Source organism: Acanthaster planci, linkage group LG07, assembly GCF_054643075.1.
Source record: "Acanthaster planci isolate LZ-2023a linkage group LG07, COTS_SCS, whole genome shotgun sequence".
Classification (NCBI taxonomy): Eukaryota; Metazoa; Echinodermata; class Asteroidea; order Valvatida; family Acanthasteridae; genus Acanthaster; species Acanthaster planci.
Genome location: NC_141783.1, coordinates 20,003,315 through 20,147,493, shown reverse-complemented (window position 1 = coordinate 20,147,493; position 144,179 = coordinate 20,003,315). Strand labels below are relative to the sequence as shown.

At 40.7% G+C, this 144,179-nt stretch overlaps 8 protein-coding genes across 17 annotated transcripts; 4 read left to right on the top strand and 4 right to left on the bottom strand.

Moving 5' to 3' along the window:
- Positions 1–1,460: 1,460 nt before the first annotated feature.
- Positions 1,461–43,468, bottom strand: LOC110976100 (rab11 family-interacting protein 4B-like). Of its 7 annotated transcripts, none has more exons than XM_022229094.2 (17): positions 43,193–43,468; positions 39,065–39,173; positions 36,394–36,482; positions 24,996–25,177; positions 23,783–23,962; positions 21,651–21,734; positions 19,055–19,084; positions 16,105–16,140; positions 13,891–14,002; positions 12,178–12,281; positions 10,784–10,874; positions 10,215–10,264; positions 9,806–9,887; positions 8,668–8,805; positions 7,056–7,208; positions 6,590–6,736; positions 1,461–6,243 (listed from the first exon to the last, which is right to left on the bottom strand). In XM_022229094.2, exons 1-17 carry the CDS (start codon positions 43,310–43,312, stop codon positions 6,079–6,081), a joined length of 1,872 nt encoding a protein of 623 aa, XP_022084786.2. In that variant the 5' UTR covers positions 43,313–43,468; the 3' UTR covers positions 1,461–6,078. The 7 variants fall into 7 exon arrangements, with proteins under 7 accessions (XP_022084786.2, XP_022084787.2, XP_022084788.2 ...); XM_022229095.2 differs by having other exon boundaries at positions 21,651–21,731; XM_022229096.2 differs by lacking the exon at positions 19,055–19,084.
- Positions 43,469–44,240: 772 nt separating this feature from the next.
- LOC110976181 (CD209 antigen-like protein C) lies at positions 44,241–45,516 on the bottom strand. Its single transcript, XM_022229260.2, has one exon. The coding sequence runs from the start codon at positions 45,430–45,432 to the stop codon at positions 44,707–44,709; it is 726 nt and encodes a 241-aa protein (XP_022084952.2). The 5' UTR covers positions 45,433–45,516; the 3' UTR covers positions 44,241–44,706.
- A 2,822-nt stretch (positions 45,517–48,338) lies between these two features.
- Positions 48,339–60,089, top strand: pgs1 (phosphatidylglycerophosphate synthase 1). The gene is made up of 10 exons (XM_022229304.2): positions 48,339–48,426; positions 50,334–50,598; positions 51,610–51,687; positions 52,480–52,769; positions 53,195–53,376; positions 53,882–54,528; positions 55,100–55,259; positions 55,762–55,827; positions 56,790–56,872; positions 58,281–60,089. The coding sequence occupies exons 1-10, from the start codon at positions 48,356–48,358 to the stop codon at positions 58,398–58,400; spliced, it is 1,962 nt and encodes a 653-aa protein (XP_022084996.2). The 5' UTR covers positions 48,339–48,355; the 3' UTR covers positions 58,401–60,089.
- Positions 60,090–69,257: 9,168 nt separating this feature from the next.
- Positions 69,258–88,632, top strand: LOC110976216 (cilia- and flagella-associated protein 337-like). 2 transcript variants are annotated; one of them, XM_087138880.1, is made up of 22 exons: positions 69,258–69,655; positions 71,213–71,596; positions 76,011–76,254; positions 76,535–76,675; positions 77,088–77,150; positions 77,651–77,882; positions 78,171–78,217; positions 78,379–78,516; positions 78,921–79,109; positions 79,583–79,774; positions 80,368–80,622; positions 81,197–81,361; positions 81,880–82,032; positions 82,238–82,422; positions 82,644–82,817; positions 83,432–83,577; positions 83,694–83,845; positions 84,190–84,407; positions 84,945–85,012; positions 85,605–86,173; positions 87,103–87,249; positions 87,496–88,632. In XM_087138880.1, the coding sequence occupies exons 2-22, from the start codon at positions 71,559–71,561 to the stop codon at positions 87,706–87,708; spliced, it is 3,729 nt and encodes a 1,242-aa protein (XP_086995006.1). In that variant the 5' UTR covers positions 69,258–69,655; positions 71,213–71,558; the 3' UTR covers positions 87,709–88,632. The 2 variants fall into 2 exon arrangements, with proteins under 2 accessions (XP_086995006.1, XP_086995005.1); XM_087138879.1 differs by lacking the exons at positions 69,258–69,655; positions 71,213–71,596 and adding an exon at positions 72,176–73,579.
- cluap1 (clusterin associated protein 1) lies at positions 88,490–113,367 on the bottom strand. Its single transcript, XM_022229083.2, has 11 exons — positions 113,209–113,367; positions 112,564–112,675; positions 111,981–112,065; positions 110,599–110,781; positions 102,349–102,444; positions 98,651–98,734; positions 96,174–96,307; positions 94,074–94,215; positions 92,457–92,679; positions 92,000–92,061; positions 88,490–90,375 (listed from the first exon to the last, which is right to left on the bottom strand). The coding sequence occupies exons 1-11, from the start codon at positions 113,228–113,230 to the stop codon at positions 90,214–90,216; spliced, it is 1,305 nt and encodes a 434-aa protein (XP_022084775.2). The 5' UTR covers positions 113,231–113,367; the 3' UTR covers positions 88,490–90,213.
- A 6,970-nt stretch (positions 113,368–120,337) lies between these two features.
- Positions 120,338–122,933, top strand: LOC110976095 (D(1) dopamine receptor-like). The gene has a single exon (XM_022229085.2). It carries the CDS (start codon positions 120,700–120,702, stop codon positions 121,858–121,860), a length of 1,161 nt encoding a protein of 386 aa, XP_022084777.1. The 5' UTR covers positions 120,338–120,699; the 3' UTR covers positions 121,861–122,933.
- Positions 122,934–125,564: 2,631 nt separating this feature from the next.
- On the bottom strand, positions 125,565–135,807 carry LOC110976096 (uncharacterized). Of its 3 annotated transcripts, XM_087138832.1 has the most exons (3): positions 135,668–135,807; positions 134,972–135,099; positions 125,565–129,197 (listed from the first exon to the last, which is right to left on the bottom strand). In XM_087138832.1, the coding sequence occupies exon 3, from the start codon at positions 129,056–129,058 to the stop codon at positions 128,198–128,200; it is 861 nt and encodes a 286-aa protein (XP_086994958.1). In that variant the 5' UTR covers positions 129,059–129,197; positions 134,972–135,099; positions 135,668–135,807; the 3' UTR covers positions 125,565–128,197. The 3 variants fall into 3 exon arrangements, with proteins under 3 accessions (XP_086994958.1, XP_022084778.2, XP_086994957.1); XM_022229086.2 differs by lacking the exons at positions 134,972–135,099; positions 135,668–135,807 and adding an exon at positions 134,123–134,943; XM_087138831.1 differs by lacking the exons at positions 134,972–135,099; positions 135,668–135,807 and adding an exon at positions 131,968–133,202.
- On the top strand, positions 135,676–143,208 carry LOC110976093 (NLR family CARD domain-containing protein 4-like). The gene is made up of 3 exons (XM_022229082.2): positions 135,676–135,979; positions 136,383–139,260; positions 139,634–143,208. Exons 1-3 carry the CDS (start codon positions 135,676–135,678, stop codon positions 139,719–139,721), a joined length of 3,270 nt encoding a protein of 1,089 aa, XP_022084774.2. The 3' UTR covers positions 139,722–143,208.
- The last annotated feature ends 971 nt before the right edge of the window (positions 143,209–144,179 follow it).

The following is a 144,179-nucleotide window of genomic DNA, read 5'->3' as shown; positions in this document are numbered from 1 at the left end:
ATTATTACAGTTTTACTTCTCTCCACACGAAACGCATTGTGCAATATCGTAAAATTCCCATAATATTTAAAACAATATTGAAAGATGAAATGTGGAAAAGGCAAGACCGAGGAGAGAAAAAAAAATCCTATCACTGTAAGGGTCAGTGTACCCATATTAATATAAAGAACAATAAAAAATTAAACAAAACAAAAATGCACATTATAACGCACAATTATTTACACATTAATATTAGTATCAAAACAAAATGGGGAACTATACTCCGACGGGTATCTCCACTAGATCATCAATCAAGAAGGCAGCTGTAGACAGGTTTTGGGAAGGTGAGAAGAGGGATGCAGAACAACGAATTTCAATAGAGGCTCTGCGTGGTAGCCGTCCTGCAGGCATTTCTTTTGTTCCATAGGGAAACCTCTTTTGTGCAGATCCCGTGGAACAACAGCATTGGCCTGCAACGTGGCAGCAATGCAAACCCTCTAAAGGTAATGGTTCCACAGAGGAGTCAAGCAACCGGGGAAAAAACACTCTCATTCATACTCTATCATTCATCAATACGCAACTACTTTAAATGCTAAAATACAATCTGATCGAACACTCAGTTAGATCTCGGTACAACTGCCACACTGGACAGAGAGTTACACAGCTTTGATGTGGATCACAAAGACCGTGACGACCGTTACACCACACAGTCCGTCACTGCAAAGCTGCGTGCAGTGGTCGTTACAAGGATTATCTTCATTTAAATCTAACGGTTTTATGAAGAGTTTGACAAAGGCCAACAGAGGACATCCGAAGTGGGCAACAAACTTTGGGCAAACAACAAAGGTTATACGCTTCAGCGCTATTCTATTGGATCAAACCTTACGCTGAAAGCAACCCTACGATCTGCATATGGTCATCGTTTGAGTCTTGTCCTGAATATCTGTGCAATTCGAGTGTGTGAAGTATTAATGATCAAGAGCTCCACAGCGCAAGGTGCCACAAAAATGTTCAAGTTGGTACTATACTTCTCAAGGGTATGGTGTGTGCATGCAAAGGGTAGGCTTATGTGGGCCATACGATCGTCCAAGCGGTTGAAAAAACAAAAAGAGGCCAGAAAAGAGTGTAGAAATACATGTACATAATTGTCGGAAAGCGGGCTGAATTTCAACTGTGGATAACAGTTGTGAATGTTTAAAACCTCCAAGGCACCCATATCTTTTGGAATTTCCCACTGTCGGCGTATGGAGTATGTTAGTTCTTTCATAGTGTTGGGAACTTTAAAAAAAAACAAAAACGAAGACACTGCGTGGACCTGCACAGTTCCACACATCTCCCTATTTGAAAAAAAGAAGAGTTTACGAGGTACTTTGGAGTAAGGGTTGTGAGCTGCAAAATTAATAGGAACAATCAAGGAAACCATCCACACAAAAACCAGCTGAAATGAAACAGTTCATCTACTAGCAAACAGACAACACATCTTTCAACTTTTCCGCCATACTTTAATCTGTAACTGCACTTTGCGTGCGTTTTTTTTTACAAGAATTCAAAGTCCGGCTGGAATTTGATCTCAAAAGGTGTAGGAACTGCAGAATGTATTTACATGAATGGCGTTGCATATACATTTTGTGATGGCATTAACTACAATTGTACACTTTGTATACACGTATAAATACCGCATGGAATAAAGGCACATACATTGTTACATCCAATGGAATCATGCTGCTCTAAATACAAATCGCCCTCTGCTGAGTTTTACCGCTGATGTATATGTATATAGCAACTGATACCAATGCAGTACTGTTATACTATAGGGTTCCATTAATCACTGATTCGAAAAAGGGGTTTGTCCGAGTCCGTTGGCGCACTGTAGCATCTTTATGACTATATAATGCCTCAAACGGTACAATCGAATTGGGTAAATATTTCAAGTTCGTATTTTGAAAGGTGGAACAAAGGCCTGTTTCCAAATCAAACAGAAACGTGAATTTTTTTTAAATAACAATGTTCTATTTTGGAGAAAAAGAATAATATTTTGCCATTCCCCACCCAAAAAGCAAGTTACAATTGGCACATGCGCATGGCCTTTGCCCACTATGGATAATTGGGTTAAAGTAAGTCACGTTCACAAACTGTGGTAATTTAAATTAAAAACGTAAAGACGAATGACGTGCAGTGTATGGCAAAAATTTCTGTTACCAGCAGACAAGACACAATTTTAAATCAGGCGGACAAAACCATCTTTTAAAACTACTTCTGCCTATAAAATCATATTAAATTCCATTCTGATGTTATACTGAAAGAATGACTTTAAAACCACTTATTTTCATTGACAAATTTCATTCCAAAATTGCTTATGCTGTCACATAAAGTCACCTTGTCTGGTTTATTGGAAGGCAATTTTATTGATGCTAAAATTTCAGTTTTCAGTTAAAATATCTGAAACACTGAAAGGTGTAGATTATAAAAAGAGATGTTCTCAGAATGAAACCGCTTTGAATCAAGCATAATGACTTTAAAATTTGCACACAGCTAAATTTTTCTACACAGCAATGTGTTCATTCACAACTTACAATAAAAATAATAAATTTAACAAACAAAACCAGGCAAGCTGTAAGCACGTGAAAAACAAGCAAATAGCACACAGAACGTCAGTCAATTCCATCTGCAGTGATCTTGCGCGAAATTGGCAGAAATATTCCATCTTATTTGTTAGGAACTGCTCCCCCTCCCAAAAGAAAGTTTGGTCAGAGTCAGAGTGAAAAACACATCAGTAACATACGCCTGTTCCAAATATCTGTTGCTTAACACACAAGTAATAACAAACTATACTGCACTTCATTACATCTGATTTGGCAAAAAATGAACTGAAACTATGCCCTTTATGACGAGTTTCGCGGAACCGAGAAAAAAACCACACACGTGTAAATACCACTGAAAACAGCAATAACTTACTTTCACTTTCTTACACTTGTGCAATGAAACAATCCTGATATAACTTTTTTTTGGTCTGAACAGACCTACCTCATTTGCATTTCACTGGTCATGGCATCTTTAATGCTTTCTTTCAACGATACATTTGAAGTTTTAAATATTTTGTTTCAATCTCTTTACCTTAATGCTCATGGTTAAGAGTGTAACTGCTTTATAGTTTTGCCCACCAACACTGCCATGAAATAATATGAAAAAATGAAATAAGTAAACCTCTCTTCTATTGAATTGTTGGCCAGGTTGCTTACCTTTTCATAAATCATCAATATACAAAAAGTGTTTTTGACAGAACAAAAATTGCATTTGCCTAAATCTGCGTCAAACCTTTCAGCGAGATTTAATTTAAGACTGGTGACGATGCAGTGGACCCGAATGCAAGACCAAATAATCTGTTCAATTTAAATTGCGCTATTTACACAATGATCTTTCTGAATTGGAAAATGAGGTATGAAAATTACGCTGAACTGAAAATTATCATTAACTTCTTCAGTAAGTGTGCAATGATATGGCTTCCCTTGCTAACTGTCTGAAGACAAAAACAATATATTTCTTCACAAATGCTCATTCTTGTCAAATTCCAATAGTTCTCCCCTAAAAAAAATAAACCACAGAACAAAATATCAGTGACTCGGCTGAAAAAACTTGGCATTGTCTAGAAGAGGGTACATTTCTTGTTTTCAGAAGTGGGAATCTGTGTCAGTTTCAATCTTGACAAATGACAAGCAAAGTGGAAGAATGAAAATGCTAAGACTTTGCTGTTATCAGATAAACAAAATAACATAATACTCATCTTCATCTAAACGAATTCAGAACTTGTAAAATGGAACGTGTCAGCTGGAGAGGTTTTACCACTGAACTGGCAGTAGTAAAAAGAAGTAGAAGCCTAAGTGGCAGCTATGTCTTCTTACTGAGGTATGAAGACTGGCCCTGACAGAGTGACCTCCAACATGGCCCCTGGAAAATCTAGAAAAGCCATGCCATCACATGTAAACCCTACATGATGTTCCATGAGGCATGTACCACAAATATGACAAATCGAACAAATCGAAGGAGTTCGAATCCTACTGTGCTAAAACTAAAGCCTGCAAAGTAGTCCCGCACATGGCATTTTGATCAAAAAAAGTAAAATTTCAAATCGTTATATTTTCATCAATTTCCTGTATCTACAATTTCAACAGTTCATATAGCTCTCTTTCATACAAAAATACTTTAATACACATTTGCCTGTTATCAAATCATATTATTCAAAACAAACTCACTCCATATTCGTAACACCTCCTGATCACAAGAACTTTTACGGGAAGTATTAAAATGTTACTAAAAATCTATACTTGCATACTTCAAACAGAACCAATGCTAACACTGGGAATCATAACTTGTAAAATAGTACCATAGCTGTTTAGACTGGAGTTAGTGATTTGCCAGAGTGAGCAATGTAAACTAAGTGTTTGATAAGAGCCTTCTTAAAATGTCAGAAATGAACCCCAAATTTTCCATGATATTTTAATCATCTGAATGACTAATCAGGACATCTTAAGTTTGATATGCATGACAAAGGACACTACATTTGTATTGTAGAGACTAGTCTGGCAACCTGAAATAGAAACAAAATACTACGGTGGTTTCACACAGACCCAGGGCGGATCAAAAACTGCGTTTTTAAGGGGGGGGGGCTTAACTTTTTCAGCGTGTCCCAAAAATTTAGAAATTGCCTTTCGGAGGGATGAGACTACATTTTGGGGCTTCTTATACACCTTTTGAAGGAAGAGAAATAAAATGGACCCAAAAGTGTGCCTTTGTCTCATTTAAATTTTCAAAACAAATGTTATGGTTCCTTGGGTAGGGGACTGGACATGGCCGCTGTTCCTTCATCCTATGGACCCCCCCCCTTGTCACATGCATGTCGTATGTGCACACTAAATTCCTTTTCATGTGGCACCTGCGTGAGTGTGGCGCCAAGGCAGTTGCAGCATCACCTTGGATTGATAGATCCCTCCACAGGTTGCTGCAGAGCACTGAGCATAAGGGGCCACTTCTACAGGAAGAGTACCAAGTTTTCCTTCTTATTTTTCACACTGAAGGAAAACAATGCCTTCATTCCAGGATAGCATTCAAGACCGTGCTAGCCAATTTTCCAGCAATCAGCACTCTTCATGATCAGTGACAGGGATATAAACTCGTAACCAAGGTTTTGTTGAGCAACTTTCTGAGAACAAATCCACTTTTTCTATACCAGGGGCCAAATTCGTTTGCAGAAAAAGTGCCATTATGTAATACATAGCCAAAAATGGTGCTAATGTTTTCTTATATGCCTAGATATGCTGGTGCAGATATGCATATCAAGATTTCTGTAAAGATATCTGAAAGAAATGTATATTCTGCCTCTGGATTTAGCAGGATCATTTTACTATGTAAACTCATTACAGTCTGTGTGAAATGCGCAATGGTTCATGTGCTCACAAGTGCAGTGAAATTGGTCCCAAGCCCTTAAAGCCAAGTAAAAAAAAAAACCAGTTTCTCGTCCCCACTTGCTTCTTTTCTCCCACCTTCCTCCTTTCTTTTCTTCACTTTTTAGGGTTTCCTTTTAAACTCTTCTTGTATTTTTGACTTCTTATCTGTTCCTAACAAAACGTGCCATTATGTTTGCATGTTCAAAACTGAGGGTGACAGCTCCTTGACAAATAGAAATGTCCGCAGAAGAGTGAAGAAAAATGCAACTCCCCCTCTCGGAAAACTCCACTACCTTGTGAAAAAAAAGGGGCTGCCTCCTCCCTTCAAATATTTTGGACGAGAAACTGTTTTTATTTTGACATGGACAAATACACGCAGATATGCTTCCCTCCGGAGAAACACAAAGTTTGGTCCATCCAACTAGATCATTAGCCTAGAAAAGTGCTTGGATTTCAAGCTAAGCCACTCCGATTACCCTGAACAGTCCTGCACTCTCCGATTTCAATCAAATTTTCTACAAAGTCAGAGTTTAACATCAACTCACAGGGCTTCTGACTAACACAAATCACCGAGTACAACAGCAAAACACAGGCTCTTGATCAAGCTAGATAGAGGATTTGATATGAAAAATAGGACTTTTTAGGAAGGAACCTGTTGTCACGTGTTTGGATCCAGGCTCATAAGGGATGCGACGCTGCCATGCCGCTTAGGTCGGATCTCAAGAAGCTCGGGGTTCCGGTCCAGGATTCGGGCAAGGATGCGGCCAATGTACTCCCTTAGGTCTCGGTTCAGCTGTTCCTCCTCCCGAAGAGCTTGCATAATCTGATGGAGATAGGTAAAAACAAAAGGGCCTTTTCAAAAAGTTCCTTCAGTGCAAAGCTTCTCAAATACTGAAGCGGATCCAACAAAATTTGTCTTGAGGCCATGTTTTCAGCGATTCTGTGTGGGCATTAAAAACAGCCAATCAAGCTCTGTTTTTAATATATCACTCAATTTGGAATTCTGACGAATATGGACACTATGTGGAAGAAAATGCTCACTGATGTCTACTGTACAAGGTTCTTTTAAGGGCATTAAGCTCTAAGTGGCTAAGTAACTTTTCTTTTCATAAGGCTGGTCACTGCTCTTACTTAAACATCATGCCTGTATCTGACAATTTCAGACTTACATCATCTTTTGATGACTTCTCCAGCTCGGAAGCAAAGGACTCTGACCTGGACGTGCCCCGGTGCAAGAGGCTCCGGCCAATTTGGAAGCCATCGTTTAGCATCTGGGCACTCATTTCATCATTGCTGTCTCTCAGGTTGGCATTTTCCTGGAAAGGAAGCCAAGAGCCCCCAATCAGAGGCCTCCTGTAAGCACTACCTTAACAACAGCGGGATACCGACCAATACGGCATGTATTATTACCTGCTTATGAGTGGTTCTGGGCAGCTTTTAAGCAAACAATTTGCTAGGAAACATTTTCTGTTAACTAACTGTGACACCGTGCCAAGGAGGTGGAAAAGACAGCCAATGCTTTCAGAAAATGAGATTGTGTTCAAATATGAGCCATAAGAACAGCTTTCTGGACACAGACTATAATGGCACACAAAGGCACAGGTTGCAATTCAAATGAATCTGTAAGTCTTTTACCTTCTTAAGTCTTTGTAACTCATCCTTAATTTCTGAGAACCGGCTCGGCAGGTCTGAGATGCTGGGGCTTCTCATCAACCGAGCTCCGTACTCGCGCTGCTCAAGGTTCTCTCGCCGCAGTTCCTCGATCTCCCGGGACAAATCTTCCACAAGCTGCCAAGGTATGAAGTAAAGGCTAGTCAGTCATGAGCTTTCTACAGAAGGAGGACATTTTAGATCCCTGAATCCATTCTGTTTGTTGAACACTATGAATGGGAAGGAACCTGACTTCTTTGCTATACTTGCAAGTAAGGCCTCACTTTTAAAACAAACTCTGATGACGCTTCATCTATAACTTTGAACAACCCACTGAGCCACAAAGATGGCAATCTATAATCTGCCACAACTACGTCACCTTTGTTCCAACACCTAATAAGTTTCAGAAACTTTGTATAGGAATCGCCTTACTTTCGATTCATGATGGTCAACTCGGAAATATTGCCAGTGGGGGAAAAGGGTTAAAATAAACAGCATGTCACCATTTTGTGTTTAGAAAAGGCCTGATTAAACTATCCTCCATTGTTCCATATATGCACACTGCACTGACACATTGCTATATAGAATTCAAAAGCAACAAGAATGGAAACCATCCCTGTTGACACAAGAACTGAAAACTTCAGTTTATGCTTTAGATGAAATATAAACTGCTATAATTGACACCATAGTTGACACCATAGTTGACAGCATAGTTGACACTGTAGTTCACACCATAGTTCACACCATAGTCCTCACTATAATTCACACCATAGTCCTCACCATAGTTGACACCATAGTTCCTGTTGCTTATCAAGCAACAGTCAACATGAATAACTATTTAGCAATACCAACTTCATCTAATGATACATTATAGATAATTTAACCCGCAGTTTTCCTGTAGTGAGGAATATCCAAATTTAATGAAGATTTCAGTCCCCCATATAAAGACTATATGCTTTTACTGAACTCCTGACTGAATGAACGTAATATGAAACATTCAACAACTCAGCTCCTGACTGAATGAATGTAATATGAAACATTCAACAACTCAGGCTGGAATATATTGATTTAAAACCCACAATTTACCACAGTGGTGGTGTACTGTGGTGTTAGTGAGTGTCGTATTGAGTAGACCTAAGGGAGAAAGGATAAATGCATGGGTTGTTGTACAAATTTGGGATCAAATTTTGTCACATCCCAGTCACATCTCACATATAATTTGTAAATTTGGGAAACATTCTTAAATTTCCAAGAGGCAAATGCAAATTGAGGTAATTTCAATATTTCCAGGTGGAATAATTACATATGTAAGGCATAACAGCGATGCCAAATGTCGTGCTTATGCAGTTTGGATCCCTAATTCGTAGAATGCCCACGTTTAAAATCATCAGTTATGCCAGTATCAGAGATGAATCTGTCCTTTTTGTAAGCCTTTCCCAAGACTAGTCATAAGTAACAGGGTGAACAATGAATAAGGACTGCTTTGCTCCCAGTACATTTGAATAGCGTGTGACTTGGCTTAAGACTACATGACTTGTGATGGACTTGCAGGGATGCATGATGGACTCAACACCAGGCTCAGCAAATGTGACTTTACCACGTTATTGGCCTTCAGTGTCTCCTTCATCTCCGTTCTTTCCCGGTGGTGATTGTCTTGCTTCTGTTGGTAATCCATAGACAGGGCCAGCCACCTGTTATCCAGGTCTAGCACCTGGGCTTCTAGCCTGCTGTTCTCCTACGAGAAAAGATGGGAAAGGGCCAAATACAGATTTTGACTATCATGTTACATTTTTGTCTTGGTTGAGTACAAATTTATGGTAAAAACGTTTTTAGTACTGAGCTCAATGTAAAAAAGCTAGACAGATCATTGGTTGTCAGAAATGAAGAAACTGTGCTCCGGACAACGGCTATGTCCAAAATGGGCTTCCAGAGCTATGGCTACACACATAGGTCTAATGTCTTGGTGTTTCAACGTATTTCCTATGGAGCCAAGTCCCAGACCTAGCTCTAGACAACAGATTTGGACGCAGCCTATGACTCAATAAAGAATACGTTTGTACTTTTTTAAATGATTGGAGTGGTTTAGACTGCATTGGGGACCAGTGGAAACTTCACTTGCTTGTACAACTCAGAATAGCCAAGGGATTATCTAGAAATTGTTGGAAACCAGTGGTATTTCAGGCAAAAACAGGCACACGCGTAAATATGAGCACCAGGGTCATAGCGGTCTCTTGATAACAAACTGGTCAAAACCTACAAGGGGCAGTTGGTTCTACGAGGGGCCAGTACATCTTCCTCTGCAATGTTAAAAGGTCTTGAAGCACACACTGACATTGATCATTCAGAGCATTAGCCTCATGCAACTTATCTACAGGCAGCCTACAGAGTGAGCTTCCTGCATCATTGACCAGATATTACTGATTTATTCAAAAGGGGGGGGGGTTACACGAACAGGGGCTATGTCCCTTGTTTGTAAGTACTGCAAGACATTTTTTTTCCTTTCCTTTCAAAAGTGTATCAAAAGCCCCCCAAATTATCCTCTCTCTTAGAAAAGCCTTAAAGGCTACCCAGACAAATTTCTTAATCTTTTGCCCCCACATACAATAATGATGCCCCTCCCCCTAAAAAAATGTTGTTCTTGATCCACTCTTAAACACACCACTTCTGATGGGAGAATTCTTGACCTAACGCCCAACAGCATTCCATCTGACTTTATCCACCGCTGGGTGTCTTACCTGTTTTAGGTGGTCCATTTGTGTCTTTAACCTGGAGGTTTCTGTCACGTGCTGGGTCTTTTCTTCTTCAAGGCTTGCTATTCTGTTGGCCAAAATGTATTTCTTGATATTTAAACTGACTGTATCTGCCAGCCTTCTCTGTGAAAACTAGATGACCTACACAGACCAGCTTCAGCAATTTTTCCAACACTTATCCAAAATCTCCCAAAATCCTTTTTGTCCATCAAAAAAGAACACAAAGAAGAAAAATCCACCTCAACAAAATGGTCCCTTCTTGGGTTTTGATAACCTGGACTTATAACACACTACTCTCATCTACTAACATCCTGCATACAGGCCTAAAAACTGAGCCAAGGCTGATATGTTATCATAACTATCTCACTAAAAATCCCTTTGGTTTACAGGTTACCTGTTTGTTAACAACTCTATCTGTTCCTCCATCTCCTTTTCTTTTTTAGCCTGAGGAATAAAAGGAAGACCCCAAAAGAGTGGTGATGAGCATGATGTACGGGGGTAATGACAGCTGGCTCACTAGGCCAGGTGATGTGGAGAGCTGTCACATAATCATGTCAACTGCTCAAAGTGACAAGGGTACCATTTCTGTTTCTCAAGCCAGTATGATTGAGCAAGTCCTCAAATGTCAACAGCGAACAAATCATTGTACATCAGGGTTGACAACGTACATTAAACATCAGCCTCTCTGTATAGAAATAATGACTACATAAGAAAACCAACAGCATCGTTCCGTATGCTTTGAATTTCATTTGCTGAGTGAGGAAACTTTAAAATCGAAATAATTTTTGCAAGCGCTCACTAGAGTCTAAACTGATGGAAGTTTGTTGAAAAAAAAGGTCATATCTGATGGAATACACTTTTCAAGGGGGGACTAAAGGGTTAAGATTCAGTCAACTTCTAGGCTTGACTTTAAAGACACATATTTGATAAAGAGACCTTGGATCAAACTGACAGAATATTTACCATCAGGTCTTTGTGTCTCTTTATATGTTCATCCTCTCTCTCTTGGTGTTTCATCTCGACTTCCCGGATTTGCTCCTCTAAACTCTGAACTCTGTAAGATGAGAATTAAACCAACCTCGCTGAGTTTGGTGAATAACTGTCTGAAGCTAGGATTACACTGTTTCTCTTAATTAATTCCTTGGATACACTCTCACGACCAAGGATTAAACACAAATACATGTAGTGTGTGAAAACCATATGTTGGGAATGTAAAATACCAATCCTGGTGCTAGCCTTCAAGCGAAGTGATCTGAAAATGTACGTGTATATTGTCATTGTACATGGACGTGTAACTCATGTCAAATTATGTTTTAAAAACCCTCCAAGCTCAGACTCAAGGTGACAGTACTTCACATATTCCTCACATTTGTGGGGGCCATTCACTGGAGTAGAGATGTGGTAAACCTTTTGCAAATTTGTGGTGTAAAAAAAAGAAATCAGTCCTCCAAGTAGACACTTATCAAATGTTTAGCACGTATGATAGAAAATTGACATTCTGGCACTTAAGCCTTTCAACCTAAAATACCTGGAGAACTGACCACAGTTCAACTGGTATACAATGTGACCCATCATTCTGAGTATAGCTGTGTTAATGATCTCTTGTAATTAACATCATGCCAACCAAATACATGTACATGTACTGTGCCTAATTACTTCAAGACCTCTGTTGCGATTGAAACACAGATGTCTTATCTGCTCACCAGTTTCTTGCAATCTCTGTTCTCTTCCTGACAATACTGTAACCACTTGCTATCTTTTATGGCAAGTGGAAACAATTTAATTGATGTTGAAATTCACTCAAGCACCTGTCTATCTGTACACGTAGCTAGATTTGCTTATCACTGTATGCACAACTTTGTGTCCAAGTCAGCGCTTGCACTGAAATTGCTGTATTTTGACAACAAAGTAAGAACTGACAGGTCAAGTATTGTTAACAATTAAGCCACACTTGACTTATGATCCATCAGCCATGTTCAAAGAATATCCTTCCATACAACCCGATGGACAATAACTGAGATATGGTGATAATTTGTGATAACATGCATTGTCAGTGGCTGTTCCTATTTGTACAGTTGGATGCCAGCCTGTGTGTGGGCATGAAATTCATTCCAACTATTATTATTATTTTCTTTTTGCTGAGAATCTGATGAATAAGAAAAGTTCTAAACATTAAAAAGGAAGTTACTCTTTGGTGGCAAGATTTTTGCTTCGCTAGGATAACTTCAAGTGAACGTTTTGTGCATTCGTTGTCAATTAATACTAACGTAATAAGAACAAAACAGCCTCAGAGACACCTTAGAGACGCCAGCAATGAATAACCGCTCTTGCTCATGAGCGAGTTGGTTGGTACTCACTGATGCATGAGCTTGAGTTTCTCGCTTTGCAGTTTCCCCTGATGCCCCACTCTTGTCGCCTTGTCCTGTTCTAACACTGTGACTTGCGTCTCAAGCTCCAACACCTAAACAACAAAAACAAATGAATACATCGCTGTAAGTATCTCAAGGAGCTAACTCCAGTTTGCCTTCCATCCAGATTTGAAGCGCTGCCTCAACGGAAATGAAGAGTCAAGCTCTGGTGGTGGGGATCTTTTCATCTGGGTACGTGATGCATAGGCAAATAGAGTCCATTCCATAATGGACAGTGCATGCTTAGAATGTTCAAGGCCTAGCGTGCATAATCCTGCATGTGAACATGGTGTGTTTCCACCAAAGGATCACTCTTTTATGTATTGCTATAATATGTACAAGTTCGTACACCATCTCTTGTTCCTACACAGACCAGACTACAAGGTACAAAAGTTGTCAGAGATGCATGTATGACTGAATGTGAAGTTCCCCTGGAGACAATGTCAACTGAATTTATAAGCAAAGTCAAGGTAAGCTGGGAACCAGTTTTTACATGTATATTAGCAATAACAAGTGAAGCCTGGCAGCCCGTTGCCGTGTGTTGGAACATTTCCTGATGGTTTTACATGTACATTCTTCATTAGGCACATTTCTCTGCTTTGCTGCCCCTCTAAATTTTACCCTGGGAGGACAAAAGTCACATGACACTGTGGCATTCATGATTTACCTCATAACCTAGTGTAGATCCCAAGTTGAACCCTGAATGGTAATAACTCCATCCCATGTCTGGACACGAGCACGAGTCAATTAACATCAACATAGGAATATCTCTCAGCCTTTGCTAGAGTGCATTTGAACAGCTTGTGGAAAAGTTACAAGAGACTCTTGAAGTACCTCATGATATGATCTATATAGACCCCCAGGCTGTGCCTTGAATGATCAGTAATGAGCCAATCCCAAGCCTCGTTGTAATCAGAGGCTGAAGAAGAATAACGAGAGAATGCCTCCCAGCCATTTGCTGCAGTTGAACAGCTTGTGACTGGGCTGGCAACTGGATGACTTGTGACAACTTCATTACAACTCTGGATAAGTCCCTGCCCGCGGACATGATCTGCGCATTACAGATCAGACAACAGAATGAAGAAGGCAATTTCCGCATAGCGAGTGTCTGAATCAACCGGCTGCAGCAGGGAGTAGCACATGTCTACGAGAAGTGGTTTTTCATGATGATTCTAAGCTGTACTAAGCAAGATGAGGCCAAACTGGTGGGACCCCACTGGCATTGTGTGTTTCAGAAAGACAAACTTTACATGAACGCGCAAATTCTAAACAAATACAGGTATTTACATCGGTGTCTTCTTGTTTAAAATAATTTCAATAAGCAGATATTTGCCACGGTGTGACAAACAAAATACTGTTGCATCCCTCTAATTTTTGTGGGCCTATCTGATGAAACAGCCGGAGCTGTGGTGGTGCTGATAGAGTATTTTTTTATTGCACTCAAGTGGTTTTATTTCCTCCTAGATACTGTACTTGCAGATCCAGTCCCTGGCCTGAAGACCACTGGTTTGAGCTCACAGCCACTGGGTTAAATTATTGATGAGTTTTCACCGCTTTACACAGCAAAAAACACAGTATCGTTCTGGTAAGAGCCACCATTTTCAGATAATGTGCTCAGAGTGCAGCATAATTTAGAGACCAATAGATTACAAAGCCACCCACCTTATCGTTGAGTTCCATTACATCTGTGTCCGACGCTGCATACTCGCCATAAAGCTCATCGATAGCACCTTTATGGGGCAGGTTACTGGACGATGAAGACCTGTACAAGTGGCTATGGGGAGAGATGAACGCCATATCATAATTCATTTATTGCTGCTTGAAAAACCAGGTTAGGAAGATGCAATTTACAATACGAGACAGGTGCCGTGTTAATAAGTAACCATGCACAGCCAAAAGATGAAAGTGTAATAAATTTCGATATTTCCATGGGATTCAATAATCAGAAAGTTAAGAAACACAGATTTAGGCAAAACTGTTGAGAACAGCTTGCTGACTGCAATGACCTGAAAAGTACAAATCTAAGAATTTAGTTAATCTAACGACAAAAAGAAATTAATGCCTTTGAGAAAGATTTTGTTAAATTCTCTGACATTTTTAGATACATATGGACAAACAGTGAAAGTGCCTTATTTGATGCAATTTCTGATGCAATGTTCACTGATGTATTTTATCGTTAATCCTAGTTCTCCTAAATTCATAAAAATTCCTTTGAGTTGTTTCACAGTCTGTCGCTGGATTGAGGATTTACATGTACAGCCATCAAATAATGAGGATAAAATAAGTGGGCTAATATGCCTCATTAGCCTGTACTACAAGAATGTGTTATTGATAATGGATGTTTGTTTACTTGGCAAGGAGATGACAGCTACATCTGAAATGTAAGTCCCACCGTCCAACAACTCCAGCTTTGAGTCAGTGAGTACATTTTGAATGGAATATTTTTTAAGGAAATCACATAACTAAAAATTTGTAGGTTCCACACAATGATTGTGTTGAATAAAGAGAAAAAAGGGTTGTAGGGTATCTACACTTTAACAGACAAGTTCAATCAAACAGCCATTTCAAAAAGCAATAAATGACATGTACAGTACATGTGCTTCCTTTCCAAAAACATGTACTTCTTACAAAGGTAAAAAGAGGTTAAAAAAAATCTGAAACCTGGCACAATCTGAAACCTATGACGGCATTTTTTCTTGACCTGACAACGTGAACAGTACACAAGATGCTACAAAGTTTTAACTTAATTGATTGATTAAGAAGTTACACATTCTAAGCCAGTTTCTCATGCAACTGAAGTTTCAACTGAGTAGTGCTGTACAAAGTGGATGCAATATCTCTAGCACGTTATGGCAAATTTGTTTATGAATGTTTGCAGAATGAAGGACGTCTCTCCATGCGGCCATGCCATATGTTTCAAGGTGCAAAGGTTGGTTGCCAGTTTCGCAGAGACATAACCACCAAAGATAGCAAAATATTAACTGATATCAAGCCTGATGTGCGCAATTTATATGACAACCTGCCAAGGGAATCCACAAACTAATAGTCTCTTGGAAATGTAACACTGTTCTACAGGATTGTTATGACTTGTGATTAGGATACAAAGGAGTTGATTCGCCCTACATGTACATGTACCTTCCTGGGCAGTATTAAAAGGGTCTACATTTATGAGACAAATCTTTCTTAGATGTACTTTTTGTACAACTTCATTTTATTCATTTGGCATTAGTTTCCGATTAAGTGCATGGTCTTCGAGCTGGACCAAGAGAGGGCCCTGTTTTCTTAGCAATAGAGGCTCCTTTGGTCATAACTGAAATTCGAACATTACTTAAAATTAAAGACAGCGTGAAAACACATTTTAAAAAGCAAAGCAAAAATTGGAAATACCGTTAATGAAACACAGTATTGCATTTTTAACAGCTGTAATTTGAAAAATTACACTGCATAGATGCTAGATAGAAACTCCCTGGACTCTCAGAATTAAACACTGCGGATTTGATGACACATACACCAAAACTGAACAAAATTACAAAATGACATCCAGTGCAATTTATCATGTAGACATAATGAACCAAAACACTGAAAACCTATCCCAGTAACTACTGGTATATGCAGTGATAAACTGTATATTACCAAATAACACATCAAGCGCAAATTCAAGGGTTGCATGAAATTGAACTCTCAGAAAACACAATATCTACAGAATTCTGAGTCAACCACACCATACATATGTACCACAAGACCATGGCACTCTAGAAATGCATGCCAGTCGGTTTAAGTTAAAGATTTACAACTCAACACTACACATAGGTTTAATAACTTTAGAGTTGACTATCAAGGAAGAACAAATTTCCCTTCAGGGATTTTTGTACTCACTTGGCGAACTCCTTTGAAGAGATCCGTCTGACCGGGCTGCCGAAAATGAAAGAGAAACAGCGGAATGTTATGTACATATGAGGTTTATAATTGAAAGACCACGTGACAAGCGGATAATGTACTGTTGAAGAAATCCCCCGCAAACCATTGCAGAAGATAGGGTACCTGTTGGGAACAATTGATCAACAATTAAAGGCTGGTGCCCAATTTATATTAATGAAAAAAGTATGTTGAAGCAATCAGTGCAGGTAAGAATTGCTGTTTAATGTCTCATCTTCCTAGCCAATTAAAGAGCAAAAACATCACACAATTTCTCTATTAAAATCTCAAAAACAATTGTAAGGTATTTTTGTCCATCATATTAACAAACTACATACATGTAGGTAAGTTTTGGGCCGAAGCGTTAGTTACATACGCAGCCAATGTGACAAAGAAGTGCATTTTACATAAAGGCAGCAAAGGAACACGGCAAACCATGCAAGTCTGAACACTGTATAGTGTACACGTCACAGAGTGTTTTGAAACATATCAGAATCCAAAAAGAGAATGGACCAAAGCGTGTACAGTACCTCATGCACCAGCATACTGTCTTGAACAGAGCTCTTGCAAAACTTTTTCAGCTAAATTTGTGGCAACACATAAAGGAGTCACCGAGCTGAGTACGAGTAACGTGTAGACTCAACGACAGCACCTGAAAAACCCAGCTGGAGTTCTTGCGTGCAAAATATGATCGCTTGCTGTGAAACCAAGAGGCACTAATGCTGCTGCTAAGGTGGTACGTGCATGTCAGTGCACACAATCATTCTAACCCCAACAACAGCATAATTACTGCAAACTGGTAACTTCATAAGGCAATGGAATTCAATCTGGCAGCAAAGATGACGTGACATGGAATGTCCCCCTTCATTAACATGCCACTGATTTGCAAAGCAGGCTCACGTACATGTGCATGTACATGACTGAACTTTTTTCGGCACATACAATTTTGACGACTGATGAAGTTATTGGCTTAGCGCATGGCTTGGCACAACCAGCACCCTTAGAAAGTGGCTGATTGGCTATTCAGTTTAGCAATCAACGCTGTGTTCAAGCAAATGAAAGTGTTAAATTTTTCTACCACAGTACCAATCAAGGACTTCTGGCCAATTTGCAAAGCTGAGCATGGCACACTGTGCATGTAAATAGAACATTTTATTCCTGTTACAGTGTTATTATTGCTATTAAATAAAAATGGATTTTCACAAAACTAAGACCCAATTCTACTTTATCCATTCTCATAAACCAAACATTTTGTTTGATAATCTTGATTAACTGAAATGTTGAGTTACATGTATTACTTAGCAAAGTACATGTACATGTATGTGCACATCAGAAAAGCTACTCCTATGAATACCACAACGGTGTAAATCTGAAGGAAAGAGATAAACGTACCCATTGTTAGAAATGACGGCAAGAAGCAACAGAATGGTATTTTTAGATTAAGAGAGAACAAGGCTACTGAGAATTGGCTGTTCCCATACGTGTAGCAAGAGATGGAATTATGGGCAGAAGTATCAGGTAACATTGCACATACCATACATGCACATGTAAGCACTTGCTCCGTTTTAAAACTTAATATTAGTTTATCCAACTGAAAAGTCAACTGAAATCAAAATCACAATTTCGAAATGAATATAAACTTTCAAACTCTGCAACTGTTGGCACATGTACAACTGACAGTGTATGTACATGTATAACGACCAACTTTCCAAAACCATGCTAAATCTGATATATCGACATGCCCATCAGCACAACCTACTCCCACCCATCATCTCCAACTCCACCCCAATCAAACCCCTCTGCCCAAGCATGCGGTATGCACAAAGACATTCATATGTGCACACAGCAATGCACACCAACGACAAGTGAAACACCAGTGCCAAACATCCAAGGGATCAACAAAGTTAAACAATACTTCCCACCAGCAAGCCTAATGCTAACTTCAGGAAATTCTTAATGGCAATAAAGCTGCATGTACAAGTACACTCTAGTCTACTGGATCGAGCTACCGGTACCATCTATGAGGCCTGTTTAGGACAAAATGGCTCCCACAGCCGAAACTAAAACAGAAACCATGCTGGACTATGGCATGCAAATGAACCTTTGCAAAAACAACATCCGAACGTTGCAAGTGTGCATGTAGGCCTACAAAGTTTAGTCTACGAGTGCGTATATTGTGCCATCTTGAAAACAATTCTAATGTTTTCAAGGAGGCGATTCTAGTGTGAGCACCAACGTACATGTACTGTAACCCAAGTTGTCCATATTATTTGTGATACCGGTATCTGACAGATTATTCAGTACATGTGCTGTCTCCTTTCACAAGTTGTATCAAATACATGTATCTGATTCACCTGTCTATGGCTCCATTAACTGTTCAGTGCATTTCACACTTTTAAACAGCTTCCTTCAGATTTCAGGATCTGGAATTTAGATACATACATGTACATGTATAAGTAGTACATGTACCATACTCTGTACATTGCAAACTTTGTGTTATCATGGCTACTGGGAATTTATCTCAACATGGTACCAATCAATACATGTGGTGTTATCTCATGCCTTAGGAATGAGATTGTACAGTGTCAATAGAACTGTGTGAAATTCAGCTCCACCTAACCAATTCGAATATCTCCTTTCCTATAATGTAGTTGATTTCACTTACATGTACATGTAATGTCTCAAATAATAGGCTTGCAGTGAGAAAAAAAGCCTACTGGTTGAAAAAGCCTAAGCCAGTACATTAGCTGTAAATTGCATTTTTGGACAAACATACGTTCACAGTCGGGGCAACTTGAGCATGGCACACAAAAAACAGGCTTCGTTTGACAGGCAAAAAAGACGAGACAAAGACATTTGGCTTTTGACAGCATGCATGGACAGCTAATACACAACAGAATAAAGAAGTTACCTAAGATACATTCTGTTGTTGCACAGGGAGCTTTGGAAAAGGGAGAAACATTACAAGAAAAGGTTACTCTTCACGATGAGTTATTGTTAGTCTAACTTGATGTGTTCTATGTGAAGAAAAAAATGAAGATTTTGAGGTAACTGGGATTCACAGTTCATAGTCAACATTAAAACATGAAACAAGGAGATGTGCACTTATACACACAAACTTCAGTGAGAAATAACACTAACAGATTTCCATTACGCTCAGCTACGTGCACACTACCGTACCGGTACACTTGACTGTCAGACTACAAACTTTCCCAAGGTTGATCCCAACTACCCTGGAAATGCTTTTCAAAACCAGCAATCCAAGGAATTTGGAAATGACACAGAACACGGAAATGCAACAGCCAAACATCATGTACGTACCGAGGGAACAAAAGCATTCATAGGTAAGGGTTTGGTAATTTTCAACACAATGTGAAGATATGAACATGAACAATCATAGCTTCCAGGAGACGCCGTATGCAGGAGTTTGCATGTGTCTATCAGAGATTGACCCATGGAAATTCACCTACATGTACAACCAGAGGCTAGAGTTGCCCTCAATTAACTACCCAGGAAGTTGGACATCCCATAATCCCAGTAAAACAACAGCACCACTCCAACGTCTTTTCTCTGATTTGACAGAGTACCTGGCTAAATACACCTCTCATAAGACATCTGGCAAAACATTTTAAACATTTCGAGTGGTGGTCTATTTCAGGTGACATTACTCAGGTAGATTTAACTCTTCAAAACTCGAAGTGATTTACCATAAACCTGCACAATGCAAATACTCCTTGGAAAAACACTTTTTGAAAGCCCTTTTGCTGTAGGGAGAGGGGAGGGAGTGGGTGTCACAAGAGGGATAACGAATGAGGGAGCCAGAATATTTTATAACCACTACTTCAAATATTTATGAAACTGGAAAGCAGTGCAAAGTAAGAAAACTGATATCAAGTTACCAACTAATGCTACATGCACTGCGCACAATCTAAACCAAACAAGACGGATGACCATTCAAAAAAATAGACAAATAAATAAGACAAATCTACAAACCAAACAAAATGTCTCCTTGTCTAAGGATAACTTTGTATCACCTGATATCAACTGGCACTATCCTGTGTTCACACACTGGCATAATTGCAGTGAATTTCGGCATCAAGTTACCGTGGCGACATCCAACCGTCTCATCCTTTGCCTTGCTATTGACAATAAACTTTCCCCTCCTTCCCCTATCTTGCCTCATCCAGTTATCCCTCCAGCGAGGCACGTCCCAGGCCTTGTTTCCTTGTCATACGCTTATCTCATATCTCTCAAACTCATCAAGCGATCCCTCCGAGTGGGTGCCCCTTCTTCAATTTCATCCTACCCTTTTATTGATGCTCTCCACACACAGCCTATTTTTGACCATGCATCTGCAAGTATTGATCAAGTCCAACTCAGTCCTTGCAGTTTACCTGCTTCTGACATGTCCGAACTGTCCAGCCTTTTTTCAGGCGCTCCTATTCCAAAAAGCTGCTAAGAAGAAAGCAAAACTTTCTTGCTAAGCGCATGTCAATGAGAACCAGTCACAACCAATGCATTTCAAATGGCATTTGGGCTGGCAACCTGCTACAGCTAAGCAGATTTTTGTGGACGCAGCTCTAGGGATGTCTGTTGGTATTTCGACATGCATGAGTGTCGGCAGTCAGTCTAGGCATGTTTATAGTTTTCCTCCCTGATGATTTGTGATCTTTCCGTGCCATCACGTCCAATCGTCCAATCAGCGCAGCCCTGTTTATTTAAGTTCAGGTCTGTTTATGTGAACACCTGCCGCATGTAGACACATTTCCTTGTCTTAAAAGTATCCCTATCAATCTAAGCCCTCGAAACAGTCTTGCTTAAATATATTTGTTCTGGAAATTGCTGTCCTCAGAATATTCACTGATGGTATTGGAGTTTACTCTACTATTTATCCAACAAATATTTACAAAAAATTTGAAAACAAAGAGGAAAATACCTACCAAATAAGACAAAAAAAGAGAAACAAACAGTTTCAGGTGGTTTAAATTGAATTTACAGAAAAAATAGATTTTTAGCTGAAGTAAGGATAATCTTACATTTCAACCTAAACTGGGGTTCACTTTATCGTCCTGCTTGTCCGTTAACTTATTGATTTCCACCCCTTACTTCAATTTGTGTAATGGTACATGTACAGTGTAATTTACACGTACAGTTCACATCTGTCAGCCTGTAATTTCAGTACTCTCTCCTTTCTTGTCTTCCAAACATGCTCAATCAATTACACTCCATTCCACCCATTTTTTCCAAGTCCGTGCAAAGAAATCTGACAGACATCCCTGTTTACAAGGACATGCTACATACATGTACATGTTATAAGTTCACAGACACAGAGACGAATTCAAGGTGGCAGAATTTGTCACATCGACTGAATGGGTGGGTTTGACGAAAGGTGTTAAGGGTGAGTGTAAAAAGCACTGTGTACATGTACAATGAACAAATGCAGCACAGCATGCAGTGTTACATGTAGGCATTAAACATTCACACATATGGGTTAATGCGGCGGGTACCATTTCATCCGGCGAACGTGAGACCACACATCCCTCTTCATCATAATTGGCCGAGACCGGCTATCGTAGGGCAGCAATGAACTACTGGAAGGAACGGGTACAAAAAAGGGAGGAAGAGACAAGGTCACGGGAGGCTGGTGAATTATCGGTCCTCGTCGTTAAGGATCAAGGCTTCAACAAAAGGGTTTTACTCGGCATTTGGGGAAAATGATGGTTAGTTTGTTACAAACAATTAATCTTTATTCATATGCTACATGTGAGAGCATGCAAAACATCTGAATGCATTTTAGAGATTTCTAATCTCCTTTGACTGGATACTGCATGTATGGAACTTATTTTGTAAGAGGACTAAGTGGGCTTATGACATATTTGCCTGACATTTCCGGCATCCAGGAAAAAACTACACCCAAATATGGTGCAAATGTGTAAGGTCTGCCGACTGATCCCTGCCCTTCCCCAAAAGTAATCTTGACATCACGCCACTGCCAGAGGTCCTATATGTACGTACATGTACATATCCCAGTTACATGACCATGCAACCTACAGCTGGCTGAATTGTGCATGCTGCATCATGAACCCACCTGATCCCCTTTGCGAGGGCACTCTGAGCTTTATTAGCTTGGCTTCTGCTATAAAAATCACAAAAATATTTGAAAAACAAAGTGCCAACTGAAGCCTTCACTGGTAAACAAAACAAAGTAACTTAGGGACTCAAACGCAGCAGCAATTTTTGTGGGTGCTTTGCAACAGTTGTTGCTCACCCTGGATAAAAAAGAGAACTTTAACGCTGAACTTCACCTGCTCATTAATTACATGTATATCTGAACAAGGAGGAATTACTTGAAGATTTTCTTTTATAATAGCAGGGTGATATCCCTTGAGAATATCTAACATGTAGCGCTGAGTAGTCAGAAGATTCACTCCCCCCCCCCCCGAGAAATCACAGCTTGTTCCAGATGTGATTATCAGACAAACTACTGAACCCAGAGACAGCAATCACCAGAAATTATGTTCCAACATTTAAATACAGCCCCAAGGGATGAGCAGCAACAAAACCCTGATACACTCTTCGGAAAATAATTTAGAAAGTGAAGCTTCCTTGGGCAACAGTAATATTGGAAAGCCAAGGGGATGGAAAATCATTTTCAGTGAGTTGTTCCTTCCCAGTGAAATTAAATTTCCACAAAAGCTTGTTAATTCCTGCAAGGCACAGGTTAAAATTGGATTGGACAAATTTGTGTACTACTACCGGTAACTTGAATTTTCAGGACAATTTTTGAGTTAACTGTACATTTAAAATTTTGGACTGTGGGAATAAGTATCAGGAAAGAATCTGGCCCAGAAATATATCTCCATGTAAATTCCTAGTCAAAATCTGTTTTCTCCATACATGCAAGCAGTCTATGGAGTTGCATCACACAAGTTATAAGTAATGGAGAAACCTGATTTTAATCACATGATTTGAAGTTCAAGGACAAATTCAAGGAGACTAAATGCATCTACATATAAATACACTTTTGCAAACTTGTGCAACTTCTCCAACATACAGGTACACTTACATGTATACCACCCCTTGACTTTGAGTTGTGTGCTTGTAGGGTTCAACATTATCATATGGGCTTAACATTATCATACCTATTATGTGTACACTGTACAGTCCATTATACAAATAATGTTCTAGCACACTATGGTGTCATACATGTACATGTGTTTGTACACGTGAGTACTGATACATGTACTGTGATGAAGCTGACTTTCTTGGAGACAAAATCAGGTTCATGCAAAGTATTTGACTCAAAAGTATGTTACCTTTTTTTTTTTTAGCAGCAGGAAATTTTGCCAGAGTTCATCTCATTTTGAGGTGTCAAATTGATCTCTTTGCCTTTTTCTGATAATTAAAACCCAGCACAGATGGTCCCTTGACTTTTCAAAGAGACCAGACCCGGTTATTTTCTTTCTATTAGTGCTTCATTTCCTTGAAAAAATATCACTTTGAACTTGGAATCACTTCATACAGCACTCTTCAAGGTGAATTTAGACTTGCAAGGAATGTGCACACTAAAATGGATTAGCGGCATTAGTATAGTGTATGACTTGTGACACACTCGCTTGTCATGACCTTTGACACTTACCCATTCAGTATGCTTGCTGGGGCTTCCCTCTCGATGGTATCCACCGAGTCGGAGAGACTGGATGCATCCTGGATCTCAATCTCGATTCCGTCAGCATTCTGGCCGAAGTCTTCGAAGCGCTGCTCGTCGTCACTAGGCAAGGAGGAGGCGTGACTGCTGTCCTCCACTATTTGTGGAACTCTGGTAGAAATTAGCACATAATCAATGAAATTTAATTGATATCCAATCTATTTATGTAGCAATGTTGAGCTCAATTTCGCAGAGCCTGTTAACAGTTAGCAGAAAAGTTATGCTTACTATTGCAGAAAAATTTGCTAACTGTAAGCACTATTTCATTGCGGTGCTTGGCACAGAGAGATTTCCCTGGTTTTGTCAAGTGCTACATTACACAAATTTATCCTCCTCCAAGATGAGCAAGCCTTTTGCCTCGCTTACTGCTTACGATCTCCATAAGATACGTGGAGTCTCTGTTAGCGCAAAATCTTGTGCTTAGCAGTGCCGTGAAATTGGGCCCTGTTTGGGAAACGCTGAGCATGTGGATCATTTTGATGTTGGAATGTACAGTCTCCACGTGTGCCCCTGGTGCCCAGATGAGGTGAATCCCACCAACCTGTCTCTTCTTTGTCTGTGAGAGTGTGCTTCAAGCCAGGATGGACAGGGTTATTATTTACCGAGCAGGAAATGAACCTGAAAACATTTGATTTTGTTTCATTTCTTTACGATTCGCAAATTTAAAAAGTGGCCACATATTAAATAACAAACAGCACTTTACACTTAAACTATAAAGGAGCGAGTCTGATGGATGGAAAGCAAAAACTCGATTTTGGGTTTGGGATAGAAAGGCCTGTCAGAGAAAGTGTGTTTTCTTATTGCCAGTGGAAGTGTGTCATGTTCTATTTTGTCTGAGATAATCGGGAATAGAGTGCCTTAGGTGAGGGGCAATGCTTGAGAAAGCTCTGTCTCTATAACAGACTGGTCTATTGCTTGTTGACCTTAGACCAGACCTGGCAGAGGAGGTTGCAGCAAGTTCTTGAGTTAAAGAGGAGTGGATTAATGTGTATTACAGGATTAAGGCTGTAATGTTCTATAATGTACTAAATGAGCATTAAACTATCGGCACACTCACATTGAACCAGGAAATGCAGTAGCCGCTTGAAATTAAACCAAGTTTTAAGAGATGGATATTTTCGTAACACCACTGACAATAACCCACCTTAATGAATCGGAGGACAACAAAAAACCATTCATGTTGAGTGTCGGTCCGGCAATTGCACTGTCAGTATCGTCACCGTCCAAGCTAGGGTTGAAGCCGTCATACAGCAATGGAGAGGTGTTATCTTCACTCATGTCTGTTAAGGCACTGTCATCATACTCGTTATACGTGCTCTCTGAGGTCTGAAGAGAATCACAGAGGAAAATGGGAAAATCACGCATGTATTCATGCGATTTCAGATCTTCCAAACATAAAATGCCTCAATACAAGGGGATTTCTCCTCAGATCTGACATTCCGTGTCTTGTCAAAAGGCATGGCTACTTGTAACTGCGGATGACAGTACATGTTTTTCAATATCACATTTCCTTTTTGTATACTGCATACGACTGTCTGCAAACCCAACAATGGCTAGTCTAGTAAAAGTCTAGCAGACTCCTTTGTTTGCCATTATCCAACAGCAAACACGCGTGACCAACTGATCTGAAGTTAAAGGGAATTTCTGCATTGTCACGCCATCAAGCTGCAATATTTTCCAAAAGTTACCGAAAGCCTTTCATAAAGGCAATTTACATACGTATGTGTGGCAAGGAGATGGGGAGAAACGTTCCTGTCAAAACAACCCAAAGAAAACCGAAAGAATAAGGCGTGTCACCAACTGACGATCCGCATGTCATCCTGGGTAGGATTCAAATCCACATCACAAAGGTAGAGAGTAAGGAAAACGCATGTACCCACGGCACCAACTTGACTCCTGGTGCATTACTGCACGGACAGACTCTTCATTCAATCAGGTCTAAGTACAGTGAACATGTATCACTGAGGACTCTATAGATGAACACTGAGCGTGTACTAGTACAATACTATGTGAACTGTTGTGAAAGTCATAATTTTCCTGATCTGTACAGCCCTGGCCAACTACGGTAAGGTACAATCAACATATACACAATACATACAACAGTTAAAAAGACAGAGTGGTTTACATGTAAAGTACAAACATGTCCAAGGACTACATTTTGATTAACCTGTCTGAAAATGTTTTGAGATCTGGGGCCATAATGGAAGGCTTAATTCCAGCTGAAAGCAATTCCCAACCTGGAACTCACATCAAGCCTTGGGAGTTACCGGTAATACCTGTCGAGACTGTTTACATGACAGATAAATTGCTTCGGGTTCTTAATGGTAAGAGGAGCGAGTGTCGTTAATTCTGCCTGAAGGGAAAAAAGACGACAAAATGAACAAATGACTTAGATTCTCACACAATAGCGTCAGAATGTAGAAGGGAAAAATCAATCGTTTGGGGTGATGCTGCTCGTGTAGATCTCTCTCAAATGATGTCACTTCCTACAGATTGCCACGTGCTTCGGAATTTTTCACTTCACATTTTTGCGGCATGCATAAGCTGGACTGTACGTATTTCAAAGATATTTGGATCAGCACGTGCACCAGTATAGAACATTTGCACACTGCGCCCATACACCCATTCATGTTGTATACGCAGCTGTAATTTTCCTACAAAGATGGCATCCAATGGGAGAGATTTGTTGAAGTTTTCAGCAACTTCTATAGTGAATTTTTCCAGATATCTTGCCTTTAATAAGTTCCCTAAATCTGAAGCAATCTAATGCCTCGCTTTGTAGAGTTCAGATCTACATCCATGTACATGTAGGTCGGTTTAACACTTCATGTACGGTGCCCCATCAATGAAACTTGACGTGTGTGTACATGTACAGAGGGTTTTCAGTTGTCAGTCACCACGGGTTCGAAATCGCAAATATTCCAAAATTTTGGCTACTAACTTGTGACAAAAAAATGTGTTAAGCACTGAACAATAAAAAAATGTAGATGATGGCAAAAATATGGATTTGGCTAAAACTTTGGCTAGAATTTAAAATTTGCCAGGTGAAACCTTGAATTTCCAAAGTAACCCCCCCAAATGTACTGGTTTACCCTGCAATCCTGGCTTCTGGCATGTCTGGTGGGAGTGTAAGGGTCCCACATGACAATTGTGCCTTGATTATTGAAGAAATTCATTATTAAAGAAATTCATGACTTAACTGTCTTCCATATTATCATGCATGCCACGTACATGTACATGTACATTGTATATATATACATGTACAAGCACTGTGCCGGATCTGTCATTAGTGACAAGTACATGTACATGCACTGTGCCGGATCTGTCATTTGTGACAAGTACATGTACATGCACTGTGCCGGATCTGTCATTTGTGACAAGTACATGTACATGCACTGTGCCGGATCTGTCATTTGTGACAAGTACATGTACATGCACTGTGCCGGATCTGTCATTTGTGACAAGTACATGTACATGCATGTGCTGGATTTGTCATTTGCGACCAACTTCCAACTTTATATACTGTATCTCCCGATGTAATCAACACATACATGTATGTACATGTACTGGTAGGCCAAAACACCACACAGTTCTCAGTACTAATTCTGCTACAAAGAACAAAATCATCAGGTGACGTAAAGCACATGTACAATGTACACATGTAATTCTAAGCATTCGTCTTCCATGTATCCAACTTTTGGTGAAATAAATATGTGTATACTCTTCTGAATATGTTCCTGTGTACGGAACATTTTATATAGAAAGTAGTTGTGGAATTCTACTTGTACATGTACATTCCATGGGTTTTACCCAGAACATTCCTCTGGGGTTTTCCTCCCACCTCTAAAACTGTTAATGTTTCTCATTGTCTCCTTCCTACGGGTCTCTCCAGGTCTTGCAAGCTACAATGCTGAGGGCGCTTTAGAGGAATCCTTGGTGTCGTTACCAAAAATGACTATAAATAATAATAATAACAATAAAAAGATCATAACATTGTATATTATTCTCAATGTCCAGAAGGGGAAACTCAATAGGTTAATGGTAGTTATAGCTTGAAGTTTTAACAATAAAAACTTCTGTTTTTGTTTTCTCCGAATCCTGCTCACAGGACATGAAGCCTGAAGGAAGAGGTGGCCCACAGGTCTCAACTAAAGGAAGGTACCGGTAGCGAGTTCCCCATTGTAATGTTGACAAAAAGTGCAGTGAACTCCACAAAATCTATGTACAGCACATGTATTTCTGAGAGTAAAAGATATGCCCTGATGATTTTTATGTGTAGCCTACAGGAAAGCGACTTTTCAAATACACTTTTGTGTAAAAAGACAGCCACTTTACAATATTGTACATGTACACGTACCGTAGGTATACTGTAATTTGTAAGCAAACAGAAAGATAGGACAGCCTGTATTGGCCTTGACAATACACAGTTACTGCATCATCAACATGACGGAATAATTGCTGCCTGTAATGTACATGTACATGGTCAAGTGCTGGTATGCATTCAACAGGTGCTGTTCCTTGTTCATGTAAATTAATTTCTGTGGTAGCATAAATTGTGAGATATCTTGTTAGATCAATGCAACAGGTGTCAGTAAGCACCATGACAGACACTCTGCAACTTGTACTGAGAAGAAACAACCGGACAAATGGGCGCATTTTAGCTACCTGCGCTCATTAATATCGAGCCCTGAGTTACCCACAGCTCAGATTTTTCCAAAGCAATGCTAATGCACATGTAGGGGAGGGAGCTAGCTATGCATGGCTACATGTACATGTAGCTGTATTAATCTAACTCCTACCTCAGCAGAAATTCAAACAGCTCTCAACAGAAATAGACCAATGCCTGGGTTATTTAAACTGGGAAGGCAATTTTACACTTTCTTCAATGTTGTCACATGTACAGTAGTTCCTACAGATGGGTTTAATTGAAATAATGTCCCAAATGGCCTGAGAGTTTCTGACATGTGGTAACCATACAACTAGAGATACATACATGTAACGCTTCTCTGTCTCCATACTCTATCAGAAGTATCAGTATACTGTTAAATCTACTCTGTTCATGTGGTCTACCAAACCAAACAGTGATTCTAGGCTTCTCTAACTGGGTGTTAATGTACAGGACACTGGTCCTAATCTCCTTGGCAAACAAAGTTTATCAAATGGAGGATATAAATCCCCCACAACCCATTACACAATGACAAAGACAATTCAGAGCACATTTCATCACAAGAGATCTTTAGCCTACATGTACATGTACTAGGCCCATTATCATGTCCATGCAGTATATGAAAATACATGTACACCTGACAGTTCACTGATTCAAGATTGTGGGCATAACATGCAAGACGGCGCTACCTACACTGTACATGTAGCTGACCTGTCAAGTTAAAACATAAAAATCGATCACCACAAACACAGATTTCCACAGAAGAAAAATCCTATTGCTTAGATCACAACCATGGTCAACGTCAAATGGCACTAAACATAACACGACCACTGAAAGTGCAGTGATGGTCATGATGGTTTCCTGCACCAAGCTTCATGTCCACACCATTATCCATTTAAAAGTTGGAGACAGCATAATACATAACACACTCTCATCTGGACTTACCATCCATACACACTGTCACCTGTGACCACCTGACACTTAGATGAAGGCCACAAAATCACAAGTTTGATATCCAAAATGATGATGATGATCCAAACAGACCAGAACACCATGGAGTGCTGACATTATAAGCAGTGAAAGACAACCAAATACACAATCCGTATAGCCTTGAATATTAAAATTGCTGATTGTCAATACACACAACGGCAGACTGCATTAGTTTCCTGAATGAGTTTCCTATGTGTTTAACGTGTTGTCACTTCCTTCATTTCACAGTAATGTCAGGACTCACTGCAGGGAAAACAACACTCACGTCAGATTTCTCTATTTCTCAGCCTGACCTTTGACCACGCTACGACAACCCAATGTTGCTCCACCCCTCAACTGTGGACAAGGTCAAAAGACACAGCTGCTATGACACAACACCTGTCTTTTGTGTGCATGCTGAAAGGGGTCATTTGCATATCAAAACAATCACTTGACTGGTGCATTATCAGGAGGGGAGCTTTTAGTCTTCCTAATTTGACAGTGACTGGGTTTTTTGTGACTCAACTGGAAGTGACTTTGAAAGAAGGTCACCAAACAATAATTACACGAATATTTACTACCACTGTTGTCTGCAACACAGGCTCCCAGCATAAAGGCTACTCATACACAATGAACAAAAGTTGGTCAAACATCTGTATGTACGAAGTACAATGGTTTATTGTACCAACCTTGTTTTGTGTATTTCAGGATTTAACCTTACTTAAACATCACAATCAGTTTTGACAATTTTACCTTGTCAGTCACAAAGTGTTTTGGAGAGCAATTCCTCTCTAACAAAAATCAACGTACATGTACATGTAATTTTCAAAAAAATTATAATTATACATAAACTTGCCTCTCAAAGCATAAACAAGACCACAAGTTGCCACATCCTTTCACACATGTATATGACTTTCTGTCTGACTACGTTTTCCTGTTTGTATGTACATGTAGAGCTAAAGAAATCCTTTATCACAACAAGGCTTAGCAAATTCAAAGCCCAGACACAATAGCAGTGAATGAAATGACTATGCAGACTTTCCCAAGCAAAACTATATTGTTACATTGGGAAGGTTCCATTTTCAAATGGGGGTTGAAAAAGAACCAAGTTAATTAAATATATATATGTACTTGGTATTAAAGTTGGATCCACCTATTGCTACAAATTTACAATAGCCATACATGTACATGTATACTGTAATACCTGCAAGGAGTAGGCTGATTTACTCTTTTCATCTAACCAAAAATAAGGGAAGTCATTGAATATACCATGTACATACATGTTTACCAATTGTACTTATTGCTGAATTACAGGAAACATGTAAATCTTTTATCTTACATGGCTGGAGTTAAAAAAACAGTAGCACACCTGTGGAAACTGGACTTCCAGAGGTAAACGGGTTTACCTCTATGGGGAAGTAGGCATTCCAGAAAGATAACCAACTGAGCCATTAACCACTCAAAATAGAACAATAAGGGAGCGTTTCATAATTGTTGAAGGCGGTATTTACTGCGGTACCGCTGTTTTTTTAGCGGCACCGCACTAGTTACCCGAAAGGGCTTAATGCTAGTACCGCAAAAATACAGTGGTACCGCAGTAAATACCGCCTTCTGTAATTATGAAGCGTTCCCAAATTCAAATGTATCAACCTTCCTCTGGAAATAATAAGACACAAAAAACTTTAGCCCGGTCAAGGAAAACATGTCCATCTTGCCTTGCCTTTTGGAAAAGAATGCAAAATCCCACCATACAGCTCAATGTAATAAAACCTTTACTTCATTCAACGACCGCAGACACTTGGAAATATGCACAGGCTGGGTACTCCCCTAGCTCAAAATCAATACCGAAGAACAAACCATGGAAATTCTATGAGGACGTTAACATTCATCTGCTGAAGAGGTGGCGATGGAATTGTGTCCAACATCCTCAGGCTTCATGTGCATTCATGTATATCTAAGGTTTCAGACAACGAACTCTCTTCTAAACATAGCTACTGGTGCAGCGTGTCTTTGAATATTGATTGCAGTTTGTGGAAATAGATTTTTGCTTGTACAAGCAAATCCCTGAAATCAAGAAATGGACATAGAATATTCATGTGCATCCCATTGAGAGAGGTTGGAGATACAGGTGCATGTAACTCTCCCTCAAATTCAACTAACCCCCCCACTGTTTCATCTTTTCTAGCAAATGCTTCCCCTAGATTTGATTTAAATTTGAAAAATTACATGCCACAAATCTTTGTGTGAAATTCTCTAACAATTTCCAAATTTATAATAATGATGAATACATTTATAATAATGATGAATGAAAGTGCTTATTGTCTAATCACTGTGCTTTACAGAACATGATATACAACGATAGCTCATAAATTTACAGGAAAAAAGTTAAGGGAACCATACAAAAGAAATCAATCAAAAAAGGTGTGTTTTGAGAATATGATTAAATAAAGAAAAAACATAAGAACTTGTCTAATATTCTCCCCCCTCCCAAAAAATCTCCAAACAAAAATCTTTCATTTTCAGATAAAGTGTCATCTTTTTGACCCGTTTTTCTGGGAAATTAAACAGTCAAAAAAGGAGTTCAGACTTGCAAAACTTTGATCTTTAATATTTCATACGAATGGGATATATATTTTTGGTAAGGATCCAATGGACTGCTCCAAAAGCTTTTATACCAGAGAATATTGAAATGTCTACTTCTTCCATTTCGGGAACTACATGTATAAACATTTATTTTAATATTTCTGTTTTAGTGAAATTGTATCCTTCCTGTTCAAAAAGGTTTGAATGATTATACCCGATACGTATGCGATATTGTGGAAATTCTACCACTGCATGTACGAGAAGTATGCTTTACTCTTTTCGAGTGACTAACTTGAATTTTTGCAATTTGCAAAATGTACATTTGTGATTGCTTTCTGTTACTCTCCAAGATGGTGCTCTGTATCTCATTTGTATGTTTTCTGCAAGCCATCAAACAAGGTTTTCATGTCACGTCCACAAAATAAAGAAGCTGCCAAAACCTCTCCAGAAAATCTTCTGCTGAAGCCAACTTCAAAAGCTGTCTACATGTCAACAGAGGGCAGCATTCACAATTTTCCTGTACTCATTTTTTTATGCATAGCCACAGCTGTGCACTTAAGAAATGGACTTTGACATGGATCTATTAGTTACAATGTACATGGGTGTGGTTCCCCCCGGTCTGTGAAATATGATCATTACATCAGCAGTTCACATTATAGATTTATCGTTTTTTACGGAAGGGAACAAATTTTATTTACATGTAAATATCTTAACCTTGTTTTAAAAATTGTTTAAACAATGGCGTACATGTAATCACAGGCATTCCATATCACAACCTTTTTTTTTAAACAGAACCCTGCATAAACGTAGTGGACATCAACCACAAAAATCTTTTCTGATGCATAATGGCCACAGACTTTACCAGTTACATGTACTGCACCAATACAACCTGGCTGTTAAAATGACAATTGTGCACAGAATTCTGCATGTCCCTGGATCATGATGATACATGTTAGCATTTTTCATTGCTGGTGGTTTAATTTTTTTCCAGAATCCTCAAAAGGGCCAGGGTAGTGAAAGTTTTTAATAGCAATTAAATTATTATTATTTATTAAACTTACATTTTTAAGGCCTATTGACATGTACGCTGTACATATACTGGTACATGTAACAGAATTCAAAATTTCAGCATTCTGGTGATTTGGTACTTTCTTGATCAGAAAACAAATCTGGAAGTAAACCTTTCTTTATCCAAAAATACATCCCATAATTTAAACTAAACGTCCTGGTACCGTTAACTTAAAAACAATTTCATAAAAATGAATGTTTCTGATAATGTACATGTATCAAAAAAATGAAATAATACACTTAGTACACGTATCTTGTAAAAAAGAACTTTTGAAAAAAAATAATTCTCATAAAAATGAACGAGGACAATTTTCCAAAATGTAATTTACTTTGTGGAAATGTCTCTTCACAGCAAAAATGGGCTTTTATGTTGTAGTTTTTTTGTATGTGTCTTGTCATACATACTTCATTGCACTCCTATTTACAAATTTACACATGTACAAATGTATGTACAGTTCCTTTAAAAAACTTTTCCCCCAAAAAACAAGTATTGTCCTGTTCATATTAACTGGAGTTCCAAACTTGTCATTGCCTGTCATTATCAAAGCTTTCTGCAGACAGAATGTAGACTTTGGATCGCTTAGAAGTGTGAAAAAAAGTGGGATAGAAGAATTGTCAGATGTCAGAATTACCTACTTCAGCCTGGTTTGGAATAGTCGGTCACACATGCCTTACCAATTCCACTATTAAACTCCTGCAATCAAGCTAAATGAGCACTCTCAATATCCGGAACTTTCCGGACTGTCACCATAGCAACAGCATCCATTATTTAATTGCTGCATCCTTGAGTACACACAGTTGCTATGGTTACAGCAACACCTGACAAGCCACAAATACATTACTAGCAAGGCAGTGGCTGGGCAGCTTGTGTTGATGTCACGGCCATGGACAATGTGTACATGCAGATATGTGTAGCCTGTTTCTACAAAGCGAACTTGTAATTGTGTGAATGAAAGAAATAAAGATCAAGGTTTAGGATATTTTCCCGACATACATGTATGAATCTGGTTGATAAAAGAAATAGAGATGTCACCTCTAGTGCTAGATAAATTTGGGTTTTACAATTTTTACTTGATAAAAAGCATCAGTTGTACGTTTGTATACATGTACAACACTGAACCCTCTTGAGAGGTGCTTTAAATCTCACAAATTTCTCCCCTGCATCAAATTACATGTGTCTCTACTGGTAAGCAAAAGGGAAATCGGAAACACGAACAGAATCTTTGATTTCAGAAAAATGAATCCTGTAGTTTTAAGCAAATAAAGTATGGCATCAAACACATGTACATGTAGAATGTTTTCATTCAGTTTGACTAATTTTGTTCCAACCAATTTGTTGTTTTTCAACAAACAAGGTTAACTACACATGTATAAAGTCAATGAACTCCATTCATTGTCAATTCAATTTTCACTTATTCGATTCTAACCCAAAGTTCTTCACAGAATGGTACAGATTTTGCTTCAGAATACATTTATTTTAATATGTGGAGAGTACACATTATATGCTAAAGCAAAAGCACCATGAGACATACCGGGTATGTGCAAGTGCACAGGTGCAATAATGCAATTAATTAAGCCCCGGAGGAGATGAGACAATGGAGATAAGATCCCAACACAAGATGGTAGGATAACGGTCTCACTGGCCTTGCACAACGATGAAATGCGCACTTGTTCCAGCAACCTTACATATGCCTCACCTTATATGGAAATGAAAGCATCCATGGATTTATGGAAATGCACAATAGCTGACAGTTTCTTTCTGAAGTGATCAAGGCTGTCTATTCCAGGATTGCATAAAATGTATGAGAAACCTTCTGCGTCAAATTTTATGCAACTTTACATGCCGCCATACCAGCAAAATGCTGGCAAAAATGCGGTTGCATTGCGGGCACACTTTGCCTAGTATATATGCACTTACATCACACATATATTGAGGGGGAGTTTGATCTGGAATTTTATTTAAACAAATGACAGGAAGAGAAGGTAACAATGTTACTGCATTTTTTCATGACAGATGATTTACCGTACTTAATTGAGAATTAACTTCTTTTTTTATGGATAAACATCACACTTGGTGATTTCCACATTTGCACCGATGAAGCCACATTATTAAAAATAGAATCGGTAAGGGCGAGAGCAAAAGAAAAAAAAATCCAATAAGGGCTCCCAAAAATGCATACTTTTATGAATAAAAGAAAAGTTTCCAACACTTTTCTTGTTACAACTACCTGTATGATGTACATGTACATGTATATGTACAAGTATGTGTGCCGAACAACAAGCACTCCATTACAACGTACTGTGCATGCATAAATGTATCATTTTTTTCACCACAAATCAATCCGACATCCTCTATAAAAGTTGAAACCCAGGAGTACAATGCACGTCTAAATTTCATAATGGTAGAGCACTCAGCTAGAGTTGAGATCAACCTGACAGGTCAATAAATTCCTTGAAATTATTTTTATTGGAACAGCCTGCTCTGATGAAGTATTGGGCGGATCAATCGTAATTTTGGAGTGCCCTTCCATCCTCCCAAGAGAAATCAAGCCGGTCTCAGCGCTACTAGATTTATTGACGTTCAGATGACAAGCTAGAAAATGGTACATTTTTAGGAGGAAACAAATTGAAATTCACCTTCCTGGTGAATTTCTGTACAAATGCCCATACTCAAGGAGGATAGACTGTTGTGCTGCTAATTACAAACTCAGCATATTCGCAGAAATATGCGAGAGATTTGTGCTTGAATTCATTCACTCTCTCATCTCAATGTACATGTATGCTTTGTCATTATCCTTTCTAACACACCAAGTCTTAAACTGCAATTCCACAAACCTACATTACATTTTATTTTTTAACTTGTAAATTCATCATCATCACCATAGAGATCTTTGCAACAGACCCATTTTCTTATCTTTTAAAAATAGTTTTCTTTATACAACAGACTCTGAATTTTTTTTTTTACACGGTGTACATTTAAGTATTCATCTCTTTGTACTGTACCTACAGGCATATATGTATATGGAGATATGGTGCCTGTAGTGTGTATGGGCCAACGCAATTCAGATTTCCTGAATGTTTAAAGTTCTTAAGTACATGATGTGCTGATGTACGTATATGTATGTGACACATATCAACTGTCTGATCTCTTAGCTGTCTGATTTCCAAACTAGGGCTTTAACCGTTCTTGATTAAGTTTCAAGGAAAATTCTCTTTGCGTTCCATAGGCCTCCTCTTGTGTGACATGTACACTTACCCCAATGCTGTGAGTATCATCGTCGTCAATGATCGTTTTGCTTCCGATCCAATGATCAGGGAGAATCAAAGGAGGCTCTCTAGGTAGCGCTAGAAAAAAGTACAAACATTACACATGAGCTTTCACAACTTATTTCAACCCCACGTCTTCACCTCCCAAAGCGAATTAAATGTACCTCTATGCAAAGCAAATGGAAATGGAAGACAAAATAAAATCAACTGAAATACAATAGTAAATAGTGACGAATGAAATAAAAAGTGAGATAGCAAATAGAACATAATGATGGACCCGTACGTCAAAAATAAAAGGAAAGATTTAACATCAGTACGTACAACATTGAATGTTACACTACTGAAATGGAGGGAAGCGCAATTTGGCTAACAGTTTCCTTTTAAACTTTGACAGTCTTACTAATTACTATTAAAAGAAAAGTACCAGAACCACTACTTCAAGGGGCTTTACTAAGGGACTGCACAGGAGGGTAGAAAGTTGACCTGCCTTGGGGTTAGAGGTCAAGAATGCCTTGGCCATCTGGTTGTATATCAAAGGCACACTGAAAAGGAGTTTGATGACCATAAGACTGACATTTTCCATATGTGTCCACCAATGTCTATGCTAGGAGATCCCTGCATGTACATGTACATGTACATTTACATACATGTACATGTAGGTGTACCTTATAGTCAAGTGGACTGAAAGTGGACCAGATAAACAGGCTAAACCACACAGGGGAGGTTATGTTAATGGCTTGGAATGTCAGCATTTCACAAGACCTGTAAGAAATCTCAACGACCACTGGTCAGTGGATCAGTAGCTAAACATTTTTTCATCACCAGAACAGGAAAAGTAATCCAGATAACATTTTGGTCAGGATAAAATTAAAAGTAGAGAGTGAGCCAATATGAAAAGCAATAAAGCAAAAACTGAAGTCTAAAAACCAGTTTCAATATGCATTTACACTGTGAATGAAACTATTCCCTCTGTCAGATATCCAGCAACCCACTGCAAGGGACAATAACTATTTTTGAATTGTCTATAACCTCAAACAAGGAAGAGGTACAGCTACTGTACACATGTACATGTATGTGAATGAAACATACATGTAAATGCACGTGTCTCATTGTACCTTTCATCTTACAACAGACATGTACCAAAATACAAAGGAAAAAAAAATATTCCACAGGCAATGCCCATTTCTGACATCGTTTTTAGAATATCAAAAAGGTGGGTCTACATGTGACATGCTTGTGGGAACTGTACGATGACAACCTCCACACCATTCAGGAAAGAAAAACAACATAAACTGAGCTCCACAACATTAATTGGAGACTTGAGGGGCAGTGCCTGCAAAGACTGTTATAGGCCCTACAGGTGCATGTTTCCTGCATTTCCACACTAACAATCCCTCTCTTGACGCCTGATAAGAAAGCCCAGGGAAAACACGTACTTATTGTTCCTGAATGCTTTGTAAAATAATACAGCTTAGCCTTCCCATGGAGCAAACCAACTTGAATTTGAGACACCTTCCTATTCAGACTGTTTATCAAGTCCCGTTCAAATTTGTTTTTTGTTGAAATGAAAACCAGCGATACTCTGAAAATTTAAGCAATGTTTGGTTCACACAGGCATCAAATGTGGATACGCCATTCAATGACACACAGAGTATTTAAGCAAGTGTTAAGAAAGCGGAAGGACAAAAGAAACGACAAGATTTTTTTTTACCAAAGCTTGATTGAAATAATTGAATTGTATGGAATTCAAGTAAGGCTGTGCAGAATATCCAAATATTCGATAGATTATCAAATATTTGAATACTATTCTCCGAATTTTGAATATTCAAATGCAAAATTAACAAAAAGGGACAGAGAATTTTCTTTTATTTTAAATGAGAAAAAGGCATTTATGAGGCTTGTTTTAAGCATATTCAAATGAGAGGAATCTTACGATGATTCAAAAAGTAAATTATTCATTAAAAAAATTTAAAAGTAAACTTTCAACAGGTCAAGAAGTACTGTTCGTCTCTTCAATCTTGCAAAATCGTGGCTGGAGATACTCCTAGACGAGAAAAGCTGTTATAGTGATTATACAATTGTGTGCCTTATTGCAACTGATTTTGTATACATGGTTTATTCATCATCCATTTGCCTGTTGGTACGACTGAATATTCAAATAAAATTGGATCAAATTAAAGGTTGAATATTCAAATAGTGAATTATTTGAATTGACTCAGCCCTAAATTCAACGATATGCTAGATAGAAGCACACCACTCACTTCAAAATCTAATTCAAAAACATAAATGTCATTAAAAGAATGCAGAAAAGACCTTTCTCAATAACTGTCTTCATCTGCACAGCTAAACCTTAAGTATTCCATGAATAATTCAAGTCGGCTGATCAACCTCAAAGAGACACTTCAAGGTTAATCTATAGTCAGTAATAATGAGTTTAAATGTACTTTTAAACCTGCTTTGTCGCAGCTTGCCAATGAGTCAAGTTGATGGTAGGATTAATAAAAAAGCTGCTGCCAAAATTCAAGCTAATGAAACTGTAAACTTCCAGATTTCATAGACAAATAACTTTAAATGTGTACTTTTATGAAATCTAATCATGCCCAACATGTGTAACTTGCAAATGAACCTTGAAATACAATATCTACCTGCACTTCCATTACCTTTTTCAGATGAATTTGAGACGACAGCTTCAATCCCCTGACAGAATGATGCAAAGCTGATTTTGCCAGTGTTATGTGGATCCAAAAGTGTGACCAGACGATGACGCTCCTAAAATTATGGGGGAAAGAATAGAATCAGTGTCCAAATGTAAAAGGATAGCACACAACTACCAGTACCTGTTGGTGTACGGTATACGTACATGTACACAGTAGGCCCCCTACATGTACATCCGTGGCATCTACTGAGCTCTATGAAAATTGTTGAAATGGAACGGGGTCTAATATTTTTATGGTCTGTCTTTCACTCGAGCCATCATGAAGACAGAAAGGTGATGTAATATACAGTAAGTTGCATTTGTTGCTTTGCAATTTGGTCAATTTATCCCTAAATGAGAAAGGTATAAATAAAGAAACTAAGCTTTGGGCAAAATGCACTACCAACAACTAAGTACAGATATTAGAAATAGCTTTCTTCAAGCAATATTTAAATTCATGGTATTCAGATGAAACCGTGATATTTACATGTACACCAAAATATGCTTCAGAGCCAAAACTCAGCAGCTTCTGATAGTTGTGGCCTTGGATGGGAAAATTGCTTTCAACTCCAGAGGAAAGCAAAGTTCAGGCCAGCCACTTCACCCCTTCAATTACATGCATCCAACAGATATAAATTTGCATTTAGATAGAAAAATATCATAGCTGTTTTTTATTGACTAAGTACGATTCTTGATTTGGTATGACAGTATCGAACAACCACGCAGTAAAAAACATATACATGTACACACCAGTAAGAATTTAACAGGAAAAAAAACAACAGATATAGAAAGCCATATTAACATTGCGAGCAGAATCAAGTGAGTTTGGGTAACCAGTAAAAAATCACTTTTTAGTATTTTACAGTTTGATTAGAGTGGATGACTTTCAAAAGGAAAAAAGTGACTAAATCAGGCTTTGAACAATCTGATTCGATATGTGTCCCAGTGTTTAAAATCAGATCACTTCAGAATCCCAGAGTTACATGTATTATAATGTGCTCTGCAGGAAGATTCCATTGGCAGTCTTCATTGTGTTCCTAGCTCTATGATATAAGCTATCTATACAATACATTAAATTACTGGGTGCTCAGCCAAGCTTTTCCGGATTTTGACAGACATGTCACATGTATTTTAAATCATTCTGTGAAATGTTCCAAGTGTCAACAGACGTGTAGATGCGCTGTCATACATATGCACTTTGGATTTTCATCCCATCATCTCACACACAATAGTGTCTGCTCTTGTGAAATGATAGTCCCGCTTTTCCTGCAAGTGGCTGCTAAAACTATGGTTGGCCATTAGTACAAAAGTAAACTATTAATTCACAAAGACTTTAAAATCCCACACAGCTATCAGAATACCACATAATCACAATCCATGTACTTTTACTAAATGAAAATACAACCCTATTTTAAAATTAATGGGACAAATGCTCAATTTTGAACAAATCTGAGGTAAAATCGAAAACCAACCAAAAAGGTGATTTTTCTGCAAACTTTGGCTGCCCATTAATAAGATGTACATGTGTACGTGTACGTTGCCTGTACATAAACCAACCAGCATTTTTAAAAGGTTGATTTCTTTTTGGGGCCTGTGTATTTGTAACGATCTGTTGATGTGATGTTAGTTCATTGACAATGCAGATTTTTACAGGTGCAACAAATTAACATATTAAAACTGAATTCATGTCCAACACAAAATTTATCCATATCTTCAAATGCATCAATCTCAAAGTTTTTAAATTAAAATCCTAGTTTATTCATTTATTTTAAAAGAGTGAACTTAGCCGCTTTGGACACACAGTTTCAGACAATTTGCCAAAGTAACTAGGTAACTTAAAAGGAGGTACATGTGTCAAGGGTTTCATCAAAATGACATTCATTTATATAAACTGTGGTTCAAAATCAACTGATTTCCAAGGAAAACTTCCAAAATATCACAAGCATCACTAAATCAGATTAAACGTATTTGAAATTTGAACATGATACTCTAGGAAAGTTCACTGTAATCTGTTTCAAATTTATTGGCAATTAAAAAATCAGTCTGAAATTTAAGGGGCACAGCTTAAAACTCCACTGTTACAATGCAACACCCTCCTGACACAAGAAGCCCATTTAAGCTGCTGTCGCCATGTGACACATCAACACCGCCTATTCAATCCAGGTGACGGTTACACGCTGTTTTTGTGTGCAGGGCAACCTGGGGCTTGTCTTTCCGTTGAGTGATTTTTGACAAAAGGGGGTGCTTTGGACACAACAAAAGGGTCCCAGAAGCGCCCACATTTAAACCATCTGTTGGTTCGATCTGTTTGGGTTTTGTTATGAATTTGGAGACATTCCTGGATACACACTAAAAAAAAAAAAAAAAAAAAAAAAAAATTATTCATTTATGGGATTAAAACTGTTTGGTTTGCAGTGGGAATTCTGAAGGTTTAACATGCACCTTGCTCAAGTTACTACCATTTCCTGAAAAATAAAAGAACTAAGTCTGGCCTTTCTAATTATCTAGAAAAACCTGATGGGTAGTTTTTTTACCTCTTTTTCTCCTCAGTTATGGCACATTCAAATAATTCATTAACACTTTACACACAGACACCAACCAGGTATTAACTCAAAAGGCAGCTACATTCATAACACAAGGAAAATCAAAACTTCAATTATAACTCCGTACCCAGTTTTGTGACAAATTACATGTCAGGATTCAATTTTTAATGCACTTCAAAATACAGAATAATAACAACAACTTCCACGTTTCAATTTTGAGCTTCCTGTTGGCCATTTCTCCATTTGTACCCCTCTTGTATTATACACACTCTCTAATGTTTACATTTTCCACACAAGGTTAATATTTAATGTGCTGCGTTTTTTTTTTAAATATCCCACGCAACGAAGAAATGCTGAATAATGATAGAATCAACTGTTCTCCATGAAATTATTAACCACAGCGAAACCTCTAGCTGGTCTATTTCTTGATCAATTATTTACAATCCGGGTCAATAAAATGACCTCAATGATAAAAGTCTACTCCGCTGTTATGTGCATGAATGAGAAAATTATGTACAGACCTCTTAACATGATACACAGCACACAGCTGTCAGTTCAATGTATTTGAACTGCGCACACTGTCCATTCAATATCTGGACAATAATCAATAGTTTCCATGATCTGGATTTTCATAGGGGTAGCTAGGAATAGCTTCATTCTGAGTCATCCACTCTACTGAAAGAAAACAAGATCAGAGCTGTATAGACACCACCCTATTTATTGTGCATGCAATCAATAAATTTTGGCAAATATAATGAACACGTACTTCTATGACAATCAACTACATTTTCAGGCTTTCACAATAAATTCATACATGAACCTGTGTAGAGGACTGATCTATACTAGCCATCACGACCACTGATAACCAAGTTTGTTCACAAAGTGCGAACAGAATTTATTCTTTCTTGGCCTTCAAATGGTAAAAATATATATTGTATATTAATGTACCACACAATTTTGCACATAAAGAGACCCTGAATCTATATAAGTATTCATTACAAAAACCTGGCAGCTTTCAACCACTATGATTGCTCTCAACATTTTGAAACAAACCATTTTGACAGCCAACTGCATTTTATTGCTGTAATTTGTAAATGTGGATGAACTGTCCAGGTAAAAGTTGTAATTTGTAACAAAAAGAACCAGGCAGTAGGGCTAACATGTAGCTTTCTCCGATGACAGGCAATTTAGAGATGATTTTACAAAACATGCACCAAAAATAGAACAAATTCCATTTTTCTAATTAGCCTAGGCTTATCATATAGGTCCTAATACATATCAAAATTTTGTGTACATGATGCTCGCCGACAAAAGGAAACTTTCTTAAATCCATGGTTTACTGGAACTCATTTAGATGGACAGAGGCCTACACAATCGTTTTGAACTGGTTAAATAAAAACACAACTGAGCAATAAGCAGTTTTGTGTAGCATTGCTCATAATGATTTGTGCTATGTATACTTTGACGGTAAATGGTGGTGCTATCCAGTACACTAGTGTGACACTGCATCAGTGCAGGTATCTTTCAAATTTTATGGTTTGGATACTCACGTCAGGGTTGTAAACCCCAAACTCCTTAGCCAGATCGGAAAATCTCTCGTCGGTGATGTACCCAAGATTGTCTTCGTCAAGAGCTTCAAAAACTGTCCGAAGACTGGGATCTGAGGCCATGGCCTATAGGTCTGTCACTCTGTCCTCCATCAGAGGGAGTTTCGCTCGTTTATTGGGGCATTTTTTCGAGGAAATCCACGCGGCGAAGAGAATCAACCTTGTAATGCGATCTGTAGCGAGGGCACGTCAGCTGTTGTTTATGTTGGCTCTGCTCGCGTCGCGTGCGCACTTTGCGAATCGATTTTGTGCAATCCCTTCATTGACGGCATTTAGAGTTGCCACCAGTCGCGCAATAGTTTGAAGTACCTAAATAGTGGGCGGGGCAAAACGCGAGTGTCCAAGACGTAAAAGAACGGCTTCCATTGACTGCTCACCATTATTATGATTTCTCTGTAACCAACTTGAGGGTTTGAACCTTTAAAAAGTAGTTAAACGACTCGATAGATTGTGGTGAAATAATAATGAAAACATGAATGTCAGCTTGGCGGGGTGGCCATCTTAAATTTTGATCGCCATTTGAACATTTTGAACGGCACTTTTAGTGTACAACCTGAAGCGTGGGTTGAAATGAAATGTATAAGACATACGAAAAGCACTCAAATTTAGTTAAATACTTTCCGAAACTTCCACAATGAACATAGATACCGCCAGGATAATTTCCGGGGGTGGGCAGGGGCAAACACTCGTAGGCAGCAAACTACTGCGGTCAATTCCCAGAGCTAGATTGAGCGCATTGGTAATTTTTATCTCCCTTTCCTTATATTTTTCGTTTATTTTGTCTTTTCCTTTCTCCCCCTTGAACTTTCCACCTTTTTTTAAGGCAAGCACCTCTATCCCGTCGCAACACCCATAGCTAACTCATATGATTACGGAGGATAATAGCTTCGTATATTTTTACCGGCGTATAAGAAGGTATGGGGCCCGGCTGGACGTTCCTTGATCTCAAGCTCAAGACCTATACTATTAATTCTGGATCCGATACACGGAGAGGATTTCTCTCACCAAGCTTTTCCAGCTTTTGCTATATTTCGATATTATTAAAAGCTAAAAATTCACTGTGCCATCCCGCGAGGGAAGGGGTGCTACCAAGAGTTGAAATATTACAAGTTACATGTTACCACAAAGGAGTGCCCTTATTAAGCGAACTGTGAGCTGCATGGCAGTCATTTAGTTAACACATATTTTCTTGAAACTTTTTACATACTTTTTACATACAGACCTCCGATCAATTCTAATTTTACGAAATGATGAACGTGCAACCTTTATAACCACCGTATTACCGAAAGTTCCAGGTTCTGACAAAACCAGCCAAAATGGGAACAAAGAATAACAAGCTAAAAAATGTGTAAAGTTTTATGGTCATTACGGTGCACCTCTTTACGTCTGAAAATGAGTAATATGAAGTTTCTAGCATAAAGTCATGTCCAATTTTTAATGATTGTTGAAATAGGGTTCTACAGCTCAAAGAAGAAGCAGTTGTCCTCCCTCTTGAATTTAGTGCGCACTCCACGACGAGAGACGTCATTAAGTTGACAAAGGTCTTTTTCACGGCCTTGCCACAGATTGAAGGAACGGCATCGGGGCTCGGCACGGCACGCCCATCCGCAGGCAAGCACACCCTCTGCTGTCACATTCTTGATTTCGTGGTGGAGGAGACACGGGGAGATACGCCCATCGAGATCAATGGCTGCGTGGTAGGTTGGCACCACGGCAGCCGTCATCTCACATGCTGCAAACCTTCGTTCTTGTGTGGTGCTGCAAGGCAAATCGTTCTTCCAAACTCCGCCTTGGAAGACAGTCACCCGGGCACAGTTCAGCGAGTCGTCGAATTTGGGACTTTTCTTGTGCCAGTTAGTGTACATTGCAGGCTCCTTCCCGCACAACCAAACGCCCTCTTGGGCCGCATCCGTACAGCCGATCCACAGACCACCCCATCCTTTCACCATTGACTTCCAAATGAAGAGATTTTCCTCTGGGGAGTTGGGAACAACCAAACTACTTCCCGGCCGATCACAGGCCTCGTATGCCTGAAACCAGTTCATTTTGTCGGCAAGTCGGATGTAACAGGACTGTTGCCATTTCAGCCATCCTGGCGGGCACGAGGCACAGAGGGCCAGGGAGTTGGGTAAACTGAAGATTAAGAACAGTTTCAAACCAATGTTCGGTGCAAGCCATGCCATACTTGAACATGGAGATTCTGTATACAATGGCTGTTAAAATGCTCGTTTTGGCGTCTTGGTCCTCTGTACTTGAAACCATGGACTAATTATAGTAATGCTTTAACCAGCCCTAAAGCCAATCCGTCTTGATTATCATGGTATTGGTTTGTATGTAGCGAAAACCAGTGGCTGATGGCGGAGGGGGGAACATCCACCCGCTCCTATTTTTCGATTCTCTCTTTTTTAGTTTTGAGGAGATAAGCATTCTTATCCCCGACTTTTCTTTTACTGTGCACTGGTTTTACTTTTAAAGAAGAACAATTGTTATTTTGGGTGCTCCGTTTGATAACGTCAGGTGGCGCCCCTCCTTTGTAAAATTCAGCAATGAAACTCCTACCAAAATGGACGGTTCTTCTGAAAACCATCTTTCAGGCTTAATACACGAAGGACGATAACCATTCGTCCGGAAACTTAGGCTGCAACCAAATCTCTTGTCTAAAGCTAGGTCTAGGTCTTCCCTCCATTTGGAAATGCGTGGAGACGCGTAGACAGTAGCTCTGGAAGTGGAAGCCCGTTTTGGACAAGGCCCTAATTTGCCGGAGATGCAGTGTGGGCCTGACAAAACAACAATTCCTGTTTGACTGACTAGACTCTTTGCTCGTTATTTTACTTAGGACCGGGGGGGGGACAACAGGGGACATCCACCAATATATAGGAACAGCGTCTTAAAGTTTATGAAAACTAATGAAAAGAAAGGCAATTTTGCGTGTAAAAAATCCTCAAATTCGCTTTACCCTTCAGAAACACCAAAAAGGCTAAAAAAATTTCCAGATTTTCCCCCCATCCCCCAAAGTAGGCTCCCGAAACACTAGGTCTGAATTCACCCTGAAATACACGTAGTTTATGTGGGTTCACGGACAAAAAGGTTCCGATCCTGGGAGCAAATTTATACCGGGTCCTTTGACCAATTTTGTCGACACAACACCTCGGGAAACTGATTTAAAAAGAAAAGAGCGTCGTTGGGCGCCGCACGCATAGCGGAGTGGAATGTAATGTTATTTTTTTTCCACTGCACGTCTGTGTGACATTTTTGTCACACGAAACCTAATAATAACCGATTGGTGGGTCGCCCTTACTTGTCAAAAATAAGTTGGGACCGCCTTGTGCATGTAAAGTGACGTGGTACGATTTTCGTTGTAGTTTCGGGTGCTAATCGCGATGTGAATTTCGCCGTTTTACGGGAGACGGAACGTGAGTTTTGCGTTTATTAGTGCCGTATCGCCAGATTTTTGTCCGTGGTGTGAAAAACCACGCGTGCGTGGTCCAACGCTAAAATGGGTTATATTCAATGGTCACTGTTGGTCATACCGACGGTAATTCAGGAGCGCATAGGAAATGGCAACACGAGACCATCAGCTCAGTGCGTCACACAGCGGAAAGCAAAAAATTGGGAAAGAACAAACATAATCTAAGCCCAAAACGGGATAAAGTAAATAACCAGCAATTAACAAGAAACCTGATTTCACTTCAGAGAAATGAATGTGAGTTCATTTTTATTACAGTAAAAACCACGGAGAAAATGAGAATCTAAATAGATTAATAAATCGAATACAACTTTCTAAAATAATTTTTAAAATGTGAGAATATAAAGCTCCGGTGCACATGGTGAACACAAGAAGGGAGCTAACTAATAGGAGAGCAGGACCGAGTTTTAACTTTTCTAGGAAAATCTGTCTTGAATAAAGGCTACAATCGTGGCCCTTGATTTTTTAAAGCTGAGCTGAAAGGAAATAAAGTCCGACATTTGAACAGGGGACGCTTCCATTGAGTATGAGGACTAGTCTACTCTCAAGAACCACTTTCCACAAGAAAGTACATGGCATAACTCCAGGACGTCGCGGCCCTCTCTGTAAGCCATATAATCGCATGACTGCGCTATAAGGGTGCACTGAACCAATTCAAGCTCCATTGAAAATAGTGTAAAATCAACCAAGTTTGGAGCCCCATGGCAGGCAACTGAAGTCCCTGAGGCTTCTCAAAAAAAATGTGTTGTTTGGTCCTTCAGATTTCATTTGACTTTCAATTTTTAGTAGGTTAACCAATGAATTTTTTAATTATCCGCCCAAAACAAACTCACCCCCAAAAAGTGAATGTTGCCAAGCCCTCCCAGCGGCCATTTTTCAAATGACATCCCTCACCTTCCGCGGGCTCTTCTGACTAATTTTCAATCCCATTTTCGTCTGCTTTGCCCCCAGAATTGTGCCCCTGAATCTACAGAGATGATCCTGGGCCATACTGATACAATCCCTCCATTTCTGGGCCCAAACAGACCCCCTTTTCGAAACAATCTCGGGGAGGGGGGTACTTTTTGTGCGCCTCGTCCTGGCAAAGAATTCTCCTTGAATTGGGACACTGCACCCATAGGGGTGCACCCTGGTAATTAGGCCAGAAATATGTCCGCCGAGCTCATTAATAAAAGTTATAAATATTAGAGAGTCATGAGAGCCATGAAATTGAGGAATTGGAGAAATATGGCACTGAACCCCTGGCCCGGACTCTGGGCTTCAAATTCTGAGTAATTTGGATACAGTTGGGTCCGAAAATGGCACTACTTGGCCATTTTGCAGAGGGATGGTTTTTCAAAATGGCTACTCTTCAAGGCAGGGACATTTTCTTCATTTTAGGGGTGGTCTGCTTCTGGTGAAAATTTCTCAAAAATTCATTGGTCAACCCCCCGAAAATTGAAAGGAACATGAAAGAGGACATGTGGAACATCATTTTTCTGTGCAGCCTGAACACCTGTGAGAGTTGTGAGCATTTTTAAAATATTTGTGAAGTGTGGGGATTTATCACTGCTGTCTATGGGAATTTATTTGTAGTGGTGCACCCATAAGCGAAGCGTACTAGCGCCCTCTTCTGACACAGTGCATTCAAGACATTCAAGATGGCAGCGCCCGTGCAGGCTGCTCGTGCTTCAGTGTCGTCTCTGAGAACATTATGGTGGCATGGCGCAAGGTTGGCCCAGTATTTGCTTTTTTCTGAAGGTTGTTTGTCTCTTAAGGGTATTTGTCGACAGTCCTTTATCTTAAGACACAGTTAGTTTGTCGGGTAGTCATAAACGCAGTAACAATGATAACGTTATTAAATTTGATGCAGCAATTTAATGTGATGCCCATCATCATGGCAGTGCCAATCATGCAACGTACCATGGAGGTAGGCGTACGTAGGAAAAAAATCCATGGCCTATTCCGAAAGCAATAATGACATGAAAAGTCATAATTAGGGCCTAACAGGGAAAAAATTGGAGGAATTCACAAGCATACGTGTAGAAAAATATCCATTCACCAAACGTACATGCATGACATGTACATGACCTGAAATTGAGAATGCACAACCAACATGACCAACCTGAGAGTACACTACATGTACATAGACATGTTAGAAAGCCCATCCAGGCGATTTCATGTAGTTAAATTTCTGAAGATTCTGAAGAACATGACTGTTGAAGTGGAGTCAGGATGCAACATTTTTTCTCCCGATGGACCATGATGATCATTCCTGGATTTATCTCCACTGTCTGGACCTTATATTTCCCCCAAATGTAGGCTTCCATTGATCCATATAGGTATGTGGCAGTCTTTGTCGAGCAGTGCTCTCGATTTGATACACAGCCTCATTTTAGATTTTGTTTTTGCTGGTCTAGTGCTCCAGTGCAGCTGTGTTGGTATTTCCCCATGTCTCAAAATAACCCAAATTATATGGAACCCCTTTTCTATGATGTTTTCTTGAATCTACACGAAATACACAAGATTTGGTGACATATATGTAGTCACAGGTCGGCCATTTTGCCTTGTCCAGAAAATGTTTCTTAAAAACCTGTTGAAATTCATTCTTCTCATCGGGGTTAAATATCGCATCAGAACAGTTGTCAGAATCATTGATAATTCTATCAGAGATGACATTAGACTTTCTCTTGTCTATATTTGATCAATTGTTTAATTATTTTTTGTTGATTTGTGAAATTTGACGGGGATTTTATCGATCAGCACACTGGTTTTTGGGGTCTGCAGGACATGTATTCAATCTCAGCTGTATGCCTTTGTGGTATGAATTTTGCTGCAATTGTGGCAGTGAAATTTTCTTTTTTATGGCTTCTGATTAAATTTAATGGATTTTCTAAAATGTGTACGTGTTGATGTGTTTAGATAGATATTTTATTGGAAATGACGGTTCAAACTATGATTTTTGAGGATGAAAACAAAGTATTGCTGCCTATGTTATATGTCTAGTCTGGACTACATTTGTGGTCTTGGCCCTAAACCCAAACTAGTAAAAAGTGGCAAAAGGCCCATACTTTGCAGGAAAGCTTCCTCTGAGCCCCACAGTGCTCTACAGCTTCATTCATCCAAGCAGTTCATCAATTTGTCCAGACTGCACTTCCCACACTATTCCTGTATGGGACAAATATTGGTTTCTATTATGTTGCTTCGATACTGCCTTTCGTTTACTACATTAATTTATTGCTGATTGTGGAATGGGCAATAAACACAGTCTGGAACTTTTGGGTAAGGGAACCATACAGGGATAACAGGTCCATAGAGATCACAATGGCTGTTTAATTAATAACTTGACCAGGCTCCTGGTCAAGTTGCCTGCACCTCATAGTCGTTTGTGATCGAGCAAAGTGAATTCCCTACCAAAGGAGCCTCTGTTGCTAAGAAAATTGTGCCCTCTCTTGGTCCAGCTCAGAGCCCATTGTTTAACACTAAGGCTTCTACATATCTATCACTGTCTGTTTCCCAGTGGCTGTATGGTTTGCTCTCCGGTTCTGCGTCCGTTGTGTCTAGTCAACCAAGCCTAGAGTGTGTTTAAAGTTCATTCAGTCACTGAGTCTTACATTTTTTCTTTTCTTTTCAAAATAGGCTCCGTCTTTTCCATGGGAGACTTATTGGGAGTTACCGACAAGCATTTGACTTGCCTCAAAGACGGGCTTATTGTTTGAGTAAGGACACTCCCGGTGCTTCGTCATCACATTCATCATTCTGTTCCAGGGGAACACTGCAGGAGGGTGATGCTGATGTCTTTGAACACTTTGCCTGGGTCTCTGATAGAGCACCAGGGTTCTGGGTTAGTGGCAATCAAATCACAGTTCTGAAAGGACCCCAGGAATATTTTGAGACTCTCAAGGTATGTATTTTCTCATCAAATCAAATGTATATTCATTTTTTTTAGGGATATCATTATTGGGAGGGACGATATTGACAATACAAAGATTTGGCCTGTCAGGTATTTAGTCAATCCCAACAGACCTTGAGATTTTGAAAACCTCCCAAGTCCATCTTATTTAAATTTACCTCTTTAATCTGTAAAGAGCTTAAAATTCATCCTTCGTACAAGTTCAAAGTCCTGAATAACCTCCAAAATAAGCCTCTTGCGAGTTAGATTTGAATAAAATCTGGTACACTGAGTTTTTTAAGGTCATGTGAACATAGCAATTAGAATTCTCCATACTAAAGACACTGTTGCTATTCCTCGTGATTCGGGGCAAGCTTTTGCTTAGTTACATAAGAGACGCCTTGCAACAATACACTGTTCTTAATGGATAAGAAGAGCACAAAGGAACCAGTCCATTCCAGAGATGGCGGTTGCTACGCAACAGCTTGCCCCGAATCACGAGGTACAGCAACAGTGTGTTTAGTCTGGGGAATTTGTTTATGCAATCAGAAAACTCAATGTACCCGATTTTGTTTAAATTTAATTTGCAAAAGGCTTATTGCAGGTCGCACAAGAAGTTTTCTTTTATCTACATGTATTGTAGTAGTGATTGAAAGTGAATGATTTTGATTCAGACTAGACTGACACTCATCCAATTTTTAAAGAAATATTGACCATTGGGTAGCTTTGCATTAAGACAGAAAGAATGAGACCAGGTTCCTCATTTGGCTCTATTTATACAGTGCTGAAATGATCTTGAGTTAGATAACTTTACCCTTCTACGTTTTGGAACTCTCGGTGTTCTATAACTTAATACACTGTATGCTTGCCACATTTTGAAACCTGTGTACTGACAAAGAGGGACTTTAGCTCAACATATGCCCTTGACATTATTTGGCTGAAGAGTCCCCACTTGGTCAACGGTTCATTGAGCACATGACCTATTGAGTATCAGGTAAATCATCTTTCCTCTCTTTGTTGTAGGAACGGGTGGAAACGTGCAGACGTCGAGTGGTGCTTGCTGCCCTCTATCTTGGCACAGGAACTCAGGAGGAGGAGCTTGTGAGTATCGTTATAATCTGTGAGGTGACTAAGGTGAAATGGCTCAGTCAGAGTGGTGATTGATGAGGTAGGAGCAACCATTACACTGATTATTTGGGATGTTTAAGCCTAAGGAGTCTTTCTGAATCGTCCCAAACCAGTTACTGAGCAGGACACCAGTGCATGTTCTTTGTAAAAATAGAAAACTGAACCTATCTCAGTCCCGTAAAAATCCTCCAAAAACCACCTGCTGAATTTTTTAGGATCAGGGAGGGTATTAAAGGCAAAGACTTTTTAATGTAGAACCTCAATATATCAATATACCAGATTCTGCCAAACCAACTCATTAACATGATTGAGGTTTCTATTGCTTTATTTAACATATCACCTTGTCACATGATCTGTGTGAGACCCTCTCTCCCTGTAAAGTTTTTGGAATAAGTGCACTGAGCCATTAAGCATTTAGTTTTGATTTATCAAGCTGTGCAAATGTATTGTAGACTAGCCACAAGGCTTTTCACAGGTCCTGTCAAAAGAAGCAAGATGTTCAGTGACAGGAATGCTATTGTCTGAGTTTTTTTCAATGGCTTGTGACGTGGTTCAAGGCTGTATGACTTGTGATGAACTTGTGATGGACTTGGCTACCGGCTCATTTATTGGACCCAACTCAAAGGATATAATGCTACCTCTCCAAGCTCCAAGCATTGGTTTTTTTGTCAAGGGTTAAACACTTCCTGTTGATTTCCTTCATGAGTCTAATCATCGTCCACCTCTTGAGGGTGAAATTTGGAGTGATTTTTTTTTGTTCCCAAGGTTGTCTCACTGTATGAGGCATGTAGGCGGAGCCGTCTTGCCAACTCTTCAACACCTCTTGAGGTTCAGATCCTCCTGGACTGCACGCGAGGTTCCCGTGGGAAGCACAACTCCAGGACAATGCTGCTGCCTCTCCTTCGGAACTTCCAGCCAGAGGTACGGGTGTCGCTGTATCACACCCCAGACCTTAGAGGGTTCTTGAAGAAGATGATTCCGGAGAGATACAATGAGGTCATTGGCCTGTCCCACCTGAAAGTTTGTATCTTTGACGATACCCTGATTATCAGCGGGTAAGTTCATCTGTTGTCTGGGATCTCTAAGCGTTGATACTGAAATTGGCTTTTGTAGTGTACACCAGCTTGGTTTGAAATGATACTCAATGGGTATGATGGTCAGATGCCATTGTGCCTCAGTTGACCCTGTTTTAGTAGGAGAGTTTTTAATAACAGACAGGAAGCATCCTTCCCATTTTTTCTCATTTTTGTAAGTGAAATTCGGCTGAAGATTGTTTTGTTTTGTGTTTTGGTTGGTAAAATTCCATGGTTGTGAAAGCTTTCAAAAATGGTATTGCTAAATATCTGAAGTATTATCCGAAACTTTCCCAGACTGAAAATTTCTTTTTGAAAATCTATTCTTGAAGCCTCATTCCCTCTCTGATTTATACCTCTTACATGTATTTTGATTCTGGTGATTGCATATGTTGGATTTTTTTCAGGGCTAATTTAAGTGAGTCCTACTTCACAAATCGCCAGGACCGTTACGTGATGCTGGAAGACTGCCCTCGTTTGGCAGACTTCTTCCAGGAGCTTGTGTCCACTGTTAGTTCCTTCTCCTTCCAGCTGAACCCTGATGATAGTTTAACCCTTGACCCAGAAGTCGGCATTCATCCATACGAAGGTATGTCCGAGAACATTCCACATGAGCAGGAATCTGTAAACAGCTGACAAAAGATTGAAGGGATCGTATATAAAGTGTCACGGGGCATTCTTTAGTATTGAGGTGCTTTCTGAAAAGAACAAACGGAAGGTTCAGTGTTGATAGAGTGATAATGTTTTCAAGATGTATTTTTTTTTTTTGCATTGGGGAGATGTTAATTTATATAACAGGTTTTGCCCTTACCCAACGTATATATTGATAAACACTGTATGCTCAGTGCTTGTCCGAGAGCTTGCGAAAAAATTCAAAAGCTTGCTCAGGTGGGACTCGAACCCATGACCTCCTGCTTACTAGTGCAGACGTCTTAACCACTCGACCACCGAGCTTGCTGGAGAGTGATAATTGTTAGAAGTGGAGTATTGTTCATATCTCACTTTGAACCAATCAATGTTAAACATTCGTGGAAACGATCACAGACATCAACTAAATAAAGGTGTTGTAAAATAGAGAACAAAATGTTTTTCAGGTGATGAGCTGAACTTCAAGCAAGTTGCAAGGGACAGGATACAGGAAGTCATAGATCCATCCAGATGGGACCAGTTTGGTGGTCACATGACCAAACCCAGACACACTAGCCACAGCCAGGAAACCAGACACAGTCACCGGCAGTCTATATGCAGAAAACACAGGCATCCTAATGACGAAATCACCACGTGGGAATCGTATAGGGGAATGCACAAGGACGTCACCAGCTCCACAGACATGACTGCTGGTTTAATTGGTACCCATCTGCCTTGCTCAGGAACATCAAAGTTCTTAAGGACCAAGAAAAATGACGGCACAGAATCAACTTCAAGTTGTATTGCCTCAAATTCTGAGTCGTGTATCCAGAGTGTTAAATTGCCCAAGCAAAGCCAGTGTGGTACTCAACCAACCAGCTCAAACAGCAATACGCACAGAAATCAAGTTGGGGATACCCTAGTGTTCCCTCTCATCCAGATGGGGTCATTTGGGGTGACGGTGGACCAGGATGTCACGTGTCAGCTTCTCAAATCAGCTGAGGAGTCATCACATCTGGCCTTGGCATCTGGCTACTTCAATCTGACCAGAGAATACATGGACTTGGTGCTGGGGTCAAAGGCAACATACAGTATTCTGATGGCATCCCCTGAGGTACGATTTGTCGTGAAGGATTTGATGGATGGAGCAGGATCCATTTTTGTGTGAAATTCGAGAAAGGGGGGGGGGGCAGGTATACTAGAAATTTACACTTTTGAAACTTGCAAGTATTTCATAAATTGGAGATGTCAACATCGACCAATTTTTTTGCGTCAATGTCGTATCTACATTGTAAAGCAAAATATGCTTACCCTTTGGCTTGCAGTGTAGGCCCAAGATTTTTCTTTCCCATAGTGGTCCTTTTACTGGAAAATATGAGAGGGAAATTATTCTTGGGAAAACCAAATGGCATCAGGAAAGGAGTGAAATCCAAAACTCAAGGTAACCTGAGTGGGATTCGAACCTGACTCACAGAGATGGGAGAGAAGAAAAGTAGTCCTCAGTAGGAATGATCAACGGTCAGTCACCTTTAAGTATGTAAATTGATTTCAGGCTTCAGTTACTGCTTTTCTGACTTCTGATTGGCCCATTCTAGAAGCCCATAATATGCCTTCCTGAAACAGATTTTTGTTGTGAAGTTCCACAGAAAGGCAATTTTCTTCAATTTGATTTTGGCTACTTTCAGGCCAATGGATTCTTTGGTGCAAGGGGTATCTCGGGTTACGTGCCAGCAGCCTACACCTTTATCGCCAGGAACTTTTTGAGGAAAGTCCGATGGCGGAATAAAGCAGACAAAATCAGCATGCATGAATACTTCAGGCAAGGGTGGACCTTCCATGTCAAAGGTAGAAAGTCATACAAACCACCTTGGACTTTTGTGAAGTTGAGATCTCAGTTGGAGCCAAAATGTTAAAAAGAAAGATTCAAAATCTCCCTGAAGCCACAACTAGAGGTAAAATTGCAAGTCTTGATTTGGCCTACATGTAGATTGATTCTTGAAGCTATAAAAAAGCACTTGAAAGGTCGCTCCACTATGGTTTTGGACATACACAGACTTTCTAACACCCTATTTCTTGTAAATGCTCTCATTTAAAAAGTGAACAGACCCTCTTTACTCTAAACCCTTTCCCGTTTTGTTAAATTGGGCCAAATGTTTGAGATCTTACCGCTACTTGCAAGAAGCACATTAATACTTAACACAGGATGCTGTGTCCCACAAGAAATCGAAGAAAATTGTACTCGACACCTTAATCAATGCTCTTTATATCGTTCAAATAAAGTTTCTATTTAATGGGAATGCCCTTAAGAAGCCCCATCACTTTGGGGATAATTTTGGTGACATTGCAGGTTTGTGGTACTACCTCCATGGCGAGTCTCTGCCCTCACTAACCTTGATTGGCTCTCCAAACTTTGGTAGGTAGAAGAAGTTCCCCAAACTTCCTAGGATTGGATGGAATCGACAGCTTTCGGCTGATATAGACTAGTGATAGTTTACCGTTCAGTATTATGATATCTGGAACCCTATTTATATTAGGTGCTCTTTAAATTCAGAGTTCCCGTCTCCAATGATTATTGAATGAAACCATGTTGGCTTGGTGCCAACAGTGTGGTCATTTTTCAAGACCTTGTCTGCATCGTCAGCTTGCTTGCCATTGAAACGTTTCTAGGCCTACCATGTTCACCAAAGTTGGAAATACTCCCATCTGCGATGTTGTTTTGTTGAAATTTGATGATCCTGAAGTAGAAAACAGCATCGCGTAGGGCTAGAGTCTCCAAAAGTCAGAAAGCTCTCCAAAGTCAGGGACCAAAAGTCAGACAGTTTCTTATCCATTGGCTGAAGCTGCTTCCACAGACATGTAAATGTCTCTGAGGTTTGAGAAATGGTGCTTTAATTTCATTCTTGTAAATATGATTTTTGTGGTCAGTTGAAGGTGATGAACACTGCTGGCTTCAAAATATTAAAGTTTAAGCAGAAATGGAGATAATTTTTATTACTGCACAGATTTTTGAAAAAGTAGCAGTCGACTTTTCACAAGTCAGCCATATTAATGGAAACGGACGTTAACTTCATTTTTGGCACCTAAGAATGAAAATAAAAGCAATGAAATTAAAGTTCATTACAGAGTAATTTAATTCACGATGATGAATAATTTACAATTTGTGTTGTATCAAATCTTAATATATTATGCAACATTAAAAAAAAAGTGGGGCATGGAACTGAAAATAGTCTGGCACCATTCCATTTGATTGATTACATTGAATGAGATAGATTCAGGGAACATGATAAAAAATGGCTTCTTTGTGGATAAAGTCTGTTGACATGATTTTTGTATCAGCTGCTTCAACTGTGCAATGCTTTTCTTGCTTTGCTGCAGGTCATAGGTCAGTGCATCGTGATCTTGAGGCACAGTTGGCAATTGTAACAACCAATGACAAGCTGCAGAATCAGCTTCATCAGGTAATACAGGAGGTGGGGTTAGTTACGATCACCCTCCATTTTTTCAGTTTTGAAAAAAAAGTTGGTCACAAATACAACAGTGATTGTGTATTATTAAGTGATAATTTGTGAACCACCGAAATTGCAATAGGGCCGAAACTAACATTATGATACCATCCTATTTTTGTTATTATTTCAGAAATAATTCTTTGACTTAATTGTAACATCCTTCAAACATACTTCTCATTACAATGATACGGATGTTTTTTTAGTAATCAAAAATCCCTTTGGGTAATTCCAGAAATTAGGGGTCCATTTTGAGAAATCAAAATGTTGTTATTTCAGAAATAATTCTTTGACTTAATTGTAACATCCTTCAAACATACTTCTCATTACAATGATACGGATGTTTTTTTAGTAATCAAAAATCCCTTTGGGTAATTCCAGAAATTAGGGGTCCATTTTGAGAAATCAAAATGTTGTTATTTCAGAAATAATTCTTTGACTTAATTGTAACATCCTTCAAACATACTTCTCATTACAATGATACGGATGTTTTTTTAGTAATCAAAAATCCCTTTGGGTAATTCCAGAAATTAGGGGTCCATTTTGAGAAATCAAAATGTTGTTATTTCAGAAATAATTCTTTGACTTAATTGTAACATCCTTCAAACATACTTCTCATTACAATGATACGGATGTTGTTTTAGTAATCAAAAAACCCTTTGGGTAATTCCAGAAATTAGGGGTCCATTTTGAGAAATCAAAATGTTGTTATTTCAGAAATAATTCTTTGACTTAATTGTAACATCCTTCAAACATACTTCTCATTACAATGATACGGATGTTGTTTTAGTAATCAAAAAACCCTTTGGGTAATTCCAGAAATTAGGGGTCCATTTTGAGAAATCAAAATGTTGTTATTTCAGAAATAATTCTTTGACTTAATTGTAACATCCTTCAAACATACTTCTCATTACAATGATACGGATGTTTTTTTAGTAATCAAAATCCCTTTGGGTAATTCCAGAAATTAGGGGTCCATTTTTTTTCATGCCCCTGTCATGACGTGCCCGTGCCCTGACATACGATTTTGTAAGTTCAGAACACATTTTGTAATTTCCAAGAGTGATGAATTAATGCAAATTACCTGCCAAACAAATAGTAATAATTGAAATCAATTCCGGTGATATTTCCATGTCAAATAACAAAGGTTGGATGTAACCCAGCAAAATGTCACACTTTTGGACCCCTGATTTCTAGATTTACCCCTTTACAAATCTCTCTTGCAATCTGTTTATCAATTGAAAAAGAACACAGAGACATGTAAATCAAATTCAAAAACCTTTAAATTTGAACAGAAATGGTTTTCATCTGTAATAGTCATTGCTACAGAATGTATGCCAGTTCTCCTCATTTTTCATCGTAGGAGCGACAAGACTTCTTTAATCTGTCAGAGGTCATGACCCCATCAACATTCAGGAGGCAGGAACGCCGAGTCCCTCTCTGGGCTAAGATATTCACCCTCGTTGCCAGGAACTTTTTCTGAAGGTCTTCTGCCAATGAAGTATAACTTGGGGCTCAGTGCAGTGCCATAAGCTGCCATGATGAACTTTGACCTCTGAGGAGTTGATAACTGATTGCTTCATCAGTCATGTACGGTAGAATATCCATTGCCACGACAACAACTGTCGTGTGCTTTGGCTATACCAAACCAGTTTAATTGAAAACTATCGTTGACCATAGTTTTCCTGTGCTGTGATTGTGTTTGTTGGAAGTAAAGGGGCTAGTCTTATTGACTATTCAATTCCAACTTTTTTCAGTGTGACTACTGAATCGCCGGCTGAAGGTGGTGGCCTTGCGGGTTGGTAGCCATGCGCATCACTATGCATAGCACTATTGCAGGGAGCCAGTCAAGAGTTGATTGCTTTGTCTATGAGGCACATGCACTCTGGCATCAGCACACTGGTCAAACATACATCACAAATGGACCCCTGTTGACCATTGCTCTATGTCAAAGTTGGTCAGATTGGCTCGGCATTGTACAAACTTTTTTATTCAGTGTACTACATGTTTGTACCCATCTGGTAGACTTGCCAGTGTAATTATGACGACTGCCTTGTTCGTAATACAAATCCATTGATATTTTGTTCTAGGCAGAATATTTATTAGTTTATCAAGATGTACATGCATCAAATTATTGAGTGCAGTATTTCAGGAGTCATTGTTTGAGATGCTGTTAATGGGTGCAATTGGTGGATCTGCACAATTGCTGGAATGCACTCTGCTGTTGGTCAGTCCTGTAAGATTTCTCTTCATCTCACTGCCATCACTTGATGACCTTCTATTTTCAATTCTTGGTCGTGGAAGAGTAGGTTGAAAAAAGGGGACATTGAATAAAAAATGATTGAAATGTTCCCAAGGTATGTCTTTAGGACGGCGGCATGAGAAGAATGCCTGGAGACTGTGTGAAGAACAAGTTCACACAAACTAGCTGGTTTCTCGTACACCTTGATAAATGCTTAAGTTTACCATTTTAAAATCAAGCTTTATGCTTTAAGCTCTGGAAAGGGTTACAAATGTACTTGTCTGCAGTATGCGCTGTGATGGAGAAGCTTGTATTGATTGACAGCACTCCTGACAACAGTACCATTGGTATGTGAATGTGCAATATTCAGGGAAGGGAAATTTTGCCTGGTGCCCGTGCCGGAAAGTTCTTAACACATCAGTGTGCTTTGCAGGCGCGGTTCTAGAGCCAAATTTTCTGGGGGCAAGACTCATCGCACGTGACGTCACCTATTAAATTGTGCTACTGCTGTTAGTTTTATTTGTATTTTTTTAGGGGGGGGGGGGGCTAGAGCCGTAGAATGGCGCCAGGTGTTATGCAATGCATTCCAACAATGTTACCTGTAGTTGTTTGGTACTGTGGAGGTGAAAGAATAGAGGTAAATATACACTGACATTTCGGTGACATGTCACCAAATATTTCACTCACAAGAGTGGACTGAAGGGCAAACCCGGAGTAGATTTTCCTGTGACGATGTCATACTGTTGGAGAGAATTTACACTTATGCACCCAAACGATGCTGGAAAAAGTCACAAAGGAGGCACATTATTGAAAATCCCATTGCTGGTCCTTCTAATATTTCGAAATCGGTTGATAAAGAATTTCCTCGGTTGAACTGTTTAAAAACAAGTCATTACATTTTCTAATAGAATACAGCGGTCGAAAAGTTCATGCAGTTCGTTTTCCCCGACGCCACATTTGTTCACAGTTCAACTGTTTACCTCCCACCCTGCAAACAGTGACTAGACGCAGAGACTCAGCTAATTAATATAACAAAACATCATGAAAGAGATTTGCATACTTGTACTTTCAGAAAACAGATATAAGGCATTTGGAAAACCCTATCACGGGGAGTCTTGGCTAAGCCCCGAATTTAGGCGAGTAGTGCCTGCGTTTCCCTGCTCATGGCGAACTACGTGAAAAGTGTATGCATAAGGCATGGCGGAATCCGAACTTTCACGAGAACTTAGGCACCGAAACTGCCTTTATCCTTTCATGCTTCCCGACAATCGGGATTAGTCACATTAGGGATTAGGCCAATCTAGTAGATCCTCTGGCTTCGTTGACGCTACACTCGGAAACAAAGCAGCATTTACCATTTGATAACTCCTATGTCACATAACATGATTCTATCCACCAGCACAAACACGTGGACATGCTGGCAGGGCCTAAAGCAACCACGAAAACGGGCGATTTTGTAGGTGATCTCTGATCTGATTTTGTGCATAGCTGAACTGGTAGAAGAAGGCGTGATACGGCGATTTTTTAACGGGAGGTGACATTTTCCGACGGCGTGACAACTCGATTCAAATAGCGTAGTGGGCCATGTTACGTCGTACTTGATCCACAATGTTTCACCTTGGCCAGGAAACCACCAACGAGACCCATTTCTTAGCGTTTGGGTACGTCACGTTGTCGTGTATTTTTGTGAGTGTATCTGATTTTTCTGCATGGATGTTTCTGCACTGCACGGCGCGCGACCCCACGCATCTGAAGTGGAGCTCCCTTGAAAGATCGATTCCCCCAAAGCACGGCAGAGTATGTAACAGCAGATTCAATCATCACCCCCATTCCGTGTTTCTGCCGAGGCAGGTCAGACATCAACTGCGAACGTTCTCTGTCCGTAGCGATTACACGCAGATAGAAATTTCTTCCAAGAAAGTTGTGAGCGGCAGAGGAAACGTCGTTCCGAGCGATCTTCTTGGAATTGGATCCATCGACGGCGGTGGAAAAAAGGCAAATTGCTTCGTTGTAGTCGCTGATAGCAATCGCAACAAAATGCGCTGACTCCACGTATCCTGTTGAGCGAGTTCACCATCAAGGGCTTGCTTGCATGAGTTGTGTATGAAACCGCCCTGAAACGACGATTTTTACCATGTCCTGCACCTTTGGCAGTGCACGCTACATGAAGCGTGTGCAGCGGTTGGAAACGCGAAAACGTACTCGTGCATCCTAAACAATGCCTTATCGAAAATCATGGCTCAGTCATAGTCGCGGAAATAGCAGGGAAAGGTGGAAAAGCGCGCTACATATTCAAACCAGTGATGAGAAACAGAGCAAGGAACGGACCCTCGAGAATCTATACGACACTCCAAAATGAAACAAGCCAACAACATTCACAACTGAAGAGTGTAAAATGGAACTACACAGCTCCTTTTAATGGGCTGAACGGACCTGTTTTTTTTTTACATGTATACCCTCCAAGTCTAACACACTGAACATCAATGCCAGCTACAGTGTAATGTCCATCTTTTCTCAGGATTTTAATAGCTGTTAGCCCTCTGTCCCCTATCAGTAAGCAAGCCAGTCAATCGTCCGCCCTTTCCACTGTCGAACAACTCGGACCTGTCTTCTGCGCGTGAGGGTACGGGTTTGTCTTTCATATGAACCTCTTAAGGCTCGCGTGGTCCATTGCCCACGTCTGAAGAGTCGGAATCGTTCGCCACATCTGAGCTATCAGTTTCAGAGGCGTCGGATGCAGAGGCGTCGGATTCGGAGGTGAATCTGGCGCGCTTAGCCGGGGGTCGACTTGCAGAGACTTTGCAAACGTCTCCGGTACACAATAGCGCCTTCTCTGAGGCTTCGCGGGCCAATTCTTGCTGGTGGACTGCCTTACCTTCCAGATCATGCCTCATTTTCGTGGTTTCAGGAACTTTGGGCTGTGGTCTTGTAGCAAGACCTGGGAGTGACACATCACTCCCATTCTGTTCCTGCTCGCTGTCCTCGCCTTTCTTCTCATCTGTTTCTTCCGGAGCCTTTTGGACTTCTTTGTAAAGAGGATCGAACGGGTCAACCATCACGTCCAGCTGATCGGCTCCAATGTCCTCGTGTTCCTTCTCACCTATCTCTTCCTCAGTATTTTGGACTTCGAGGTAAAAAGGATCCAATGGGTCAACCCTTACCTGCAGAAAATCGCCCTCGAGCCCGTTCCCCTCCATTGGTTTATCCCAAAGCTTCTTTATCTGACTGGTGGAGCAGCAAGAGAACCTACTGAGCAGTGCAGACCGTGCTTATAGTTTATAACCCACAACTGTAATACATGTGTACGCTTTTGGAGCAAGAGGTGATGACATCATCGCACACATTGGTGTGGATTCCACGTGTTTTTAGAAGTTGTAGTATAGTACCAGCAGGGATTAGGAGCAAAACTACATAAAGTGGTGGGTTCCACATCCTTAAAAATGCGTGTCTTTTGCGGTGGAACACAGCCGAAGTGGGAGCGCAGAAGGGGCTCCTTGTGTACGCGGAGGCAACGTGACTGCATCACAGCAAGTATAGTCACATCGCGGATCTTCGCACCCACACGGACACGCACTCTGTGCATGGATTTACACACAAGATACTACTGTGCTCAGTAGTCAACGTGAAGAATGCCCCCATATCTGCGTTTCCTTCCTGCGGGCAGGTATGATACACACGCGTACCCCCTGGAAACACAGAAAGACTCCACAGTGTGTGTATTCTCGTCATGGACAAATTTACGCGGAGCATTTTTTGTGCGCGTATATTTCTGATTGGAGCTGACTTTCGGGTTACATTTTTATGCCACTCGTGGAAATCTTGAGTACTAGTATCTCAGACCAATGAACATGTAAGATGACGATGGAAAGGCAGAATGGATCGTTGAACACGGAAAGGCGTAAATGCATGTACGCTAATCAACCTGTGCATCCTAGGCTGTGGCCGTATTAACTCGTGGAAATAACGGGAAAAGCTCGCAGAAAAATTCAAACTAGCGACGGAACAAAATAAGGAAAGGACCACCAGGATTCCATAAGAAACCCAGATATGGGTCCAGTCCACTAATTCATTCAAGCCCATTGAAAACTGTAAAATCAGCCTTGTTTAGGGCCTCATTAACGTACATGCCAACATCCCCACACAAACACAAATGTGAGGGGCCAAACAAAACAATCTCTGATCTCCATTTGCAAAAGATACTGTGGGGGCACTTTTAATGCTAATGAGCTGGCTAGAGATTCTCGCTTGATATGAAACCTAGACTAACGACATTCACAACAGAAGAGTGTATAATGGAACTACACAGCTCCTTTGAATTGGCTGAACTGACTTGTTATACACCTCCAAGTCTGAAATACTGATCATCAATCAGTCCCAGCGACTGTAGTGTCCGTCTTTTCCCCGGACGTCATTAGCTGTTGGGCACTTAGTCCCTTAACATTAACAAGTCAGCCGTTGATAAATCGTCCGCCCTTTCCACCGTCGGACGACTATGCACCGTCTTCTGCGTGGGAGCTGCCGGACTTGTTGTATTCCTCTCCAAAGTCTCGACTGACTCATTGCCAACATCTGAAGAGTCGGAATCGTTCGCCACATCTGAGCAGTCCAATTCAGAAGTGTCGGATGCAGAGGCGTCGGATTCAGAGCGGTCGGATTCGGGGGTGAATCTGGCGTGCTCTGGAGTGGGTTTACTTGTAGAGACTTTTCCTGCGTCTCCGGTCCATGATGTCGCCTTCCCGGAGGCCTTGCCTTCCTAGTCTTGCTGGTGGACTACGTTTTACCTTCTAGACCATGCTTCATTTTCGTGGTTTCAGGAAATAGGCCGTGGTCTCGTAGCAGAACCTGGGGGTGGCACATTACTCCCCCCTCCCCTTCTGTTCCTCCTCCCCCGCCGTCCTCTTGTTCCTGCTCATCTGTCTCTTCCGGAGCCTTTTGGACTTCAATGTAAAAAGGATCGAACGGGTCCACCCTCACATCCAGAAAATTGGCCTCGAACCTGTTCTCCGTCGTGTAGTCAAAAGCGTTGACAAGTGAAGCTGGCAAGGAGAACTGTTCTGAGCAATGCCGAACGTGGTGGCTTTTATACCAAACAACTGTGATACATACAAGCCTTTGGAGTTAGAGATGAAGTCGTCACACAAAATATTAATGGTGTGGCATATACATGTATTCTACTTGATTTTAGAAGTCATAATTCCCCCCTGCAGTACCAGCTGGAAGAGAAACTTGTTTAAGTGGTTTGCCTTGAATGGTTTTCCACCATGCACAAAGTGCGAGGAGTCGATGGTTCCAGCATCCTTCAACACGCGTTTCTTGTGCGGTGAAGCACGGGCCGGAGTCCGCATTAGAAAGAGCACTCTCCTGAAGATCGGAGGATTCGATTAGGGAACGCAGAAAGTACCAATTGTGTACGCGAAGGCGACGTAATAGCTTCTATGAAAGTATCAGTAGCGAGACTAGTGGCACCGCGGATCTGTGCACCCACACAGATGCCCGATTCTATGCATGGATTGCATGCAGGATAGTGTGTTCAGCGGCGAACGTAAAGAATGTCCCCTTATCAGCGTTTCCTTCCTGCAGGCAGGCATGATATTCACACATACCGGCTGGAAACAAAGACTTCACAGTGTGAGAGTTATTACCTGCGTGGACGTCATCATTTTTGTGTGCGTATACATGTATTTTGGAGTGGAATTTTAGGACTCCCGGGTTTCATTTCTATGTGCCGGTTTTGAAACTCATGGAAATCTTGAGTGCTAGCATCTCGGACCAAATGCATTGTCTGCAAAGCCAGTACGTGCAGGGAGGACTGTTAAGATAACAGTCAACCACTGCTCCATGGCATGAGACACATGTTCGTGTGACTTAAGCCGAACCTTCCACAAGCTTCTTATTCCTAGTAATGCATGTATTGGCAATCCGTGTTGGAACACAAGGCGTGTGCATCTTCAGGCAACCTTGTTAAAAACAGCCAAGTTTTGTCTCTCTCACTTATATGGCATGACAGATAACACCTTGGGTTGAATACTCCCTGATTTGTCTTTCTGCTGAGGTGGCGTAACAGTGTCACGGGACGCTCTTTCCCAATTACCTACTGTAGGCGGTTGATTTTCGGAGAAGTAACGGCGACAGAAACACTAATACTCAGCATCCGTTGGCTAAGCTAATAAATAATACACGTGAAAGGGGGCAGAGCGGGCTAATTAGAAACAGTAAATGCCCCCTAAAGGTTTTTCCATTCAAATTTAACACGTCAATTTCAGAAGTCTTAACCTCGGGAACAGGGAATCTAATAATATATCCGGGATTTCTGCACAACGCCGTTGGTAGAAAACGACTCATTACAAGAAGCTGATCTTTTCAATCGGAGGTGTGATCCCGAAATGCAGATTGTCGCGCAAAAATTGATGTTCACAGTGCCCGGCGCGGTGCTTGAGATTCGAAACAAATTGTCAGAGGGAGAGCGACCCTTTTGTGTAGGGTTTAATACAGAAAAGTGGTACGTGTTTTGGAGTAAGTTGCTCAGTATCGCAAGATAATAAATAACTTACCACGGCAAATCAGCTTATGCCTTGGCTTGGCATGTACACACGTTGAAAATACATATCACATAAAAGTGGCACTGATGGGGGTATTATTTTTTTCTCACCCCTGTTATAAGAGTCTTGGTGAAAAAATTAATATTAAGCTTTTTTTACACACGTTCATTATGACATTTGGTAGCCATTTCACCACCCGCGAGGTTGGAACGAATTAAACACAATCACCTCATTCGGAGTTTTTGTATCACCTCATTCGGAGTTTTTTGTTCCGACAACTAAAGTCCAAAGAAACGCCTGTCTGTAAAATCTCCAAGCAAACGTAACGCACGCGCGATAGACGGGAGTAGAAACGCACGTCTTCTTTCCACGACACAACATACGCCTTGGTAATGCGACATTAGGGTACTTGGCAAACACGATAAATCTCCAAACAGACATGGCTTTAGTGCACACAATTTCCTCTTCAATATCGAAATAAATTTGCCGCAGCTCGTTTGAAGGAATGAACCACGCGGTGAAGCAGGTTTCTCCATATTGTGCACTGCAAGGAAACCTCAAGAGTGAAGCCCTCTGTGTGGAAACAGAAAAGCATAGCTTTCCATGTACATGCAAGTACTGCAGTGAGTATGGTTGCATCGCGGATCAGTGCAACAGGATCGTCGGCCGATTCTGTGAATGGCGAACACACTCACTTGCACACGAATGCTAAAACCTTAAAGACAAGACCGTATATCGACGTTTGTCGAACGCCACTGAGCTTGCTTTATACTGGTCGGGTGAAACAGCCCCTTAGGAAACAGACAGTACGCGCCGCGTGTTGACAAACGACGCCTTTCTATGCGTTCCGGTGTTTGAAACTTTGCCATCGGCACAAACACTTTGAAGCGTAGTTTTGGAGCAGTTGTGTAGGTCTGTTTGTATGTGTCGATATTGTCACGAAGAGCGCTCACGTTGCGTTTTTTGGAGAGAGGTGGAAAAATGGAGAGAGGTGGAAAAAGTGCGTCAATAACTAACTCTCTTCCCATAGGTACTGCATACTTTTCCGAGCTTCGACGCCTGAAAACGCAACTGGCAACGGGAAACGCTCGCCTGCGTCATTTAGTAGGAGTAATTTCTGATGAACCTTGAAAGCCTTTTAAAGATGGTACACAAGAAGGATTCTTGTGCTTGGAACAGCGAATCGTGTGTCACTCCACTTCACTTTGCCCTTCGCTTTCGAATGATTCTGTCTGTCAAAGAATTCGCTTTTGGCGCTACGTCACAACCTTGCTGTGTGCAATAAACTACGAAGGAGGGTGAATGGCATCCAAAATGATCGATACGAAAAACACATACGTGTTTCAAATAAAAAGCGGGCTGACGTTGTCTTCGTAACAAAACAACATAAGACGTACGTTGGCATCACCGGCTGCAAGTATTCATCGAAATACGTATTTATGTAGAGCTGGTTTGACCATATATCATCGGTCAAAAATCAGCAGAAGAAAAGCTTGAAAAGCGGTTGTTTGTGCCCCAACGTTGAACAATCGGGAAGGACAGTTTCTCTGTAGATATTGTTCAGTACCGCTCTGGTAACTCCCGTATTCGCTTGGCCAAAGAGAATGCCAAGACACGGGTGTTGCTGTGACGCGTGCTACACGTTACATACACGCATGGGCCCTATTTGAAATTAGACCCTATTTGTTTGTTCTTTTTTAGGCGCATAATATGAATAAATCAAATTGTCGTGTAACTTTCGAGTTTTTGAGAAATCTTTTTGCTTTGTCACCTGAAAGTGGAACACATGCAGTGTTTTATTTGGCTCATCTTGTTTGAAGAACCGGACTTTCAACGTAAAAGAGGACCCTATTTTGATTATACATGTAAGTATTTGTTTGAAATTAGTATTGTAGCCACAGCTTCCTTTTTCGTGTATAATTATGAGCTGGTTTCATTGCTGATTAATTTCTAGTCTTCTTGAGAGTTGTTTGTTCACGAAAACAATCTAGAGAGGAAATATACAAACCACTTTGAGTAAGCATTGTGTACAAAAAGATTTAAATTACGCAATATAAGTGAAAAAAAAAAGTTTATATGGAATATTTCAATCGCTGTAACTGAAACTAAAGCGCAAACTCATGATTAAGACGTCCAATTGAAGCATTTGTTCAAATGAAAACAAATAGCGTCAACAAAATGGGCAATCCTTAAAACAGTATACGACTGTTCGGTGCTTAAAAAAAAAACTTGGATTCTACTTTTCAGCAAGACCCAAATTGAAACGAGGGAAAAAGAACCAAGTTGACGGTATATGTGACATAAAACTGGACTCTATTTGACAACCTATTTCTTTTTGACTGATTTTGCACTTCGCCAGCTAGATTTGTTTGCCCTTAATGACATATGGGTGTCGACAGTACACGCATTTTGATGACAGTACATGTACTCACGATTTGCGATGCCACCGAACAAACCACAAGAACAGTGACCATGAGTTTACACAGTAATTATAAAGATGCAAAAATGTATTTACTGGAATCGGATTTGAATCTGCGACATCCAGAATTCTGTACAGGCGCTCTGCTCACTGAGCTGCTATGTCCTATGAAAGGCAACACAGGGCAACCGCTGGAAATATCGCTTTTGTTTTTATAAACTGCTGCAAATCTGTCTGCTGCGGAAGCTTAAATATATTTAAATAGTGACTGTCTGCGTTTCGCGGTTAGGGGTTAGTAATATTTATGGAAAGTTGGGAAACCTCCTTTTTCTCGAAGTTTTACTGATACCTTTTCCACTTTCTTAGGCCATGTTTGTCAGATATTGGCCCGATGAGCGCGAAGAAAAACAGTTGGCGTTCCCAGGTATGAAAGTTATAGATGCAATACAATAAAAAGTTTATTATCCCATAGGACTAACAAGGATATTCTATGGGCCTTTTTACACACAGTTATTAAGAAACACATGTATAATGGATCTGAATTATCAAAAATACATAAAGTACTGCACTCTTGGAAATACAATAATACCTTTCTGAGAATAAGCCTATAACTCCGTAGGGTGTGTGTAAAATAAAACTGAAGTCGGGGCGTTTAGCTCTGTCGTCCTTTTATGCAAAATATCTGAGATAAATCATTTCCCTAAAGAGTCCACAAAAGTGCGTAAACACAGTGACCGGTTCGTCCCGAACATACATACGCCAGGGAAGATCAGACGAAGAGAGCGAGGAACTTTGCCCTCCGGATAAGCAAACTAGCTGAACTGCCAATGACAATACTGGATCATCCTTGAGCTGACTGACCAAATGGCTGTCAACCGCTCAGGATAATTTCAAACTTGTTGAAGTGCTCACTTATACCAGAGCAAACGAGGCACTGGCATTTCCGTGGCAGGTTGAGTAAATACAAAGTGAATGTAACGGTGAACAGGACCCACATAGCTGAAAGCCAAGCATTGTTTGTGCGTCTCAAAAGCTTCGTTGAGTCTTCACAAAGACCTAAAAATACCATTTCAAGAACTACAACAACCTGTTGTATTTTACATGCTCGCACCTTACATGCCTGTTATTCGCTGTAACTGATGTAAATTTGTTGACTTGTTTGAGCTGGGCTGGGCTGTGTAATGATGTGTACACAGAGACATAAATAGCAACGGCGCTTGGAAACTTTGTTCATAAACATCAAAGGCACTGATTCGAGGCCGTTTTGTGTTTGCTTGAATGCGATATCTATGAAATTACACAACACAGATCAACAAATAATGTTCGGTGTTGTCCCTTTTGCAAGCTGGTCACACGCTGCTCGTATGACAGCTAATCCCAGATAAATCCAGGAAATAATCCCAGAAAGCTGCCATCTGGAGGATTAACACTGAATGCTACGCTTAGCCCAGTTCTTACACGTAGCGCATGTTGTTCAACGAAAACGAACACACATTCACAGACTCTTGAAGAAAGGTGGACCGGCAGACGTAACTGAGGTGAGTTGTTCAGTACACCGTAGATGACTATGCATTTACCCCAAGAATATCTTCAGGGAAACCTACTGTACCTTCGACTGCCGAGGTTCCCAGAACTTCCTTCAAGAGTTGAGAGTTTGAGTTGTAGGAACACCAGCGGTGTCATTCGTACACGGAATAAGTTACGTGGTGCCATGACGCACATTCTCAGAAATGATACAGTTTACATTATCGTGACTCGTAAGGAGACTAAGAAGACAAGGAGACTTCCCGCTGTCCAAACAGATTTTGATACGTTTCAAATATATTTGGAAAGCTCATGGTCTCAGCTGTTGATGCATGAAAAATATGTGCATACGAAATAAAGTCGAACCGCCACAAAAAGGACCATGCCAATACAACATTCTGCTCATAACGACCAAAGCAATAATCGTATCCAAATCCTCGCTTTCTGTTTTCCTTTCCTGATAATCCCAGGCTCGCATAACTTCAATAGCCCTTGCTCCTTTTTACCCAAGAGCAAAATATTCTGGCTCTACCTGAACCTCAGAAAGTTTCCGGTCCTGGAGTCAGAAAAGCAATTAAACAATTTATTTAGTATTTTTTAATGACCACAATAATGGTCTTAGTTTTGCAATTTTTTCTTAATTAGTTAGGCCAAGGAGATAGGGCTACTACAACTGTCTTCTCCAACACTTTGAGTAAATCAACCTTTCACGGCCCACTTTTTCTTTATAGAAACAATTCAACAGCCAACGACCCGCTGCAGCTGTATATGAGTTTTGTTGGAAATGAAACACTGCGGCAAAGCAGAAAGAGTTAGTTTGAATACTGCTAAAAACGTGTTACATTAATTCACCAGTTCACACAATGTAAACTTTGTATTTCTAAAAGCCAGCCCAATTCTTCAAATTGAGAATTAACATTTCACTATGAGTATTCAAATTGAAAAGTTGGAGGTTTTAGCTCTCTTAATTATGGATAGTGTTCGAAGAAAGGACAAAGGTTGACAAGCTCGGGTCGATACATTCAGGCTGTTCCACTGGCCCCGTGTATTGGGCATGCCCAACACTGATTGGAAAGCAATATACCTTTTGAGATAGGAGCAAAGGCTAAAATAAAAGAAAAGCCACAAAAGGAAATGAACAGACTCCAAGAAGAAAGCAGAAAATAGGAGAGAGAGAGAGAGAGAGAGAGAGAGAGAGAGAGAGAGAGAGAGAGAGAGAGAGAGAGAGAGAGAGAGAGAGAGAGAGAGAGAGGGGGGGGGGAGCAAAAATATTGGATTGCAGTAAATGTCAGTTACAAACAACAGCAAGTATAAGTATCCCTAAACACAACATAAAAACATGTAACAACCCTTTCAAAACTTGTAAAGCCTCGTACGCGTATTTATTTTGCACTTGTGCTATTTTCCCGTCCATTTTTGTTCCAAATAAGCATGGAGGTAGGAAAAGAACAGTTGGAAATGCCCCAACAAACTCAGGCAGTCAGCACAGGTAGGATGCCTTAAACAGCCTCATAAGGCATATCGACTTTCATTCTCTTGTTTCTCACTCAAGTTTCCTGTTCTATTTACAGGGGAACACGAAACCGTCATCTGATCGGCTTACGAACCACATTGCAGCTACAAAGCCATAAGAAGAAAGGTCAACTTGATGGTTGGGCTTTATGCAGGATTTTGTTGTCACACCTTGAGGAAAGCTAATAAACGCAGATCGAAATATCAACCCGTGAATTCTGGCAGACTCCACGCTTCGCGAAACAAGCGTATTTTGGACCCGTGGTATTGGTTTTGACGCGAGGGACGATCTGAATGGAGACTAGACTCTCTCCAAGTTTCTGGATAGAAAGCAACACGGGCAAATGTTTTGAGTGAATAATAGACTCCATCCAAGTCTCAGAACTGGAAATATCACCGAGTCGGATGGTGGTGCATCTGAATGACACAATGGAGACAAAGAGGTAAGATATAAAAACTGTCAAGTTGTCCAAGGAAAGGAAAGCTACAATGAAGAATAATAATTTTATTGGTAAGCGAAGTGTTTTCTTTTCCCCCTCAGTTTTATAGATTTTTTTTCGTCGATTTTTGTGCACACCTTTTAGCCAGTAGGCCCTACTACATAGACAATACGTGCATGACTTCTGGGAATTCCACAAACACATGCCTTGTCATTTAGGCTGTTTTCATGGCTTTCAAGTACGTTTCAATTCTGGCACGCACTTCCAAAAATCATAAACGATTTTGCACAAGAATACATTTTAATAGTTCCGAGTTTAGGCCAGAATAATTATTCAACTGACTCAACTTTGGGAAATAGTTAACTTTGATATGCACAAAAGTTGTGAGCTAAAAATAGTTTTTTTGTTTGTTCTAAAAACAAAAACAAAATAAGTAAAACAAAGCCAAAACCAAAAATAACCAAACAACCTACCCCAACCAGACCAATTCTCAGGATCAGCGAGGAAATGTCGGGTTCTGGCATGTGCCACAAAATGGAGAAGTAGGTCACTGCACTTTGTTCGGTTTTATTTGGTGGGGGGGGGAATGCGTCTTCCTATTTGTTCCTAGTTAAGGACTCCACCCCTTACCATTCAGTGTCATTAAGGAACCAACACTGGAAATCACCGACTATAAAATAATGTGCACAAAATAACTAAGAAGAACAAACAGCGATTCTGATGGGAAAACAAGAAGCAGAAATAGAAACAGAACAAAAATGAACAAGGTGAATGAAAAGGTAATAAATATTCAGCCCTCATTTACGCAAACTATGCGTATGTGGTTGAATGACATATCAAAGGTATACATGTTGTCCCCAAACACATGCAAGACAAACTTAGCGTACTTCAAATTTCCCCAGCGTCGTTGCACAGTGCCACAATATCAAACATTTGCCAGCTTTTTTAATTAAAACGCTGCAGTCCAACCAGGACAAAAATCGGGTCAGTCATGCATGTTTCATATCTACCAAAAATACACAATCGTCTGTCGTGTTGATTCAGTATCAAGTGGAGGACCCATCTATTAGCAACAATTGACAAAAGCTAAACCTGACTTAAACCCAGCCACCGTTGCGAAGTAGAACATGATCACCCTATGTTTTTGCAAAGCGTCGTGAGCCCACAATACAGCCTTTTTTTTATCGTGGACCTGATTGCCAGCACAGAGCTATTAAATTGCTATTCATTTGGGGCACACTGTTGCCTCGGTAGCTATTGTTATGTTATCGTGCCGCCAATCAGACGGGTAACAGGGTTGCCGAGTTGCCTTTAGATCTCAGTTGAGCCGAATTTTAGCGAGGATTCTTTAAAGTGCGCTGACAATATACACAACTGGTGGACTATTCTAGTAATTGCTTCTGCAATTGAAGCATGAAATTGAGCTATGAAGAAATTACATTTCCACGTCGAATTCCTATAGTTTAAGTTGACGGCAATTTACAACTTGGATATGTATTGATGTGAAGCCGGATATTACAGCTTGCTTGTGCTAAAATTTTGTCGAGACGCCAATAAGTTCCGCGTCCGTCTGTGAAATGCCTGCCAAACAGCATCGGCCACGACGTCAGCAACAAACCAAACAACCCTGTGCAGAGAAGCAGAAACATATGTACACAAACCTTTAATTCAGCAGCGACTTCGATTTTCTGTCTGTTTCCTGGACTTGGCTGAACGCTGCAGACACAAGGGCTCTTGTGCCTCTCGCGGCGAACAACAGTGTCGGCGGCCAGCTTCAAAATTAAATTACCTTTCGGCCGGTACTTCATAAAACAACGGACAGGTAGTTTTTGTTTCCGATGACTGCATGAGATTCAGCTGCATAAAACCGTCTCCTTTTGTAATCAAACTAAAAGAGAAGTCTCCTGAAAAACCAGCAGACGAGATAATGTGGGATATGGATCATTTATCGGATGCAGGCAGTGACTATAGTCTTGATGAAGAGAGGTGAGTTTTTCTATCTTAAGATAAGGGAGGATGTATTCATGCAACCATCATAGAGAAGTTAATGAATTCTCAATTCCTTACCGGTAACAATCAGTGTATTTTGGTGTTAATCTAGTTAGTTGCTGAATTTTTGTGTGTATGAAGTACCGGTGGTATGGAGGATTCTGTGAGAAATTCGAAGGGGGTGAATCAAACTTGCCGCAAATTAACCGAAATATGCAGGAGTGTTACATGTACATCATTTTGATGTATCTAAGTTTGTTTTTGGTAAACTCCGACTAAGTGGGTACTCATGAGATCTGACAATTTCCGACAACTTACGCAAAGGCCGACATCTGCTGTCGTTTTGCCGACTTACACACGAACCAATGGTCCAATGTATGATTGAACGTTAATATCATTTGACCGTTCTCTGGGATGAGGTTTCGTCCACACATTCCTTGCAGACAAGTTTGTCAGTTTGGTACTATCGTTCCATCAGCAACGACTATATGCAGCCGATTGCAGAGATTTTGGTATATTTATGGCAAAAAAATGGTCTATAATATGCAGAGGTCTCTCGTTTCAGAAGGGATTCGGTGTCGATTGGTTGGCGCGCTTTTAATAGGCTATGTGACTGCTCAACGTATAGTGAGACAAACATAGGCTGAAATTTTAAGCAAAAATCGACCGGTAATAGCCATTAACACAAAACATCACATCAAATTCTGGCTACAAAAAGTTTGCATTGAAAACTCAGTTTCCCCTAAATTTTATGAAATTTGCATGAGCAGTTTTAGAAACCGTTTGTGAGTTGTGTTAACTGCATTTGTACCCGTTTGAGTTATGCCCTCTAAGAGAGCAACAATGTAATCCCCATCTTTAAGATAGCCCCTCCCCTTCCTACGGGGAAAAATCTCCACATCGCTAGGTTGCAGCAATCCTACTCAAAACATCTACTTGCAAAGCACAAGGAAAAAAAACTTCATTTACAAACTTCAACACAATATGCAGCACCATTATGCCGAAATAACGCTAAATGTTTGCATACGTCAATCTTCCAGTCACAGATAAAATGTGCCAATCTCGGAAACAATCCTATTCTGTCTGCCCTTCGACAAGGACTTTTTTCATTATATATTCATTAGAGGCCACCACAGTCAAATCATAGCACTTCCTACTGATTAAAAATCAGCTAGCTGCCTAATGTGTTGACGGAAGTAATTTGGTTAAGTGGTTGGCAAATAGCGCGAGGGACCTAATCAATTAATTCTGTTTGCTTAGAAAAAGGCAGATCTATTATAAAACGCCAATCAGTATAACACATCAGTGGCACCACATGGGATTAGGTAGAACACTGGTTTCCAGTTATGTTACTCCTGCATGGCGAAAAGTATTTTTTGAAAAAAGGTCCCTTTCGAGATTGGTAGGAGTGGAGATTTATAAGTATTGGTGTGGACGGGTCGAAGTTCTCGCCCTTGCAGGCTGTACACGAAACATTTAATCTCCTGATTGATCCTTGGCTTAGCACATTCGCTCATAGGGATTAGAAAGGACTGTGATGAACCAGATGATTCAGTGTTGCAGTCATCTTGGCACAACAATTACAATACCGGCAATACACCTCCAGGAGTTTGCAACGCGTTCGCCAGTCACAACGCGCGAAATTTGTCGACTCTTTACAAACGGTGGCGCATTGGGTCGACAGATTTCGCGCATTGTGATTGGCCAACGCGTTGCAAACTCTTGGTAGCGCATGCACTATTGTGAAACGGTCGTATCAAATTTCATTTTAAAGGAGGAAGCCCTCTTTTCTTAATACTCGACTGATTTTCATTCACTCGAGCGATTTACGGATAAATTCTAAATCGAAATCACTTCTATTATAGCGAGACTTGAAGTGTTTTCTGCCAAATCAAACTTATCGCAGCCGTGTTTCCAAATGACATTTCTTCAACTAGGGCCTTTTCTGTTGGTGAAAGTAAATAGCTAAAAATATACGACTAACCAAATTCTTTATGATTCGTTGTAAGCGAAGTGAAATGCACTCTCACCGTTTTGATTTCGCGATGAGGCTCTTGATTTATCAGTCCTCGTCCTTTCATATGAGATTCTGTTTCCCGCAAGGCCAGGGTGGATCCAGAGGGGTCAACGGAGGCCATACCCTTCCCCTCCAGCAATCTTTTTTTTGTTGAAAAATAATGTGAGAAATTCGATATTTATGGTCTATTTTATTTCCTTTCCTCTCAAAAGCGTGTAAAAGGCCCCAGACGAAGCCTCACCCTCATAAACGGTTTCATAAAACATTCCTAATTTTTGTGGCACCCCGGAAAACAACCTCCCAAAAATTTGGTTCTGGATCCGCCCTTGGTTGCACTCCTTCAATACTGGTAACTTATCGGCAAAGGTCTTTGCCTCTATTGTAATGTATAAATGCCGTTTTGACTTTTAGCATCGAGAAGGATGACACTGTCAGATTTGAAGATCAGATTAAGCTGCATCACCTCAAGGCGTTGATGGAGAAGTTTGCTCACCACAAGCCGACAGACGACATGCCGCCCGACGGCTTTGTGACCCCGGGCAGGATAATCAAGAGAGAGTCGGGCAACGTGACGGTGAAGGAGTTTAAGGAGATGATACACAGCCTGTTCAAGACCACTGCCTGGGATGTTCAGATGGAGAACTTGTTTGCCAAGGTGGGTGAAGAAGAGATTGACTTTGAATAATGATGGTGCTGGTATAATGAAAAAGATAACGACAATGACGATGATGACGACGACAGTAATTATGACAACTATGACGACAATGACGACAATGACTACGATAACGGCTATGATAGCGGTGATGACAGATAGCAAAAATGGGATTATCTTTGACGACGATGATCACAATGAAGGTAAAAATCACGACGACAATAACAGCAGTGACAGTATGTTCGCATTCCTATCAAAATAAATAATTTGTTTCATGCTTCAGGTTGACACATCGGCTGATGGAATGGTGGATTGGAACGAGTTCTGCACGTACATGTTGCTCCATTATCGTGAGAACGATAACGTCAGGAAGGAGCTACCATTCAAATACGAGGCTCATTACAGACACGTCTCCCAAAATAAGGTAGTACATTTTCACTGTAAGGCTTTTCATGGAGGAATGGGCTTCCTGTTCCCCGATCAAACATTTGAAATTTGGTGTTTATGAAATGCCAGTTTCGAACTTACATTCTATTGAGAACACCACAGAAACTTGAGAAACTCGAAACTCTACTCGAGAGATACAAATTCTCATCTCTTATCATTTTATACTTAAAATCATCATTGGACAATTAACATTTAACAAGCACCCCACATTTTGGCTGCCAAATAGCAAGCAGAGAAAAATATTGCTTTTAGATTTAAATCGGTATAAATTTTAAAAAGTGGATGGTAAACTGATGCTGCATTAATAGATTCGTTTGCCAGTATCCAATCCAAGTATTACTGTACTGGGTAAACGTACATTTCGGTTTTTTTTTAAACTTCGTCAACAGCAAGAGATTATACAGTGCGTCATCGCTCTCGAAAATCCCCCGAGATATGTCACTCTAAGCAAGGTAAGAGAGAGCAGTGAAGCAAAACAACACCATCTGGTTAGCAAATTGCTTTGTGTCGATAACCTGTCACAACCCAAGTGCCATTTAATTGAAATTTAGTGTTGCACTGCAAAATGTATCAACAGGACATCGTGCCAACGGATGGCATACGCAGAAAGTTGTCATGGGGTGATAAGTCAAAATATGAAGTGCCTGTACGTGGTGAATAAATGAGTCACACGGGAAATGTAATGTCCAGATAGTGCCTGACTCCATCAGCATATTTTACCAGTGCTAATTTTATCAAGTAACCAAGAAACAACATCGCTCACTAAACAAAAGTGCTCAGCAAAAAGTCAGAACAGAACTAGTCAAACATATATCAAGACAGTGTTTTGTTCTTAGCGCAAGTCTGTAATTGTGGCAGTTTCTAGAGATGATCCCAGTGCCTAGCGACGATTACACTGCCAGTCTGCTTTAAGGAATAATTTCACCTGTCGTCACCGCCATCTTGAATCCAGGAGGGCATTCTTTGCGTGCTGGATCCCCATTTCCTCCACATTGAACGGAGCTACGAGCTCAAGACTGAGAACGAGGACCCACGGGCCTTAAAGAGACGATGTAAGACGTGGTACACTGACATCACCGTGATGAACAATGCCAACAAGATAGTGATTAGCTCCACGGGAAGGGACCTGAGGTTCTGGGACATCTCCTGTCCAACAAGCTTCTTTGAAGAATTTCATCTGTATGGTAGGTGAAAAAATGGCTGAAAGAGGAATGCGGCCTAAATTTCAGAAAATACTGCGGGTATAAGCCATTATAAGCCTACCAGTAGCCGCCTTTTTGGCTGACAAGATCATTTCACTTAGCAAACATTCCTATTTAGAAAATCAATCATAAGTACACATACATGTAAGATGCATTGTCGGCATTTATGCTAATAGTTTGATTTTGCCAATTAAAGTTAAATTCCATGCCAGACAATCTTCTGTGTGATCGAGGATGCTCTGTAAACTGTTTATTTTTTTGGTTCTACAGCCTTGCCGGATGTTCCTTTGTGTTTGGACTATTGGTATGACCCGAAGGTAAGATGGGAGACTTCCTTGCTTCTCTAAAAACTGGATACAGCGGTAGTGGCAATAATTGCACAGGTTCCGTTCAACAAAGATGAGGGTGAGTGGTGTGGAAAGTGTGAATACATGTACTAAACTTCCCTCTCCCGTTTTCCTCTTCTCCATCCTCTCAGTTTCCTTCCAATGAGTCTCTCCTCATTGTGGGGGACGACCAAGGATCCATCCATCTCTATCACTTCATCAAACCACTAGACAGGCTCTTTGAGACTCCCTTCACCGACAAGGAGGGAGTCAAGAAGATATGGACTCAGGTAAGTCTGTCTCAGTCTGTCTGTCTGTCTGTCTGTGTGTCCTCAATGAGCTCCCCAGTTTAAACCCAGCTGCCTTATCGCCATTCCTCTGCATGTCTATCTATAAGTTCTGCATCTCCACTGATTAATCTGTTTGTTGTCTGCTCACGTTTGTCCTTATTTTGTCTTCTAAGCTGCAACTTGAAAACCTGGCTCTCCTCGTGTCTTACAGACTGTTTCTCAGTCCCACATCTCAATATGTGTGTCTCTTTGTGCCTATCTTTATCTCTGTGACATCATTTATAAACCTTTTTTCACCCAAAGAACCTTTTGTTTGCCATGCTTCCAACCACACTCATTTTCTCTATATTGCCCTGATTTCCTAAAATCGCCAAACATTTATTCATAATGTCTGGTATCTTTAGGACTTGTTGAATCACCAGCGTTACGTGCGGCATTCTAAGTTGTCAGGGATCCACACGGAGATGATACGTAAGGTGCGCTACCTCCCTGAGAATGACTACATCATCTCCTCAAGTGGCAGCAGAACCACATCGCTAGTCCTGATGGATACACAGAGCAAGAAAAAGACCTATACCTTCAAGATGAGCAAGGTACCCATTATTCCCCAACTATGGCCACGGCCCCAACTATATTTGGGCCGATCCAACTATAGTTTAGCCGGTCTATAGTTGGGACCAGCTCAACTCCCGCCCAGGTATAGTTCGGACTGAGGCCATAGTTGGAGTGCAACAGGCCTCCACTCATTGTGGATGAATTCCAAATGAGCATTAACTCTAGATGCTAAGGGCTATATCATCGTAAGAATATGATTTCTCAGACTGGGGGGGGACCAACGGGAATCATGGACACTCCAAAAATGGTCATAAAAAGTTAAATGAAAAAATTCCTAAATTTGTTCCCTCCCCCAAGAAGGAAGCCTCCACCCGAACATTTAGTTCTGAATCCGCCCGTTATTAGGCTATAGTCGAGATGAGAAAAAGCTATGGAGAGTCCTTATAAGAAAGTTTGTGAGGGGGTCTCATAATAGCTTGCCATTATTTCAAGATGTTTTTTTCGCTCTCAGGGTGTGGAATGTTTTGACTTCAACAAGACTCTGAATGTCATTGCGACAGGTGGTATTGACCACAGTGCCCACCTGTGGAATCCTTTCGTTCAGGACAAGCCAACAGCTTACCTGATTGGTCACATGATGGCTGTAGTGGGCGTGGCTATAAACGAGGCGACGGCTCAGGTCTACACTTATGCCAAAGATGGGGTAAGAGTCTTTGAACTTATTTGGCAATATCATTTGTTGGGAAGTTAAGAAAATATTCCAAGAATTTGCCTTTTAAATGAAAAATGTTACATAATAAGGAAAGCACCGTCGAGATACTATTCAGGTTTTATACATATTCATGTCTTGTTTTTGTACTAATTTTCAGACTTGGAAAAACTAGAAAGCTTCAGTGCAAGTATTAATTAATCAAACACTGGAATAACGACTGATTTTTTGGGATTAAAATGTAAATTAACTAAGTGCATCGCCCGCCAGTTGTTGACAACCTAACACCAGGGCTGTATAATGGTTGTTGAAGTACCCAAGGATGAATAGAAAGTAATGGAATTCTCTATTAAAATAATTGAAAAATGCAATGTAAAAAAGGTTGATTATTAGCCGACCGAATGATTTATTTTTAATATTTTGCATTAGTTTCGTATCAAAATGAACTCATTAGATTTTAGTCTTCATTTGCATTCTTAACAGTGCTTAGATAAAATGTATTGAAATTTAATTTAAAAAAAAAATCGGTATTTAATTGCTTTCTTGAAAATATTGATTTAACAAAGAGTGAATTCATTGATTCATAGGTTATTAAAGTATGGGACTTAAGGGAGTACTCGTGTCTCCAGACTTACCCGATGAGGTTCCCCTGCCTCCAGCATCTCCGCTCACCAGAGTATGGTTCCTCCTGTCTCATCTTGCATCGCCGGTCGCTGGTAGCCTGTTGCGGAGATTACATAGGCACGGTCAAATTGGGCAAAACAGAACTAGCCAATCACAGCATGCCATTGACGCACAAGGCTCAGCTATGCTGCGCTCTCTACAACTCGTTCTTCAAGCAAGTGAGAACAGGCTCCTGTGTTAGACATTAAGTTTTGTTTATTTAGAGTACAGTATGGTAGTTTTTGCAAGATATAATTGGTAAGAGAAGAGCTCTGAAAACGGATCGAGAAAATCCACATACTGAAAACGACTGTGCCCTTGAAATACTCTGTTGAATAATATTTTCAACACAAAACTACAAAAAAGTGGAATTTAAGGAATCAAACTTAAACTTTCTTGTGTTGAATAAACTTAATGCAACAAGCTTTCACAACACATCTTTGACATATGGTTTAGTATTGTAATTTACGTGTTACGCTCAAATGTGAACCAAATGCAGTCTAAATTGATGGTTATGAATTGAATGAAAACATCAATTCCAGGTTCTTACAATATTACTTTGTTTAACCGGAGGCTAAAATGTAAATTGGAGAACAAAAAACATATTAAAAAAACCAAAATCAAAACATGTAGCAGGGGACTCTTCAGACATTGGAGCACTAACTAACTTATTGTACATTTGGAAGCATCCTTTGTTTCATTACAAAAGTGATGATAATAAAGAAAACTCCTCTTTCGCCCGTTTCCTGGCAGGTGGCGACAGCTGCAGACGACTCGACCATCACCGTGTGGGATCTCACTTCAGGAGCTAAATCTTTTTCAATTCTGGAAGCGCATAATAAGGAAGACATCACCAGCATGGTATTCAACACCACAGGCCGAAAAATGATCACTGGAGCAAGGAATGGAACCATTAAGGTGAGGTTAACATGTTTCTTCATGATTTTCTTTTGCAGGTAGGATATAATAGGAATCCACTGATTATAGCTGAGGTCTTCAAAATTAGCATTTTTGTCGTTTGGGGAGATATTTCTGTTGTCAAAGTAACATAAAACCAGACATCTTTTAATCAAAGCTGCACTATCAGCGGTCCGATTTCCAATCCAACAGAATGTTTATTCGCTGTATTCAAGCTGTGTTTGGTCTTTCGTGAATTCTCCTTAAAAACAAATCAGTGATACAACCCTTTGATTCTTGCCAAAGAATGTTCTAATCCACGTCTTCCTGACTATGAACAAAGAAATCGCAATCAATGTCACTGGAGTGCTTATAGCCAAAAAATGAAGGAAAATTGCCAATGTATAGATTCTCCATCCACTTAAATTCTTCACTGGTTATATTTTCTTAACATAGAAGTTTCATCTTTCTTTATAAATATTTTTTTACCCACGATTCATCGATATTTCTTTTGTGACAAACTTGTTCTTTTTCATCAGGTGTGGAATTTTCAAAATGGTCACAATATCATCCAGTTTGAGCCCGTTGCCGAGGCAGAAATCACCGGGTTGGTCTCGCTAGGAAAGAGAAAGGGAGTGCTAGCCGTGGGCTGGAGCCGACAGATTGTCTTCTACAACGACCAAGATGCGGAGGTAGAAACTGGTTCTGAATTCAGAAACCAAGCACAAGGAGACGCAGTGAAAACCGAAAACAAGAACAAAGATTTCTAAAAGGAGTAACAAACACATAAGGTCGATCAAAACGTATAAAGTTCTGTAACATCAAAGCAAAATCAATTTAAATCTTTTCAAACAAAAATAAACAAGTCATTTTCCCCTTCCTTTTTCTTCTTTCCAGACGTTACTGGTAAAGGCGAACACCAGCTGGAAGGGCGGACAAGTGCACAAGGACGACATTTTGACCGTAGCTTACTGCCCCCCTAACCTGTTAGCCACGGCGTGCTTTGACGGAGAAATCATTGTTTGGAGCGTGGAAACAGAAACCATTTTTATCCGATTGAGAAAAGGACAATCGTGGCAGGTGTAAGTGTATACTGATGATTTATACTTGTGTTATTTAATACTAATGAATGGTGTTTATTCAAGTAAAAAATTTACTACGTGGTGGTGAATGTTGTTCAACACGGCCTCCAATAATTTCGTTGGCCTGTGAAATATTGTATTAAAGGTGGTAATATCAATATTGAAAGGAATCACTTTCCAGTTCTTAAGTGGATTCAAACTTTTCCTGCTTCAATCTGCAGAAGCAAGAGGCTGAGGGAGGCTCTTGCCTCGTTGGAGAGAACGAAGGAAAAACCATTGTCAGGAAGGGTAGGGGAGTTCTCTGCCCATCAGTCTGTCTCGGGGAGTTCCAGTCAGTCCTCCCACAACTCACGACCAAACACCAGACATCAGACCAACCACAGACATCCAGCAGGGTAGGGCGGCTCTCTCCTAAGCAGAAAGGTTTTTTGAGATATTCGTGTCGCGTTGTCTTCAACATCAGGCCTGTTGCATTCCCAATATCAATGAATACTTTGTAGAAATGTCGCTGACACTTCCAATTTTGTATTTCTGGTTTTTCAACAAATGTTCTAAATATGGGCATCTTGTCCCCGAAAAGAGATTTGTCCCCTCACTGGGGACGTCCACGGTTCTAAATCCTTCTCTTCAGTCATCGAAAACTTGTGTGACATATGAAGCTCTTTGAGTTATGTGAAGCAGCTTAAAAATTCCATCAAAAATAGATAAGTTTGGATGTGGGACTTCAGAAAATACCTAGCATTTCTACCTTCAGAAAATTCCTCAAGCAATTCATAACATGTTAATCCAGTTTTTACAGTTCTTTAAATACTTAAAATAAAACCAACTTTTCATACATTGTTGAGGTAAAACAGTAAAATTAAGCAGAAGAAACCACTCAAGTCTACTGCACACCCTTCATTTTAGTGACTTTCTTTGATACATGCATTAAGGATTAACCTTAAACTCTGCTGAATGCATCTTGGAGAAGTCATGGCCTATATCCAACTTCTTTGGGTCCTTCTGTCAGATTCAAACAGGCTCCAGTGGATAAGATCCTCTTCTTAAAGAGTCGTATCATCAACAAGGGCCTGACGGAGGGCGCTGTACTCATATCTAGTGAGGCTGGGTTTCTCCACTTCTGGTCAATATATGGCTTCTCCAACAATCACAAAGGTAAAGAGGTCACTGCCATTGAGAAAGTAATAGCTACATCGACATGCATCAAAGCTACACAAGATGTTGCCTGCTTTGAAAATCATTTCAATTTCCCATTGTCGCCCGGGTTACAGGTTGCTTTTATGCCAGTAATTCAGTAACCAAGGAAGAGTCAGTGCTTGCCATGACAACCAACCATGACGACTCCTTGCTGATAACTGGAGACACCATAGGTCACGTGTATGTATGGGATGTAAGCCAGTACTGTCTAGAGCAGACAGGAAAGGTAAAATTGTATTTTGAGGCGAAAAGTAAGGAAACTAACAACCACTATTTTCTCTTGTGCTGGCTTTCACGGGGCTCAAAAGTTTATCAATACCTAATCCAAGCTCTAGTTACCTTTGCAATAAATATTAACGTGGAAAGCTGTTTTTTACAAGTTTTTACGGTTATGTTTCTTTTTACAGTGGGACGCATTATTAAAGTTGCTTCGTAAAATACGTTTTCTTTCCAAATTAATGTTGAGAAGTCATAATGTATCACTAAAAAATTGATGGTAGGAATTACAAATCGAAAAATAACAAAATGATGGAAAGAAAGTTAAAGAAGGAGTTCAATATTTGATTTCAGGAGGAAACACAGCGACCTCCCATGATGAAAACTTGGCACGCCCATGACTCGGCAGTGGTCAGTGTAGAGTACATCAAGGAGGCATATGGCTCATTTGTGCTGACCGCTTCCTCAGACTGCACGGCCAGGCTTTGGACAATAGAGGGTCACTACGTCGGCACCTTTGGCCAGTCAAAAAAATGGAACTTACGGAATCCATCCACTTATGAACATCCAAGGTACAAAACCTGCAGTTTTGACCCTGGCTAAGGGCATATTGACCTGTAGGGCTGCCCACATTGACTCCAGTTACGGGTGATGAAATTTCTGGCATGATTAACAACACACCCAAGCAATCGTACTGTGTGTCCACTGCGCCACACAAACAGGTTTTTTTCACTGGTCTAACACGAGTTTGGATCAAGGGAATATTAACAGTAAACTTTTATTGCTGTCCATCAAAATCGCCTGTTTCTTTTAAACTACTAAAGAAAAACTAGAGGTAATTTTAGTGCACTTGGTAACATCTGCAAACAAACAACCTTCGCAAAGTTAGATTCAGCAGGTGGATTATACGATAGGTGCTGTTGATGTTTGTTGATTGAATATGTCCACCCCAAACCATGTGTCATAACACTTGCTTGCCATTAATCATAAAGTAACCACGTTACATATAACCAACATAAACTGTTCTGCTTGGTTCACCATACAATCTGCAAAATGTAAGAGTCAGGTGTAAATTCCAATTTGCTAGTGTTATTGTCATCCATATTCAGGTCACCATGGAGCCATCTGGAGGACAAACAGCAATTGCAAGATGAGACTCTCTTACAGAGTGAGCAAGGTACAAACTTCTCATTTTGTGTCATTCAGTATAATATCATTATCGATTGCAAGCCAAGAGACGACATAAGACAAAAAACCAAAGCGAGAAATTATTCTGTGAGTCTGAACTCTGGAATACTTTTACAGGAAAGCTTTTTCTGAGAAGGTACAAAAATGGTGTCAACCAAATGAAGAAAAAGAAATTCCTTAGATGTTCTTAACTCTGAAATGCTTTCATAAAATCTGAGAAGATACAAAAAGAATGGTTACTGAAATATTGGTCTCAATGAAACACAAAAGTCCCAGTCTCCCAGTAGTTTTGAATGTAAATAAAATTTCAATAAAACTCGCATTTGATTTGAGAACCATATTTTTTTGGCCTTGGGGAAAAAGAGATGGTTCTTTCAGTACACTGCTCCCCAGCAAATATCTTGTTTTTGTGGCAGTAGTGGACCATACTTGGTGGAAAGCTAGTCTTTGTCAAGTTTGGCAGGTTTGCAGAAAATGCTTCTTCAAGTTTGCTTTCATGTCCCTTATTGTGTATTGCAGTTTTAATAACGGATGTCACAAAAAATTCACTTATAGTTTTCTCCTCCATTTTATTGCAGCAGATGACAACCCTGATGACAATGTATTCCTTGACGGCTCAGACCAAGCAGTAACACTCACAAATAACAATAACATAGTCGCATCCGATCTTCAACCAGCAAAAGATTGCACAGACAAAATTGATGTAGCTGAGGATGTAGTATTGCCTGGCATTGCTGCCTCACCTCAACCAGATCTGGAAACTGTCACTGAAGAGGCAAGGACGAACGGTAAACCTCTGTCTGTAAGTCTGCCTTCTATACACTCACCAACATCTTCCAGGGAACCGGTTAACAAGGGTCGACCGAAAGCCTCAGTGTCTATCAAGTCTCCACTTTTAAGCGACAGCAGTCTGCCAATGTCCCAGTCGAGACGCGAGTCAGACTGCCCAGTGCTCATGCCTGACAAACTCAGTCTCAAAAAACCCATCAATCCTGGGGTCAGTGACTATGGATTCACGGACGTCAAGACCAAGACCCTTCACTCCGTCAATACCTGGGAGGATGACCTAAGCTGGGTGTCAAGTAGGTCAATGACCTTGTCAAGCCTGGGATCTTACAAGACCAGCAGAACACAGTCCAAGTCGGCTCCAGTGAGTAGAGAAAGAGTGTGAGGCTTATCAGAGGAATACTAGAGTATTTCATAATGAACGTTTTGCATTAACAATACCACCTTTATGGCAAGTGCAAAGAAGCTGGTATACTGATGCTGAAGCGACATGCAGGGCAGTGGTGGGTACCGGCATTTGTAAAGTGTGATGAGTAGAAATGTAGATGTTAACACACACAGGATCTAATGGCCTTGTTAGCAAATAAGCAAGGTTTTAAATACTGCAGGACCTTTTGCTGGATATGAATGAGACCGGATGTGAAGGAGTCCAGAGTAAATTGTGAATAAATACTTGCCAGGCAAAAAGGGGTAGCTGCCAGTGTCAAGCCCATCACACCTCTCTGCAAGTCCATTACAGTAAGCCAAGTTACATGCTATTCAAATGAACCATAGCAACACTATTTGTTGTTGTCTGCCATTACTTACGACGAGAGCCAATTTCATAGAGTTGCTTAAGCACAGAATTTGCTTAAGCCCAAAAAACCTTGCTTAATAAACAAAGGTTACCAGCTCAAACTCTATGTGCTTGTCATGCTAACCAAAAGACAGATAAATACCATTCCGAAACAATATATATCACAAGACGTTTTGGCTGGTAACCTGTTTTGTCAAGCAAGTTTTTTCCCGCTTAAGTTTTTTGCTTAAGCAACACTATGATATTGGCCCAGTCTTGCGAAGAGACTTGGGGAAGGACTTGTGATGGTCTCGACTAACACTGCTATAAACTACCCAATAACTGCCATTTCATTCTCAGCTTGTTAATCTGTTCCCGCTCAGTATCTTATAATTCAACAAGAAAGTCTCAAATGCAGGTATTTTTTTACACTTGGAGTGGGATTCCAAGGTGCCATGGGAAGTGGGGTGCCATGAATATTCAGTGGAAAGTTTCCCATGCCTTTGTGTCATTTTCAGAGCTTACTTGGTCGTCAGGTGGATGAGGACTTTGCCAGGATCACACACAGCAGACAGGAGCGCAGACAACGGTGTGGTGGGGTCGACGTGAAGGCCACGCAGAGATTTGGCAAACTCTGCTCCCCGTTCCAAGCGCTCGCAACCCTGGTATGTCCAGAAAATAAGAGTTGAAAATCTGGTTCCTACTTGGCCTGAAGGTCGATGCAGGTGGCAGTTTGTAACATCATGGCCAAGTGTTTGTGTGGCAAAAATTTGAAACTTGCCACTGATGACAGGTCAGACACTATAATAGGGCAATCTGTGAAGGTTTCATGAGCTTCAAAAGGTCAGTGTTTTCTATCAAAATTAGGTCCACAGTTTGTCAAATTTTCCATTTTTTTGGTACCCTTGTAGAAGACTGATGAGGTTGTGTTCCCAACTAGTCTGCCGATGACCCCTCGCATGTTGAATCGAGGCCTGACTTGCAGCAATGAAGCCGAGCTCCGGCATATGACACTTAGCCCAACCCCAGGGGAGTACTGCCGCTCGGGGTTTGTCGAACAAGGAACGTCCACATCACCCTTGCCAGCAATCAGGCGGATGTCAAGGGCAAGCTGGAACAGGTGATATCTACCCCACCCAAGGGGGCATTATCCTCACCCTGGGGGTGTGGCAAAGCCCAACCCAGGGGATCATCTCCACCCTGGGGACTTTTGATGCAGGAAGAGGCATTGTCAATGACAAGAACCGTATTCAGCCTTACTTGAAATCAGGCAATTTTTTTCTGTGAAGGACTAGCTCAGACAAATGACGATTCCACCCCTCATCACGATCAGCCCCACCCAGGGGATTGCCCCCAACTCAGGGGATTAGCAGAACTCTGGGCACACTGTTGAAAACAATTTTTTTCTGCTAAAAGTCAGCAGAAGTCGGCAGCCGCATGCTGAAATCAACTCCAAAAAAGTGCAACTTGGAAAAACGTCTGTTCTGCGATGCACAATCACTACAAAATTTCGGCCAAGTCAGTGCAATCTCTTCTTAAACATGTATTCTATGATTAGTTTCCACACTATACCTCAGAAACTTTCAACAACTCTACTGGTTACTAGTCCTGAAGAAGTCTGACTTAATTTAGTGCCAAAAAAGAAATGAAGACACTTACGGAAAAGAAATGTTATGTGGTAAAATGGTCACGACGTAAGCTAGAGGTGTAACTTAGAAGCCAATTACTGTTTTACAATAACTGGAACTCAAGGTTTAAATCCATAAAATGTGCCAATTTATCTTTTCCCAATTGATACAATCTGGTTAACGATGGCCTTACTCAAAAAGACATCTTCTTCACAAACTTCCTAGACCTTTCTCAGGGTAAGAGTCAAAAATTGATCACTCTTAGAAATGGCAATAGTTGTTTTTTGCTGGTTAAACTAACCAATGCATTTATTGTATAGCTAAAAGTATCTATAAATACATGTAAATTTCTTTCAAACTGCTCTAGAATCACTGAACAAGTTATTAAAGTTCAGTCTGTTGGAATTCCTTTGCAGCAAAGATATGTGAGGGTTTGTCGACAATTTTTAACAGAGGCGAAAAGAAACATACAACTCCAGAGGGTGGGATTAAGCTATCAAAGACCATACAGAAATCACTCACTGCTAGATAGCGCTTGTGTCAGCTTCAGGGGTTAAATTAAGTGCGCTCATATATTCTGGTGTTATGAAATTTGGAACCTAGTGAAATCTGGCCTACCTGTCATGATACCGATTCTCAGCTTCACATGGTGGCCAATACAGTCAACGAGTCCCTTTTTCCACACGGACTAAATTTCACAGTGCACCGGAACTACTGAAAGAGGGCCATTACAATAATTTATAGTACGTGGGAAGGGCTGGGAGGTACATGACTACGTGTTTATCCCCTCACTTTCTGACCAAGGGGGATGGGTTACTGGATATCCTACCACTTTTTAGTGGAAAAAGGGGGAAAGGGCAAACTGTGAGGTGTTTTTTGAACTTCCAAACCACCAAAATGTTTCCAACAGTATTGACACAGGGAGAAAAATTACAAACATTTTTGAATACATTGTTTAGATATAAGGTGAGGTGTGCAAGTGCACATGAGATATACATCTGTATTATGAACAGCGCCCCCTGGTGTCAAGTGGTATCTAGCAATCCCCCTCTTTTCACAATTCCGTAGTGGGGCAATTTTTGGATTGAAGTGAGAGTTATGCAACTCACGAAACATCCAATTTCCAGGGATATAATCAAATCACCTCAAGTCAATCACAAATCCGACACAAATCACCTAGTCTCAAACCAAGTCCACAGCTCTTCAAATAAAGTTGGTCCAAGGCGTTCCTTTGTCACATGTTTGTTGTTACCTAACTTGTGATCAACATCAGGAGAAATTACAATTCTCCAAAGCTGAACCATTTTGAGCCATCTCCCTACAAATCCAACGTAGCATCACAACTGTGGTGACTGAAGAGCGTGTTTGGCCTGCAGGGTTAAAGGGGCATTTTCTGGATGAAAAAATGGAATTCCATATTCATGACCAGGTTGGCCATGCATAGGAAGCTCATTTAGATTTATGTAACGCATGTGGCTCGCCATTTGGGAGATACCACTTCATGAATATGTATAAGCAGTTACTCCAAACATGTAGATGTATTTAGCATGTGAAGACAGGAACAGGACGTAGGTAACAAAATATAAGACAATGAATTATATCACACACAATATATATACATCTGTAAGAATTCAACTGTACACATTAAACACAAATGATAACACTCTGGAATGTCACCACTTAGAATATTACAATTTTAGGCTGAGAAAAGCAATCCTGGTCGGTGGAGTGGTGTGACCCAGGGGTGCACACATAGTTTTTTTTGGGGGGGGGGCAAAAGCTGAATAAGCTGCATCCTGTACAAGGGCAGTGTACATTTCAAAAACATCCACAGGAGGTACACCCGGGGAGGAGCGTGATCGAAAAAAATGAAAACTGAAGTTTCTCTTTTTTGTCTCTTTTTGAACACCTGCTATGAATATCGCTCTTCTCTTTTAATGAAGAAAATATCCGTCACAAGAATCCTTTCAAAGTTCACTTTCTCTCCACCGCAAAATTGATTTAGAAGTCATTATCGCTGTCATCAGCCTCATCTCTCCGCCGGCCCTTCCGCGTTGACGGACCTTCCACTTCAAGGTCATCACTGTCGCCTTCGTCGTCGTCAAGGAGATCGTCATCATCCACGCTGATGCTGTCATCATTGATGGAGGAACCACTCCCATCCTGGGTCAGAGTTCACAGATGGAAAAATGTCATACATGGGCCGTTTTCCAATACTCAACTTCAGCTCCGTCTCAGGCTTCAACTGTTTTAACTAGCTGACTTTGAAGCTGTAAGCGCAGTAATTAGTCTAATAGTGCCACAAAACATCAAATAAGATGCAAGAGAGCAAAAACTTACAGTAATCCAATTTGATTTAAATGCTTCAGGCCCACAATCGGGGATTGGTTTCGGGGAATGAAGCCCAAGACGGAGACGAAGTTGAGGATTGGAAAACAGCCAAGAATACATGATACTGGAACATTCTTTACATTGTTGGCAATGTATTTGGCAAAACTCTTACATACTCCTTCTGTGAAATGAAATCCTACCCAAAAAAAATCAGAGTAAGGGAATAAAAACGTGATGAGGCAGTTTGAACTGGAAAGGGGCATACCTTTTTGGGAGCAAAACGTAAAATCAGCCTTAATTCACACTTTCCAACTTTTTTTTTTTCCATTTTGGTAAACTCCGACTAAGTTGGCATCTTGTAACTCGTCATATCGTCTAAGTCAGCCTTTTGACAAATGTTCCGATCGTCTGTAATGCGTTTCCATTGAAAATTTCATTTCTAAGTCGGCATGTTTTTCTGGGTCCTTTTTCCACAAAACCAAAGAAACTCCTTTGTGTAAGTCGGCATTACAAAAATCGCACTTCAGTATTAGTCTCCTTTGTGGCAGTTGCCAAGAAGTGTCAAGTGACAAGTCCCACACTGCTTGACTGATGTCTGTTTATTAGCAGCACAGGCTGTGGTTGATGACCGGCCAGCATGAGTACATCAATACCAGTAACCCCTCTGGTGCTACACGCATGCACTCTGTCCATTTTGGGGGGTCGCCTTATTGAACGAACTTAACCAATGACTGGATGAGCGTACGTTTTCTGTACCGTAACTGTATCACGTAGATGTATGTATGGCATTGTCGAGTCGCGATGTGATGTGCAAGTGGCTTGCTGTTCTTGCTTCATCCTTAGGGGCACATAATCAATTATCGCATTTGCAGCCCGTGAGGATAATGATCGAGAATAAATTTGCTGGGATCGACCATGAAGGTAGAAATAAAACCAGGGTAAATCAAAGCCACTGAATTAGTGCACGGAATCATAATGTACATAGGCAATACATATGTACGTTCAACTCAGCAAAATGATGACTTACAGCACAAGTCAGCATTCGCGTAAGTCGTCATAATTTCTTCAATCCCGAGAGCGCCAACTTTGCCGGAGTTTACTGTAGTTTGTGTGTGAAACAGTGTTTAACGAAACACGCCTTTAGCACGTTTATTGTATACTTCTCACGCACGCAGTCTCTTTCTGTGGAAATTGTTGCCAGTGCTGCGTACTACATGTTTGCGATGCGTTGCCGAACACAGCTAAGCCAGTGTGGAGTAAGACTCCAAATCTTGGTCATTTCGCATGTGCCTACATGGCAATGATGGCTGGTCTCAGGAATGTTCAGACACTGTGCACCCAAAGAGCAGGGATAATGATAAGATGTATCGGCATCTTTCAATGACGGATACCGGCAGACACTATGCACCTTATAATGGATGTGATATTATTATATCAATACGCTGATGAGACTTACATCATCACTGATATCAGCTCCCATATTTCCAAAGACTTTGGGGTTATTGCTTCGCATTCCTCCTGTATTGAAGGAAAACAACCATCCATTTTGTTTATTCCTTTTCCAAATTATCAGCAACAAACTACCAGTGGGCGTCTTCTACTTAATAAGAATGAGGAATGAGAAAATAACAAAAACTGAAGTTCCTAAAACAAGAACTTTTTAAAAAACGTTTTTTCCCCACAATATGGTGAAATAAAGCAAGGGAGGTCTTTTCATGTTAACAACCTGCAGCTGTGTCAAATATAGATGTTTTAAAATGTTGAGCTCTACAATTGTTGACAGAACAGGGACGGAAAGCAGTCCAAGTTCTCAATTAGCTTTGACTTTCTAAAAATTACCATGACAGTTCTTGCTTTGTTTCTCAAAATATAGGCTAAATGGGCCTGTCCGTAAAACGTAGCAATACACAGACCTGGTTTGGGACGTTCCCTCCTTGGGGGTGGGGCTTGTCGCTGTACCTCCTCGCTCTCGCTCTCGCTGCCATCGTCATCATCATCTTCATCAACATCGTCGTCGTCATTGACAACATCAAGCCCTGGTATCTCATCCCCTCCCAGGAAGTCGTCCGATATCCCGATACGGGCATCCTCCTCTTTCAGTCTGTTCTGCATCCGCTTCAAGGTGCTCTCTGTCTCCTGGCAAAAGGGGCGAGAAAGGGAGGCAAGGTGGTGATTTTGTTGATCATATACCCTTGGCACTGGTTAAGAGTTTTGGTTCATTCTTTCAAGAAATAATCAGTTGGAGACAGTCACTAATGTGCAGTCACCACTCTTTTTAACCTTTTGGCTTTTCCCATTACATCAAGGTCACAGATTCTTTGTAAAACTCCCTCTAGCGGCTTGAAAGTAAAACATAAATTCTTATTGACAGATGCTCTGAGCATCCTAACTATTATACAACTACGACTATGATCACTGGGAATTGGGGAAGCCCTCTATATAACCACTTGTTTTTGAGGGTGCCAAGATGTATTACCTAACTCTTAAAAATCATACCTCTTTGCTCTAAAGGCTGTTTCCCGACGGTCCTTTTACAATATTCGAACCATATTTTTCATTGTGATTTTGTCTTTTGTCTGAGACACTTCAAAGCCAAGCTATTTCCAGCACATGCTCTACCCAATGGACTTGCCAGACCTTGTGTATGCGTGCAAACAAAAATAAAAAATGCCAAAGCATGAAGGCATGTAAACTGGTCCCCAGCTGGAAACCACTCATTTAGGTAAGCTTCAGGGTATAACCAGTAAACTGTGGTTGGCTCTGAGGATACACACTGCCAAATCTTCCCTGGTGAATTAATTAATTCATGGTGGAAAGCAATGAGCCCTAATGCAGTCATGTGCAAAAAATAATTGAACCCTTGGGGCTTTTGACAACACAACAATCTGGCAAGAAGTTTTTGCCTTGAGGCTGCAGCTGCCCTGTAAGTGCACTGTGATATGAAGTCTGTTTTCATTTACTACATGTACATGTATGTCCATACGAACCCTAAGCTGTGGTTTTTCTATGCTGACACAGGCTAACAAAATTCAGCACCAAAACAGAAATAAGTGCACTTTTTTTCTCATTTCCAAGTCCTCATAACAAGGTCTTTTGAGAACAAAACATCTGATGTCATGCCAACTAAGATGTTCAGTGTGTGTGAGCTTCCATGTACATATGGCTGTGCTACTAGGGTCGACCTCATACTCACATACTGAGTTTCTTGAATGACCTCTGATTCACTTCATTTTGTTCTGATCATTTTCTTGAATTGTTGACATCTCGAACTGGTTCATTCATTGTTTCTGATATTATTGTCATCAAAGACCCACTTTCCTTCCTTTTAATTTAGGCGTACAAATGGAAATTTACAAATGTGGAAATTCCACACAAACGAATGTGTAAAGGGTTTTTCCATAAATTTGCAAAGGCATACTTGAGAAACACAAGACAATGAAATCAGCTGATCCAAGGAAAGTTGTACACCTGTTAGCTTGACTCGAGTAAGGAGCTGGGGGTTTTGCATTTAGAAAATGTCTCTAACTTACCTCAAATCTGTCCTGCTCTGCTCTGGTAAATTCCTCTAGCTGGTGTTCTAGGTAGGTCAGATTGCGGAACCTCTCCAAGTAGGTCTCGTATTGTTTCTCTAGGTCTACCTCTAGCTTCTCGTATTCGTCCATGAAGGCCGGCCTGTAAATGGGTCACACAAGTGACGAGGTTTTAGACTGGCACCCAAATTACGTGTAAACGTCCCAGTGAATGCACAAGATGAAGGTTGGGTACCCAAGTAGTGATGCGACACAAGGAACCACACTGATTACCCAGACACACTTTATGCGCCAGTATTTTCCAGGTGGAGGTGTGGTTTCCTTTTCAAGAATTCTTTATTTTAAATCACTTTGAAACCCATAAGGGGTGAAGGGTTGGGGGGGGGGAGAATTTTTGCCCCCATGTACATTTTAGGTGTTTTGGGAGTTTTCAACTTTGATACATTGGTACACTCAGACCTACCAACCTTGCCGTACTTCTTCCTGAGGTCAGGCATTACCACATAATAGATTCAAAAGGTATTTAAATGAGCCTTCAGTTCATTTAAATTTTTAATCTACTGTGTGGTAATGCCTGAACTCAGGAAGGAGTACGGTTCTAGATTGGCAGGTCTGTAGACCGTCTACAGTTGAGTCCATCACATGTCCCTGCAAGTCCATCACAAGCCCATCACAAGTCATTTGGTCTTCAGCCAATTCACAAGCTATTCAGATGAAAATTGACAAAAGCACTTATTTGTCACCGCTAACCTTGTCACTTGCGACCAGTCTTGTGAAAGGACTAGTGACAGACTCATGGCTTCTGATCAGAGGTTTGAATTCAGTTGTTGGCCATGAGCTATTGGGCAATTCATTCCATTCTTCTTTCTGTCTCTTGACCAGCGAGCGTACAGTACGTGTCAACAATAGATTCAGCTGGGACAGAAATTGTCATGGACTTGTGTTCAATCTGTTGGGAGCAGCAGAATATTCTAAGCCATTTCTTGCCTAAGGCAATAGGATATGCATGCACACAACAGCCTGATGAGCCACAGTACGCTTGGGACAATCTTAACCTACTTTGACACAGTTCAGGTGAGAAAATGACAGCCATACAGAATAATTCTGTGTAAGAACAATGGTGCTGCATGATTGCTCTAGGAAAGAACGTGCTCCAGATGAAAGAAAGTCTTTTTATCCAAGTCGCAACTGACATGCTTATAATTCTGAGAAGCTTTCCTCTATGATAAGTCGAGTATTTGGCAAGTATTTTTCACTGGTTGCCATGGGTACTTTCACAGGTTCTTTCAAAACATGAGGAAAACACTCCACTAGAGAGAGAGAGGCCCTATTTCCACTGCCTTTTGGCTAGTTACATTCAACACCTTCCCCAGCTTCTTATCTGTTCAGTCCTTAGGCCCAACAATTGCCTGTGATCCTTCAAATCACTGGTACATGTACTTCTTTCCTGCACTGGAGTGTGAATAGTGCCACACAGGATAGTACAATTCACATGCTGCACAGGCATTTTAACATTTCAAAGGATTAAAGTAATAGTGGCCTCATCCCACTGACACAAGATGAACAGTGTAAACAAACCGACAGGCCAAAAAGGCAGTGCTTTTTTCCACATTAGAGCCTCCCAACTCAGAACTTTCTAGTGGGATGTGGACATGTGGACAGCAAGAGACTTTATTCATGAATCAGCCATGTTAAAATTGAAGTCATTGTTAACCCTTCATTTCGGCAACTTGACAGTAGACTTCATAGAAAAAAATGCCATCATGAGAAATAAAAGCCTGTCTACTCTGATGAATAATTTGAAATCCATGATGAATTTAACTCCATGTTTTGAGCAAGTGTTTTGAAACAAATGGAAAAGGAGGTTGGGAAAAAATCATCATAAAATAGTCTGGTACCATCCTGTTTAGCTATTTACAATTGATGGAACAGATACAGGGAACAGGATCCAAACTGGCTTCCTAGTGAATATGGTCTATACTAACAAAGGGTAATTGAACGACGATAAAAGAATGCTTTGACAAGCTTGTTGCTCAGGTGGAGGCACTAATGGGTACTTTTGAGGCACCTGACTACAACACTGGACTCCCTCATCCGTACCTGACAGATTGCAGAGTCTGCAATCGCTTGTGGTTCCTCTCAAGCTCCGCCTTCTTCTTATCGATCTTGGCTTCCAGGTTGGCCTCGTCGGACGCCACATTCTCCAGCATCTGCTGCGTCTTTTTAATGTGATGCTGTGCAAAAGAAATTTAAAAGAAAAAAAAATCCCTATGGCTTGTAGAGCAGTGTTGCAGTTGGATCCATCACATATCCTTTCACTAGACCGTTCATGAGTCCAGTTACAAGTACCAGATTGAAAAATGACAAAGGAATGCCGTGGGCACAGTTCAAGCTTGCAACTTTGGCTTAAGACTGACGACTTGTGACAGACTTGTAGGGACTTATGATGGGCTCATGGAAAGGTGCTTTCAGTGACTTCAAGAATTAAGCTTTGCAAGAAAAACAGGCTTCTTTCAGTCAGTAGGGAGCATTAGGACATCAATCTTCAGGTTTTGCTACATCCTGTACAGTCAAATGAAAATGGTCAAACTTCATCGGCCAAGTGTATCAAATTTTCAGGCATTCATGATGAGGGAAGGTGATCCTTCACCTGTGTTCACATCAGACCTTTTTCAAGTAATATTCAAGAACAGATTAAGTATTTTTGACACCTGCCAAACAAATCAAACTTTCTTAATGCCTCAGCAACCCTGCAATATCTCTTGCTTTCCCATTTGAACGACCTTTGACAGTACAAGGACTACAGTGCACTTTGTGGCCAGTTGAAAGACAACCTAATGCAGACCCTGCCAGATAGTAATATATGCAAGTCAGTTCAAAGCTTCATGGAGACAGACGGAGACCAACTGTGCGAAAATTGACAGTAAGTAGTATGGTTAAATATGGAAAAAATAATTCCATTAAGATGTACATTTCTACAGATTTCAATCCTGTGTGACATCTTGTCATTCTTTCTATAAAATGCCACTGCAATGTGCCCAGCAGAAATAATTTGCTGGCGTATGTAACATATCCCATCAAGTGAACGCGCAATGTAGGAATTTAATTTTGCTGACATTTCTAGTGGCACCGTCAGCAAAGTCTGAATAATATAACTACATGCTGCAATCAGCTTTCATTGTTGACTGACTAAACAACATTTCTAAACTGGGAGTAAACACCTCCAACTTCCAAGGATCTTGTTGTGCAAGTCATGTTTCTTGATATGCTATGGCATTTCCGACATAATTATTCCGACCTTCAATGAACTGCACGCTACTTCCGGCAATTTGGGCGTACTGAACGATACTGTATGTCATGTCATTATGGATTTGGGGTTTCTTTTGACAGTGCATAACATGTTTTATCTATGCAATGAACTGATAAGGTTCACAAGAGACAGAAAAATAAACATTGAGATTTCTTAACGTGACCCATTTTGTGGAAATGTGCGACACAGATAGACTGTCAATTACTGTCAATTTAAAAGTTGAAATAATACTAATTTGACATTGTTTAATTTGTTGATATTTGAATCCTTTGATATGTTTAGCTCAAATTTTGGACAATAAACAGAAGTTCATGAATTCCATATGGGGAAAAACATTTTCAAAACTTTTTATATGCAAAATTCAAATTTACATGACATAATCATCATAAAAAATGCTTAAAAAAAGATAAACCACACGAAAGTTAATTTTTTTATCTTTCTGGTCAAACTCCATGTAATGTGAAAACCCCTTACAAATTCAAATAAGGTTCTGACACTACTGATCTGATAAGTGAATTATATATGGACAATAAAAAATAAGAAATTTAATCACCTGTGAATGAAAGTGAAACAACACCAAATATAAAGCAGTTTTTATAGTAAGAGAAAAAGTGTGTAAACTGTGCACAAGGGTGAGACTGGAGAAATATGAGCTATCCAAGAAAAATTCACCGGAGTTTTCAGGGCCCCACAAAAGTGTAAGGTCTGTGGTTTACATTTGTGTTTGTACCTGAAGGTACCCCTTAAAATACCCATTTCTTGTGTTCTGTATATGTGAGCTTTTACAGATAAAAAAGGTCTTCCTGGTAAATTCAAGATTTTTCTAGATTTAAAACAGATCATTTGAAAAATCCTAAAATCAGGGAAATTGTGACAACAAATCCTGAAATCAGGAAAAATCCAGACAAATCTCACCCATGTTCATGTAACGATAGCTAAGGCAGGTTTTACCCCACATTGACGATGGGTGAATATTATCAAGCAGCAGATAGAAAGGAAACTTGTCTTCAAAGATCTTTTTTCCAGTGTCCCAGTATCCCTTTCTAGACGGGTTTTGACGATCAGAAGAAAAAATCTTGTTTACATAGACCTGCAAAAAACTTCCCCAGCTACTAGTTCAATCTGCCTCTTTCCCCTGACTCAATCTATTAGAGTGTCCTTCTTCACACAGACAGGAAAACCTGAGTCTTCATGGGGGACTTTTATGACTAACAATTAAATGACCTGGGACCAATTTTCTTGAGAAATACGGAGACAGCAGACATACCTCCACTCCCTTGATGCTTCCGTGTAAACCCTTCTCAATCTCATTGATCTCAAGAGGTTTGTTAATAGCCGTCGTCCTTAATTCCTGTCAACAAGAGAGAGAGAGAGAGACAGTAATGAAGGAAAACAACAAAAAAATTATTTTTGTTTGTTTTTCTGATCCGCTTTGGTTATGTTTGATGTATGACATGACAGGTTTCTGTTTAACGAACCCCATTCAAAAAGCACTTTGGGCTTGTGAACATTTACTTGTCGTGTTGCCTGAGCAACAAATGGACAGAAATATCCTAAAAGAAACTGTGGTTCTTGATGAAATGTGATTCAACTGAAAATAACATTGTAGGCGTACATGTACAAGACTGTCAGTATTTGTGAGTCGCCGACATGCACCGGAAACTTCAAATTAATTAAAAATGAAACAGATTTCATAGGTTTCCAAAATGTACGTGGGAATTGGCCAGGTGTATTCTCAGTGTAATCACATGGATCGACAAAGAGATTGATTGACAGGAGAGGCATTTTACATGTAAACCACTACGTATTTCTTATAGCTGACTCCCCCCCACCCAAAATATAGACACTAACAGATTGGAGAAGCCACCAACACAAGGTTGAAAAGCTCTGTTGGTAGAGCACTGGTACCGTATTCTGAAGGTTGCGTGTTCAAATCCTGCTCCAGTGAACTTCTGTATCTTCATAATTCCTTTGTTTATAGTGTTAAAAAACCTTCACTTGTTTCAAAATCTACTCAATTTCATCATCCAAGTGTAATATATTGATGGCCCAAGGAGAACTTCATATTATGTACATGTACACAGTGAAACCTCTCCTCATGTTCAAATTTTGTTGGGAGTATGAAGAGTACATGTACATGTATGCCAATGTTTGATCACATAAAGGCACTGAGGCTTTCCATGGTAGCCATCTTGCAGGGCAGTTGTTTTGTCCCACAGGGAATCCTCCTTTGTGCATACCCTGTGGAACAAAAGCACTGGCCCGTAAGAAGACAGCCATGCAAACCGTCCATTGGACTTTCACACTTCCCAGAAAAAAAATGGACCAGCAGTTTACAGCATACTGGGTAGGACGGTAACATTAATCACCACATTAAGGCAGGCAAATACACAACAGGGAAATGCCCACTGGCAGACAAGTAAACAACTGAGCCAACATTTGCCAATCCATTACAATAAAAACACAAACAAGTGCCTCATGTTTACATATACTGTGCATGTTTATGAGACATAGATACCATGCAGTACATGTATTCTCCTATGACTTGGAAATGATACTCCATTCTCTCCTAGTTACCTGATTAATTGCCCAACTAAACCACATGCCACGCAGTACTATTCCACAAGTAATCTGGCCCCAGGTGTGGCATTATTTTTGGTCAAAAATTTAAACTTTTCAAAACTACAAGATATCATACCAGTACATAACTAAGTGGGATACCACAATCACAGACTTTTGGAAGTAATTTGTAGAAAATCTTTGAGATGTGATGCATGTACCATATTACCATAACTTTAAGTTAATAATTTTTGCAACGTCCCATGGCTGGGTCACAGAGTGATATTTGGAGGCCGCATATAGTAGCCAAGTTCAACACACAGACTTGTGAATGAGTTAAAAAAAAATGTAAATGAGTTGCATAATTCATACTTCCGACCAATTCTGCCCGAGTCTCTTATGCAATGGATCCAACAGAAATGAAATTGGAAACAATTTAATTAATGAGTCTTATGCAATGGGCCCAATAGAAATTAAATTGGAACAAATTTAACCAATGTCTTGCAGACAGCGGTAAATACCAGTAGGTTGCATTTTAATTCAGTGTGAATTTCTTTGAAAAATCAATTTAGCTTCAATTTCCCTCCTATTTGGTGAAAATTTCTGCTACGGAATTGTATTTAATGTCTTTGTCAACTTTAGGTCATAGCAAATAAATGCATCAGTGAATCTAAAATTATCCTAATTATTATTCAATTCATTTTGCATGAATACGAGCAGTACAAGCCTCCTTTAAAAGTGATACCAAATTTCATCATATACACATGTAGGTTAAATAAATTTCCACTACTCACATTGAAATAAAAACTGAAATTCGGTGTTCTATCCTTGTTCATAGTTTTTACTTTCTTTGGGATTATATCTAGCTGTTGTTTACAGGTTGAATTTTATTCAGGAAACCAGCATGGACCTCAGGTGATGTTCCTTCTGAATCCAGACCTTGATATTAATGCTAAGGGGTGTTTGTGTTGTATCACTAAAGTGGGGTAAATGATACATGCTGGAATTATTATTACTGAAAATGGGTCACTTGGGAGCCATTCCCATAGGAATGTGCACAAAATTTTTCAAACTTTACAGTTCCATAATTCAATATTCCCTAATCCGATCTTAACCAAACTTTGCATGTTTTCCTTTCAGACCCTAATCTATCATCCCTCAAAATGTGGACATTTTTTCCTCCTTTCGGTAGTTGGAGCATTAGGAAGACACTGAAATGTCTCCCTAATGACCGATGTCTCCCTAATGTTGAAAAATTTACCACAAAATTTCTCCCAAGTGACCTATTGCTACCCATAGTGTTTTGTTTTGTTCCAATACTTATTTTGGAGTTGGCAAATCATCCCAAAAATCAGCAGGTACCTTATTGGTACATAACCTGCAAAAGCCAATTATAATTTGCGTCAATTATGGCATTTTAATAATTCTGCAGCTCACACGATAACCAAGAACTGGGAATTTGCATCATTTAACAATTGTTGCCTACAGTGTAGGGGTCCATGGTGTTTTGCACACCCAAGGGGGCAAATGGCACTTGGGGTGAAGCTGATGGCACATTTGCCCCTGAGGGTGAACAAAACCCATGCACCCTGTCACAGCAGGCAAAAATTGTTTTGTTATGCCACGGTGATAGATTACGCTGGAACGGTGTTTTGAGTAATATGTGCATATTTTATTGCAAGATAAATTAAAACACTTTGACAAATTGAAACACTTGAACAGCAAGTTGGATCTTAAATTACAAGGAAAATTATTAATTGCGATGTCCTTTCGTTGACCCCTGTTTTGTTTTTTGGGGGGGAGGGAGCAGGGAGAAATCTAGGATTTATACTAAAACTGGTTCACTAGAGAAACCTAGGATTCAACAGCACTGGGGGTTTTGTCGACTGGTGGAATTTCAAGACATTATTTACACTAAATTCCGTTGAAAAGTACTGACAAGAGTGAAGAGCAAATGAGAAAAGACAATAGCATGAGATACCACCGCTGGGAATATGAAACATACACATTTTACAGTGACCAGGAGGAACATACATGTCCTCTGCCTTGGTGTTGGTTGCTGTATTTCATAAATTCTGGTCTGTGGTGAGCCACATGTCATGTTGTCATGATGATCGTGAACATGCTCTCTGTGTTTAAATAGAATTTGAGAGTGGTTCCCTGACTCCCCTGGCGACAGGGAACTCAGATACTCAGATTATACATGTGCCCTGATTTAATTGGCAATAAAACTGCTCTGGCCTAGCACAAACAACTTCAAGATCAGGTGTCAGCATCCAACCTGCCTGTGTGTGTGTGTGTGGAAATAATGTTTACATTTAACCCAAAAAGTGGCATTTTCTGTCAACTTCTGAAATTTAATCAAGGTACAGGAAGTTGAGGTTTCAGACAATGCCAACTTCTTACCCTCAGCTCAACCTCCTTCCCAAGTAAATCATACAGACTTGCTCCCTTGGTTGTAATCTGTGATGCAAGCAGACGGCATGCTTTCAGGTCTGAAATCTGAAAAAAATAATGGAAGAAAAGCACAGTCCTCTTAATATACATGCAGCCTTTAATATTTTTTACTTTCAATACTCACTAGGTTTATCAACAGAGAATGTCAATATACATGAATGTAGTTCCAATACATGTTATTTATATTTCTTACATAAAAAACAGCTGATATAATATTTGGAAGCAACATTTGAGTTTTAAAACAATGCTTTCCAGCCAATGGGACCGGTAATTATTCAAATTTATGTATCATCATGTACATCTATAATAGTTGAAAATGATTAATAGAGCAATAGACGCCATTTGGAGTGAATTGCAACTGATGACAAAATTAAGTAACACTCAATAAATATGATTATGAATATGATAGTCTGACTCCAGGAAGAACATTAACGCTGAATACAAGGTCAAACCTGTTCTTGAATTCAGCATGTCATCCTGAAGGAATAAGGTACTGCATCACTATGCATTGCGGGATGTACATTGTAGAATCACAAGAAATGATAACAAACGAATGAACCCAACTCAAGTATTCCATGACAGCTTCATGGGATGTAGAGACGCTGGGACATTTATGACAAGGCTCTCTAGGTTTAGAAAGTCCAAGAGGACCTTTAAACTCATAGCTAAGAAATCCACCAATATTAACATGTGCCTAAATGTAATGTATTACACTACTATAATATTCATATTTTTTCCAGCCTTCATTACATATACTTTGGTGCAAATTAATACTTGTAAAGTACAGTGCAGAACTACCAGTACTTAGTAGCCAGCGAATATGGTCTTACGGTATGGACCCAAGGAATGTTGTGTTCACCTACAGTTTGTTTGTCCTGGACGTTGGGAAAGCAAATATGTCAGTGTGCCGTCACACTCAGTTGGGGACATGTACACTGGAATATCTGTTCCGGTCATTTCCTTGACAAAGTCATGGAGGATAGAGGACGGAAATTGGAAAACGTAACTGTAACTTTGCTGAAATCTGGCACACATAAGCTGGTTTTAATGCAGACTAGCTTTTACATGATTCTTTGAGTTTGGGAATATAAAGTTTAATTGATTGGCAGACTCACAAAAGTTATTTTTGTAAGTTGTCACAGTATGTAAAGCCAAACTATTTTTTAATAAAATTTTCAAGTTGAACTTGGAATAACAAGTAAATGTTATTACAAGACAAGTTCTGCCATTGTTTGCATTTTCTCCATTTACAAAGTGCATTACCTTGTATTCACAAACTGCAACATCAAATTTATTTTCAGAGAGTTATCCGTCTACCATCATCACTCTATGAAGTTTCTACCAGTATGTATCACTTAAGGCAAGTGTTTACAGCCTTATGCCAGGGGCTTAACCTTGTTACCAGAGGTCTTTGTTCAGTGCAGTGTAATAATCAAGAATTCAAAAAGGTTGCCATTCTGTAGGTCAATTTTCCTGGCACTGTCCTTTGCTACAACTGACAAGGTAGTAAGGGGAGGGTCTTCAGATTAAAGGAGTTACAATAATGATGAATAACAGGTCGTGAGAACTTTACGGGTGATCAGACCTTTTGAAGAAAGGCATTTCAGAGGAAGAGGGGCGTTAATGATTTGATTTGTGATCTTGGCAGGGAATAAAAACTTCCCCTCTGAGATGGGAAAACAGCGAGGGATTTGAGTTACTAGCAGTCAATACCTACAATCAGATTACAGAGATCCTTGAACTACATGTTTATGTGTAAGACACCGTTAAACCTTGACAATACCTTGGGTGGGAACCTGGACTGTCCTGGATCAGATTGCAAAATTTTTGCCAGTATCAATGCTTAAAGAAATGCCAACAGGTGTGACAATGAGGCTGGGATTTCAAATTGATACAAATCTCAGATACAGCTAAATTTTAGACAACTCAATCAAAAGTGATTCCACATTCTAAACTTTTTTATAGGGCAACAGGGGAATACACGTAAAAGGAAGATGAACGCCATTTGGATGATTGACCTTTGCTAACTTACATGTACGTGGTGAGTTTGTACTACAGGACCATTTTCATTTAAAAACATGCCCTCTTTTGTTCCCGCTCAGGGCCGATATCTGTGCAATACAATCTGACAATACAACCCATAAAATGTACCTTCACGCCCAACTTACATGTACATGTAACTTCATTTTCTTCTCTATGTGCCTCCATGTATTTTGAACGGTGCATGTATTTCAGAGTCTTTTTGGTTTATACGTACACAAGTAACTTTCCATATTTGTGAGTAACATTGTATTGTGGACAGAACACCCCACTGCCAGTAATAATGGCGTGACCAACGAACATAAAAAAATTCTTGGATATTTTGCTGCACCAAATTTCCTGCTCTTTGGTTATTTATCATTTCGGAAGGGCACAGCAGTAAGTGAATGAGAACCCCCCCTTTTTTCAAAGAAATGTTCAAGCTTCCAAAGTCTTGGCTTCTTGTTCCTTAGAGGCCACAAAACTAATTTCTGAAAAGGAACAACACCATTCATCTTACTTCCTTACTTACACATGTAATTATTTACCGGTAGCTACATATACCAATGGATATCAACAGCACTCTCATGTGCGCACAAAAAAAAGTGCGGTGGCCATTCATAATGCAGCAACAGTGGCATCTTAACAAAAGAAAGGAAGATTAATGTAGCGTGCTGATGAACAGTGGCCCAGCTTTGCACACTGATAATGGGAGATATTCCCTTTGTAAATTACCCTACATGTACCGGTACTAATTAATCCTGCACTGCAGTGCATCCCTGAATGATCCAATTCCACTGAGCAAATTTAGGGATTTCCACAAAGTACATATACCGCACATTCAACTAAAAATAAAATCTACAGTAGACAATAAAATGTATGTTTGCAGCCAATGTCATGTACAACGTACATGTACATGAGTCAGTGTGATAGGGACCTTGTTGCAGACAAGAAGCGCAACTCCACATCACTACGATACAAGCCGGAATCTTCTAATGGTTGCTTCTGTATAATTATTTTATTGGGCGTACAAGAACAACGACAACATTCTGGAAACACAGAAACAGGAAGAGGGCTTAATTAGAAATCTAACTCGAATCGATAAGTTTCAAACTATTCACTATGTTCACTTTCCCCAGTGAAAAGATTAACATAAATTGACATTCTACTAGAATATGTTCAACTACGTCCAATACTACTAAACTAGTCATTAAACCAGATATCGCCGTCATTGGAATAAAGCTAAAACTAGAATTAGTGGGCCAGTCATGAATAAAACAAACAGAAGGCAGAGTGAAATCAAGCCATTGACGTGATAAAATTGAGTCTAATTTGTCTAATGTACAAACCAGGAATAAATATTCTATGGATAGCCAGACTAAGAGATATCTAGTAAATTGAAAGCAAATCTACATGTACATGCATTTTTACATTAGCAATCACTAATGCAATGAACAGTGGTCCAGCTTTGCACACTGATAATGGGAGATATTCCCTTTGTAAATTACCCTACATGTACCGGTACTAATTAATCCTGCACTGCAATCTTATCGTATCGTACATTTAATCTGTGTAATTCAAATCTGAAATAAAATCATTCCTTTAAATTGTTCTACAAATGTATTTACCTGAAGGTTTTCTTTTCCCAGACTTGTACCGTAATACACAGGATACGATGAAATGATTAAAAAATACAAAGAATGTCATTGTTATTAAGTTGCGCGCGGACGCAATGCTTCTGCGCGCCGCTACGCAGCAGTCCAGCTGTTATTCAAACCAGACCTCTTCCATGGGTACAGGTACTTCGGGCCTGTTTGTTTCACGCTGATCCAGATCACGATCACTGATCCAACGCTAGTTCACCGACACCAGAACCAGACTAACGGATGACATAAAGCAGCTTCAGGATCACTGATTGAGATCCAGATCCGTGTGAAACAAATAAACAAACAGGCCCCTTTTTCTCCACTGTACCACTAGTTCCAGGGTTACTGTACCACTAGTTTCAGGCACATGCACATGTACATGTGCATTTTAAGGATTGTACAATAATTGCATGTACATGTAGATGTACATGCACATGCAATGCAATTATGGTACAATCCTTAAAATGCACTTTTAACCTTATTTTGAATCTCTACTTGGCCATTTTAAAAGGTGTTTGCACACTTTTTTGGTTCTTATGCAGATATGAGTCTCCATATTTGACGGGCAAAACTGTGGTGTCATTCTGGGCAGAAAACTCCAAAGCCAAAAACATTTTAGCATGCACACAGAGGCAACCTTTGATATTACATGTAAGCTGTGCCACATTTCTTTGGTCATCTGTTACTGTAAGACCATTGCTATGAGCAAAGTGTATCTTTTTATATACAGAAATGTTTCAATATATAAAGCAGATTTGGTTCAAGTGTCTTTTCCAGCATCATATGACATCATGACAACAGCAACTTGAAAATGTCCGGGAAAACATGGACATTATTGGGGAAATTTTAACCCCAAAAAAGATGTCAAATAGATTTTAAAAAGAAAGAAAATACTTCACAAAAGTGCCAAGGGAAAATGGACTTGGACGATTGGACTTGTTCATGATGAAACCATATATGCACTGCCATGACAAAATTCTATGTGAGGCCCCCCAAAAATTAGTTCTGCTTCCGATTTACGTACCTCTTAAAAAAAAAAGGGTCGGTAGGTCTGAAATTTTTTTTTGGGGGGGGGTCAATTTTTGTTGCTGATTGTAAGGCATGAATGGGGACAAAAGCTACCGAAAATTGCCTCCAAAAGGGATAAAAACTTGCCTTAATCTATGTGAAAATTTCTGCAATTCTGCAGTCGACAATTCTTAAGAATTATGGACAATTCACACCACTATGTACAATGCTAGTCAGGCAGTGACGATCTCAAACTGGCCAACAATGTCCGCGTATTGTGTGGTAAGGGTCCATGATGCATCCAGAAGGGCGGGCAATAAACCTTGTGCCACAGCAAGAAATTTTGCGCAAGCGCGCTCGCTTCAAGTACATGTACAAGCAAAACAACCTCAAATTTAACTTGTAAACATACAGGTAGAAAATAACTCACGCCGACAACAGACTGAGTTCTGTGAATTAACTTGCAGAAATCTTCTTGGAATGTACATGTAGATGTTTTTTGAATGGCTGTAAGGTTGCGAACGTGTACGGCCAGAGTAGTGTCAGGACACCATGGGTGCTTCAAGCGAGCCACTCGTATTAACACGAGTATCAACCTGAGTGCTAGAACAGCTGGAGTACGACCCATCGGTCAGCGAGAATATACTCTCACTAAAGGGGGAGTTTACTCCTGGACACAATCTATATTCAGAATTTGCATCTTGGCATGCACAGAAAAAAAAGCCCATTTTAGCTTGTTATACCATAGTTAAGCTCTGAAGACAAATCACACCGATTTCAATTTGGATGCTTCCATATTTATGAAAACAGATAAAATCAGAGCAATCATGTTTTACTCAGAGGTCACGTGCTCTTTAAGGACACAATGTACATGTATGTCATTGTGGGATCTGGCCAGGTTGGGGTTCCATTTTGTTTTGTATGTACAAAGAATGTTAGCCAAGTGGTCCCGGCAGTGTTGGATTTTGATCAATTGGGGCAGCTCTCTGACAAAAGAATGTCAGTGGATTTCACCGTTACATGTACATGTACAATGTACGTCACAACAGTGCCTTGCAAGCAACATGGCTGCATATTCTTGGACCAAATTAATTATTTTTCCTCTCTCACAGTAGTGGAAGTGCACTGGCAGAGAAATTGAATGTCCTTCTCGTGGGATGTAATTCTGCTTTCACAACAAAGGTTTGGAAGATTTCAATATCATGAAATTTCACCTGTTTAATGTGGCAAATGCTCATCAGATCACTCGGACTGCATTACCTCTGTATAACCACTTACCCAGAGCGTGCGATTGTGTATTAGAAGTACTGTGCGTGTTACACGTCTGGTTATGCAATTAAAGGATATTTCTGGAACTATAAGGAAAAGACAAAAAGGGCATCGCCGCTTTATCTTTTTCTTCGACTTCAATTTGTCCCCCCCCCCCAAAAAAAATGAATATTGCTGAACTACAAAGAGCGTCATGTGAGTGTAGGATGAAATGTTGCTGGTCTGGGCAAACTGGAAAAAAGTTAGATGACAGGTTGTATGTGAGAGCATGTACCGGTGGTCTCTGTTTCATTTGTACCTAAACAGTCGCATTTATAACAGCCAGGAAATATTGTTGATTTCCCTTACTTAAACCGTGTACTTTTTTTTACACTCCTCTTCCCTCTAAAATCCCTAAAATGTACAGTCTGGTGCCATTAATATTTATGATTCCTCTAGCGCAATCTTCTCTATGTATGGCTGTAGGAGCTGGGGGCTTCACAGTGCTCGCACGTTTAATAAAAAAGTCACTTCTCTCGTGATGATGGAACACCCAAAGGTCGCAGGATAAACTTTTAGAGCCAGTTACAATGCATGCTTTAAAAAACAAATCCTGCCTCATTAGTCTGAGATATGAAATTGAGAAAGGATGTATTGCATTCTGGATGTTAGACATCACAGAATGTGGTCATTGGCTATTTATGAGCATCATTAATCATGATTTGTGGCACATGATCCGCCTAATGTTCGGCACATGCAGTTGTTCCACACAACGGACAAAACCCCTTGTTTTAATGGCATATCCAGCGTCAGGCAAAATTGACCCAAATCATCTGGTCTGCAAACAACCCACTACTTGTGACTGCCAATGCGCAGAGTGCAAACAATGCTGGTGATACATGTAATCATGATTTCATCTTCAGTTAGCCTGAGCATAATGCTACATGTACATGTACATTACATGTACATGTACATGTAATTGTTGTATGCGCAGCACTTGCCAAAAGTATCGAGATTTGACAGAAAATGTTAACAAAGAAATTTGTACTAAATCAGACTGTAGAATCAGGTTCTTAAAATTCCTTTTTCCATTTGAGTTAGTTCTAAAATCTCAACCCAAAGGGAAATGGAACAAGAAACACATAAATGTAGGTCATCAAGAAGTATGCGTTGAGTGGCTTTTCCACAACAAAGTCATTTCTCACACAGTGACATGTACACATGCATAAAACTCACCACTATAAATTACCCAGTATGATAACACTTTATGCTAAGATTGACCTTTCTTTTTCTTTAGAGAGAAACCCTTCTGAGCCAAATCATACGACGGAATTTGCGATGCAGAACATTTTCACAGTTTTGATTTTGAAAGTTAGAGGTACGAGATTTTCATCCCACGAGATTCTTTCTCAAGGAAAAAAAGACAATGATCAACACGACAAACAAGCTAGAATCACCAAGGCACAGCTGAAAGTGACAAGGGATGACTAGTGGAGAGCAACTTATCGGGCAAATAGCGTGCTAAAGGAAAGGGAACATGTGATGATATCCTTGTCCTTGTAAGATATAAAGCAGGATTTCTGGCTGGTCAATGTAACAGGTGCTTTCTTGCAGATAAACATCTACATGCATGATATCGGTGCACATTTGTTGATTTATATGGAGACACAATACTCCACTGAATTCCAGATTTTAATCAATCAGCAAGGAGACACAATACTCTACTGATTTCCAGATTTTAATCAATCAGCAAGTTCATTAATACAGAGGAAAACATGACGCATATATATTAGAACAGATGTACATGCACATATAGGTCTGAAGTGCAACATACGTCACACCATGCAGATTAGCTAGGCCTATGGATGTTTATGTGTACACATCGTTGGGCTGAGGTGGTTTTTTTGTGTATTTGCAAACCCAAACCACAGAAAGAAAAGCATATTTCTCAGGTCTGAAAATGTCTTGGTCAGGATTTCCTTGGAGGCTGCCTAAACCTATAAGAGTGAGGTCACCTGACGACTAATCAACTGCTTTAAGTAGATTTCTTGAAATGACAGCACTCTCATTGGCTAGCGTGTTGGGTTGGACAAAATCAGCATGCTCACAAATATCTGACATTATTTTGGAGCTGTTGTAGATTCTGTTGAAACAACGGATGACACTCAAACAGGTTCCCTGCTGTCAGTTGTCATCATAATCAAATAAGACACATTTACTATCTTTGGCATTAATCCTGATTAATAATGAATAAAACAATTTTTTTTTTCGTCCTTACCTTTGAGGAGATGTCAAAGGATAAGGACGATGCACCATCGTTCTCTCCGTCTTCCTCCCCGTCTCCTACATTGGTCCTCATGGCTCCATAAAGGACTGACGTCACCTTCAGGAGCTCCTTGACGGCGTAACCGTCTGCCTGGTAGAGCTTCTTGGTGTTTAGCTTGATATGGGCTTTGGTGGCCTACAGACAGACAGACCAATTTGTTGCTATTGTTTTTGTAGGACGAAAGGCGATGGCTCGAGCTGTAAAAACTGCCCAATGGAAGTATTCTCCCATCATGAAAACCTAAAGGTTCAAGCAGTGTGACCATATGTCACAAAATGAACCACAAGTCCCCACAACCACTTCTGATTAAAGGGAATTAAAAAAATCTTGTATAATGCTTATAAATGTGACCCGCTCCAGGAAAAGGTGATATAAGTTGCAAAAAAAAGAGTTATATACATGACTGGAAAGTCCACATTGTAAGCTTTCATTTGGTATATGATAGAGCTCCGTAGCCTTTCCTGTTATGACACATTTGCATATTAATTAGTTCCAGGCAATTGAAATTGCAAAACCAAGAAAACAGGCTTTGAAATATCTGGCTCTGATGTGGGTTGTAGGCATTTAAATCTGACTTAGCAACCAACATGCTCTTGTGTTACAACCACCTTCAAAATTCACACAAGGACTAAGGAATTAGTATTTTCAATGATTTTGTCGGAAAAAAGGAACTTTTGAATCAAACGTTGAGCGTGCCATTGCTCATAAATGCATGGTGCGACTTATATCACCTTTCCTGGAGCGGGTCACAAATGAACAGGAACCCGCAACATTTTTCAACCTTTTTTCAACAAATTTGACCAAATTTACGACACGTAGAATGCCAAACTGGTGGATAACTAAAGCAAATAGCGATAGCTCAGTATGAAATAGTACAACAAAATTATTTCACAATAGCCTTAAGACCTATTTTGTGCGATGTGGGCACATGTACCGTACATGTATCTATATAAACATTGACAATCATAGTGCTGTTTATTAAAAAGTCATGCTGATGACCAACAAAGTCTCGTCGAGTCTTTATTTGTCGCTGTTGGAATATATTAGCTCTTACTGGTACTTTACAAATCAATGTAATTTAAAACCAATTTTAGATAACCATGCTCTGCTCTACTGTTCAAACAAACACTGTCATGCGTGTGTGCCTGTGATTGTGCCGTGCACCTAAGCAAAGAGTACCATCGACGAAAGCCTGTCACAATAAACGTTAATAGGTACAGTACGTGAGGGTCAAGGTGTGAACTCCTATGAAATTCTTGCATTACTTCTCCATTTGCACACTGTGAGGAAGGGGCGGGACCAGAATAGAAGAAGAAATACAAGGCAAGGCTTACCATAAACTGAGCCACGGATTTGATGAATATAACCCTGTCTTGTTCAGTGTCTGTGTCTGTCGGTATGTCAGCATTAGGGTCATACCTAAACAGGAAAAAGAAATTGGAAAGATTAATGTAAAAGCTGTGATGGGAATTTCTGCCCAGAGTATCGTGTTAAAGTTCTGACATAAAAAACATGCATTCTCAGAAAGCTCACAAGCACAGCTTATTGAACAAGTTGCTATACTTACAGTGTTAATTCAGCCTTTGAGAAATGGACCAACCGAATGACCAATAATAATTACAGGTGGCAAACTGTATGTGTACGTGCAACCATGCGCATGTACATGAAACCTCTCCAATAGAGCACCGAAGTGACTACGTTACACGCCCAATCTTGTGTGTAAAAGGCATTAGAGCAAGAACCAGCACGTGAACCAATGCGCACGCGTAATCCATTCATTTGTATGGCATTTACCGGTTCTAAATGACGTCACACTTTGGTACTCTATAGCAGGGGGTTCTACCCTCCTCAATCCCTCAAAATCCTGCAAATCCTCCGAGAGGGTTTGTGAGAGATTAATTTAGGAAGACCACGTACCGTTTGACCAGCCAAATCAGGACTTCTGCTACCAGTGGAAAGTTGGGTGTGCGGAAGTTCTCCATGGATATCAGGCGAGGGTAACCCAACGCCCTCATCATCTCCGTAAAATCTGAAAGAAAAAAAATGGAATTACCATCATTTTTGGATATACCGGTAAGCCGTGCTGCGTAGAAGCCGTAGCATGCTTTGGAGAGAGTTGACCTGTTGGATTATACTGGGCAGGTGAGCCACTTCGACAAATGATACAGACTGTGTGTCCAGCAGGGTTTCTAGCCAAAGTAAGTGTACTCTGGCGGTTAGGGTTAAAATCGTGAAATTTATGAGTATTTTGCCCATCCACACCAGGAAAGATTGACAGTTTATACTCGTTTATCATTGTCAGTAGCATAAAAGCTTGACCAATTGCAAACAGTTCCTTTCTTTTTCCTGTTGTTATCTGATCATCTGCAAAGGAAAGCTGCATTGGTCACTGGGAAAAGGCAAAAGCCAATAATATCGTTTGACTTGTCAGTGTCAGGAAACTGCTTCCCAGGAAATAATTACACAGATTGCCATTAAATCACAGTTTAATTGTAAGATATTTGATACTCTTACCCTATTGGTACTAGCAATGAAAAAATTAAAAAAAAAAAAGCTACTTACTTCTCAAGTCTCTGTACGACATTTTGTTTCTACCGCAAGAATGTTGTCATTAACATCCAAGTCTCGTTTGATCTCGGGAGATTCCGCTGTCTTTGGATCTGATCTGTTTCCCGACTCTTCCTAGTCGTCCTTCATAATGAAAAAAATCTAGACTGGAAGCGGAGCTAACGCCATTAGGAAATAGACTGGCTGTACGGTCTTTTTTCTTGGTCACAACCTGCACAGGTGGATTTGCCGATTTGCCAAGGGCGAATTCTGGAAGGGTGTGATATGAGTAAAATTGACAAAACTATAGAGACCATTTGTATGGATTTTAACATTGAGGTCTCACTGCAATTTGACGAAGCTACTTTATTGCAATAATGAGCACCTTGGGTACGATTTAGGCCCTACAGGTCTTATATATTCTGGAAAGAGGACCGTACCGTTATTCGCCGTTGGCTCATACGGTTTTAATAGCTCCACGGTTTGTTTAAACATTTTTAAAGCATAAAAATTACAGGCCATCGCTGTGAAAGTGTTGCTTTACTTGGTATTCATATTTCTGGACTATTATATTTGCGACCTTTAAAATCCTATGAGTAATGGATTCGTTCTTGGAGTAGTTTTTATGGACATGGCAAAATTCAAATATCTCTCTTTTTCCTCCTTTTTTCGGGGGGGGGGTGTTTTTTATGTGTGGCTCTGAAAAAAAACCAGGAGTTTTTTATTCATCCGACTATTTCAAATATGTTTTTGAAAATGTGTGGCTCTGCAAAAGAGCGGTTTGTGTTTGTGCCGCCCGAAAATCACGACACTTTACGGGAACTTTCTTTTCATGGCGTTGTCAACTTGCTGCATCCGAATCCAAGTTGTCTAGAGCTAGGTCTAGGTCTTCGCTCCAATGGAAATGCGTGGAGACGCGCAGACAATAGACCTAGCCGTAGCTCTGGAAGCCCGAAACACGGCCACAGACTCCAAAGGTGTCGACTATGCTGAGCAGTGTAGTGGGTATTTTTCTTTTAAGGACACACTGAGTCGCCTCTTCAAAAGGACTGGGAGGCAACGCAGCTTTACGTTATGGTGTCGCCAGTTGCGTCGTGCTGTTGTCCTTATACCATCTTGCATATTTTGTGGCTTAACATTCGTACTTTGCTCCTTTCGTCGCCTCACACGTGTCACTCGTGTCACACGTACCCCGTCGCACGTTGTCGTGTTGTGCGTTGCGCTGCGTAGCCGTCCCCCGAGGTTTCCCCAGAGTGTGCACCACTATACCATCATCTCTCACACGTCTGAAAACAACCTCTTCTGTCTCCTGTAAGTCCCAGTAGCCTTGTCGTAAGTGTACAATTGACCTTTTTCTGGTATCCTTGAGACTCTTCCTATCATGGGAATCTCGAGCACTTGTCAACATCATGCACTAAATGAACGCGTGACTTTTATTTGCTTGATTGGCACCATTAGGGCCTACATATTTCAGTTATTTTAGCCTTGTAATTTCAAATGGATTCCATCCAAAATGAATTGAACTGATTCCAATTTTTTTTCTCCTTTTCCAACTAATGAAAACATCTTGTCAGAAACGAGTGATTCCAAAAAAGAAGATGACTTTTAACATCGCAGATGTCGTGAATCACACTTAAACCGCCTCTACTTCTGTGACGCTACTTTCCAGTGTTTGCTCCTAGTGTACTTCCAAAGGTGACCTGTTTCATGTCGAGTTCGAGTTAACGAAGGAAAATAAAATGTACGTATTTTCTGGACCTGCAGGCCCGTTGCCTGACCAGAGACTCGGGGGGGGGGATCGTCAAACCAAAAGTGGAACTTTGGGCACTGTGAAAACATATTTTATACAAAGGCCTATCATAATGTGCTTTGGAACACAACATTAACAAGTCCCATGTTTGTCGCGAACCGAAGGATGCATGTTAGACTTGCATAGGTCGCCTACTTCAGCTTTCAATATTCACGGCGTATTGTAAATTGCCTGGTAGCCTATATGAATTTCACCCAGCACCTTGAATCGGGCGCTGGGTGCCGGTGACGAGTGAATGATATGAACATAATTATTTAAAAAATCTCAGAAAATCCCACAAAAAATTCAGAAGTTCTAAAAAAAAAAAGTTCTAAAAGTTCTAATCGGAACTTTGCAAAATCGACATTTATGAATCAGAATATTTGGAGTTTGATTAAATTTCACCTTTTGTGAAATTGGAGGTAAAATGTAGCTCCATACACAAACGTTAGAAGCGAAAATTCGAAGTGCCCATAGGGTCCGCGCCACTCTCAGAATTCTTTAATTTGTAATGTGAAGCAGCGCGCGAACCAGTGTTTTCATTAAACCTAAACTTTCTCGAGTCCTAAAAATTATTTTAGTGTCCTTGCTGGGTGGGCCATGCAGCAATTCTTTTTAAGACCAGTAAAATGATAAACAACATGGATTACACAACAGTAAAAGACAAAAAACGAACAGACCACCACACAATTTGTGAGGTGTGAATGGTACTTACGGTGCATTTATAAGTCTATTCAGTCTTTCTGGACTGGTTTCCTTCATTTCCAGCACGTGAGTAGAGCCAACGTACACGGTAACCAATGAAAACATGACTGCCTTGTTCCCGCGCCCAAAACGCTGCGCCGCTGGTACGCGTGGTTGGCCGGCCGAGGTGCGCTTCGACGGTCCAGGTTCGCTGCGCTGCAGGCATGGCGCGGCGTTTAGTGACTGATGTTCATTGTTGCCGTATAAGCCGCCCGCAGTTCATTATAAACTGCAGAGACATTTTCCGCATGAGAATCAAGGTATAAACTGCAGCTTATATAATTATGGTAGGCCTATATTAAAATTATATATTTATTAAAAAATACCCACTAACGAGCGGAACTCGGAAGCGAGGGGGGGGGGTCGTTCGAACCCCCGAACTCCCCCAGCCTACGGGCCTGACCTGTTACCAGTTGCCAGGAAATTCCACGATGAAATTAGAAATGTGAAGTATATTTGGTTTAACCTTCTGTTTTAGCTCTATGTGTTTTCCAGTTTATTTTACTGGTTCAGTTGTTGGTAACAAGGATGCTTAGATTTGCTAGGCGACTTAAATCTAATTCAATGTTGACATTTGCTTCCTGAGTTTGAACGTCCACCTAGCTCGGGGCCGATTACTCGTAAACCTCTTCCGTATCCTCAGCTAATTGAATTAACTTTTTAGAAAGCAAACGACACAATAAATATTTTGGCTGGCTTGCCATTAAATGCTATTTACTAGCCTTATTTTTCATTGTCTCGCATGACGTCACTTATGTGCCCCTTGTATGATGGTCCATCGCCAGATAATCTTAAGACTGGCTGATTCGTATACTCCATCCTTGGGGTAAGCTGCTTCACTATGTAGGACTACCACAAGCCGAATTTGAGCAAATTAACTACTAATTTATGTTTTGTTCCTACTCTGACAAATATTTTCCTCTATTATTTTCTCGCTTCATAGGTCTGTAACTGAGGAATATTTGAGTCCTGACTAACGGTACGGCAGTTTTGTGAAAAATTAAATTCTGGGCCTTTGTCGCAGAAGTCCACGTTTGCTCTTGGGGCTAGGTGTGTTTCAAGTGCATTTTACAGATTCCGATGGTGGTGCGGTGTGCTGTGACGTATCAAGCGGGGGTAGGGGGGAATAACTTGCCCCCCTGACGGATTTTATATTTCATAGGTAAAAAAGTAATCGGTATATTTATTTATCAAACATTAGCACCGAACCTTCAGAAACCAACACCGTGAAATAAAAGCTAGAATGTCGGCACCGCGAGTAAGGCTTTTGAATCTTCCCCCCACTATCATGTTGAACGAGCCCGAAGCCGCATTCGCTTTTGAATTTGCCCCCCCCCCCCCAGCCAAAAGCTGGATACGCCACTGGTGGTGGTGGTGTGTGTGTCGGGGGGGGGTTGCGGTTGACGATGTGGTTGCTAGGCAGCAAACATCTTGATTCGATAGGGGAGGTTCTGTGTTTAATTAAACGGTCGTTGTCAGAAAGCAGATATACGTTCACGCGGCCTTTCCAAATTTCGGCGTTGCTCCAACGGTGTCCCTGCCTGCCTGCCTACATGCTTCTTCTGGCCGAAAGCACGTTTAGAGCAACCAGCAAACACAAACGATGTTTTACTGAACCGAAATTCAAAACCAGGATGCTGAAACCCATGTCACCTTTCTACCACACCATCCCAAACCAGTGGCGATGCATTGGCGGTAGGAAAATGTTGCTTTGTTTTGTTTGTTGTTTCTCAAATCATACTGGTTTCCACTGCTTCAAGCCCATCTTTGGAGTATCCATGCTTTGTACGTTGTCATGGAGAAACACGTTTTCGAGTATTAAACTCACAACACACGCCTGCCTTGGGGTATTTTGATATTTTTGTGTTTGAAGACATACCCAAGTGCGTGCAGTAAGTGCGACACCCGTTGTGCTGTTTGTTGATAGTTCAATCCACAATCCGCGGGAAACATCAGTATGGAGAAATCTGCACGTTAGTTAATCCCTGCACTGCAGTCATGTTATCCCAGATTTCTGATACACAAGACCGAAGATAGATCGGCTTGTGCACGCATGCATGACCGTCCCGATTCAATAAAGTTAGGCTGCTGAGGAGCAACTATAAAAGACGGACAGGAAAGAGTATGCTTGTTTTGATCATTGTTGGTGAACTTGAAGTTGATTTCTATCGTTCCAAAGATTCTCCCAACTAGCCTGTTTTTGAAATTCATGAAGTTTGACCCAATCAAATCAATAGACCGATTGCGACCACAAAGTCACATGAACTGTAGTGGGTATCAAACACCAACAAACATCGGTTCTGTCGAGTGGCGCAGCTAGGAGCTAGGATTTTACTTGTGGCAGACCCGTCGGAAGGTATAAAAAAAGTGTGTGGGGGCACCAGTGTTTTCCATCCAACACGGCGTGGGGTTCGGGACCCGCTCAAGGGCTCCAGGAAATTTTGGATTGTAGATGCTCTCTGGTGCAATCTTAGGGACTTTCCGGGCCACTTGCTTCTGTAATTTGGCCCCAAATCTGCTTGCATTTACAAAGTGAAATAATGACAAGAATTTTCACTAAAACCGTATAATATACACGTACGCACGTACTGTACCATCAAACTCGTTTCATTTGTGTTGCATATACCATAGCACCACTCTACTGATTCTGCTAATGTGTCGCACTTAGTGGCCTTCAATTGAGGCTTCTGCAAAATACATTAATATGACGTATCGGGATAAACACACATTCAGTAAGTTTATGAGGAAAATTGTATCGTGTGTATTTATTCAAAATGACCACGGACATCGTCAGCATACTTTACAGGCTGGGTTTAAAAGATGCCTTCTTTTGTAAAAAAAAAAAAAAAAAGGAAAGACGAATGCGGTAATTTATGTCATGGGAATTTTATTGGGATAGTCAGATAGTAAACCCTGAGTAGTCGACTGGTGTAAGTAAAATTGTCTGGCTGTTTTTATTTCGGAAAAAATTGTGTTCCCGACAATCTGCACTAAGCTTCCATACAAGTAGGGCTGTACTGGCGATAGATAAAAGACAGATTTCAAAAGAGAGCCATATGATGTACGGCCCTACATTGTGTGGGGCTATGTCGTGCCCAATGCCCTTGTCAGTTGCATGTCGAATTGTTATTTTAATGATTCTTTAAGTTGTTCTTTAACTTACTACAAGCTGGAATAAATATTTATTGAATGGAATGCCATACTGTTAGAATTGTTTGTAACAACACTGAGGACTCGGAGGGGAGAGGAGTTATGATAACCGGAACTAAAATCCCTTTCAATATTGTCCGCCATCTTGTTTTGCACCATGCATGCTAATCATGCATGCCTTCAATGTGGTCCAACAAGCATCACTTACGTGGACCAACATCTCACAGCATGGCAAAATTGGCCCCTTGGGAAGTTGAGGCTGGACAAGAACACACACACCCTAGCACGCGTCGCTGCGCGACCACCTGCCAGGGTACCAGTCAGGGGTTGCACGTTCGAATGCGCACTATGCGCACGCATCCTATCAAGCTGACAGGAGTAGCCGCTCAAGCACATGGGTTTACAACATTTACAAGAACATGACGTAATATGACGCGACGTCCAAGACAAGAAAAGATGGCAGATGGTCAAAACAAAACAGGCGCAGTCGGCGTAAAGTGTGCCTTTCCAAACGTTTTGAAAACTAGTAAAAGACTAGCCTTTTCTGAACAAATTTAGAAAAGATGCAGTGTTAATATATCGTGTTTTAATTTTTCTCGCGTCTCAAAAAAGTGTGTGTGTGTCTACCTCCATGATATGTGTGCCCCCGCGGCCCCGGTTCCGACGGCCATGCTAGTGGGGGGGAGGGGGGCACAAGGGGGGGCACGAGCATCGGGGGGTACCAGCTTTTACTAGTGCGGCAGGGGGGCACCTGGAATAGGGGGAAACGTTCCTCCCCCCCCCCGTGGCTACGCCACTGGGGGAACTTCTGTTTTACCAGAGTGTATTTACTAATAAATAATTTTTCAGTATACTACTCAGCATAACAGTGGTCTGAGTACTTTACCGACTGTCGGCTTTATTTTTGGTGAAAACATTGAAATATGACACACTTTGCCGTGGGAGGACGCCGTGTTTGTTGACCAATGTTTGACAGCCACTATAGGTCACCTGACTTACTGATTGCAGTCAGTCTATCGTTCAGCTTTCTTTTAATTCACGGTCGCAATCTGTTTTGAAGTATTACACATCGTAAGGCCTACCTATTCCTTTGCCAGTGCTCATGTTATATGCACGCTTGCCAGCAGTCAGAGTGAGTGAATGGATTTCGTTGATTAATCGATAAAGAAAAATGGTATGATGTTCGTAGCCGCTTCAAGCGCTCATAGCACAAATGAGCCAAGCATTCATTGATGGATGGTTTGTTGCTGTCTATTTCAATACATCAAATTTATGCCACGGGAGCACTCATATGGAACTCGATTATCCCGGGGACTGAATTAGCACGAGGCGACTGTATACTGTGAAAATATGCTGGCAGATGGTACCGGGAAATCCAGTGTATATTAAACATCGTCATGTAAATGTACATGCAAAACAACAATATCGTCGTGTTAAGTCAGAATCAAATAAAAAAAAGTCCTTTAAATGAATTACATTCACCGAAGTGTGTCAAACTAATGAACCCCTTCCCATTATCTGTATTTCGCATTTCTAAACCTCCCTGTAGGAAATTATTTATAGAAATCCATCACTGGAGTCAACTAATAGTCTACACCATAACTTCGGTGGGCCTAGTGCCCGGATAATAATCACGTGCGACACCAGATGATAAGCTGGCTGCGAGCTGTGGCCGTGGTCTGTTCACGTCAGTCACGCGTGAATAGACTGATGATGCATACGGACTGTACCGACAGATCAGGATACCAACCGATTGGAGCGATTAGTGCAGATCGTGCAAGCGACGGCATGGGCATCGCTGGGTGAAAAACTGCCAGTCAGCAATGGAAAACCTCTCAGCAGGAAATGATCCTACTGGACCGAGCACAACCGAGGATGTGGATGGGCACTTCGAGCGCCGCGAGATGGTGGGGATAGTGATATCGGCTGTAGTTCTGGTGCTTATCATTCTCTTGTCTATTTTGGGGAATCTTTCCGTGATTATTGCAATCCTGAAGACCCCCCGTCTGCGGGAGAAAACCTCCAACGTGTTCCTGATCAACTTGAGCCTGACCGATCTGATGAATGCCACCCTGGTGATGCCCAGCGCCTGGGTCTCGTTGATAGCAGACGGTTGGTTCATGGGTTCGTCCTGGTGCTACGCCCAGTGTGCCTTCAACTACTGGTTTATCATAGTATCCATGTTAACCCTCTCCATGATCAGCATCGATGGGTACTATGCTGTCTTACACCCGATGCATTACGTGACTATAATCACGCCTAAAGTGACTAAACTTGCTATCGGCTACGCTTGGCTACAAGGGTGCGTATTTGCTTTGATACCCGTCTTCTACCAGTGGGTAGTATACGATTATTGGGAAGTTGTTTGCGCCATTAACTGGGATAAATACAGTCAGGAAGGAGGTCTAACCTACGTCATTCTCGCTTTTTTGTTTTGCTTCCTCATTCCGGCCATCGTCATGACGTTTTGCTACACCAAGATTTGCCGCGTTGCTCACGAGAAGGCGGCGGGCCCTGAAGGTGGCGGTAAAAATAACCGCCAGCCCATCAACGACAAGAGAGTCATTCAGAGCTTGGCCTTAGTAGTGGCCGTCTTTTTCCTCTGCATGACTCCGTTCTGCATCACAAAACTCATCAAGATCTGTACCAACACCAAGGCATTGCCATCCTATCTCTACCTGGTGTCGGCTTTATTTGGCTACCTTGCCAGCGCGACCAACCCTTTCATTTATGCCATATTTCGGCGGGACTTCCGCCGGGCCTTCAAGCACGTTCTCTGCCGGAGGCGCATCTTCCCGGGCCGAGTCAACCGCAGCCTCTCAGACGGAACGAGAATGAGCATCACCGACACCAGACGGCGAAGACCCAGCCAGCCAGCTCCCAGCATCCTCATGGTGGCCGAGAAGACAGAAGGCCCAATCTCGGTGCCGAATAGGGTGACAAACTGTGCATCGGAGCAGACAGCTAACGAAGGCAATGTCTAACGCAGCATTCGTACTCCGAAGAAAATATGTAATGTAGCAGATTGATTTACAAAGAGGAATTTTCGAATAAACGAATCCTTGCTTCCCGCTCATTGCTATAATGAAACACTCACAATGCTACCGGGGGGAGGTTAAAAGTTATCAACTTCTACAAGCGAAGGATCTCAAGTGCTTGAAGGGCGCGAAGCGAAAGAATTAGATAATGTGAAACGACCAGAATTGTTAAAATATAATATAATTTTACATAAATATAAAATTTTGTGTAAATTTAAGTTTTGTGTTTGTTAGTAATGTAAGTAGACAATTTCAAACAACAAACAGTTATGAAATTAAAGACCATAAGAAATGACAATCGTATTACTGTCAAACAGGCAAGTTAGTTTTCTGAAAATCATCACCTTATGCTTTACTGTACTGCAAGGGACATTGTTGACTTTTTGACTTCTCAACCGCTCGTGGAGTGCTGTGGTCGCGTAGCTAAGAGCACTCGGTTCATAGTCGACGGGTAAAGCCGCAGGTTGCGGGTTCAAATCCAGCCCGGGGTCATTGCGCGTTCCCTTTTGGGCAAGGCACTTTGTGACTCCAAGCAAGATGGGGGTCGTGACTCTTTTTGGGAAGGGTTCAGAGCACTCAATATCAGCAACAGTTCATGCGGGTTCAATTCCAAGGAAATCGGCCATTTACATCTCCATTTCCCATTTTGTTCATTCCTCTGTCTTTTTTTCATTTTGCTCTTTTCTTTTTTTGCCAAAAGGGGCAGATGTTCTTTCTTGACTTCCCCACCACGCTTACGCTCAGGAAGAAAACCAAAAATGGTTCAGGATGTTTTCATTTTCTGCTTTGGTATCGGAAAGCGGCGTTTACAGGTGGACAAAATATGTGATCCTTTTCTGAATTTTCTCCTCTGGGAGAAGCAAAAAGTTTTCCCACGCATGTCTGCTTCATAAATACCAGAAGAGCAGATTTTACTTTTTGTTCTCCATAATCCCGGCCTACGCGATTTTCTAGAGCAGGCACTATGCGCTCAGTGCCGTATCCAGCAGGGGGCATGGAAGGGCAACTTGCCCTCTGACTTTTTTTTTTACAAAAAATACTTCATATGTGAGTAGGAAAGAAAGTAATACCGGTATATTTATTTATCAAATGTTAGCACCCAAACCCTAAGAAAACAGCACCACAAAGTAAAACCGTGAGTAACGCTTTTGATTCCCCCAACATCATGTTGAATGAGCCCGAAGCTGCATTCGCTTTTGAATTTTCCCCCACCCACGACACCAAAAGCTGGATACGCCGCTGTGTGCGCTGATCAACATGAAGTCTAATTATCCAAAAAGGTCGAAGGATGTAAGCTATCACGCCATGGATGGTGCACTTTGCCTAAGGTGTTGATTGCATTGCCTTCAAATGGAAACAAAAAGCAATCATGTCCTCTCTGGTTTGGAAAAGAAAATGATAAAGTTGAAGTCAAAGAAACGCTAAATTCGACTGGCTTCTTTTACACTGGCAATCCCAAAAGTTAAAAGATAGGAGTACAAGAATTGTATCTTTCTTCTTTTCAGGCTAATTGTCCATCGTGGATTAATTCTGGTTTGCCCGCCAAGGTCGACACGCGCAAGTGAAGATTCACTGCGTGTTACTCGCCGCCAGCTCGGCTTTTGAGCCCAGGTACTAGACAATCTCCTTTGGCCCATTTTTATCCGTGGAAGAAAAATATTCAGGCTAACCGTCAGCTAACAACGAAATGTAAGACATGAATGCAACCTTAAAAATTTTTCCGGGTGATCCACAATAAATCTGCGTGGCGCCAAAGCAATTCAGCCAGAGGGGGGGGGTCTGTTTATGGTGCAGGCAATCTCACGCTACTTGACTCACTCCATGGGTACGGAAATTGCATGTATGTAACAGATCTTTTCCTAAATGGCACAACATTAAATCAACCCAGGCAAGACCAAAGTGATGCTTCATTATACGACAACCGATTAAAAACGCTCAATCTACCCGTCTCGCGGAATTTGATCAGTCATGGATGTGCTTTTTTTGGGGGGGGAGGGGAACTCGTAGTGCTTAAAGGAATGAGAACTTGACAGTTATAGATCCCTGCAAATTAAATCGACCGATTAACTGAATTCTGTTGTGGTCGTTGCATTGGAATGGCATCGCTTAATTCTTCTCCCGTCTTTGTTTCTGTCGACCGAACGTCATCACCTTTAAAGGCATGGATAAAAAATGTTAAATAACAATTAAAACAACACCATCTTTTGCACCCAAATTACCATGATTATGTTTAAATGACGTTATATTCATAATGTCATTGTTCACTACTTTAAAAACATTCTCTTGACTTTCTTCAATATTAACGTTTACACTATATATGTCTATTATCCTCCACGTAAACTAATATCCACTCTCAGAAGTGCACTTGCGAGCTGTAATTTACCATGCTGAGTGATTTTAGCTTTATCAGCGGCGGTGATTTCAATTGACGATGATTTATGAGCCGGTGAAACCTTTCGGTCGCGGTCAGGATTTTGGACTTTCCAAATTGAATATAGCCTTTATACGGGGACAAACTACGCCCTATTTTTTCCTCCGGCTCACTGGGGAAAATTTGACAAACACACACCTTCAGTGTATTTGCTAAAATCAGAAAAAGAGTCTTTCCTGTTTTTTTTCTTTTCGATGGAAACGGCAAATTTTCCCGAGTAGAATGCACTCTGGATTTCAGTAGGAGGTTAGAATGGGAAGTCCGAACGAGAGCAAACAGGGTAAGGTACACAAATCTACGGACACCGCCATGGTCTCCGAGGCAACAAGCTGTTGAGACGACCACATAATAGCGCTCAGTCATTAGCTGGAAATCGAATGATTCAGTGGCACCCCTCACGGAGACATGAAAGGTTGTATTTGTACAAATGTAAACACGATCTTCCAACTTTGTTGTGGATTTAACGGAAAGGCCCTTGCTCAATGTGGTTTAAATGTTGAAAAAAAAGTACTGCATATAATTTTTATTTCGAGTGAAAACAAGGCATGTTAATGTGTCAAGCCTGCTTAATGAAATCAGCCTTGAAAACGAATTCATTTCGGAAAAAGGTGTAAATATATCATGAAGCAAACATCATGCCAACGATCAATTGAACAGACTGGTAAAGTGCGGTTTTATAGTCTTTTAGGCGATTGGTGGCAAAGGAAGAACACGCAAATAGGGCGGAAAAGGCTGGGGCTGTTTCGGACCTACTCTCACAGCAAAAAAGTAGCTTTGAAGCAATCACCGCGAGTTAGCTTTCCACTCACTCAAACGAAAAGGTTTACTTGATTGGTTGATGTGGGCCTATACAGCCAAAATCCATTTCGGGATTTTACGGACCAACGCATGTGTGGCGTAAATGGATGAGACAAAATGCATCCCCACGGGTGTGTTGCAGTTAGGACGTTTATGTCCAGGGTAATGAAACGGGGGGGGGGCTGCAGTGCGTTATAGCCAGATTGAAAACACTTCCTACATCTCTAAAAACGTCTCTGTGCAAAATTCTCAAATGATTAATTCTCTTTTTTTTTATGAATATATACGTGGAATTGTTGAAACCGATAACTAACAGATTTACACCTAATTGTAACTGAATTGTCATCTATTGCGATATTTTCTGTCAGCGCAAACATTTATATCAATTCCACCTGTCAAAAAGGTTTATATATTCATGATAATGAATTCACATTTTTTCCAAACACCAGACTACACGGGATAAAGGCTATTTATAACATTTCATTTGCTATAAAGTATGTTGTTTATACTAGTAACATTTAAATGGAGATGTCACATAGTGTCCTTGATGCAATGGTTATTTTTGATTTATTTACGGTTTATGTTGTGTGAAAATCCCCAGAAAATTCTCACTATTAGTTTAAGTGAATGCATTTCCCTCAGAAACCTTGTGTCGTTAAATCTAAAACACCAACAAAAAGATAAATAAACAAAATTAGTGGCATGCGCCGAAAAAAAACGCATCAAAATATTCTTGTCTCCACGGACAAGTTCATTCCATTATTGTTCACCCTCTGGCAATAAACACACAGAGTCAAGTGCGCACTTAGCACCTCGTCGCTTATTCCCCATCACCGCCCTTTCAGGGCGCTGGGAAAGGGCAAATGTGACTTACAAGCTTCCTGCGCACGCGTCACGCGGAAGTGCTGAACGTGCTTTTGCTGAAATGCAATTTATCCCCCAAACCTACGTCATACACATCAAAATTGCTGCAATACGTGACTTCGCTCGTCGCCCAGCGCTCGAACAGGGCCGCTAGGAAGGGCTGATGGCCTTGCACAGATTTTAGTGAAGGAAATACGTCACACGGGGTCACAGCTAACGACGCGCAGAGCATTGTGGGTACATTTCTGCCATGCGCGCGAGCTCGCTCAATGCGCTACACAAGCGGCGGTTATCAATTCGATGTTTTTTTCTTTTTCTTCCTCATTGCTGAAAATATTCCCACTACACTTTATTCGTTCATCCAAAATTGATCACAATAACCAATGATTTGAAATATATCGCCAAAAGACACGTGAATAGTGATACTTAGTGAGAAGATAAACCACATTATACAAGGCCATGTTTTTATCATAAAGCCGGCACTTTGCGCGTTTCAAAGCATTGCCATTGGCGAACCAAAAAATCTCAATGAAGCTTCGCTATCCGGTTGGTAAGTGATGTCGTCACAAAGGCGGACGCGCCACGATTTGCAGGCTCTCATTGGACAATCGCTGAAGTTGTGCGTTAACTTCCGGTTCCATGGTTCCACGTTAACAGCGATCAATGCGTGTAACTCTATGTGCAGTGCACGTGTGCGGTGGGCGTGCTTTAAACTGAAGTGACGTCACACTTATGAACCGGATTAGGAAGTGATAACGTCGCGGTCACAGGTCGAGCATAATCGCAGTGCAAAGCCGTCAGCCGAGCGCTCCACCGCCTCGTATGTCTGACGTCCCCACTTGAGAGAGTATGAATAGGCCTAGGGTCCTCTCAGGTGGAGGGCGTATTACCGCATACATTTACGACAAGGTCTTGACCCAAGACTTCGAAGTATTAAGGTGAAAAAGTATCTGTATGTTTATTAAACTGACATCGTGAAGTTGAAGAAGATCCAAAAGCGTACACATGTGAAGCGTATCCACGGCCGATTTTGTATCCTGGTGACTTCAATTGGCGAGATTTCCGACACGATATCTTGGATATTTCCTCTTTCGAGGTAAATTCCAAAATACTTCCAGAAATTCGTCTGGGTTGTACCTCGTATTATCTGTACCCCGCAAGGCGCCATAAAGTTAACACACCCAGCAATACGAACGTGCGAAGTCTGCCTTATGTCAGCGTGACCATATGCCGAATGGCACGCATGCTCTGTTCTTGAATGACCTTACTTTTATACCAAACTGCTTGTCCAAATTACTTGGCTGCGAGTCTGTGATATAGTAGCCACAAAACCCCAAAGTCGTGTATAACTTAAAGTCACTGCCCAGTGATTCGGACGCGGCTTAATACATATGAATGTGACACCGTGTAAGTGGGCGTGTCTAAAGTCGCCTACTGAGCAAAATTATACTTTTCGACCGGTTTAACGGTAAAACTGTATCTTCTGATACATGCATTATTGTTAAAATAAACTTAGGGAATTCATATTTGCCTTTATAAGGCAGAACAAGTAAGAATAAACCTCGATTCTTTTCTGATTGCACTTGACTAGCTGAGACAAAAGAAATCAAAGTAGCTTTCTGTTTCAAACTATTTGGTATATTCTGACCATCCTAAACCCACTTAGATCATCAGACACCCTACCACTGGTTCACCCAGTCCAATTTCCCCAACTTCACTCGTCTACTCAATTTCCCTAGAATGCTAGGATAAACGTCATCGGAATGCGATCCAGAGATGAAGGTGAAAATCAGCGTAGTCCCTTGGAATTACTTTACTTCCACTTTGCAACACAGTCGTTCACAAATGGAAGTGCAGTGGAACGAAGCTTGTTCATCTGAACCGACAATTCCAGTCTAGCCAGGAGGCTCTTCAGATAAAAATTCCTAGAGGGCGCTGTTGAGAAACGGCATCTTTTGTAGCCGGTAGCATTTTTTTCCACAGAGCATTCTGGGTAATCCGACTTGAATAAAGGCTATAATCGTAGGTATACGGAGGATTTATTTCGTAGAGATGTCCAGCCCGACATTGAACAGTACTACTAAGGCATAGGGCCTAAAGCGTCTCCTCTCAAGACGGGCAATAAAACATTTTCAGACAGTTGGGTGATTACAAAACAAGCTAACCGCCAGTGTACACTATGCTCCAGATTCAGTTGAAGGAAACGATCCCAGTTTGATACACGGGAGAAAGATTCAAACCACGTGACACGAATCCATCCATGTCCTCAGGCAGCTGTGCGAAGACTTCCTGAGCTTTTTCATGGGTGGGAAAAGCGGCAAAGACGCAAGACCCCGTGCCCGTCATTTGAGCCTTGCCATGCTGTTCCAGCCACTGCAGACACTTCAGTACTTCAGGGTAAAGTTTCACAACCAGCGACTGGCAGTCGTTGAGCCCGCCGTGTTTTAGCGCGCTCTCGAGGGTGGTCGCGGGCGTGTTGCGGTCGAGGTCGGCGTGGCGGAACACGAGTGCCGTGGAAACGTGGCATGAGGGCGCAATCACCACATACCACTGCTCCGGTATCTCCACAGGCGTGAGTATGTCACCGACACCCTCCGCCCAAGAAGACCTGCCGAAAACGAAGATGGGCACATCTGCGCCTAGGGTCAGGCCGAGCGACTGCAGGCGGTCCTTGGCGAGGCCAGTCCGCCAGAGTTTGTTCAGCCCGATCAGCGTCGTGGCCGCGTCGGAGCTGCCGCCTCCCAGCCCTCCGCCCATCGGTATGCGCTTCGTGACGTCGATGTCAGCACCGAGCGTCGTGCTGGACTCGCGTTGAAGTAGCTTGGCAGCTCGGTAGATAAGATTGTGTGAATCATCCACACCTTCCAGCGATGGTCTGAGTACTATCTCGCCGTCGTCTCTGGACGAAAATGTTAACTCGTCGCAGTAGTCCAGGAAATGGAAGAGTGTTTGGAGGTTGTGGTATCCGTCCGCCCGCCGACCGGTGACGTGAAGCATCAAGTTTAACTTAGCCGGAGCGGGAAGTTTAACCTGACCAAATTGCAAACTCATACTTAAAGTGAGTCTATTGGCTGATGATTCCAATGAGATATACTGGTTCCCGGGCCTATGTTTTACAGGGTAGGTCTTGGCGCAGACGCACGTGTGTGCACGCTCTCGACGAGTTGCAGGACTTAGTTGAGCATTTTTTCTGTGACACAAGGAAAATGTGAAACTAATTAATATTTTGTACATATTTATCTAAAATCTATTCTTCCAGACGTTATTTTAGTGATTTCGTAGGGTTTGTCCCCCAGAGAGCATACAAAACCACCAAAATATTCCACACGGATTCTGTTTAATGTTTGCTCTCCTCTTTATAATGCTCCCTATCATGTTTCGAAACATCTTGCAAGGCCAAAGCACCTACGCTAGTTAACTTGACCATGAAGCTTCCCCTTCGCCCAAAGCAAGTCTACATAGGCATCTACCATTATACATTTATGTTGTGCATATCAACTACATACAACAACATGATCGATATCCTAGTTCCGAATGCAGCTCTGCGGCGTAAGGATAATGCCTCTGTACTGTCCGGGGATTTCACACTCTGTGAACATGAAGTAATTCCTTAACCAAATCCGGAACGCCTGAAACATTGAGGTAACCCACAGGGGCGGATCCAGACATTTTTAACGGGGGGGGGGCAGGCCGGAGATTTTTTTAATGTCTCATTTTTGCAGACAAGTGGAAACGATCATGAAATACTGTACATGACTTACATTGTTTACTGTGATATTGATGCACTTATGTACATGTATATTAGTTTTCATTATCTTCCCCCTTTTTATCTTTGTCTCAGAGCCTAGCTGCTCACTCCTCGCCCATGGGGCTGCCTTGATGTGGGAAGTTAAGACTGGTCAACGCACGGTTATAATGTTCGGTTTTCTACAAATCGCGGTCTCAGTGAGAATAATCTTAGCCGAAGACGTTACTTCTTATTTTGGTTACCCGTGCACATTATCCACACCGTAGCACTAAAAACATTTCACCAACAGAGGGCGCACTTTTCAAAGCGATGACCCTGTTCTTGCAAGGTGCAGACCACTAATTCAAGTGAGAATTTTTGACCAGCTCATTAGCATTAAAGTGCCCCCCCCAGTATCTTTTGAAAAAGGAGATTGTTTGGCCCCCAAAATGGTGAGATTGTGTAAATCGTTGCCAGGATAAACTCCCTGGGTCTTTGAGTTTTCATATGAGGGCAGAAGGGCTAAAAACTTCGGTTGAAAAATGGTCCTAAGTGCCCGAGAAAGTTGAGGGTTACCACTTGAAAAATGGCTGCAATCACACTTCGGAAACATCACTTTTTTGGGGGGGTGATTTTGTTTTGTGGGAATAATTAAAAATGTAATTGGTTAACCCACAAAAAATTGAGAAGAAATTGAAAGATAAGTGACCAGACAAGAATTTCACTTGTGTTTCAGAAATCTCAGGGATGTTGGCGTTCATGCTATTGGGCCCTGAACGGTGCTGTTTTTACACTGTTTTCAATAGGGCTTGAATTAGTGGAATGGACCCTGCAAGTAAACTTTCCAAACAATTGTGGGTTGCGAAATTACAGAATGGAAGGCACAGTCGAATCCATGACGCTCACAGAGACGAGTACGGGCCAAAACAGGGAAGAAAGGAAGTGGAACAAAGCACGAAGGTCTTGGAGCCCAATTTGAAGACAGTTTCAATGAAACCTGTCACAGTAACTGTTAGTTGACTAGCCGAGGGATTCACGGAAAAGCACAATCTTGAGTTGGTGACAAAATGTAAATTGTTAGTTGAGTGTTTCGTTCCTTGAAATCCCAAATGTGTTTTTAGAATTCAGCAAAAAGCATTGATATGAACCCCCTTTCAAGAAACGTGCTCCTGGCCCGGCAGAATAGTCATCGATTGGCTAAATAATTTGTTCATGCCAACCATAATAGGAGTGTGCCTTCTCTCCACTACAAGCAAATTAGTTTTAAAAGCAACAATGTCAGGCTAGTCACTATACGTTATATTCATGGCCGCAATGTATATGTACATATACATGTAAATGTAAGCCCATGTTTTTGAGCAGCACGCCATACAATAACACTACAATCGTATTATTGCTGCATGCAAGGTTGTAACCTCGTTGCTAAGTAACTTTGGGGAGGCAGTGGATAGTGATGACCTTGGGTATGATGCTATGAATAACGATTTCAGCATTTCTAAGGTGTATGTTTATATTAACAGGAAACCTCAAGTTGAGTCAAACGCACTATTTATTGTTGTGAACTTGCGACGATGACTTCCGTTTTCATTTTAATTCTGACCTTTACGCCGTGCGTATTAATCCAATGATGATTAAATAATTTTGACTCTTCTGTCGTTTGACAGAAGCAAGAACAGCACGAAACCTAATAAGTCTTTTACCTCTAACACACAGCTTTGATTTCAACGCCCTCCTAAAAAATTAATCGCCAACTTGAACTGACTGACTTTTGCACTTCAAGGGGACAAATTTGTTGGTCAGCGTACAAGGAAACCAATCCATCCCGACTAGGAGTGAAAATCTCGGGCAACACAGTCTGTTTTAACTTTGAATTATAGGACACCGTCGAAACTTGTTTTGTGGATTTTTCCAGTGTTTTTGTTTTCCATCAGTAGAGAGGCTCGTCCATGATATGGTGGGGATTTCCAAGGAGCTATTTTTAGTTCAAGGGGTTTCCACTGGGCTATTTTTACACGTTAATCTGAAATATGGTCGTTCAAATAAACTCTCGCGCGGTTAATTCCGAACAATTATATTTTTTGGGAATGTGCATAATTATACGAAAACGTTAAGACTGATAATAATTGAATGACCTTGCTACTTTGTTGTGCGACCTATATAATTTATGTCAATAGCGTTGGTTTTGTTTTCGTCTTACTTTATTCCTCAGCTAGTAAAAGATCACGGACCTTACCTTGTCTCATTACTCTCATGACTCATATCTGAAGACACAATAACTAAAAGGGCAAAACCCATGAAAACGTGAAAGTGTTCGACCGGCGGATGAATACAGCCTGTAATAACAACCTATACGATTGGTGACTGCCCATATATCTACGGGCAGCGCCTCTCTGCAAGTAGCCTCGATGGCGGCAACAGTTTTGTGTACATTCTATTACTGGTACTCCTTCTTGGAATGTTTCCAAACATTATGAGGCTAACGTTGGCACGTCATCAGACGTAGGCCCTGTTGATCAGGTAGGTGCATTTGGAAGGGAAGCATTACCGATATGAGGAAATCTGATGTGTCTATACTTGCATGGTTGAAGTTGTACAATTTATGGTGGCCACCTACCACCTCTCGACATGCGTGTACAGCACTTGGCATGTTGCCGTTAGGCTTGCTGGAACGAACAACCGTATAGGCACGCGTTGTATCCGTGTACGTGAAGCTTTGCCCCAAACTGAAAGTTCAAAGTGTGTTTTTTTTCAACATTTTTTTATAGCCACTGAGAGTTTGACACTTGTCCTCCTAGAGAATTTAAAAAGAAAAATTTCGGATAAATTTCTTACAACTGAAACACGACGGCCATTTTGGTCGGCATTGAAGCTTAATAAAATTACCCATGTGGGATTTATAAATTCACTGTTGTTCTTTGGTAATTAATAAAAGCACACCAGCCCCCTTGATATAAACTATCACGACATAATCATCTAATAAACGGCACTGTGAAGTTTAAATCCCCGCCTACGGTACAAGACTAACTAGACCACCGGTCTTCTTAGATACTGAGGGATTTGAATTTAGCATCACAGCTGTAGCAGTTTATGCACTTTTAAATTGTAAACTAACCTCTTGGCTAGTTCACTATTGTGACATCAGAATTCATCGGAAACTATAAGGCACAACCTAGTCCTACCTCTTTAGTCCTCTTAATATATATTCTGTGCTATCGCCCCCCTTTGTCCAGTCCAACGCCCCCTCTCTCCATCAACCCTCGGGCACACCGTTATACACTCACCCCGTTGCCTTGCTCCCAAATTTGTGCCCGAGATTGGGAGGATGGGGGAGAGGAAATTGAGGGGAGGGGTGCTGACACTATGACACTTTATATAGGTATGATAGTTACATGCATGTAGAATCTCACACCAGAATGGCAAATTTATGTTTTTTTCACTGTTCTCCCTCTCTGAGAGATACTGAATAGCCTTTGGTTGTTGGGAAGTCCGAAAATTCCTCACAATCCGCTTAATCGTTTTCTCACCACGAAAAAGTCAGGCGGGGGGGGGATTCAGTAGCCCATCTCCCTCGTTAAAAAGTGTGGGGGGTGTCGGGGGCGAATCCAGGTGGGGGGGGGGCACACGCCCCCTTTTTCGTCCAAAAAGATCATAATTAAAAGACAAGAAAAAGAAGGAGGAGAAGAAAAAAAAAGGAGGGAGGGATCCAGCCCCGTAAATGTGACAAAGTCGTAGTACTGATCGATTACTTGAACGTTAACTTGGTCATTGCCAGCACTTTTCAGGTGTGCCTCTGTCATCAGGGTCATCACGGAATGAGATGGCTCCGTCAAATTATGCGTGCGCTTACAGGACACATGCAATGTTAATTATTAAAGTACCACGTGTTACTGGTGCGGGTGACGTATTTTCACTTGTTACATATATAATCATGCGGTAATTTGTTGCTGCGCCTATGACTGATCGTGTTTGACCTTTGGATACTACTTGTGTGAAGTTTCCTGGCTATGTACACATGTATATTTCATTTTCACTGCCAAGAACATATCGAACTACCCGGCCTCAGCCATACTTCCCACTCCTGGGAGTAACGGGGAGAGGGCCCGTCCTCCTAAGGGAATTAGGTTGAGATCAACTCACTTGAGATTCTCTCTGATGCTCGATTATACAGCCAACAGGTAGCTAACAATAGAATAGCCGACTATAGAATTCTAAGACTAATAAGGAGATTAAGAATGGCTTAGACCTTGACTTTAATCACCCTGCAATAACGAAACCAAAACTCGTTGGCAGTATTGTATGACCTAATTAATTACACGGGCAAAAGTTAGATACAAAAATACTCAAAAAAAAAAAAAAAATGAATGCAGCACAACAGACTCTCCGCTTACCTCAGCATTCGGTATACGGAAGCGTCACACTATGTGGTAGATATCGTGATAGATGAGGGCTTAGGCACAATCACCCTTGAAGACTTGGAGTGGGCGTTTTTAAGAGGGTGTAAAAGGTTAAGAGGTAAAAGTACAGGCAGCGGTACAGCATACTCTTATCGCTATGCCCTCGGTCTGAGATCGAACCTGTTGTTCTGCTGTCACGCGTGCAAGCGTCATGTCACGTAGGCCTCACTAGTTCCTTAAACTTTTGAAGTTAGGAAATATCAATGCGCGGTAAACATGATCCCTTACCGGGGCGGCAACCCATGTTCACCAAGAAAAACAACCTTTACGATCCTCAGTTATCCTGGAATAGAGACAAAAGTTCGATGCGGAAAGTCTTCTTATGAGGTTTCTTTTCATTGGTACTACATTGAGGTCAATGAATGAAATTCACCGTAATCCGGCCAAGTCACATGCAAATTAGTGATTAGGATTTCTCATACCGGGGAATTCCTTTGAACTTGCAACACACAGTACTATGGTGCTACAAAGCACTAGGAATGTCAAAACAGACATCATTATGGTGTCATGCAAAATAGTGAACTCCCTCACTACGCTAAGCTGTTTGTTAATGAATACGCTTGTCATCATTTATATTTAAGTATTTATATTTAATCATGTTTATTTAATCTTGTAATGCACAAGACTGAATGCTCCGTGTAATTTAGACGTTCCAAACTAATGTACACAAGTTAATGAGACTTCAAAGGCTACCCTACATAAAGCTAATGCCTGTGTTTCAATTGTAATAAATAATATTATTATTTGCGATAACTAGTACCACTTACTAGTCAAGCATATTACCTGTTCTGTTGCCACTATAATGGTTTTACGCCAGTGAAAAGCTGATGTGTATCATATTTCTGTAAGGATGCTACAATCTCTTAATAACATTTCCGAGCAACAGAGTGTCACTTGGCCTATCGTGGCACCTGCAGGAGATGCAGGAAAAAAAGGTTAAAAAGTTAATACCACATTGCTCTGCATAGATTCATCAAGATTTATTGTGTAATGAAACCCGTTTTACAATCGAAAAATTGAGAAGAAAATCAAAAAATGAGTGTGTAAAATTTCCATGCCAAGAGGTAAAATTACACATAGTTTCATTGTTACTGGGCGCCCTCCGATGCACATGTAGTTCTTAATACGATTTGGAGAGCAGAGCGTTTTGTCTGTGGGTGTTTTTCTCTCCGAAAACTCAACATAACTTCGTGCCTGTACTTAAAGATATAGGAATTTAAAGCAGATAGCCGGATCTTTGTCACCCTTGTTGTTCCAATTCCTTCGTCAGCCCCCAGTTCTCCATTTCTTTGTTCCTTACCTGCGATACAAATTTCAAAGTTTTCAATTTCCCGTCATTGATAAATCACGTTTCGAAACTTTTTTTGGGGGGAGGGTGGAATGTAGTACGACCAAGTATAATACACATCAAAGCTCCGTTGCAAACGTTAGTTAGGTCAGTCCTAATTAAGTAATCGAGCTTATCAATTCCATTCTTACAGAGTAAAATGGCTGAAGTTGGCGGGAAGCAGGCCACGAGAAGTCAAAGTCATGACTCAGACGACATCCTGTGGCGGCTGGCAGGTGAGCTTGGAGTGAGCTGGAAGACGATTGGTCGGTACATCGGCTTTAGCGAAGCGACACTACAGTATCTGCAAATGAATAATCCCACGGATGCTCATGAGAGGGCGTACCAAATGCTGCTGCAGTGGAAGAACAAAACAGTCCCGTCTGAGCGTGAGGAGCTACTGCGTGAAGCAGTTAAGGAAGCAGGAAGACTAGATCTGATGCCTTTCGTTAACAACATCACAGGTATGTAAATTATATGCAAAACGACATATAGACCGTACAAGTCAGAAGCAAAAAGATAAGGTAGTTATCTACACATGCACAAACATTATAAGATGAATAACTGTAATTTCTTATTTACTTCATGCAGTAAAGTGGGCGCATTAATCATCAATACACCATTGTCATAAATCCGAAGGCTGGTTCAAGTTTTGGGTGAACTCGAAAGTGAAGTAAATCTGACCTCAAAAATTTTGCTGCATAGCTCACTTGAGTTCAGTTTGTTTCAATTTTGTGAATTCACAGCACGAATAATTGATCTTAAATTTTGTGTTCCTGTTCGGTTTTGTGCCATATATGCACCAGTCTTAGGTTTTGGTTTTAATTCATTGGTCAGTGAATCTTTCCACTTCGTTTTCAAATATAGGTCAGCGGACATCTCTTAGAAGCGCTGCTAAGAATGTAGAGTTCGACAAGCAATATTTCATCAAAACACTAAAGAACTTTGTCAGCTTGAAGTTGAGCAAGGTCCCCCTTGTTCCATGGATCACCACCGGATGCATTCTTATCGATAATGTTTTCACCAATGTCCAACTCCTCATCAGCATTATGGACGCGTATTTCCCCATTAGAGTTCCCCTCAAGTCGTACAATGCCATCTTCAGGGACATTAACTATGAAGCTGACGAACTCATTGACTACTGTGGCAAGCGTGTACTGATAAGGGGTCGGACTGGAAGTGGGAAAACAACCTTATTGACCAAGTACGCCTACGATTGGAGCACTGGTAAGCCTGAAGCGTTGCTGCGCAACTACGACGTCGTACTCTTTCTGCCCATGCGCAAGCTGGATCAACACAGCGATCTTGGTCAAGCGGTACTAGATCAGATGCTTCCAAATGAGCGTCGCATCACCCCAGCTGCAATTGAGCAGTATTGTGAAGACTATCCCGACGAAGTGGTCATCCTCTTGGATGGATATGATGAATTCAAGGGAAAAGGTCTTGACCAAGAAGATTGTGGTAACATCGTGAAAATGCTCCGAGGTGAATGGCTGACTGAATGTCGTGTTGTTGTTACCACTCGGCCAGGACGTGTGGATGATTTCAAGGACGACTATGAGAGCTACCGGCATCTGGAAATAACAGGTATCACCTCTAAAGACATTGATGACTATGTCCACAAAATTTTTAGGGGTAAGAACAAACCACTGGGAGACAAGTTGCTGGCGTACCTCAAAGAGAATCATTTGAAGGAAGAGTTCGCTTCCATTCCACTCATGCTGACCGCATTGTGTCAGTTGACTAAGTTAACTAGAGGGAAGAAATTTGACGAATTGACCACCATCAGCAAATTGTTCGATACCCTCATTGAATGTGTATTCATACACGAAAACAGTAAAACGGCCAAGAAGAGGTCTTCGTCAGGAGATACCGTATCAGAGGTATTCGAACCAGAGGAATTGGTTCTTGAGCTGGGGAAGGTCGGACTGGAGGGCTTTCTTGGCGGGGTCGCAGAGGAGCTGATCTTCTCCGAAGAAGACTTTTACCGTTGCTCCAATCAAGTAAAAGTCTTGGAGCAAGGTTTACGGATTGGGTTTCTTTCAAGGGACGCTGATTTGAGCATTCGACCACAGACTTACCAAGAACTCCAAATAAAAGGTCACAAACCTTCAACCAAGCGAGACATTTCTTTCATCCTAAAGAGCATTCAAGAAAGATGTGCAGGGAAGTATCTGGCACATTTGCTGGAAGGTGGCAACGAAGACTCGTTCACAAATTATCTTCAAAAGGTCAACACCGACCTGCGTGTTTTGGACTACACTAACATTCTAGTCTTTGCAAGTGCTTCTAGCATTGAGGCTGCTCGGCGCATTTTGCCACATGTGATTGGTTTACTCAGGGACACGCAAGGCCAAAACATCTCACTGTACTTGAGCGGGAAGCTGCACTTCAAGCATTGTCAGAAAATACAACGTCTAATCGAAACGTGCCTCCAGCTGAACTTCGAGAGCAAGAGTGAAGGTCGGTTCAATTATCTGTTTAACTCCCTCTTTGGTGACAGCAGTTGCGTTCGTTTGGTTGGTATGTCTACCTATGTGGCTAAAGCTCTTGGCTATCTTTTTGGCCATAGTCGCCCAAACACATCCCGCCAAGATACAAGCGAGGAATACTATCCACCCGAAGGAATGCAGTGTCTGTCTGTCAAGAGGCTTCAATTGATCTGCATCAAGTTGGACATTGGTAGACAGTTTCGAGAATTTCTGAATTGTTATCCTGGTACCGAGGAAGAAATCAGCAACTTCATGAGAGACAGTTTGAAGAATGAAATTAACATCTCGAGCATCCGGAGTCAGCTACAGACAAGCGGGCAGAATATTCCAAGATACCTCGACGATCGTCCAGACCTGGACTTTGTCGCAGTAGCTCCCATATGGCAGGAGTTGAGTAAACATCAAGTAAACGAGTTCAGTTTCAGGTTTGTCCTATCTGGCTTGAAGGAGTCTTCGCTGGACGAACTGACCTTGAATGGAGTGACTGCAAAACGAGAAGACTGGGGCGACTTGCTCAAGATGATTGAAGACGGCGAATTCTCCAAGATGATGAGGCTGACACTAAGTTTGAACGGTCTCACATTCGAACAAACAGCCCACCTTGCGACCGCTCTGAAGGCGACACCAATCCTGAAAGAACTGAAGGTTTCCGGAAATGAGTTGGGAGAAGGGTTTGCTGAAAACCTGCCGAAGATTCCGCAGCTCCAAACTGTTGTTTTAGACAAACTAGAGTTGCCGTCCGGAGCGATGGTTGCATTCATTCAGAAACTTCTCGATCAGTACCCTTACCTCCAGAAACTAGATCTGCGGCGGAATGAGAACACTGACGATGATGCTATTCAAGCCATTTGTGACAATATGAAATGCCGGCAAAACTGGAAGGAATTAAGACTTTCGCTGTACAAGGTTAGCGAAGTTGGGCTCGACAACCTCCAGAGATCCATCCGATCGGCCGATGGTTTGACTCATCTCAATCTTGTGCACTCTCCAATCCCAGTCAAGGTAATTCAGTATTGTACCTCGGCGTTATCAAGCCTACCTCAGCTGGTTGACCTGAGAATATCGGGCATCCCGACAACCATCTCTGAAGAAGACTCATCTTGCACTGCGCAGACCGTGGAGGCATTTACGAGTGAAATCCACAAGCTGCAACATCTGAGCTTTCTAAGCATCCTCTACACGAAGATGGAACCAAGGGCCTTCATTGGAATGCTCAACGGTTGTCGGGAACACTCCCCTCTCAAGACATTCAGGTGGGTGTTCATTTTTTTTAAGAGGTAAAGAATTTATTTACCAATGGTAGCTTTTGAATGAAAAGTGTCTCTCTCGTGGGAAAACTGGGAATAACACAGGCATATTCGTGTAATTTAAATTTCTGTGAGGCGTTTAGATATTCTCTGGCCCCATATAGGACAAAAAGTTACTTTCCCGTCAAGGCATCGCCGCACCAAGCTATCAAATAGCCGACATTATTGAGGAAAAGTAAAATTTCCAAAGATGGCAATGATAAATTCTACCCATTGTATTTTACTTGTCAAAGTGACTGCCCACTTGGGAAACGAATGTTAGTACTGCACGGGTAATAACTCGCAGCGTTATACCGCATTTTTGTTTTTTTCCCTGAAGGTTTTCCCGCCCCTGTTTGCCATCGGATCCTGATGTTCAGACTGCATGCAAAGAAGCAGAAACCACATTTCTCCGACTGTGGGTGTAATAGCTCCGTTTGATTCAAACTATGGGACAGAGAGCACCCCCGCTTTTGTGTTGGTCATTGTTATACTGGTATCTCAGGAATTCTTTTCCGACATCTAGAGGGATGTGTTAATTAACAATAGGCTGGAGCGTGTATAGGATTGGACTTGTTTAGGGGGTATCCCTCTGTTCCATTTCCTAGCTACCATGCCTAGCTACGTATGCTCAAGCATAGAGGAAGGATACTGGAGTTTGACTGCCCGGGCTATAACATCTGGCCAATTACCGTTATTGGCATGCCCGGTATGCCCATAGCTAGAGCGCAGCGAGCGCTTGCTACGCACCATCTGTTTCACAACCACAAGACCCCTTTGTACCCTATGATCACCGCCGCAATTTTCGCTGGTAATCTGCATCCTTAAAACTTTGTGTACTGAGGTATAGGAAACTGAATATTCATGTCTTTGTTGGTGTTTGGTATGATCTCATAACAACATCAAATCTAGTGCTTGCGCAGTTGTTCGCATTACGCCCTAAATGAACATGTGCAGTCATTGCCCTTAATGAACTCTTTCTTCCGGAGTTATTTTGGGAATAACTAGCCACGTTGTTTACAATATTTTGTGATTTGTTTGAATAATTTTTATTATGGAATTTGCAGAAAAGCGTATTTTGCGAGATTTCATGATCACTCCCTGTAATCAAACAGCGCATTATGTTCCTTATGAACTTAGCTTTCCAACAGTAGTCAACATTTTGTTGGCCAGTCTTAGCCAAATTCATACCAAGTCTTTGAAAACTGATGTATTGGAGGGAGGAGAGTAAAATTACAAAATGCATGGATTATGGAACAGTGCATCAACATTGGAAAGTTTATTCACGATGGCCAAAGTAGGTCTAATATCAGGGATTTTTCTCTCTGTATTTCCTGGTCAAAGCAATAATTTGTATTTACGTGCAATCAAAACACTACAAGTATTGCTAAGATATTACTGGATCTGCTTGTCCGTCTTATCTGCAGGCAGTAATCGGGCATTTTTGAATGTTTTCTATTATTCGTCTGACTCGGCGGCGACAATCGTTGAACACTTTGAAGTGCCAGAGTTGCAACTCCTTCGGTGTCCTTCCTCTATGATTCAAGTGACGCCACACAGGACTTGGATTTTACAGTTACGAAAGCCCTGCAGTGCCATCAGGTATACTGGTATATTTTCAAAAAGTGAAGTATATTTTTTCGAAATCCGTTTTTAGGAGATATACTTTCCAAACTTCTTTTTACGAGATAAAAAAGATCACAATTACGAACTAAAATAAGAATCTCCGAAGTTCAAACTTGGCAAATATATCCTGTAAAACGATTTGTTTACAAAAATAGAAACAACGTTTCATAATAACGAAGCTGCAAAATATATTTCATGAAAGAGAAACTTGGAAAAATATACTTCATAAAAACCAATTTTGAAAAAAACAAACATAATTTTTGAAAATGTATACAGGTAGGCACTACACTACAGGACTTTCGCACATAATAAAAAATTAAGAAAAGAAAGAAAAAAGTTCTTCAGAAACAGAAAAGTGATCAGGTGAGACACAAAACTGCTATTTGTACCGAAATATTTAATTGTGCCTCAAGCATTCTCCTATATGGCATAATATGTGCAGGTTGTTAAAGTGTAAAAATGTGTACAAAACGTAAGACTCGTGCTGGTTCAAGACATATGTACTTCTGCAGATGTTGGCAACCCATAGCACCTATTAGAGCCGAAGTGTGCTGTCGTACACAAACCAGACAGGGTCGATCTTTCTGTACTTTAAAAGACATGTCAAAGATATCCTCTTATATATTGTGCTCCATACATTGATTGAATGTTAGTGATGTGGCCTTCGGAAGATTGCAGATTTTTACCTTAGTGTACAAAATGCTGAATCCCTATAAATTTGTACGTTAACTGTTTTGTGTTTCTTACATTACATAATTCATTTTATTGAGTCAATGATCAAAATACTTCATACTCAGCGGAGGCTTGATCTTATGTGGGTGGCCATCCAGTTCACGAGAAAGGGCATGAAAACTCTTGTCAGGGTCTTGATTGAGGGAAATGATGCACAGTGCATGTATTGCAAGAGACCCCATCAGTAGTAGGCCTACATGTATGTCAAATGCTGGCACACTGTAACCCTGATTCTCCAATATGCACGTGAGCAGGCTTTCTTTTGTGGCAAATATATCAGGAAAATAAAATCTTTTCCGATGGGTGGGTTGTTGGTTGGGTTCATACTCCCAACCTACCAACCTACCTTAGACTCAAATTTTCCTTCAACAGAAGGGAAGAGTAACTACATTTTACTAATTTTTTTAGATTGCATATCAGGTTATACATTTCATCGATGTGAAAATCTAGGTTTTTCAAAAAATATTGGTTTGGCAAATGGACTGAAGTTTATTTTTGTATTCATTTTTAACTCATGGTAGGGTCTACATATCTTCAGTGGTTTTTATCGCAGGGAGCTCTACAAATAAAAACCAACGTCTTTCATTTTTAGAGGCCTTTTTTCAAATTAGGGCACCCGCTTAAGTTGTAATAATTTTCTTCTCAGCACAGGACACTTCAGGTTTTTCCGCGATAGATTTTTCCATGTGAAGATTCGTACTTCATTTAACTATCAGACAACGGTTTGTCGTGTCTTATTATTATGTATTTTGTTTGCGTATTCTCATCGAATAGTGACCTTGACTCTTTACCCAACCATCCAGAGCATTCATTTGAGTTTATAACTCACTATGATTACAGACTAATAGCTTGAGTGTCCCAAATGGAAATTTTAAGGATCTGAAATTTAGACTTTTGATTAAAACCGCAAAATTCAATACCAATTTCAGCGTTTCAATTTCCAACATTTTTTAAACAGCCTTTCTTCAACACGTATTCCTATAAACAGATAACTGTCTTGTTTAGTATGTCATTATTTGCAACGTTTAATTCTTGTAGATTGTAGAATTTTTTTAAAATCGTCCATCATATGATTTTCTTTTTTCCTGTACATCCATTTAAATAAGACATCAAAGATTGAATGATGTGTTATCTATTCTTGCGATACATTATTTTTACCACAATTTTGTTGTATTTGTACCTCGTTTAAAAGTCAGCGCGTTGTTTTTTTTCTTTACATAATGTGCAATGACAACTTCACATGCTTGCATCTGGTTTTTTGAGATACCCTCCTTAAGGCATACAGATTTTCCTTTCGAATGACATTCATGAACGCTGCCATTTTGAACATTAGTAAATGCTCCTCGTTTTCAAGCTTGCCCTGACCCAGTCTTGAAAAATGTCAAGTAAAAACTCCAATTCCGTAGAACTTACTCATTTTTATTCGTACAAAATGAAGCAACTGCTTTTTGTCGAGCACAAGCTTAAAGAGTAAAAAGTAAATACTTTTACTTTTAGTTATTGCACTAAAGTAAAAGCGTTTGCTTCATTATTATTCATACAAACACAAGTAAATGCTTCAAAAATGGCATTAAAAGCAAATGCTACCTTTTATTCATACGTCCCATTGACTTCCTCCATTGTGCATGAACACTTCTTGATGCATCGAAATTCAATTCATTTTAGCGGGGATTTCCTGGACAAATCTAGTTTCGGTGGATTGAGTTTCCAATGGGCTGTTTTGTTGTGCTTTCTATTGTTTTATTGTAAGAGCTGAAATGGAACAATTCGATAGGTGTTTGCCCGTCATGAGGGTTATGCGTCAACGTGTCCTCAGAGGGCAAGAGCTTTGTATCACTGGGATAGGTTCGAGTAAACATTTGTGTATTCGTTGTAACTAAATTAAAATAACTAAAAGAGGCTCTGAGACACCATGGAGACGCTAGCAATGCATGATCTCTGATATAACTGTAATCAGGAATGCACAATTCTCATTGAAAATTCACTCCATGAATGTAGGGGATTCGCACAGATAATTTTGATAGGCCACAACACACAATGAGGCTCAAAATAAAATACCGAAGTGACTACGCCACAGGCACAATTCTGTGTGTAAAAGGCATTAGGGCGAGAACCAGCGAGTGAAACAAAACGCGCGCGTTCTCCGTTCGTTTGCACTCAGTTTCACAGTGAAGTCTTCGCACGTCACCCAGCGCCCGAACAGGGCTGGGAAGTGCAGATGGCCTTGCACCATCTTCGACTCCGTGGGCTGCGTGCGCGTTCCTTCACTAGCCCCTGGTCATTCAACAGAATGAGTACATATGGAAGCCCTGTTGTGCCATCATCTATATATATTTCAAAAAGTGAAGCACATTTTTTCGAATTCCATTTTATGCAGGATCAAGTCCCTGCGATTGGCTAAAATATGATCTTAAGTGGCCAAGAAAGTTGAGGGTTGCTACTTGAAAAATGGCTACAACCAGACTTCGGAAAAATCACTTTATTGGGGGTGATTTTGTTTGTGGGAATAATTAAAACTGTAACTGGTT

Excerpts from the sequence above, each read along its gene's own strand:
- LOC110976093 (XM_022229082.2), top strand. The coding sequence starts at position 135,676 with ATGGCTGAAGTTGGCGGGAAGCAGGCCACGAGAAGTCAAAGTCATGAC. Across the intron at positions 135,980-136,382 it reads TTTCGTTAACAACATCACAG|GTCAGCGGACATCTCTTAGA; the intron begins GTATGTAAATTA and ends TTTCAAATATAG. Across the intron at positions 139,261-139,633 it reads TCCCCTCTCAAGACATTCAG|GTTTTCCCGCCCCTGTTTGC; the intron begins GTGGGTGTTCAT and ends TTTTCCCTGAAG.
- pgs1 (XM_022229304.2), top strand. The coding sequence starts at position 48,356 with ATGGCAGCGCCCGTGCAGGCTGCTCGTGCTTCAGTGTCGTCTCTGAGA. Across the intron at positions 54,529-55,099 it reads TTCTGATGGCATCCCCTGAG|GCCAATGGATTCTTTGGTGC; the intron begins GTACGATTTGTC and ends GGCTACTTTCAG. Across the intron at positions 55,828-56,789 it reads GATTGGCTCTCCAAACTTTG|GTCATAGGTCAGTGCATCGT; the intron begins GTAGGTAGAAGA and ends GCTTTGCTGCAG.
- LOC110976181 (XM_022229260.2), bottom strand. The coding sequence starts at position 45,432 with ATGGCATGGCTTGCACCGAACATTGGTTTGAAACTGTTCTTAATCTTC.
- LOC110976216 (XM_087138879.1), top strand. The coding sequence starts at position 73,440 with ATGAGATTCAGCTGCATAAAACCGTCTCCTTTTGTAATCAAACTAAAA. Across the intron at positions 76,255-76,534 it reads TGGAGAACTTGTTTGCCAAG|GTTGACACATCGGCTGATGG; the intron begins GTGGGTGAAGAA and ends TTCATGCTTCAG. Across the intron at positions 84,408-84,944 it reads TCCACTTATGAACATCCAAG|GTCACCATGGAGCCATCTGG; the intron begins GTACAAAACCTG and ends ATCCATATTCAG.
- cluap1 (XM_022229083.2), bottom strand. The coding sequence starts at position 113,230 with ATGTCGTACAGAGACTTGAGAA. Across the intron at positions 112,676-113,208 it reads GTCGTACAGAGACTTGAGAA|ATTTTACGGAGATGATGAGG; the intron begins GTAAGTAGCTTT and ends TTTTTCTTTCAG. Across the intron at positions 92,680-94,073 it reads CAGAGCAGGACAGATTTGAG|GAGACAGAGAGCACCTTGAA; the intron begins GTAAGTTAGAGA and ends CCCTTTTGCCAG.
- LOC110976096 (XM_087138831.1), bottom strand. The coding sequence starts at position 132,029 with ATGGGTTTTGCCCTTTTAGTTATTGTGTCTTCAGATATGAGTCATGAG. Across the intron at positions 129,198-131,967 it reads CATGAGAGTAATGAGACAAG|AAAAAATGCTCAACTAAGTC; the intron begins GTAAGGTCCGTG and ends CTTGTGTCACAG.
- LOC110976095 (XM_022229085.2), top strand. The coding sequence starts at position 120,700 with ATGGAAAACCTCTCAGCAGGAAATGATCCTACTGGACCGAGCACAACC.
- LOC110976100 (XM_022229094.2), bottom strand. The coding sequence starts at position 43,312 with ATGGCCTCAGATCCCAGTCTTCGGACAGTTTTTGAAGCTCTTGACGAA. Across the intron at positions 19,085-21,650 it reads CACGTTCGCCGGATGAAATG|CTCCCTGTGCAACAACAGAA; the intron begins GTACCCGCCGCA and ends CCTTTTCCAAAG. Across the intron at positions 9,888-10,214 it reads ATAGAGTTGTTAACAAACAG|AATAGCAAGCCTTGAAGAAG; the intron begins GTAACCTGTAAA and ends TTTGGCCAACAG.